At 37.9% G+C, this 121,896-nt stretch overlaps 9 protein-coding genes across 13 annotated transcripts; 5 read left to right on the top strand and 4 right to left on the bottom strand.

The window, feature by feature from the left end:
- Window positions 1–1,015: 1,015 nt before the first annotated feature.
- LOC129764330 (switch-associated protein 70-like) lies at window positions 1,016–29,291 on the top strand. Of its 3 annotated transcripts, none has more exons than XM_055763302.1 (5): window positions 1,016–1,154; window positions 14,243–14,639; window positions 27,429–27,617; window positions 27,679–28,932; window positions 28,987–29,291. In XM_055763302.1, the coding sequence occupies exons 2-5, from the start codon at window positions 14,541–14,543 to the stop codon at window positions 29,086–29,088; spliced, it is 1,644 nt and encodes a 547-aa protein (XP_055619277.1). In that variant the 5' UTR covers window positions 1,016–1,154; window positions 14,243–14,540; the 3' UTR covers window positions 29,089–29,291. The 3 variants fall into 3 exon arrangements, with proteins under 3 accessions (XP_055619277.1, XP_055619274.1, XP_055619276.1); XM_055763299.1 differs by having other exon boundaries at window positions 1,050–1,154; window positions 13,941–14,639; XM_055763301.1 differs by having other exon boundaries at window positions 1,084–1,207.
- LOC129764331 (dynein regulatory complex subunit 2) lies at window positions 26,930–52,473 on the bottom strand. The gene is made up of 3 exons (XM_055763303.1): window positions 52,282–52,473; window positions 43,265–43,741; window positions 26,930–30,395 (listed from the first exon to the last, which is right to left on the bottom strand). The coding sequence occupies exons 1-3, from the start codon at window positions 52,420–52,422 to the stop codon at window positions 29,418–29,420; spliced, it is 1,596 nt and encodes a 531-aa protein (XP_055619278.1). The 5' UTR covers window positions 52,423–52,473; the 3' UTR covers window positions 26,930–29,417.
- Window positions 42,233–43,319, top strand: LOC129764336 (general odorant-binding protein 71). Its single transcript, XM_055763309.1, has 2 exons — window positions 42,233–43,035; window positions 43,103–43,319. The coding sequence occupies exons 1-2, from the start codon at window positions 42,295–42,297 to the stop codon at window positions 43,145–43,147; spliced, it is 786 nt and encodes a 261-aa protein (XP_055619284.1). The 5' UTR covers window positions 42,233–42,294; the 3' UTR covers window positions 43,148–43,319.
- LOC129764333 (dynein regulatory complex protein 9-like) lies at window positions 52,328–62,669 on the top strand. Of its 3 annotated transcripts, none has more exons than XR_008741107.1 (6): window positions 52,328–52,993; window positions 53,056–53,154; window positions 53,225–53,517; window positions 53,580–53,888; window positions 53,942–54,209; window positions 62,614–62,669. XR_008741107.1 is itself a non-coding variant. In XM_055763305.1 (6 exons), the coding sequence occupies exons 1-6, from the start codon at window positions 52,637–52,639 to the stop codon at window positions 54,188–54,190; spliced, it is 1,242 nt and encodes a 413-aa protein (XP_055619280.1). In that variant the 5' UTR covers window positions 52,328–52,636; the 3' UTR covers window positions 54,191–54,291. The 3 variants fall into 3 exon arrangements, 2 of the variants coding, with proteins under 2 accessions (XP_055619280.1, XP_055619281.1); XM_055763305.1 differs by lacking the exon at window positions 62,614–62,669 and having other exon boundaries at window positions 53,942–54,118; window positions 54,184–54,291; XM_055763306.1 differs by lacking the exon at window positions 62,614–62,669 and having other exon boundaries at window positions 53,942–54,261.
- Window positions 62,670–68,572: 5,903 nt separating this feature from the next.
- On the bottom strand, window positions 68,573–69,464 carry LOC129766184 (histone H2B-like). Its single transcript, XM_055766686.1, has one exon. The coding sequence runs from the start codon at window positions 69,462–69,464 to the stop codon at window positions 68,988–68,990; it is 477 nt and encodes a 158-aa protein (XP_055622661.1). The 3' UTR covers window positions 68,573–68,987.
- A 608-nt stretch (window positions 69,465–70,072) lies between these two features.
- On the top strand, window positions 70,073–70,552 carry LOC129764338 (histone H2A-like). The gene has a single exon (XM_055763311.1). It carries the CDS (start codon window positions 70,126–70,128, stop codon window positions 70,498–70,500), a length of 375 nt encoding a protein of 124 aa, XP_055619286.1. The 5' UTR covers window positions 70,073–70,125; the 3' UTR covers window positions 70,501–70,552.
- Window positions 70,553–71,361: 809 nt separating this feature from the next.
- Window positions 71,362–72,011, bottom strand: LOC129764341 (histone H4). Its single transcript, XM_055763318.1, has one exon. It carries the CDS (start codon window positions 72,006–72,008, stop codon window positions 71,697–71,699), a length of 312 nt encoding a protein of 103 aa, XP_055619293.1. The 5' UTR covers window positions 72,009–72,011; the 3' UTR covers window positions 71,362–71,696.
- A 212-nt stretch (window positions 72,012–72,223) lies between these two features.
- On the top strand, window positions 72,224–88,253 carry LOC129766183 (uncharacterized). The gene is made up of 2 exons (XM_055766685.1): window positions 72,224–72,706; window positions 86,381–88,253. The coding sequence occupies exons 1-2, from the start codon at window positions 72,304–72,306 to the stop codon at window positions 86,824–86,826; spliced, it is 849 nt and encodes a 282-aa protein (XP_055622660.1). The 5' UTR covers window positions 72,224–72,303; the 3' UTR covers window positions 86,827–88,253.
- Window positions 88,254–96,812: 8,559 nt separating this feature from the next.
- Window positions 96,813–97,436, bottom strand: LOC129766182 (histone H1-like). Its single transcript, XM_055766684.1, has one exon. The coding sequence runs from the start codon at window positions 97,434–97,436 to the stop codon at window positions 96,813–96,815; it is 624 nt and encodes a 207-aa protein (XP_055622659.1).
- Window positions 97,437–121,896: the final 24,460 nt, after the last annotated feature.

Raw genomic sequence — 121,896 nt, 5'->3', positions numbered from 1 at the left:
AGGCATGGTTTGCCGAGAAGGACATTTCGCTTCTTGAATGACCTGCTGGCAGTCGATTGCAATCCCATAGAGAACCTATGGAGAATCTTGGCCGAGATGGTCTATGCAAACGGATGACAATTTGACAACATTTCCAGTCACAAGTCAGTAATTTAAGAATGTTGGGCTATAATCAATATGTCAACACTTTAAAAGCTGTCTGACTCGATACCAAATCGAGTTTTCAAAGTGATCCAAAATGGAGGTTGACATACTAAATATTAGCTACCGATTGGACTCAACATTTACCGCACAAATTTTCTTTTATTGAAATTTTAGGAAGCGGCTTACCGAATGTCCACCCTGATTCCACATATTTGAATTATTTAGAAAACAAAAAGTGAATTTATGCTTTTTTTTAGAATGAATTCGATGATAATAAACAATAATCGTATTTTACGAGCAAAACTGTACAAAGATTTTTTGACTTATTTTTAAAAATATCGAGGAAAAATGGGGTTGCGGCTAGACGAATGTCTACCACTGCAGATTTGTTATTTATAGCAAAATATTAGACTCGTATCTTTTTTATTTTTTCTTTAGGATATCCATTCCCATTTTAGGGTGATCCGAAAAATCCATTTTTGCGCCTTTCCAAAAAATGACTTTTTTCGAAAATCCATTACATTAATTCAATCCATTACAAAATGGGACCTACTGGACCCGTTTGGATGATCGACATATCGAATTAAAGACAATTAGTTAATATTTTCTAGAGAAGTATTACACATGCAAAAAAACTAGATTTTGTTTTCGTAATTATTGCTTGTACTTAATTTTTGATGTTTTCATGGCTTTGGACTAAAGGGCGCTATATTTTTTATATTTTTTCTTGAAAGCTGAGGTTAACTTCACAAGGAATAATGTTAGGTTACATTATTCCTAGCACTTTTTTGAGCATCCCCTGCCAGAGAGAATACCTTTTCCTACACCAAACCGATACATCCCACCAAGTCTCAATGCTGGGCGACTGCAACTCGCCTCCGCCGGGTGTTGTGTGTTGTGCGGTCGGTTTGGATGACTCAGGACTGACCGTTCCACAGTTTGTGCTTAGTATCGCTTTAAGCTCGATTGCGTACGCATGCATTTACTGGTTCCTTCTCGCGTTCGAAAAGGTTGGTACCAACTAGAACGGCTCAGTGCTAGAAATCAATGTGAATCGTAACAAGTGCGTGCGTTAGTTTGTACCTGCTACTACAACTAACTAATCAGATCAATTCGCAGTGACCCCTCCTCCGCTCTCTGGCAGTACGGATGTGTGAAATAACAAGAATACTCGCGGGTCGCGAATGCGTCAGCTGACGTTGTTCGATACAAGTTTATCTTTTTATCGGCTGCTGGGTGTTAAGTTAACAAGTAATCAGTTCATTAGGGTCGAGTGTGCTAGTGATTTAAATAGCTTTAGGGTGAATACTAGCTTGGTGGATAATTGGAGAAAAATATGCGGCTTGTATAGTGAACCTGCTGTTTCAAGGTTCGAGTTGCTGTTTTCACATACATAAAAGCCGGAAGATATTGAATGTGATTTATTTATTCTCTGCGGTATGACATCAAATGAGTTTGTTTTGGTGATATGAGTTTCGTGGTTATCATAATTTTCACTATCACCAGGAAAGTGTGTTGTTTCCCATTGCCAAATTGCTCATTACTTCATATCATTTACCTATGAGTTTGTTGTTACATTCGATTGGCTGTTCGATAATCTTTGTGAGTATACTCAATAATCCTAAGGCGGTAACACAATATCTTTTACGCCCTTCAGGCGAACGAATCTGGGCCACGATCAGTGAGTTTAATTAAATATGCATCTAGAATTCCAATCCCCACAAAATTTCCACACTTTTCAAAACCTACAACCGGACGTCAGTGTCAGGGCATAATCGTCCCATCGGTGGACCTTCACATTCGCATATTTCAAGAGCCTCGCAAGAGGTCAATACTCGAGTGAACCGGTAGCTCGCAGTTAAGAATCTCAAGGATGGCCTATAGTGCGTTCCACGACAACCTCAAATCAATCCGTTGAACTTCTGCAGAGCTACAACACGGCCGCCACTGGTCGGTAATGTTGCATTTTGTCGCCTGCTGGACATCGCCAGTCGCCAGCATGTCGGCATCAGCATCTTTGTTTTTGCCTGGGTGTCGTGCACCTCCTCTCTGCCTCCTTGGTCATCAGAGAGAAGCGTGGCGCGAAATTATTCACTGCACACCAGTATGAGCCACGCGAATGAGGCAGAAATGAGAAACGTGATCTTGTACGATCGTTGCTATCAACAACAGCATTAATACTGTTTGTGTTTGGTTAGGCCAAAAACTGGAGGAAGCAAAATTCTGACAGGACATGCGTGCTTTTTTGTGTGTTCATTTATCATATAGTTTCTCTTATTCCGGTGTAATTGGTTTGAAATTAATTTAGCAACTATACGCAATACACTCTGGGTCGATAATAAAAAGGTGCATTATTGACAAAACACAGTATTTTTCCTGATAATTCTACAAAACAATATGAACAATACTATGATAAACATCCATATTTTTCTGTGATTCTAGGACAACATAGTTGAGATCCTCGAATGAACTTTACCGATGTCAAGTCATGTTCAATTTCTTTCAAATTTTCATTGATTTTCGTCAACATAAATCGATCATTGTGGAATCAATTTGCGTATTTGCGTAAAAATAAATTCATTCTGACTTGAAAAATTCCAAGCTTCAAACAAAGACATTCCGTCTTTCATTTCATTTCATTTCATTTATTCAAAAACGTCAACAGGCTTTACATAAGTGCCCTAATGATCGACCTTACTACTGATCTACAAATACTTCTTTAAACTAACTTATTGGTAAACTAAATCTATGTGAGGACTACAGAGTACAGAGCTTTAAGGGACGAACGAGAAAGATGACAATCGAAACAGGAACTACATCGGTTAAACACACGACACATACTAGAAACGGGTTTATTATAACCGTAATTAGTGCGTGATGATGGGAGGAACAAGAAATTATTGGTACGCAAATAACGCCGGCTAATGTTGAAATTTATCAACCGAAGAAGTTCAGGACAATCAATGTTTGATAAAATCAAATCTGACGTAAATAGGGCCTTGGCAACATCTCTTCGAGAACGTAATAAGTCCAACCCAATCAGTCTACAACGGTCCTCATAGCTTGGAAGATTGAGAGGATCATTCCACGGCAAATTGCGCAAGGCGAATCGGACAAATTTCCGTTGAATTGATTCGATTCGCTGAATGCTATTTTGGTAGTATGGTGACCATACTACACAAGCGTACTCGAGAATTGAACGTACCAATGCGCAGTAGAGTGCCTTTATGCAATGCACATCTTTAAACTGCTTTGAAACGCGGAAAATGAAGCCAACCGATTTGGATGTTTTGGACGTGATGTAGGAAATGTGGGGTATCACCGATCTTCACCGACATGACACGGTCGGTTAGATAAGAACGTAGCCAGCTGAGAAAAGAGCCGTTGAAACCAAGGCGCTGAAGCTTAGCTACAGCGATGTTATGGTTGATTTTGTCAAACGCAGCAGAGAAATCAGTGTATATTGCGTCGATCTGCTGTCTCCTTTCAAGTGAACGAGCTATGAACGAGTTGATCGTTTGGGCATGAAGCCGTGTTGTTCCTCGGCGATGTAATTATTGCAAGCATGAGAAATGAAGTCTAACACAATAACCTCGAAAAGCTTGGAGATAGCACATAGGCATGCGATTCCTCTATAATTCTTAACATCTTTTTTTGAAAACAGGAAAGATGAATGATTTTTTCCATGCATTCGGAAAGGTACCACTAAGGATGGAGCGGCTGAACAAGATGCTCAGCGGTAACGAGAGGCTGTTAGAGCACATCTTCAAAATTACAGATGGGATATTGTCGGGTCCAGCATTAGTAGATTTCTTCAGATTACCGCAAGCCTTTTCTACAGATTTTCAGTTTATTACAGGGTAGGCTGCGATAGATGGCAGGCAGGGTATACTGGTCACAGTTGCAGAGACCTGATCATTGCTGAGACTTTCGCTAACGAAAACGCCACTGAATTGATTCCGAAATAGTTCACAAATATCTTCTGTAGTGTTCGCTTCAATGTTGTCACGCGTCATGACTGTAGGTAGACCAGATTCTTTTCTTAGACTATCAACGTGTTTCCAGAATCCTCTTGGGTTGGCACGCAGATTTGTTTGGATGCGGCTGAGATACGCGGCGTATAAAGCATTATTCAGTCGTTTGTAATTCCAGTTTGCAGAAGAATAACGGTCCCTCCATAGACAATCGCGATGTTTGGAAAATTTCCTTAAGTAAAATCTTTTCATGGATTTCAATCGTTTTAAGTTCCTGTTTGTCCATGGAGGGCTACCTATTTTACTGGCTTTCTTCTTAGGAACAAACTGTTCGATTGCGTAAAGCAGCACATTGGACAAGGAAGACGTTGATATGTCGATATCACAGTCCTTCAAAATTTCATTCCAATCGATGCTACGGAAAAAACCATTCATTGATGAGAAATCAGCTCTCCGATAGTCATAAAAGGTTGACTCTGCGGTGCAAACGAAACCAAGAGGAGAAGGAGCAGATATAGAAACCAGAAGCGGAGGGTGATGACGACAAAACTTCACCAGAGGAGCAGGTGCTTGGGTTACAACTGTGCTGTGAACGATTTCCGAGCTTACGAAGCATAGGTCGAGCGTGCGGTGGTTATCGTTAAGGATTTCATTCATCTGACACAATCCAGCGGTACTAATCTCATCTAATAGACGCTCATTCAAGCGGTTCATAGTAGACTTTGAATAAACAGGATACAAATATTTCGAAGCACATTGGGTCCAGCCGATACCTGGTAAATTGAAATCTCCAAGCAAGAGTATAAAGTCGATCAACTTCATTTGATACGTAATCCAGTTAAGCAATGAAATATGTTGATCTATCACTGTAGAATCGTTGGTACGATCAGGAGGGATGTAAACAACTCCGATAAAAATTGTACGATTGTTCAGCAAGACGGTAGCCCAAACTTGTTCCACACTGCGTCCATCGGGAGGGAATAGTTCGCGCGATTCAATATTTGAATTAATTGCCAGCAGAACCCCACCACCAGTCACTTTGCTACTGTTCACAACAGATCGGTCAAGACGGTATACCTTGTACGATGAGTCGAAAATTTGTTGCGACAATGTGTTGTTGTTAAGCCACGTTTCAGTGAAGGCAAAGACGTCATATGAGTCATCAGAGCAGGCGAGATAATAATTGACAATGGAAGTGTTCATACCACCAACATTCTGATAATATATCAGCAGTTGATTTTTTACACGAGATGGATTCACACGTGCCTCAACATGTTTTGTTGCGATGGAGGAGAGGGGGCTCTTCGAGGGAGAGCGCGTTGAGGCTCTGAATTGAAAAATCGAACAGGAGTATTGTTCTGATCCTGCTGACACTGTCCATTGATACGGGGTTGTATTGGGAGAGTCATTGGATCGTAACGGGCTCGCGTTGGGGGGTGTTCTAAAAAAGGAGCAATAGAGACATCAGTTGGCCAAAAGTTTCTGGAACAGACCAAACTTTCCAATGATTCAGGTACGTTCAATTTGAACGATAGAAAAGTTATGGGTCTATTGGTATCCCTATTCTGACGCAGTCGTTTGTGACATTTAATCAATGTTGGGTCTTATTAGAGGTACAACTTAGAAACTTCCCTTTTCGAAGAAAATAAGGAACTATCGTTAATTACGGGAACACTTCTTTCTTTCTTTCTTTGTTTTTAAGAGGCTTTAAACTTTGCAGTTCATTCGCCTCTAATCAGGGTACACTTAAAATACAGTCTGTTTATAAATATTGCATTACATTTTTTACAACCGCCCCATCGATGTTTTTGCTCACATTTATTCAGTTCTTACTGCACTACTCAAGGTCATCGGTTCACATATTTTTTACATCGTTGAATTTGGAAGAGTCTACCGTACATGAAGTGCTATTGTTCTCGCGATACTAGACCAAGATGGAACTAAAAATATGTTTTACAGCACATGATAAATTCACACTTTAAGGTCGGCCGGCCGGAACCAGATCGGTCACCTTTTTTCAGAAGGAGAAGGATATTGTAAATGCCGAATCGGCTATATCTAGCGGGCACAAAGTGCCTCACGATGTCCAACTTTTTCGCTCCGGAGTGGAACTGGCATTGAGTGTAGTTACTTGGCTGTTTTCGCCATGACGGCTCTAAATCAACTGTTAACTGACTCTTGATCCGCTCGTCGGTTTCAGACAACCTCACCTGACCGTTCATCGCTCAAAACTTTGAGTTCTTTGAGGCACCCCTAAACCATGTCCGATTGAGCTGAAATTTTACACAGGTCATTTTTTTGGGCCAACAAACAAAATGGACATGGTCGGTACTTTAAATTCGATAACTATTTTTTCATTGCCTCTCAGGTAAGTCCCGAAAGGTCGATTTTCGGCCAAAAAAGTTTTTCGAGATGACACCAAATCTCGACGTTTTATGCATTTTTAAGTCATTTGGCATCGAAAAAGAAATTTCGATTTTCGATTTTTTTTGCAGATTTTCGACGATCAAAAAATCAAAACTTTGAGCGTTTTGAGGCACCCCTAAATCATGTCTGATTGAGCTGAAACTTTGCACAGATCATTTTTTGGGCCAATAAACAAAATGTACATGGTCGGTTTTCGAAATTCGAAGATGGTTTTTTTTTCCATACATCCATTGCCACCCTAATACAGCCTTTCCATGCCAAACCGATAAAGTAGTTCTCAGATTTTCGTGAAAAGTGGTAGTTTTGTTCTTTATCGCAAAACATTAGACCCGTATTGTTTTATTTTTTCAGTGGGGTGACCATTTCCATTTCAGGGTTGTCCGAAAAATCAACTTTTTCTTTTTTTTTTTTTCAAAAAGGACTAGCTAATTGGCTTTTATTTTATGTGTTGATCATCTGAATCAATCCACTAGATCAAAAGTTATGAATTTTCGTGTTGGAAAAAAGAGGAAAAAAATATTTTTCGAACCATCGGTTAACTTTGACGAAAAACTGACTTAAAAACGAAAAAAACGCCTCTTTCGTTTCGACATATGTTATGTAAAAATCCTCAGATTTTCAGAAAAAATATAAAAAAATATAGCGCCCTTGGTCTCGAGACTATGAAAACAATAAAAAACGAATACAATTAATAATAACGAGAACAGAATTCAATTTTTGCAGGTTTAGTTTAGCAGATTTAGCAAAAAAGATAAGGTGATTGGTTTTAATTTGATATGTCGAACATCTGAATCGATCTAGTAGTAAAAGATTTCTCATTCAAATTTTAAAATACAAGTCGATATCTTTTAGAAAACAAAGCAGTGCACCAGTTCTTAGAGGGTCATCACCGAGGATGTCACAAATGCTCCCACTGATCTTGTAAAAGTTCAGGAGGTTCTCGTATTTCAGGCAAACACAAACGATGTGATCGATCGAATTGCGAACCTCTCACAGAGAGAATGAAAGGATCCCCTGTTGTAGCTGTGTGATATGTTTCGGTGGCCGGTGCTTAGTCTGGACAAGATTCGCTGCTTCCTCACTGTTTTCACGTCTTTGAACTTGGTTGTGAAACTTTTGATTTTCCAGAGAAACCGCTTCACTTCAGCGGACCATTTTTCTGTCCAAAAAAGTTTGAAAGATGTTGGTGCTCCATAATATGATGTCTTCCAGTGACAATTCACACTTTAGTAGCTGTCCAAAGCTACCGATACCGGAAAACGATCGGCCACATCATCGCCGGTTCTGTCGCTATGTCCGAGGACACCCATGAGGACTGTATCCGGTAGTAAATACCTTCTGATATCTTGTATCCATGTGTGCCTAGACCTAGTCGAGCTGAAGGCATCGATAGTAGGTAATTTTCAAGATTGGTTTGGTTGACTGGACCGCAGTCGCAGTCGACCATCATCTTGATCTTGATCATGATGCGTATTCCTCACCACTACCAAAAGGATGTCGTTCGGATAGATAGATATGAACACTAAAACGTAATATTGAGGTACACCAGTTTCGTCGTGGAGGCGTCTGGAACTGGTATACTCGACTTTTACTTTGAAGGACCGGTATGTCGCGAAGTTTTTTACAAAGTGTTGTAGATTGTGTTCTGCCTTGTTGCCAATGTCTTCAGAACTATTGGAATCCAGGATCGATTGTACGTCTTCCCCGAAATTAGAGCTACCATCTTACCACTACCACACACTAATTTGACGACTCAACAGTTTAGATGAAGCAGTGCGTTGGGTTTTTGAAATCATTAAAAAAGGTATTTGGACAAGGACATCGAACTTAACTCGTATTAGAGCATATTCGAGTGTTGGATTGATAAGTCGTTTCAACTACTTAGAAGAAGTTCCAAATTACCTGATTGAAACCTGTTCACACCCGGCTATCAGGGCTGATAATCAGGCTATTTAGGAGCTCTCGAAACGAAAACAGATGTCCATAGCGAGAGATTTTTCTCTGAAATTGCCCTGGTGTACCGTTTTGCCTCATATTCTGAACACTTAAGCTGTGATGGCCATTAAACAGTGTCTCATTACTCAAAATGGTACTCTTTCGTGAAATTAATTTTTGGATACAATAGAGCCTTATTTTTCATTTGACTACAGTGAAATTGATTCACAAATATATTTTCAAGGTGAAAAATCGAAAATTACATTAATCACATTTGTCTCAAATTCCGAACAGCCAGAATGCATTTGTTTAAAAAATTCATTACTTTTGAACTAGTGGACCGATTCAGATGATCGATGTAGAAAAATATTTTACTCGCTAGAAAATTTGATTTGGTTTTCGTAATTATCGATTGTGTTCGTTTTTTATAGTTTACATGGTTTCGGGACCAAGGGCGCTATATATTTTTGTACTTTTTCCTGAAAGCTGAGGAGTTTTTACATAACATATTTAAAAATCAGAGGTGTGTTTTTTATCGTTTTTGAGTTATTATTTTTCAATGTTAACATGATTTAGTCCTCGTTCGATATTCCTATGCGACTAGACGAGATCTATGCGAAAAGGATTCCATTTTTTTTGAAAATTTAATATTTTTTCAAAGAAGACCAGCTCATTGACTTAATTCAATTTGTCGATAATCCAAATCTGTTAGATAATTCTAAAGTTATGAATTTTTGAATAACGTCGCTTTTGGAAAAAAAGGGAAACATTAGTTTCAGACCAACGATTCACTTTGAAAAAATATTACATTTTTATATTACATATCCAAAAATCAGAAATGTGTTGTTTTATGTTTTTGTATTATAAAATAATCGAGTTCGCCCTGTTACTTCAGGACCCCGGTTTTGTTATTGTGGTTTTAGTTGAAGACCTGGCTAGAAAAATCAATTTTACTCTCGTTGGTTTGCAGCTGCGACCTGCGTTTTGCAAGGAAAAAGCATGCAAACATTTGTTAACAAATGTTCTTTTTATACTGTTGCACCATAATTGGATTGTCCTTGTACCCTAATTTGTGAACTATCGTTGTATTTGCCGGAAAATAGTGTTCAAACATCTGCTTTCGGAATTCGATTCATGCGTCGAAACTTGATTGAAATTTCGAACACTACTTTCACGTTAATTTTAGTAAAGATTTCTCCATAAAAGATTTTTTTAACAATTTATAGTAGATTCATAACGAGATTCTTACCAAACGATCGTTTAAACAGCAATTGAAATACAAATACAATTCACGATGCTTGTTTTCGACGGAATTTGCTAATGCGCACATTTTATCACTGATTTTCGATAGTTACTTTTTTTTGTAAATGGTTAATATTATAAATTATAGGCAGTATCTGTTACTGTAAATTAATTTTAAAATGAAGCCTACTAACCGAAGAATGTTAGGGTTTTCATTATGGAACTTGCTAACGCAAACATTTTATCATTGGTTTTGACTGTCACTTTTTTTTGCAAATGCTTAATATTATAAATTATCTGGCTGTATCGATACCTGTAAATGATGTGAAAATGTAGCCTATAACCCAAATAATGTCAAGGCTCTCATTATTCAACTATTTATAACATTAAAGTTCAGTAAATTCACATTTAAAAGTGTTCGGAATTTGAATCATGCAAAGAAACTTGATTCAAATTCCGAACACTACTTCAATACTAATTTTAATGAATATTTCTGCATAAAATATCATTTTTTTATCCATTTATAGTAGCTTCTCACCTTTTCTAGCACTTAACATAAAAAAATCAAACAAAGAAATTGAATAAACTACAAAAACTAAAAAATTAACGATGCTTGTTTTTTACGCAATTTGCTAACGCAAGCATTTTATCTTTTGTTTTGACTGTCACATTTTTGCAAATGTTTAATATTTTAAATTATAGGCTAAATCAATGCCTGTAAATGATGTTAAAATGTAGCTTATACCTCGAAGAATGTCAGGGCTTTTATTATTCAATTATTTGTAACGTCAAAGTGTAGTAAATTTAGGTTTAAAAAAGAAGTGTTCGGAATTTGAGACTGTTTGGTATATGAGACAAAACGATACGAAGCAAAGCATAAACAGTTGTCTCTATCAACTGCTGAAAATTTACTATTCATTCATCATAATTTTCCACTGGTTAATTTTGAGTACTGTTGTGAATTAATACTGCTATGAGTTGATAATTATTTCAATTTCAATAACATTGCTAACATGTCAGTAATCAAATCTTGTTCTTAATTATGTGTTGTATGAATGATGTTTATAGGCTATTGTGTTATGATTTATTTTATGTTAAATAATTTTTTTAAATATTTGGTATCCGGCCGGATAGGCCATTCAACGATATGAAAAAATATGAATGTTCGACCAGGAAGCATTATCGAACAGGTCATCTCTTTTATTGATAAATACATCTTTCTATGGAAATGCAAATTAGATTTCACGTATGGTTGAATGCAGAAGCGAGTGTTTTTTCAATATATTTATAAACCGTGTCCACGTGGACAATATCTAAACTCCTTCCCCCCTCGCCAATGACAAGCGTGGAAATTTTCGTATCCCCTGTCCCCCTAAAGTTGTCCACCTGGCATGTGGACAGCTCCTTACTAGAGCTTTTCGCCAATAAGGACAAAGACTTCTATGAGAGAGGCATAATCAAGCTACCTTCTAAATGGCATCAAATTATATAACAAAACTAAAAACGATCGTTATCACACACCTCAATTGTAATAATTTAGATGAATTCACGCTTAACTTTTCAATAGGGCCTATCTGTTTTGATCGATTCTCTCTACTGACTTTCTCTTTCAATTATCTCGGTCTGGCATACATATTTTGCGCCAGTTTTGCCACATAGTTTGATAAACGAGGAGCCCTTCTACACTTCTGATCATCGAACAGATTAGGGAATGCTTTTCCCGCTGAGTTATTAGCGATAGAGAATGTCGATGAAGAGAATCGATCAAAACAGATAGGTCCTATTAAAAAGTTAAGCGTGAATTCATCGATGGGTTTCATACTCCGAGACGTTCTGCAGTTTTTTTTATCCAACAGGCGGTGATAATCACATAATTCATGATTCTATCTTTGCATGTCAATGCTCCGAAGGTTCATTCGGTTGAAACATTGACTAACGATAAACATGTAAACAAAGTGATTCTATGATGTTTTCGTAATTTGAACACTAGAATTTCATCCCAGTGAGAATAACTAAGCGATTTGCCTGAAGACGGAAAAATTTAACATATTGTAACTATCATTAATATGGTCAGTACTAATGATACTTGTTTTGATTGCGTCTTTCGCCATACTATCATAAGTATATTCTGTGATGGAAATGTAGCTGATGCTGCCCTCGTTAGTCCGACCATTGAATTCGGACATTCAGAGAAATGTGTAGTGAGGAGGCGTCAATTTTGGGTTCCACGTCGATCGCGCACTCTAATGCGCACTGATTGTAAGCGGTCAACGCCGCGATCCAAATATGGTGACCCTTTGAGATAGTTTACTGATCTCCCAGCGATCTTCTCATTTTGGCTACGATATCATTGATGAGTCATGCGCAGCATAGTGTATTTCAAAGCGCTCAAATTACTGCTTGAGTTGGATGCCCTAAAGCGGAAGGAAAACATGACACGAGGAAGAGGCACTGGTTGGAATGACCTTGACCATTGTCGAACGCGGTTCAGTTACTGAACGTTGGCAGCAGCAGCAGAGCAGCCGTCGTGCGATGGCGCCAGATAGCTCAATGAGTTTATAACGGCCACAAGAGGCAAAGACCGAAGATAAATATAAGTTTATGCCCATATTTGTAACCGGGGTTAACATTACTGCGCAAAAGTCCCGCCGGAAGCAAACACAGAGGACAAGTATGAGTCCGCCACGACCTCCCCCAATGCTTTTATGGGTATTTTTACACGATAGACAAATTGCCCCATCACGACTGTGCCTTTTGTTCGACGACTTATTTATGGTAATTGTATAATGGATTATTATATGCAAAGCTTCCACAATGAGAATGGCAATTTGTGATAATCCGTCCAGGTGGAGTAAGTGCCCCGAACATCCAATTGTGATAGGTTAGCCGGCGGAATCGTGATAAAACCAGCTATACGACAGGTTTGCATTGTTGGCTTTTTGTGGCGATAAAGTTGTAATCAGAAAGGCTCGAATTCCGACCACGGCTAATTTTCGGCCCCACAAACGATATCCTAAGCAACAGTACCTGCATAGAACACCACTGGCACCTAAAAGAGCATCCATATAAGGAAAGCAGTTCCTTCTGTTAGCACCGCTGACAATTCCGGAATCAACAGCAGCAAAGACCGCTGTTGATAGGGTATGGCTTTTGTGCCATATCATCACCACTGTAGATCGTATCACTGGGGATCATTAACAGTTTGCAGCTAAGCTATGTTTATTTTCACACACAGACAGGCTATTAACCTGTCGCGAGATGAACAAAAAAAATTTACGATCACTGCACCGTTGTTCGATCTGTGTTTAATATCCATACAAATCGGGTAATGTCACTACTCTTGACTGTGGACCAGACGCTTGAATTTTTAATTATCGGCTTATTGGTGCAAATCTATAAGCCGATAATTAAAAATTCAACTATTTCGATAAACTATCGAAATAGTCGCTATCAAACGCCTAACTGTATCTGTCAACAAAACTGTAAAATAGCTGCTAATTGAGCGGTGAAACCTGGACAGAAGATTATCCTGAAAAGGTTGTTTTAGGAATTTAATGACTAGAGAAATCAATTCTTTTTGTCTTGTATCAAAGCGATCGAGAACGGTGAGGAGTCCAAACCGCCTACAAACATCATAATAATTGCGATTCAATTCAAAACGATGGTTACACTCACTGGCACCGGTCTGGTTTGGTCTGTCGTTACCGATTTAATGGGAGAAAAGTTAACCTTGCCATAAAACGGCTATTGCACAATACAGTTGAAGAACTTGTCCGGGATTGAGCAATTATAGCCAAACGAGGTTTAATAAACGATATGTAAGTGACGGAAATTATTGCTTATTGTTTCAATTAATTCACTAGCAAAGATTATATTAGGCGCCAAGTCTAAGCGTGCTTATTATTCAATTATACCTTAATTATTACGGTGAGGGGGTACAGAACAATTGGACCTTGAAGAAATCGCCTGAGATTGACGTTCCGATACGTCATTGAATATCGTCATCATCGTCGGTCTTAACACTTTAAACGGGGTATACAAGAAAAAAATGGAATATGCTGCAGTCACACTTTTTTCTTCAAATAAATGTGCATCCAAAGAGTTGACTCAGCCTCGAATTTCTTTATGGTACACAAAGTAGTTGCCTTTGTGTTGTTTGGCTTTTCGGATGATTCACTGATAGAGGAACAAGATATGACTTTATTGTTTCGTTTATAGTTTGGTTTTAATTTGAGCAAGACCCTGAAACTCCGTAAGTGAACCGCACAAGCGCATCAGCGCTGGCAACTGGAATGCAAATGATATACAATTGGAAACATTTAACAAACTTTTGCAATATGCTTCTCTAGCAAAACACAATGGAATCAACGAACAACAAATCATTGTTTTCCTGACCAAAGACGCATTCGCTCATATTTACGCACGCAGAGGGGTCTGTGAATGATTTGAATAAAATTGTGCCACAAGTAGTAGTGCTTATCAATTGTGGGAATTTTCTAACGCGTTGTTCTTGCTCTCAGACACTGAAGCAATCAAACCCAGCTGGCAGCAGCTAGTGAATTCCGAAGCTGGTTAAACATTGCTGAACTTAAAAGACCTGTGTTGCGAATGCTATAATGATGGATAAATAGAATAGCGTAAATGCAAACAAGTGAATGGTACATCCCAAACATACTGTGATACCTCTAACAATCAGTGCTAGCTGCGTGTGTATGATGAAAGTGTTTAGTGCAGTGAATATTCTGGTAGTGAAGAGATAGTTGGAATTTCGTAATAGGAAGAATATTTCAGCTAGTGCTTTTAACTGAATCTGCAGAAATGACAACACTCCTGAAGAACGTCACCAATAGCATTTGGCATGCGTTCAGTGCCCTGCAGCAGGATGACTCGGGATTCGTGGGGAAATCTAAACTGAAGGTAAGTGTTTCTTCTTACATGTGTGGTGCGGTTAATTGATTAATCTTTATATATAAAAGAGGGATTTTCCCACGTAAGTGTAAAATATCATCACAGAAGAACGATTGATCAGATCTGCGTCGTTTATATATCGTTGAGTTCGTCTTCACCCAAATTAGAACAATAGAATACTTTGGAAAATATTTGGGATGATTAGAAAAAATCGAAAAAATGGCTATACATATCTTTATATATAAAATAAGGATATTTAAAATAAAAATGGAAAATTCGAAAATAAAAGGTACGCATACGAGGTCTGTTCGTAAAGTATCGCGGCTATTTTGAATGTTCAGTTAATTTTTGACAACTGCTTTTCTTACACGTGTTTTGGCTCATCTTGGATTTTGACCTATTGCCTATCTCTAGAGAAATCCCTTTGTAGTGCTGACGCTATTGCAATGGAAATGCTTAATGGAATGGGATAGAGTGGACCACTCTATCTACAAAGGCTGTTCTAAAAGTATCACGATTATTGTATACCCACGGATTACTTATATTCGATTTCAGCTGTTTACATGCTCGGGCTTTCGGCACGCTTTGCATCGTTTACATCTTTTCAACCCTCCGTGATAATTTTTTTCGAACTCCGATAAACGTTATTTCGCTCCAAGGTAGGTTCACCATATGTCACAATCAACCTTCGGAATGTGTGCGCGCGCTTAATTTTGTTTTTCACACAAATTTTGATACAGATTCTTCGATTCATTTTTGCAATAGGCAAAAATCGAAGATGAACCAAAACACGTGTAAGAAAAGCAGTTGTCAAAAATTAACTGAACATTCAAAATAGCCGTACTTGTCAGCATAAGTGAGTACCAACATAATGCCACAAAAAAATCTAGAATCGAACATACGTAACCCGCGTAAATTCAAAAGTCGTGATACTCGTATGTATGTTTCGTAAAGAAAATCTTCATTTAGATTAATTTTACAGATCAGAACAATAACATACGAACTCTCTTGAAATATATTCGTTACTAGTTGACCCGGCAAACTTCGTTTCGCCCAAATTGTATTTTTCGTTGTCACATCCACGTTTTCTTATTAAGCGCACGTTAATGGGTTCAATCGCAAAAATATTCATTGCTTGAACTTTTAATTTACCCTTTAAAATTACCTTTTACTATAAAATTCCTAGTACTTCTACCAAAACTCGTCATTATAAAATCAGATTATTTTCAGGAGGAGTGTCTATTCACCATAGAAACATTTCGTTTCCCCTAAAACCTTCACATGCCAAATTTGGCTCCATTTACATGATTAATTTTCGAGTTATACGGAAATTTGTGTTTCATTTTTATGGCAGCCCCTCCTTATAGAGGGGGGAGGAGTGTCTAACTACTATAGAAACATTTATTGCACCCTAAAACCTTCACATGCCAACTTTGGTTTTGTTTGCTTGACTAATTTCCGAGTAATGCCGAAATTTGTGTTTCATTTGTATGGCAGCCCCCCATTAGAGTGGTGGGAGGGGTGTCTAACTACTATAGAATAATTTATTGCACCCTAAAACCTTCACATGCCAACTTTGGTTTTTTTTGTGTTTCATTTGTATGGCTGCCCCCTTCCCCCTTCCCCGGCCCCAAAATCCCTACATAATAATTTTCATGTTGATCGGTTGAGTAGTTTCCGAGCCCAAAAGAATCAGACAGACAGACAGACAGAAAGAAAGGATTTTCGAGCTGTGAAGAAAAGCGAGGACCACTCGACTCCTTCTTAGCTCACGGATCTTCGAAGGAATCTTGTGGTGATTGAAGTCAAAAAGTAATAAGAGATTTAAAGTATTAGTGCGAGAGTCCTTGGTCCTTGGAACCGGCCACGCCGAGTGACTTCACACACTTTCGGTTGAGTCTATCGGAAGATTCTGAGGTTGCAGTACGGCGAAGACCGTTTAAGCCGATGAGATCGTCTGCGGCCACCGTGTATGAGTTATACGAAAAACCACAACCTACCTCTCTCTATACCATCTCGTCAACTTACATGCTCCATTATTTAGTTCCAGTTCGGCCGCATCATATTAACCTTCTAACCTGAAAAGAAAAAAAAACCATAATCATACATACCATCTTTTTGACGTAGGATTACGTCTTTTGGGAAAATATTGAAAATCGAAAATCGAGCACATCATGAAAATTGTCCAATTTCGAAGGCTTATTCCTCAGTCATTTCATGATGGATTGATAAAATTTTTACGTCAATCGATTTCGATACTCCATAACATTTTTTTTATATTGAAGAAAATAATATATGTCATGAAACTAACTACTGGGGGCCTCCGTAGCCACATTGGTTGCGCGTTCGCTTAGTAAGCGATCGATCGTGAGTTCGAAACTCAGGGCCCTCATTGACCATCTTTGTGTTGTTACAGAATAACTACGTCCACGCAACAATCATCAGCGATGGAGATCGATCCACGGTCGAAATATGATCGATTCATCCATACAACTGCTCTACTGTGCAAGACACATTGGGCTGCTGTTCTATAAATAACTCAACAATGATCAATCAACTGTCTCCGCTGTCCGGTCTAACTGGATAATGGAAGAACAGATAGAAAACTCTTACGCCTAAATGGCTGCTACTGTGTAAATGTGTACTATATGGAATGGTATAGAAGGGAATACTCTAACGCCGAAAAATGGCAACTGTGTAATGTGCTAATTATAGATATGATAAATATGTGACATGTACACGATTAAAATTCGGCTCTGTTACAGCTAAAATGCAAATGAGCCTAAAATAAATAAAAGGGACAAAAAAAAAATGAAACTAACTATCGAACAATTGAAAAATCTCAACCCCTAACGGAAATACCCTCTTTTGATTGGTCGAAATTGGCGACACATGCGACACATTGTTGTATGTAGTTGTTGTTAGTCCAATTGAAATTCGCATTGAGTTGAATAAACACTCAGAAAGTAAAAATTATAAACGAAAATTACCTTTTCCATTTCAAATATATTTTCTCTATATTAAAGTAACAAGTAACAAGAAAAATTGATAATTATGTTCGATATTGGTAATTATCTTATATTACATGGAGAGTTTTTTTCATTATTTCGTCCATACATAACACAGGAGGCACCTCGTCTAGGATCACAGAGGGCGGTTTCCTTCATATCTCGTTCCACTTCGGCATCTTTTATCTGATATGCATCATCCAACGACTGTTTACCATACTTCTATCATCGTCACTCGGTAAACACTGGTGGAGTGAACAAACAATACCGAACAACCAAACAAAACTGTCCTTTTCAGGGTCACCAAATCATTATCAAAGAGTTTACTAATGTAATTTTTCCAACATATCTAAAATCAACAGATAGCCTAACGGAATCCTACGTCGACTATGCGGTCGTATCTCGGACACAACCCTCCTGTGACTTTTTTTTATTAAAATTACGAATCCTTATGTTATAGTGGTTCCAACTTAATCCCATGAACTATCGTGAGCCCACTTCGTACTTGGTTGAGAAGCCGACGCTGAGGTTAAGTTCACCTTTGAACTAGCGAATACTTACAATTGGCGATCCACGTGAGAAAAAATATCCTGAATCATTCTGAGCTTAGAAAGTTATGCCCCCAGTCCGATGATGAATCCTTCAGCGGTTGTTCACCTTCATTGAGATCTCCAGCAACCGACACTGCTCCGCCAGTAGTCGAGAATGATAGTACTAACGGAGGGTTGTGCATACCCATCGCTGGCAGTGGCGAAACGGATTCGGAGTTAGCAACGTTGGGTGCACAAAAAACAGGATCCCGTCAGTGGTCACGAAAATTGCGAATAAATCGAGAAAGGTGACTCTAGCCACTAGAGAAGCACCAGCCGCAAAGGTCAAAGAGGGAATCAGATCAACAGCTGAATCGGCATGCGGTTCCTTGAGACTGTTATTGCTGAGTTGGATTATAGAGACTTTGAGCTATATGACAGACATTCGATACGACAACGTGAGAGAAATCGCTGTGCATACGTGTTGGCTCTATCCTTCCATTCCCCGGTTGATGCTTTGATTCTGCAAGTCCCTTTCCCGATTCCATGCAGCCTCTCAAGTGAGAAGAATGGAATTGTTCGCCCTTCTAATGGGGTCCTTACCAGGTATACCCATATTGAGAATGAAGCCTCTACGCCTACCAATGGTAATACCATTTCTACCAGTGGTAGGATGTCCCTTTTTAGAGATCCACCTGTATTCTACGATGCTTTCCAAGGGAAGGTAGCTTTTGAAGGAGGATTATTGCCGAGGAGAGTTTCCGGGTAGAAAGCTGTAAATCTTCCATATTTTGTCCCATCACTCTTATGTTCCATTGAAGAAATGAGTTCTCTGGAATATTGTTCGTCGTAAGATGAATAAAACACGGAGTCGAGTTAGCATATGTCTATAATATTGGGATCAATACTAGTCGACGAGTTAGCGCTCGAATAGGGATACTCCGCATTTCCGCACTGAATATCCTCTCTAGTGGACAATCCCTTGCGGGAAAAGGTACTAAAATTAGTTGTTCCCTCACTGGGGATGCTACTACTCGCAGACAATTTGCTGGTTAGTTAGTTCGTTTACGATCTTTTCCAGCTCTGAGATTCTCTTTCTTAGATTCCCAATAAGAGCCTTTGGGAATCTAAGAGAGAGAAGGAAACGTTGGTGCGCTATTGGTGCTAATCTTCTCAGGAGTTACACTTGGTGCGGGGTCGATTAATCATGAGGACTTTACGACGGCCGCATATGACGTTGCCGTCGTTTTGGCCGTGTCTAGTTTCCTTGTTTCCTCAAAAGAAACGTTAGCGTTTAACTTGATCCTAATAATGTTTGTTCCTTCAGAAAACAGGGCAACTGCTACTATTTAACACGTTGAGCCCGGGATTGTCCTTTCTGCGCCTTCAATTCAGTCCGCATCGAGAGCATTTGCACAATATCTGTGTCGGTCCTCTCCGTTCCAAAAAAATTGAATGTATAAAAATAAAAAAAAAGCCATAGATTCGACCAGAAAGTTGTCACACATCGTTAAACATACGGAAACAAACTTTGTTTTTCTGAATTTCCTTATTTTCAGTCTTCAGAATGCAACTCGGTGCTGATGCGCAACAAGATTTTTGTACCCAGTTGAGCTCCCACTCCTTGTGCACACATGCGCTCTGGCGAATGAGCACGCCCCGAAACACAGATGAAATGTTTGGTTTTCAGCGCCGTTATTACGCCCAGTTTTAACTCATTAAGGACCGCACGTTTTGGGTCAAACTTGAACGCTTCATTTGTTCGGCTCCACGAATAGAGATCGTTTCCTTCGATGTGGATGAGACGAAGACGAGCCAACGGTTGGCCTTGTTAGATTCTTGGGAAACCAAGGATTTAACCATAAAGTGTAGAAAACACGGGTTATTTCGTGATCCATCCGTAATAGACGGAACGCGAAACACGAGAAATCTCGTTGGCGGTCCGTAATATGTTAAGCTGAGTTTTACGCTGAAATTTGCGCCGTGCTTGCGCCGAATATCTATACTGCGCGCTTGAATCTGGATTGCTCTCTCTGTTGAGGTATTTTTCTTCACACAAGCGTATACGGTTCAAATGGGGGCGTGCTGTTGTTATCACACAAGCGAGAAAAAATGTTTAGTATCTGAGTTCTGTTCTACTTTTTTCCCAACCCTCTTGACCTGAACGACTTGTTGAGGTTTTAACTCTCTCTCCAAGTCAACCTCCGACATATCTGTCGCATCACGACAGAAAACCAACCACTTGGACGTATTCAGGGTAGAGCGGAATGTACATTTAACCTCCGTATTGTCGATGATGTTACCAACATACGCAAGTTTTTCAGCTCGGCTCCTGTTGGAAACTTCAACGATGTATTTCCGTCCACGATCACTGGTCCTGGGCCAGGGTTACCAAATCAACAGAATAATCTGTATTTATACATATTTTTCAGGCTTTTTGAAACCAAGCATATGTAGATACAGATTACAGACTTTTTAGGATTTCATACAGATTTACAGATTTTTCAAAATAACGATCCAATATTAGTTATGGCTTGATCTCCATAATATTTTTTCCCAACTCACCAATTTTATTTATATAGCATTCGAATCAGTCTAATTGAGTGTCATTTTGGCATTAATATGTAGCGTATAGTACTGCTTTATCAGGTTCAATCTAAGGCGAAAAGATGCAAAGGTCTGCGTCATCGACTAGCTTTACAATAAATAAATAACACTGTTTATATTTTTCTTAGTGAATACAAATTTCATGTGGATACCATCAACATCGTCAAATTCATAATAACTATGCCAATCAATGATACTAAAGCTAACAGTATGCTTCAAAATTGAACTTATAAATTTAACCCTTTGCGGACGTAATCAATTTCGACATGGTGTCGCACTGGTAGCAATTTTTTACATGATGAAGCAGTGATGTATAACTTTGTGAGATTATGGAAGATGAACAAGATTCTATTATGTTTTGTGAGCTTCTGATAAGTGTTCACTAAACAATGTTTTAATGTTTATGTTTAAAAAATATTTACTATAATTCTTCTTTGTGTGATATCTTTCACATGTACCACAAAAATAATTAGTTTGGTGCATTTCGCCATTTATCTTTCAGTTTGAACATACAGAACAATGCTCTTCACATCTACACAGTTCCGTAATACATGGAGTTTTCCATTAATCCTTTTCTCAAGCATGGATGACAACTTTTGTTCATACTGAGTACCGTTATCTATTATTCATAGTAGCACCGTTTTGGTTCGTAAATACGTTCACAAGACGTTAAAATTCGTTTAGAAAAAGTGTGAACTGATACATTGTTGCATAAATTATAATATTAGTATGCTTTTTTGCTGTGGTGGCTGAGAGCAGATAAACGACGGCAAAACGTTGATACAGATTTCGATACAGATTTTCGGAGAAAAAACACAGATAAAAAGATTTTTTGAGACCAAGAACACAGATTTTATTATGGCAACCCTGGACCTGGCTTCAACGACATACTAGTCGAAGTGGGTCAGTGATTTACTAATCGTAAAGGGGTTCCGAGGAAGCCCCTCTTCATTCTTGGCCTCTAGGACCAGAAAGGTGTTACCGCGCACCGTATTACTCTCTATCCTCTGGGGCAGTGTTGCCACACGTACAGATTTATCTGGAAAGGTACAGATTTTTTCGTTATTTTTGGTACAGGTTCTGTACGGTACAGGGCACAGATTTTCTTCAAAAAGTTCAGATTGGTACAGATTTTTCCGTGTGTGAAATTTCTTACATTTGAACGAAGCAACATTAAGGTACAAAACGACTATTACGCCGCAGTATCGCTTGGTGCTGCTGAGCATTTACAATGCAATAATTGATCAAGATCTGAAGAATGAATACCGTATCCTAAAGGTAAAATTACTCCGTAACGAAACCACAGTTTTAGAAAACGAGCATTTACATTTCTAAAAAGAATTGACGATTCGCTCGTATTTTCGTCGCTCCAATGCTTTCTTTGTAACGTTCTTACTATGTCTCACTTCTCGGCAATTGTCGAGCGATTTTTTCTGAATACAGGCAAACCTTTTTTTGTGCGGGGGATAGGGACCGTGCAAAACTTCACCAGTAGCTTCAAAAAATCGTGTTCGGTACACAATTTGAAAAAAAACTTGTTTTGTGCGGTAGATAGGGACCGCATAAAAAAAAATCCCCCATGAAAATAACTCAAATCCATGCCGTTCATCGTTCGATTTCCTTTTGTTTCCCTGTTTTGTGATGGGACAGTTTGTTTTTACGGTTGCGCGTGGCTGTGTTGTGCTTTCATGTCATGCGCATGTCAGTTGATGGAAGGATGGGAATGAATTGAAAGGTGGATAATTTAGACGCAAATATGCTTTTGTCGCACTGAAATGCATATGAACCATTGAAAAAAGCTAAATGGACGATAACTTCGTCAAATTTGCCTCTTTTTATATACCGCACAAAAACAGGGTTTCCTGTATAATCAGAACAAGAATATGCCTCAAAATCGGCTCAGTAACAATACGATGAACGCTATTTTGAGATCAAAAGATTTTATGAAACGTCGTGGTGGCTGCTCGAATATTTTAATAAATGAAAATATACAATCTAGATTCAGAAAAACTATGTACAAGCATCGTCAAATCCACAAATGACTGGCAAATGTAAATGTAGTATTTGTAGTGAATAAATGAGTATTTTTTTTAATTCTAATGAAATAGATTTTTCTCTACAACGAATATTTTTTGTTGTACAGATTTTTGGAAGAAAAAATTATAGGAGGTTGTGTCCAAGGCACGACCATTTTGTTGACGTAGAACTACGCTGTTTTTTGTACAAATCACTTATAAATAACTTCGGATATTATGTTACACACACACTTATCTTCGCTTTGCGCTCTTCTCAACAGAAGCTCTTTCTTTTAATATTTCCGGTCTCGATTAGCTTAGCTGCCATCCTTGGTGGAGATAGTTTTGCTACTGTCATGTGAAATCAAATGACACACGAAATTCCTATACAATTATTTTCTTGGTAAGCCGATGATAGCCTAGTTCGATGATTCCCTACATAATTGTGTAGTTCAGGACCCTAATGAAATGGCGTCAGTTTGATGTAAGGATTGCAATGCTAGAGATATTTGGTCGTGTCCACAGCTCAATCCGAAACGAAGACATGTGATGACGCAAAACAAGGAAGAACAAACGATGTTCATTGCTTCGTATCTAGAACGATACTGAAAGTTTGCGTTAGCGAGATCCAATATTTTTGCTCCAGGCAAATATTCTCCTTCGTTATTCTTCTTCTTCTTCTTTTCTTTGTTCACGGTGACTGTAAATCATTCCCTTCCGTTGACCATCGATAAGTTGCTCGTTATTGACGGCATGGGTAGGGAAGCTCACAAATGAACAGAACAAATGTTTGGGAAAATGGAAATGCTTCTAGTTTTCATCAATTTAAACTGTTTACACATCAGGGGATTGTAATATGTAGCATAAAAAACAAATCTTAGGGAATTTCCGATTCGTTTGGTATGTAGATAGTCTAAATCCGTTCGCGGAAAACATAGTTATTAACGTTAACTGTATTTCATAAAAACGTGACATGTTTTCTGATTTGGCACCCTTAATGAGGGACGTAGTTCTACGTCAAAAGTACAGATGAGAAAGATTTTTAACCACTCTGGTACAGATTCAAATGTGGCAACACTTCTCTAGGGATAGATTTTCTCCTTCTTTTTAAGACTTGACTCAATAAAAACACTTATACGAAACCCACAAGTCGCTAGGGAAATAACGGCCAGCTGTGCCAGAGCCCTGCGGTAACACAGTAAGGGAAGCATTACTGTGGGGGGTGCTCTGGAACCCCACAGGTACCGTTCACGACTTCCTACTTATATCGCCCCTCCGCCACTCATCCCTTGACACGTTTACTGCCCTCCTTGGATTAGGGACCCGGATAGTCCATTTAGCGTTACCTAGGCTGTACCGTAAGTAGGCGGACTACGTTACACCCCTTGAAGCTGTTGGAAGCGCTCAGCTCCAAATAGTTCCGCGAATGGTGCTCAATTGAATTATACTCGCCTAGAGTGACATGTTCGAAGACCCCTTTCCCAGATTTAACAACAGAACCGGGACGACTATACTGGCGTTGGTTGCAGGACTCGACAGAGTTGGACGGGTTAGGGACTTCCATGATCCCGTTGTTCGTGTTTCCCAGTGATAGAAGCTCATCATTCGTTTTATGCGGGTATTCCGGTGCATGCGCAGCGACGACACCGAATGCACCGGCGATCTTATTGCGTACATCAGGTAGCGATGGAACGTAATTGTCTGAGGAGGATGTTTGGAATACTCCGCATCCACATCCAGGATGACTTAGATTAGGAATTTCCAACAGAGTTAGGCAGGTACGAGTAATCACAAAATGCATACTTGCCTGGTGAAAAACTTTGGACAACCCTTTATCCACTCTCGACCGCATATGTATCACATCATCTGCCGTAGCCACCAGACATTCTTTCTTCCGACTATCACTCGTTCTCGAAAATGACTTATTTTTAAGTCTTTAGGCAATTCACTTCTCATGAAGAATTGAGACAATTGGTCTACACTCGGAACCCCTCAAGAGGCAAAATATATTTCTCAAAGCAAAATCCCAATACTGCTTGAAAATTGAGGAGAAATCATGGCTAACGATGGATAATAATATAAATGAAAAATGCATTGTATTTCAAATACAAATTTTCATTGTAGCTCAATTAATATCACATATGAAGTACACTGAAGTCGTTTTAACGCGGTTTTTTCATACGCAGTTTTATTTTAGGCGGTTTATTTTTACGCGGATTTAAGAATTTGCGCGGTTTTTTTACGCGAGTTTCGAAATTTACGCGGTACGTATCAACCGCGTAAAAATTCAATATGTTAATATATGTTAATTGATGTGAATTTTCATGAAATAAGTTTGTATTGACGAATTTCATGCCAACTCGTCCTAGGAGTTGGCAGCACCATCTCAGATACTAGTGAAACGTTGTGGATGTAAATAAATAGGTCATTTAAGCAACTTTGCATACTTGAAATATTTGAAAAACAATTAGACTACTTTTTGGAAAAGGCCAAATTTTTTTCTTATTTTTTTACAAAAAATTATAACCTAAAAACTATGATACCTACAAAACTCTTGTCAAAGGATGAAATGTAGGAAATTGTTTAACCTTTCACAAAAAATTACCAAAAAAAACTTTGGAAAAAAATTTCGCCGACAAAAAAGTTAATTCAAAAATTAAAATTCATTTTTCTCAAAAAAGTATTTTTTTTAATTTCCAAAAATGTATATATTTATAGCCCTTAAAATTTCCAACAAGTCGTCCATACATCGGAAGATGGGCACTTTTACAGGGAAAAAGTTTTTCGAACAACATCTTTTTCATGTTTTCTTTGAAAAAAAACAACTTATCCTAATTTTGTTTAAAGTCAAGATAGCGATATAGTGTATTCGACAAAGTTTTTGATCTTGTTGAAATATAAACTTTTGTCGAAGACGTCAACTTTCTATCTTTTATAGTTTTTGGAAAATATGTAATTTTTGTATGAAGACTCCTGAAAAAATAATGTTTCGCTCGTAGCATTTTTGTGTGCAAATTCTCACGTTTGACATGTTCTTGACATGATTATAAATAGAGAAAAGTTAGTAGAGCATTTAAAATGCGGTAATTTATACAAAAAAAAATTAAAAATTGAACATTAATAGCATTTTTTCAAAAAAAAAACATGAAGAAGTTGTTGTTCGAAAAAAATTTTCCATGTAAATGTGCCCATCGTCCGATGTATGGAAAACTTGTTGGAATTTTCAAGGGCTATTTATATCTATTTCTTTCAGAATTAAAAATTAAAAATTATCACAGAATTTTTTGGAAGAAAATTTCATTGAAAAACAATATTTTGAAATTTAAAATTCATTTTTCTCGAAAACATATACTTTTGAAATTCTGAAAAAATTGATTTAAATAGCCCTTAGAATTTCCAACAAGTTTTCCATACATCGGACGATGGGCATAAAATACATAAAAATACATAAAAGTGTTATGATGGGTTAGCTCATAACATTTTTATGTATAAATTATCGCAATTTACATGCTCTGCTAGCTTTTCTCTATTTGGAAATATGTCAAGAACATGTCAAACGTGAGAATTTACACACAAAAATGTTACGAGCAAAACATTATTTTTTTCAGGAGTCTTCATACAAAAATGACTTATATTTCAAAAACTATAAAAGATAGAAGGTTGACGTCTTCGACAGAAGTTCACATTTTAATAAGATCTAAAATTTTGTCGTGTACACTATATCGCGTTCTTGACTTTAAACAAAATTAGGATAAGTTGTATTTTTTCAAAGAAAATACAAAAAAGCTGTTCTTCGAAGAACTTTTTTTCCATGTAAACGTGCCCATCTTCCGATGTATGGACGACTTGTTGGAAATTTTAAGGGCTATTCATATATATTTTTGGGAATTTTAAAAAAATACGTTTTTGAGAAAAATTAATTTTATTTTTTAAATTAACTTTTTTGTCAGCGAAATATTTTTCCAAAATTTTTTTGGTAATTTTTTCTGTTAAAGTTTAAACAATTTCCTACATTTCATCCTTTGACATAAATTTTGTAGGTATCATAGTTTATAAGTTATAAATTTTTGTAAAAATTGAAGAAAAAAAAATTGGCCTTTTCCAAAAAGTTGTCTAATTATTTTTCGAATATTTCAAGTATGCAAAGCTGCTTAAATGACCCATGTCTTTACACCCACAACGTTTCACTGCTATCTGAGATGGTGCTGCCAACGGCCAGTCGAGTTGGCATGACATTCGTCTATTGTATTACTGATTAGTAGCTGAGAAATAAAAGAAGATACAGATATCAAGATTGTAGAATGCAAAAAAATAATCAGTTAATCAATTGTTAGAATATTGGTTGCATTTTAAACTAATACTTCACTCTTTGTTAGATTTTTACACGGAATTTGAAATTCACGCGGTTTATTTTTAAGCGGATTTTGAAATTTACGCAGTTCTTTACACAGATTTTGGAATTTACGCGGATTTTCGTTATTCGCATTTTGGAATTTACGCGGTTTTTGTTTACCGTGCCGCGTAAACAAAAACCGCCCTCGTAAAAAGCGACTCCAGTGTATGTATTACATTACTACTAAATACTAAATTATGCTCTTGATATAATCATTAATCATATCTCATATCATATCATTCCAGGTCCTCACGGCAAACATCGCGACCCTTCTGGACCTCTATGGCGTCGAGCGTGGCCTGGACCACTACAGATCTACCCCTACCCTCAACTTCGATCATTACATATATTACCTCGGCCAGGAGGTATTCTCTTCCATTCCCAATGAGACACCGCTTTCGGTGCTTAGAAATTACGAAAAGAAAATCGATGAGGTTTGATCCGATACATGACTTTCCTACACATACTCAATCTCATTCGAATGTTCAATTCTAGGTGTGCTGGCTAGTTTGTCACAAAGACTTCCAGATGGATGACGCATACTACACCGAAGAAGCCGTCCACCAGCTGTTCCGGATCTTCTGTCTGATGGCCGACTTGTACAACGACGAAATGGACGACAATCGGTTCACGGTGAGGATTCACCCATCGGAGGCGCTGATCGTTGTCAAGCAGCTACTGAACTCCCTCGGGTTGAATTACAACAACGGAGAGAAATATGACTATCTGAAGACGTCGGACAATGGGCTAAAGTTTAACGAGTTTTTGGAGATCTTAAGGTTCAAGGACTACGACAAAGTGAATGATTACGTAGCGTCGATTTGCGAAGCGATTGGAGACATTTTTCAGACGCTAATAATGGACGTGATCAAGAAAGGGTATCTGTACAGGCGAGGATACGTGCTGCCAACGTTCCGCGAGTATTTCTTCGTGATACAGCCATGCGAGTTGAGCTATTACAAACATCACACCGATAAGGAGGTGTGTGGAACGATTGCACTAGACTCGAAGTTTACCGTGAAACCGAGCGTGTCATCATCAAGTAAGACTGAGCGAATTCAAAAATTCACCCTAGTGTCACGGGATCGTGCGTACGAGTTGGGAGCGCAGGATCACAAAACACGTCTCCAGTGGATATCGGCACTTCAGCTGGCCATTACATACTCCACGGGACGTGAAGGATTCCAACGAGACACAGTCAATCGCAGAAAACAACAGCGCGACTTAGAGCAGAAGAAACGCCAGGAAGAGGAAAAATTACGCAGGATACACTTGAAACAGTTGGAAGAAACGAACGTCCAGCTAGAACAGGAGAAGCTAGCTCGTCTTGCGGCGGAATCCCAAGCCCGGCAGTATGAAGCGGTCGCACGCGAAGACTCTCGTCGTGTTGCAGAGCTAGAAGATGTGAAGCTTAGTTTGGAACGTATGCTCGAGGATGAGATTCAGGCTAAGCGTGACGAGGAAATTGTGCGAGCTTTGCAGGCTCGCGTTTTAGCGGAAGAATGGGATAAGCGAGAGGAATTGGAACAACTGCAGGCAGAACAGAAGGCACTGCTCGAGCTGGAGCGACAGAAACGGATGGAGTTCGAGCTCCGGCAGCAGGAGAACGAGAAGCGCTTCAAGGATGCCGAGCAGAAGTTGCGACAGCTGGAAGAGGAGCGGAAAAAACTGGATCGAGAGCTGAAGCAGGCTCGCCAGAAAATTCAACTGTCCGAAGACAACAAAGGAATAGTCGAAGCCAAATTACAGGTTTGAAATTTCCAGCATTCCATGAATTCGTAATAAGTTCTTTTATTTTTGTAGGCAATGGCTCCGACGTTCCGAAAAGCGCCGGACTTTATGATCCGAAGAACGCAATCTTTTGTGGCAGCAGACCGACCGGTAATTGTCTCCGCTCCACGTTGATGCCTTCCACCGCATACCATGCCAGTAAACTTGCTTTACACGTAGGTTCAACTCCCTCTACAGCCTTATCTTTTAATATGAAATTTTATGTTATTGGTTATTTGCTTCAGTCATTTGCTGGTTGTCCAGCATTTTTTGTTTGATTCTCTATTAACACGTTTTTTTTTTGAAGCAATATATTTTTTTAGAGTTATGTTTTATAAATATATTTAAAAAACACTGCTAATAACACACAAAATGTGGAAGATATAATTGCTTGAAAATGTGATAATATTTGGCCAACCCAATTGAAACACCTGTGCAAACGAACTCTTCCCACAGCACACATATTATGACGATTGCGGAACGAGTGAATATAATTCCGTTGGTTTTTCTCTAATCTCCAGGAGCTTTTCGTTTCGTATAGCGTTGCTCAAATTACCCTCAATACAGGTCACCGGCCGACGCTGGCCATTTTTGGTGAATCTTATAGCCTTCTGCTTTAGCTCAATGTGTACCACCTTCTCCACCTTCATCGAACTAGGTCTTTTGGCCAGAAGAGTTTCGTTGGACTCCAACGACCCACCGTTATTGATGTTTACGGTTATCAAATAATCTTTTAGTTGGCTCTTCAAACGCTCGTTCTCCTCCAACAGTTGTTGTTTTTCCTCCTGCAGACAGGCACAGTCGATTCTCGCTTTGTTGAATCGCATCCAGAAGTTCTCGAACTTCTTCGCAATTCCGAATGTGTCCTTTTTGAACACCTCAAACTCCGTGGAAGGTTCCTTCAGTTCATCCTCATCAACTTCGAACATCTGTCTCTTCACCGCACTGTGCACAAACGGGAGCAAACTCTCGTTCTCGGTTTCGAATTTCCTGCAGAAATTGGCAATTTGCAGAATCGAATTTCCTCGTTTCAGCAAGTTCTGCAGATACTTGAGCGCCCCGTTGCTGCAAACCGCCAGCTGTTTCAACCTTTCCTCGTCCATCCGAAGTCCGATCTCCATTTCTTGTTTGATGTTACGCATGCGTTCCTGCAGCTCCATTTTGGTTTTCTGCAGTTGTTTCATGTTGAATTCGTGCTCCTCTCTGATGGTGACCAACTTCAGCCGAAGGTTACCGATGAGTTCGGTCAAACGAGCCACCTCCACGTAGTGTTCCTGGATGAGACGGGTATCACAGGCATCCTGATCGCGCAACTTGCTGTACTCGTTACGGTGCTCCTCGGTGTTGCGCAGGTAGTCGTTCAGCACCCGCTGGAACTCTTTCCAGAGCTTTTCCATGTGTCGCTCACGTTCCTTCGTTATCATTTCCAGCTTGAGGATCATCTGGAGGGGAAAAGAAGAATGAATATTACGAGTTCGGATTCAAATGTTTGTACATTTTTCAATGAATTTCAAATGAAATAACTAGAATGAAACGGATAGCAGTTTGGTAGGATACCGGATATCCGGCAAGCTTCGAGACCGGATGGCCGAATATCTGGCAGCAGGAACAATTGAACTTTTTTTCTGACACATTGAAATAATTTTAATACTGGTCGTGTAAAAGTAAGTACTACGAATTTGTATAAGCAAGGTATATCAATTTACTACAAATTAACATATTAAGGACCGCACGTTTTGGTGCAAACTTGAACGCTTCATTTGTTCGGATACCACGAATGAGATCGTTTCCTTCGGTGTGGATGAGACGAAGGCGAGCCATCGGTAGGCCTTGTTAGATTATTAACAAACCAAGGATTTAACCATCAAGTGTAGAAAAAAACGGGTTATTTCGTGATCCACCTGTAACAGACGGAACGCGAAACACGAAAGAACTCGTGCGCGGTCCGCAATATGTTTAAACTATCATAGGGGGCTACACACTCGCCAATTTAACGACACAACAGTGAAGCAGTGCGCCGTTCTGAAACCGTTTAAAGAAATAATAGAAATTACAAGTTTTGGCCTCTCCTATATATCCGAAGTAATTTCATATATTGGTGTTTAAACAAGTATTTGGAAAAGAACGAGACTGCACATATGACTCGCATGTGAGCATCTTTAAACCTCCTATACTCGCGCATACGGTCTCACAGACCGAGAATCAATAATTTTGTTTTGAGGAGGCTGAACCAAATGGTCATTAAAACTGAATAAAGATGAAGAAAAAATATTTTCCGGAGTTAATTTCATTATACAGGTCGGACTCTATTATCCGAGATTCGATTATCCGGAATTTTAGAATCGACTATCCGGAGTATTTTATTTTTGATTTTCGAAAATTTTGAATAATTTGTATAATAATTCTGTATTGAATAGCTAATATGGGTATCAAAAAAAGGGCTTGACTAGTAGAATGCAGTTATTTATGAAAAATGCAAATCCAAGATGGCGGCCACTACAAAATGGCAGATTACATATTTTCTCAGAACCTCATCAATATGGGTATCAAACGAAAGGACTTGACAAGTAGAATACAGTTATTTATGAAAAATTCAAATCAAAAGTGGCCACCACCACAAAATGGCGCCATATATATATTTTTGACAACCCCATCAATATGGGTATCAAATGAAAGGGCTTGACTAGTAGAATACAGTTATTTATGAAAAATGCAAATCTAAGATGGCGGCCACTTAAAATGGCGGATTACCTATTTCTTCAGAACCCCATCAATAGGGGTATTAAATGAAAAGGCTTGACTAGTAGAACACAGTTATTTATGAAAAATGCCCAAAAATGTATCAAAAGAAAGTTCTCGACTAGTAGAACATAGCAGATAATGAAAAATCCAATTTCAAGATGCCCGCAGTCCCCAAACAACTAATTACTTTTTGAGTGGTTTCATTCAGCTATGTTTCTATGTATGTTTGAATGTTTGTTGTGTTGTCCAACATTAATAGAAAATTGACCCCGTTCCTGTTTAATGATTGATCTGAAATTTGGTATATACATTTAATTCTACTGTCATTATAAAATTCCTTATTCCATGATCTTGAAAAATTCAATTTGGCCGCCGCAAAAAAATGGCTGAATTGCTTGATTTGGAGAATACACTACATTATGAACAACATAAATTCGAAAAGGTCGCCGGCACAAAATGGTCGACGGTGTATTTTTGCAGTCCCCTCAATATTGGTATCAAATGAAATGATTTGACTAATAGCATACAGTACAGGTACACACTCGATTATATGTGATTCGATTATATACAATTTTGGACTCGATTATATTCAGTTTGGAAAAAAATATTTTTTTCATGTTTCAAATATGGCTTATTTCATGAAGAAATGTAACCTTCCAACGTTAAGGTGAAGTTTAATTGGTTATTACATGTACAGTGGGGAAAAATCGTGATTTTTGAAAATTTTGCTTGAATTTTCACCAGGAATTGTTTATATCTATATTGCAGCCAAATTAAGAAAGATATTAGGCTGTCAAAAAAGTCCTGCGGTGTTTCCGCGAGGTGTCGTTTTAAGCGCATAGTTCTAGTTGTATTCATTGTATCGAGTCATACTATAGCTTGTTGGAAAGGTATTTTTGTATAAAATCCGACATATTTTACAGTACTACTATGACAAAGGCAAAAATGCATCTCAAGCTGCCAATAACATTTGTGCAGTTTATGGACCCGATACAGTTTCCATTTCCACCGCACAACGATGGTTTCAACGTTTTCGTTCTGGTGTAGAGGCCGTCGAAGATGCGCCACGCTCCGGAAGGCCTGTCGTCGAAAATTGCGACAAAATGGCTGAATTAGCCGAGAAAGACCGGCATAGTAGCAGCCGTAGCATCGGCCAAGAGCTGGGGATAAGTCATCAAACCGTTATTAACCATTTGAAGAAGCTTGGATTCACAAAGAAGCTCGATGTATGGGGGCCACACACGTTGACGCAAAAAAACATCTTTGACCGTATCGACGCATGTGAATCGCTGCTGAATCGCAACAAAATCGACCCGTTTTTGAAGCGGATGGTGACTGGCGATGAAAAGTGGGTCACTTACGACAACGTGAAGCGCAAACGGTCGTGGTCGAAGCCCGCTGAAGCGGCTCAGACGGTGGCCAAGCCCTCATTAACGGCCAGGAAGGTTCTGCTGTGTGTTTGGTGGGATTGTCAAGGAATAATCTATCATGAGCTGCTTCCCTATGGCCAAACGCTCAATTTGGACCTGTACTGCCAACAACTGGACCGCTTGGAGGTAGCACTCATGAAGAAGAGGCCATCTTTGATAAACAGAGGCCGCATTGTCTTCCATCAGGACAACGCTAGGCCACACACTTCTTTGGTGACGCGCCAGAAGCTCCGGGAGCTCGGATGGGAGGTTCTTTTGCATCCGCCGTATAGTCCGGACCTTGCACCAAGTGACTACCACCTGTTTTTGTCCATGGTGAACGAGCTAGGTAGTCAGAAGTTAGCCACAAAAGAGGCCTGTGAAAATTGGCTATCCGAGTTTTTTGCCAATAAGGAAGCGAGCTTCTATAACAGGGGTATTATGAAGTTGGCATCTCGTTGGGAACAAGTCATCGAACAAAACGGCGCATATTTGACTTAAAAGAGATGATTGTAACTAATTTTATGAACAAATGAAAATTCAAAAAAAATACCGCAGGACTTTTTTGACAGCCTAATAGAAGTTGTGCGTCAAAGAACAAATTGTGGAGCGGTTAAAGAACTTCATTTTAATTGATAGAAACAATCTAGTTTAATATAATTTTTCAGGATAAAATTAATAATAACACATTAGAAATTATTAACTTTTAAGTGTTTCACTTCCAAAATGTTATTAAAATTAACTAATTTAGTTGTTCCACTACTATATCCTGTACTAAATTTTCTCATCTTGCAAATGAAAGCATCAGAATCGTCTTCTGTAGCGTACTTTTTAATGTAGAGCCAGTTTGAAGCAACAGAGTCCGAAAGAAAAAATAGTTCTGTAACTCTGTCATTGTTGAAATTCGAACATATGCGTAGGAGGATTTTTTCCATCAAATATGATCGTCTATCACCTTCTGAGAGAATCTGGATAAAATATTTTTTTGCATGTTAGAAAGGTTTTTCTGACTTTAAGGGGATGAATCAAAAATCAAATTCCTCTTTTATTTTCAAAAAACGAAAAATACATGCAAAAAAACAAATAAAGAAAAAAAATGTTTTGACTCGATTATCCGGAGTGAAAAAAAAAATCGATAAAATTCGGATAATCGAGTCCGACCTGTATTTTTTTCATGAAATAAATACCAATTACGCCCAAAAATATACAATAACAATATTACAGAGACACGCACAGTCTGTGACACCGTGCGCGAGTAAACGAGTTATGATTTTTTCCAAGAAATATTATTGCAGTATATAAAATAACTTGCGAAAAAACTACTGAGAGTAATAGCTCATCGCCGTCTTGAACACCGGTTAAACGAAGCAAAAGAGGTGAAACTGAATCAAATATTACACGCAAGGCTAACGACAAGTGTTACCACAAGTACAGATTTATCTGGAAAGATACAGTTTTTTTTCGTTTTTGCTGTCACAGATTCTGTACGGCATGTAATACAGATTATTGACATAAAGTACAGATAGGTATTGTTTTTTTTTGAATGTAAAATTTTCAACAGTTTTTTTGGCTTTAACTTGGAATCACTAGAAAACCACCACTTGGAATGAATGAAAACAGAACTCTACGTTTCATGTGAGTCAATTATGTGATAATTGAGTAGGCTGACCAAATAGTTCCGGACTAAACGCAAAATAGTAGACCCGAATGTCAGGTGTACCACAAGGGTCAGTGATTGGGCCATTACTTTTCTCACTATTCATTAATGATTTGCCCACTATTCTCAAATATTGTATGATACACATATTTGCTGGCAGTCGCTCAGTGGCAGCTCGCTCAGTCCGAAGCGTCGGTCGCAAGGTTCTCCGCGTCTATCATATCGTAAAAATAATACTGTTATCAGTTCGTGGCTGGTGAAATTATTTCGCCCTAACGGGATTTTCTGTATTGCGCGAGTGAAGAGAAAAGCAATTACAACCAGCGTGAGGAAGAAGTCCTCCACCGCGGACGCGGTGCGTGTGGCGTATCATCGTCATTGATTCCGTTATCGTGTTGTGGTGCGATATACCGTTGCAGATGTGCCGAGCGATCATCACGCGGTTCGATTGGGACACCGTTATAATTCATTCGCACTGTTATGTGCTTTAAGTATAACACATATCAGTTTAAGGAATAAAGTATGATATGGAGATTGAAACTACTGTTTCCTCCTCATTAGCTACAACGGGGGCTGGGAAGTCGATAAAACGCGTCCCTTCCTCGGAAGATGTTTCTTCAGAGGAAAAATAGAGGAAAATTAACAAGCCCCCGTCAAGAAAATTTGAAAACCTTTTCTCTTCACCCCCTCAATCTCCTGCTCTCGCTCCCGCTTCCGCTCAACCACCGATCTTACCTCCCAATCCTGCTGTTCCCACTCCCGCTCCCGCATCGACATCGTCCTCAGTTGATTCCCTGTCTCCCTCGGTTGTTTCCTCTCCCCGTGTCAAGGTTTATTCAGAGGATGCACCTGGAACTGGTCCCTGGGTTGTTTTCTTCCGGTCGAAACCTAACGGGAAATCGCTCAACGTCATTCAGATTATGAAAGATCTGACAAAAAATTATTCCTCCGTGGTCGAAATTAGAAAGGTTAAACCGAACAGACTGCGTGTTGTCGTGGCTGATCGGAAGCAAGCTAACGAGATTGTTGTCGACAATCGGTTCATCTTAGAATATCGCGCATATGTGCCCTGCCATAAAGTAGAAATTTCGGGGGTGATTGCAGAAACGGGTCTGACGAGCGCATTAATAAAAGAGGGAGTTAAGATTTTGGAGTGCCATCAATTAGGAAAAGTGTCCCAGAAAGAGGGTAAAACAAAATTTACGCCGTCCGACTCGTTTCGAGTCACCTTTGCTGGTTCCGCCCTCCCTGACTCCGTTATGGTGGACAAATTGAGGCTTCCGCTGCGTTTCTTCGTGTCAAAGCCCATGACTTGCAACAAATGCAAGTCAGTTGGTCACACATCAGATTATTGCGCCAACAAGGAGCACTGTGCCACATGCGGAGAGCAACATGTGAGCAAATCCTGCAGTGCGACTGAGCACAAGTGTCCATATTGCGGGGGGACTCCACATGTGCTCACAGCTTGTGAAACTCACAAGAGTCGCTGGGAGAAACAGAAGCGCTCTTTAAAGGAACGCTCAAAACGCACTTTTGCGGAAATTTTGAAGGGCGCTTCTCCACTGGCTCAAAAACAACAACCAATAAACACACATAATGCTTTCGCTACGTTGCCAGTTGACGAAATAGAAGCGGACACAGCTAGCGGGGGCACAACGGTTATTTCCAAAGGGAATCCCCGGCGCAAAAATGTGACCACTCCCAAAGCAAAATCGGGTTTCTCCTGGTTTCCGTGGGAATAATTCACCTTCGAACGACCCAGCACTCGAGGAGACATCAAAAACCCCGACTATCCGTGTTTTTCTGTCCAGTTCAACTACCCAAACGGGATTTATAAAGTTGTCTGACCTCGTGGCTCAAATCTTCACATACTTTAATGATTCCGACTCCATCAGAACCCTTGTCACCGCAATGCTCCCAGTATTAAAGACAATTTTGCAGCAATTGATGCAAACATGGCCCCTCCTTGCAATGATTATCTCTCTTGATGTCTAATTTAAATAGAGAGGTCGGAGATATCACTGTTTTACAGTGGAATTGTCGTAGTCTTATCCCTAAATTGGATACATTCAAATTTTTAATTCATAACACCAATTTTTGCTCTGTCCGAAACTTGGCTTTCTTCGCAAGATGATCTCTCTTTCCACGATTTTAATATTATACGCTTGGACCGTCTTGACAGATACGGAGGGGTGCTATTGGGGATCAATAAGTGCCATTCGTTTTTTTTCGAATTGACCTTCCACCTATTGGAGGGATCGAAGCTGTTGCTTGTCATGCGAACATCAGAGACAAAGATCTCTGTATTGTCAGCTTGTATTGGCCTCCGAGAGCTGCGGTTAGCCGCAAACAACTTGATGACATGTGTTCTCTCCTTCCTGAGCCACGGTTGATCTTGGAAGACTTCAACTCTCACGGAACTTGGGAAACAACACGTGTACCTAAACCTCCTGCCAAGCCAAGTGCTCTTGACCTCTCGCTTTGCTCGAATTCATTATCGTTAGATTGCAAGTGGAATGTAATTCAGGATCCCAACGGTAGTGATCACAAGCCAATCAAAATTTCCATCACCAATGGGTCATGTTCTTCTGAATCTATAAACATGGCATATGACTTCACAAGACACATTGACTGGAATAAATATTCGGACGCGGTTGCTCTAGCCATCAATGCCAGAGATGGTTCACCTCCATTGGAGGAGTATAACTTCCTTTCTCGTTTGATTCATGATAGAGCAGTTCGCGCTCAAACGAAACCCATCCCAGGTTCCACCATTCGCCGAAGGCCTCCCAATCTATGGTGGGATAGCCAATGTTCCAAGCTTTATGTAGAAACATCGAATGCATTTCGGAGTTTTTCGGAAGCGTGGAACCCCTGAAAATTTTCAAACGTATTTAGCCCTTGAGAATCAGTTCAACAATATGATCAAAGGGAAAGCTCGAAACATGAGAAATCGCTCTTCAACGAAGAAAGCGAAGAATATTCACATCGACGGATTTTTAATTTTGCACAGAAGTTTTGTCCTGATTCCGCCTCTGTGCAAAAAATTGTTCGAGGTATACCACAAGATAGGTGCGATCTTGATTCCGAGTTTTCGATGGTAGAATTCTCTCTTGCTCTCCTTTCATGTAACAATTCTGCTCCGGGATCGGATTGAATTAAGTTCAACTTGTTGAAAAATCTCCCTGATGTAGCGAAACATCGCTTGTTGAATTTATTCAATCAGTTTCTGGAACATAATATTGTTCCAGATGATTTGAGACAAGTACGAATTATAGCTATTAAAAACCCCCGAAAACCCGCGTCCGACTTCAATTCTTACCGCCCAATAGCAATGCTGTCTTATATACGGAAATTGTTGGAGAAAATGATCTTGTTTCGCCTTGAATTCAAATGGTTTACGCCGAAAAAAAAACAAATGGCTTCAGTATTCTTGGACATAAAGAGGGCCTTTGATTCAGTTTTAATAAAGGTTTTGTCAGACAAATTACACTCTCGGGGTCTGCCGCCTTCATTGAAATAACTTGCTTTGCGAGAAACATTTGAATTTTTCTCACGGGGATTCGACAGTAAGGCGGGTCTTCTACATGGGACTCCCCAAGGGCTCATGTTCAAGCCCCATTTTGTACAACTTCTATGTAAGTGACATCGACAATTGCCTGACATAGTCTAAGACAACTTGCAGATGATGGAGTGGTGTATGTCGTAGGATCAAACGTATCCGATCTGCAAGGACCCTTACAAGATACTTTGAACAATTTTTCAACCTGGGCCATTGGCCTAGGAATTGCGAGTTCTCCACGGAGAAAACAGAGATGGTCGTCTTTTCTAGGAAGCATAGACCTGCGAAACCAAAGCTTCAACTTTTGGGTAAACTGATCACTCATGCTGTGTCATTCCAGTGTCTTGGGGTCTGGTTCGACTCCAAATGTACTTGGGGGCCCATATCAGGTATCTGAGTAAAAAATGTCAACAAAGAATAAACTTTCTCCGTTCTCTGGTGGGGAGCCCACCCAGAAGATCTTTTAATGTTGTATCGAACAACTATTCTCTCAGTGATGGAGTATGGCAGTTTCTTTTTTCAATCAGCTGCCAAAACACACCTCATTAAACTCGAGCGAATTCAGTATCTTTGTCTCCGTATTGCGTTGGGATGTATGCCCTCAACGCATACCATGAGTCTCGAGGTAGGCGTACTCCCACTAAAAGATCGCTTCAATTTATTATCTCTTCAGTTCCTCATCCGGTTTGAGGTTATGAATCCATTGGTGAGCGGAAATTTTAAACAGCTTATCGAGCAAAATTTTCTCTCCAGATTCATGAGTACATATCATGGATTCATCTCCATGCAGGTTGTTCCTTCTTCGTATATTCCCAACCGTGCTTGTTTTCCTCTGTGCATTTTGATCTGTCCATGAAGCAGGATATCCATGGAATTTCAGATTATAATCATTCGGGGATCGTTCCAGCGATCTTCGGTGCAAGGTATGGGCGTGTCTATATGTTTTCCTTAAAGCTATCGATCTTCGAGTGTGATTGTTCATACATCCTTTTCCCCTCCTTTTCGTCCTTCGCGAGCTATCGGGTCCCTTCCTACTAACATTAGAATAAGTTAAATTATAAACACATATTAGATGTAAGGATAGTTTTAAGAATTGAGTGTGAAGTGTCAGTGTGTATGAGAATGTGAATGTGAATGTGAATGTGAGTGTGAGTGTGAATACACATATCCTTACATCCCATACTTTTCCTAATGAAAATGTGTCACCCTTCTAAACTCGAGTCTACTGCGATTAATCGGTTTCCTATTTTATTAACCATAGAATTAAGGAAACATGTTAGTATATGCTAGAAGAAATATAGTTAAGAGTTTGGCTCCTTTAAACTTATGTAATTTAGCCTGTAAAAATAAACGGATTAATAAAAAAAACATATTTGCTGATGATGTTCAGCTATATTTTTGCTCCCTCGATATCGCGGTCGATGAAATGGCTCGGTTAATTAATTCTGACCTTGAGAATATATGTCGGTGGTCAAAACGTAACCTACTTCCTATTAAAACTTCTAAAACGAAAGTTATGTTTATAAGTAGACGTCAGATACCAAATTCATAGCCAAATATTCTTCTCAACAATGAAGTTCTAGAATATGTTGACAAAGCTTCCAACCTGGGAGTTGTTTTTCAGTATGATTTGGAATGGGATGCTCATATTAATACACAGTGCTCCAAAATCTATGCTGGCCTGCGCCACTTGAAGCCTACTACTAGTATGTTGTCTGCCACGGTTAAAATAAGATTATTTAAATCTCTCCTACTACCCTACTTCACTTAAACCATCATTCTCGTAAAAACCGTCAGGGATCGAGTGCCTTTCTCAAGGCAAGAGGGTGGAGGTGGTAGCGCTGGAGTAGAGTAGAGTAGAGTTTTCAAAGGGCCTTTCTCAAGGCTAGAGACGAATGAACTGCAAAAGTTTAAAGTCTTTATAATACAAGACCGACCTTCCTTCCTACTTCACTTATTGCTTGGAATTAACATCGAATGCTTCTGTAGCTGCTCTCGAGAGACTGAGGGTTGCGCTAAATGGGTGTGTTAAGACGCGTACACATTACGCCAATCGACCTTGGCGCCCGGTTCGTACGGCTTCGTACATCCGATGGGGCTTCGGCTTCGTGCACCCGATGGGACGTTCACATTACATAACGAACTGAATGTGCCACCTGGTACAGGCCGATCGGCATCATTCGGCATAATGTGGACGCGCCTTCAGATGGATATTCGGTATTAGTACGTTTTCTCGAGTTTCTCATCTTCACCATCAGCTATTGGGATGTTCTTTTCATAATTTTCTTAAAATGCGACACATCATCTTTCTGTTTAGAATAGTCCAGCATGGTCCCCTTTATCTTTTTGGAAAGCTTACTTCTTTTAGAGGCACGCGAACCCGAAACTTTGTTCTGCCACAAGTAAATACCTCTAATTTTATAGACTCATTCTTCGTGCGAGCAATTATTCTGTGGAACCAGCTGAAATTAGGATCATTAGATCACGCGGAAGGTTCAATTGTGAACTTATAGATTGGCTAGAAAGAAGAAATTAGAAATTAGAATTAGAAAATAGTTATTCATTGAATTCTGATCCAAAATTTAAGATGTGGTTGTATTGAATCCAATTGTAGAGTTAGGGGGAAGTTATTACTCTGCAAGTATATATGAAGGGGGTCTTCGTAGCCACTTGGTTACGCGTTCGCTTACCAAGCGATCGATCGTGAGTTCAAACTTAGGGCCCTCAATTGACCATCTTTGTGTTGTTATAGAATAACTACGTCCACGCAACCATCATCAGCGATGGAAATCGATCCACGGTGGAACAAAGATCGATTCATCCATACAACTGCTGTTCTATAAATAACCCAACAATGATCAATATCAACTGTCTCCACTGTCCGGTCTGCTGAACAATAGAAGAACAGAAAAAATACCCTTACGCCTAAATGGCTACTACTGTGTAATTTACCATAATGTAATGGAACAGAAAACCTAACGCCTAAATGACTACTACTAACTACTGTGTGTAATTTACAATTTATAGAAACATAAACATATGTACATATACACGATTAAAACCCGGCTCTGTTACAGCTAAAATGCTAATGAGCCTAATAAATAAATAAATGGGAAAAAAAAGGATATATGAATGAATAAATGAAATGAAATGAAAAAAACAACTAAATAAAATTTAGTTTGAAAGGAAACTAAAATAAAAAACAACTATCTGTGGTGAAAAGTATCCGTTGTTCGAGATCCAAAGTTCCAAATTTCCAAGTTAATCGCGGAGTACAACAAAACGTTCCTCGTGTGAATGAAAATAGAAAGGTAATCGGTCAAAAATACTGAGAATCATTTCGATAGAATGTCCAAGAGATAGAAATAGTGCCTTACCATGCTCAAGCAATGTTGCATTATGTTCACCGACGAAGTCGCAAACACACTTCAATTATTCTGCAATAACTACTACTGAATAACACACAATTGGCAGACAAATTGTTTTCCTGCGAACACTCTGAGCAAAGTTGAAACCCAAGTTCCAATCAGTTCATTCGATACAAAAATATTGATAGTTATGATAAAGAAATAAATACTTATTTTTAATACACTTTTGTACAGATTGGTAAAAATACGGGACAACCAAAAATGGTCGAAAAAACGGTACTGTCCCGTTCAAAACGGTACGTTTGGTCAGCCTACAAATGAGCCTAAAAAAGTTAGGTTGCCATTGAAAGCATTATGTCAGACGCATTTAACTACACGGTATCTGAAACATATCATGCCACATTAACAAGTGATTGATTGACGCAAATCGCCCATCGGAAATGTGCATCAACTATCAGTCGTATGTTGTACAAATTCGCTTGATTTAGATCATCGTTATAAAAGAGCCAGTTGCGAGTATCGCTGTAGGTAGTATTGTAAATCTAATTTGCGCACCCTGTATCATAAAAAGCTGTGATGGCTATCCACAAATAGTACATAATCATGGACGATCGTTGGATGTTATTGTCGTTATTACTTTTGGTAATCCTCGTAGGCTTGCTGGACAATAGTTCTGCTCTCAGATGTCGTACCCAGGATGGCCCCAGTAGCGAAGAAGTGCGGAAGGTTATCCGAACGTGTATGAAACGTGTTACAACGGAGACGGATAATGAAACCAGCAACGAGAACAACGAAAGCTCGGATTCGTCCTATCCAGATGCGAATCAAAGTGAGGAGAATGGTCAGAGGGATATAAACGATGCGAGACAAGGTAATCAGAGGGGAAACGGAAGAAATAATGGCGGTGGAGATAGAACCAACGATCGAAATTCTGATAAAAATGGGGAAAACCGTCAGAACAACAATAGGAACCGAAATGAAGGCGAACGATATTCGGAACGGGATTTCGGGTATGGAGGATGGGGCAACGGCCGTTCGGGACGGTATAAGAGACAATATTATAACGATAGATCAAACAACGGCTATGGAAATGGATACCAAGAGAACAACCGTTATGATCGTGATCAAAGAAACTTTCAAGGATTCAATGGCAATAGTTCTCATAATGCCTCTGTAGGACGTGATCGAGCCTGTCTGATGCAGTGTTTCTTCCAGGAGTTGAAAATGACTAACAATGAGGGATTTCCGGATAAGCACCGAGTCATACATGTGGTCACTAAAGATCTAAGGGATAACGAGCTTCGAGATTTTTATATCGATTCGATTCAAGAGTGTTTCCACATGGTAGGCATGGATACAAAACTGAAGGATAAATGTGATTACTCCATGAAATTTGTTACTTGTTTGGCAGATCGCGGTCGAGCCAATTGCAACGATTGGGAATCTGAGACGATAATTTTCTAAATTGAAGTTCACAATTTGTGTGGAGTCACAAGCACCTTATAGCAATGTGTAATGTCTCTCAACTAGCACCTCGTTTATAGGATATAAATGCAATATGTTTCAAACCTACCGAATTTTTCAACTCATCCTTCTTCGTCATATGCTCCTCTTCCGCATGCTTTTCATCGAGCCGTTTCTTTTCGGCCAGTCCGAAAAATACACATTCCAACTCTTTTTGTAGTCCAAACTTTTTACTCTTGTAGTGGCCGATTTCCAAGTCGTAGTTCCCGATGATCTCCTTCTTCTCTATCTCATACAACTCCTGCAAGAACTGCAGCCGATCCTTGTGAATATTCATGATTTTATCGATCTTCTCCATGTGGGCGTGCAGCATGGTCGAGTAGATTTCCTCCGATTCGTCCAGATCGCACAGCAGCCGCCGGATGATGCCGTTCTTGCTCTCGATGCACTCGGTGCACATTTTCTCCACCTGTTCGATTTCGTTTTTGAGCTCTTTGCACTTTATGTTGCGCAGTATCGTGCGCCACTCTTGGTTGATTTTGGCCAGATTCAGCCGGGAGAAGGCATCCTCGCGTTTCAGCTTGTTCTGGAATTAGATGTGTATGGAAATTTTTGGTGATTAAAATTCTTAAAAGATGATAACTGGCGATCATAACATAAATCATATAAAACATAAGAAAATCAGGTTAGCAACAAAGCTTAACCATCAACCTTCACAACCCATCTTTTCTATCTTAAAATTTCGATTCCAACACGACTGAAACGATTGAAAGCAGCCTTGAAAGTCTTCTGCAATTGAGCCGAATAATAGCTTTATCACAGCTTTTTGACAGCCTCTATGTCGCCATGATGAGTTTCCTTGAGATGAGACTGTATTTTTTTTATTTCGTTTATTTTTACAGGCTTAGCTACATAAGTTTTAAGGAGCCGAATTCTTAACTGTATTTTTATAACTATATATAAACAATTTCCTAATTCTATGGTTAGTAAGGTAGAAAACCGATTACTCGTGGTTGAAACGAGTTTAGAAGGGTGACATTTTTTTAGGATAAGGATGGGACATAAGGTGATTATAAAAATATTGATGATCAAATTCAATTCTTAAATCTATTCGTATATCTATAGTGTATTTACATTTCAACTTATTCTACTGTTGACAGCGAGGGGATCAGTTACTCGCAAAAGAAGAAAAGGAGGGTAGACTGTATTTTTGGGGAACAGAGAAACTTGTAGGGGGGTAACGTTGGGATACCTTTTTTTCGTAAAAAACATGCTCACAATGAGGGAGAAATGAGCCGGCACATTGCCAAGATGCAAGATCTAGCCGTTTCAGGCGAGTTCAGAGCACAACCGGGAAATGCGGAAGCGCAGGTCTTTCAGGATATCGGCTTATCATTTTCCAGTAGTGTAACACGGGGTGAGCTGGACATACGGGGTGATTTGGACTACCCTTTTATCTTAAAAAGTACGGCTCAACTTGGATTTTTTATAATGTCATCTACTTTTATTGGTGAACTGTATGTATCTAATTGAAAAAACTTTGGTAAAATTTGAAGAACAAGGTAGCATGAACACAACAAGCACTTTGATTATCAAAAAATGTGAGTTTTCCGATCGTGGTTTTAAGGTTTTTCCCGCAGATTAAACAAACTTTTCGTGTATTATGCAGTAAAGTTCTGTTCGCCTACAGAAGAGGAACAATTTGATGCAGCAAAACTGTAAGTTTGATAACAATAAATGAAATTAATTACATTTTAATTCTTGCATGTTGTGTGGGGTAACGTGGACACGTTTCTGTGCGTTGAATTGGTCTTACAGGTTTGAGGATTTTCTTTGGTCTAATTGATTCCAGATGCCGCTGAATCACAAAAAAGGGTGGGCAAACAACGTTGGAAGAAGGAGTTTGAAAGAGCAACGCGGGGCATCAGGGACGGATTTTCTTTGCTCGTAATGCTCGAACAACAGTGAAAAGATCCATTCAGAATTCGAGATGGTCTCATCCAATTTTTCTGGTCTGGAATCTGGCCAAGATACCTGGTATCGATCCCAGAACACTGTTACTGATTGTAACATTATCCCTAAATACTTTGCATAAATATAAATACAGGGAAACTTCGATGTAACGTACCCTCGTTATATCGTACCCTCGATATAACGTCACTCGATATAACGTACATTTTACCTCGATATAACGTACACATTTCCAAAGTGTAAAGGAATTTTTTTTTTCAATATTTGTTTTCTGATAGAACAATGACTTATCTTTACTGTGATGCTAAAACAAGTTTTGTACCTTCAATCAATTCCGAAATACAGTTGGTTTTGTGATTCCGGATTCTAAATGAATCAGGCTTTAATCAACAGTACGAAGGGAAACATCATGAGAAAGGCCGGCTTCGTCTTCTGATTGAAGTTATTTATTATCTTTACTAAAACAGCAACACAATAATGTAATATAGACTACGTTTGTGAGTACTTTATTATGCTTCGATATAACGTACAATTCAATACAACGTACAATTTTGAAAGTGAAATGTACGTTATATCGAAGTTTACCTGTATGTTTTTTGACATACACTGGACACACACTGGACCGAATCACCCCACAGACGGTCCAAATCACCCCGCATCAAATTTTATCATCTCTTTTATCTTATGCTATATTTGGTAATTTGAAGCTTGATATAATGTTTCAAAATCAATAATTGACAAAACAATTGTAGGAAGTTGTATCCAAGATACGAACGCATTGTTGATGTAGAAATACGCTGTTATTTTATATAAGTCGCCTATTTATACCTTCGGATATTATTCTATAATGCTGTGAAATTTTAGAAACAACTGCTTGATAGAATAATCTCTGAAATGTTTTTTTCATTGTAGGATCAGTTGACGATAATTGATTGATGATTCATTCTTGCCCTCGCAAAACAATACACTAGCTGATCGTAGGTCACAATTTATTTCAAGTCAATGCATTGAAAGTTTACCTCGAACGCTATTCTGGTGGCCTTTCGCGCAATTGACATACACTCGGTTACAGACGATTATATACTTGTTGCACCAGCACCATTATTCCACATCTCATAACTACATCAATATATCTTTGGCACCGCATGGAAACAACTACAATGACAACACTTGCAAGTATCAAATATCATGCTACATGTTATTCAGTATTGCCTCAATGGAATCACACCTCTAGGCATCGTTCGTACAACGTAAACCAAGCGCCAAACAAGCGTTCGCCATAGCATGCATACAGAGCCATACATTGGTGGCTTGAAACTACTAGGAATACAAATACTTCAAATCATTTTGCGCTATTCTCAAAAGAAACGCTTTTGTTAATATTACTGGCCTCAAAAAAAGTTGCGTTACTTTCTCATGCTCGAGAGAAGCGCAGCTGTCACCCTTAGTGGAGGAAGGTTTGCTACTGGCAAGCGAATCCTAATCACATAAAAAATTGTAGAAACAAACATTTACTTTCTTGGTGACTAAACACGCGAAATAAACTCTTTTTGTTAATAACAACCTCGAAAACAGTAGCAATGCTTCATTATGATCAATATAAGCGCAAATGCAATACTAGTTGAAGGCAGTTTTGCGACTGACATGCGAACCCAAATAACTTATAAAATTCCAGTGAGACATTCAAGATACTTGGTATTCCCCAAATATTTTTTTGGTGCACAACCTTAAGCCTGCTTCGCCATAACGTCAGTTTAATGCATCAATGCAAAGGCACCAACGAAGCCCTTATGATGACGGAAAAGAAACAATGTTAACTGCTTGGAAAAAGACTGAATTATGCCACACAGCTTGTACTCAGCTGTAACGCGCTTAACACGCTGTATGACGCTTGCCTCGAAATTTTATTGCCCTGGCAATGCGTTCGTTTTTTGCAGGGCTCGAGCCTGCCTTCCTCTTCTTGTTCATCACACACTACGCGAAGCGTCCAATTTATGACGTGGAATTCATTCGTCTTCCTAAGTTCGAAGCCACTGGACGCATATACATCGTTATCGTGTCTCGTTGAAGTGATACTGTTATTCTCGTGGCTGGTGAGGTGATTGTTGCTCCCTAACGGGATTCCCCATATTGCGAGTGGATGGCATTGAAGTAGACACAACAAGCGGGAGGAAGAAGGCGGTTGTTTTCTTCCGGCTCAAACCAAACGGAAAATCTCTCAATGTCATTCGAATTTCTCTTTCGAAGATCTGGCAAGACATTATTCGTGTTCGAAATCTTCAAGGTTAGATTGAACAAACTGCGTGTTGTCGTGGCTAATCGGAAGCAAACTAACGGCATTATTATCGGCAAACGGTTTGTAATAGAATATCGCACATACGTGCCCCGCCATAACGTAGAAATTTCGGGGGTGATTACAGAAACGGGTCTGACGAGTGAATTAATAAAAAAGGGAGATGGCAGATGTAAACAGCTTCATGGATTGATAAAATTTTTGCCTCAATCAATTTTAACATTTTTTTACATTGAATCAAATAATATATGTCATGAAACTAACTATCGAATAATTGGAAAATCTCAACCCCTATCCTAACGGAAATACCCACTTCTGATTGGTCGAAATTGACGACACATGCGGCGGCTCACGTACTTACAACTATTAGTCAGTTATTTCCTGATGGATTTACGATATATTTGCATCAATCGATCTGAGCACTCCATAACGATTCATCACAATTGATAAAATAATATAACATATGAAACTAACTAGCAAACAATAAAAAAATCTCCAAACGGCAATACCTCGTTCTGATTGGTCGAAATTGAAGATACGGAGAAATCGGCACATCAAAGTAGGGGAGCTTTTGTTTCCACCGAAATGTATTCCCTAAGGGCATCCGCACCAATGCGTTACTATTGAAGGTTTCTAGTCTCGAGTTTTAGCCGTTGCCAATTTATTAACTCGTCGATTTGCGCACCCGTCGTTGCTATCGCGGTTGCGATAGTATCACTTCTTTTTCGCACCGCAGGTTGCTAAATACGATTGCTATTACTAGAAGAAATGACAAGTGTCAGTTAATTCTCTTTTCGTCGCGTTCATTTTTTGGTAGATAATATACGTTTCCGAAATAATATTTCAGAGCAAAATCACAAAAAAACGAACACAAGACGAATGAAACCCACAACAGATGTTTTACGTTTGTTGAAAATAGCAACACTTGGCTCGGTTGCTATCGCGTTGCCAAATTTGTTAACTCACTATTCACCGAGAGGCAGATTACTATTTCCCACACCTGAACCGCAACCACCAGTGGGGTTGCTGCGTTATGGTGAGGGTTGTCAAAATGTCTGTAACAACGCATTGGTGCGGATGCCCTAACAGAGATGTCCAATCCAAGGTTTCTGGGGGAAATCAGCATGTAAATACCCTCGTGGTCGATAGTTTAACTATAGACGCGCACAAATGGATAGTGCTCATTGTAACATGCGTGGGTATTGCTGATTGCATACGTGCCGGCGAATAAGTAGAGAGCGATGAATGAGTTTTTTTTTCTAAACACTCATTTTTTCATTTTTTTTAAACACTCAGAAAGTAAAAATTATAAATGAAATTACCTTTTCCATTTCAAATATATTTTCTCTATAATAAAATAACTTTTTTTTCTGGTAAGAAAACTTGATAATTGTGTTCGATAATGATAATTATCTTATATTACATTGAAGGTTTTTTTTTTCTTTATTACATCCATACATAACACAGGAGCCAGCTCGTCCAGGGACACAGAGGGCGGCTTTCATCATACCTCATTCCACTTAGGCATCTGAATTCTAGTCGCATGTGAACATTGAGCGAAAACTGAAAACATGTTAACTCAAAAACGAAAAACAACACCTTTCTAATATTCGGAAATGTTATGTGAAACAGCTTTCAGGAAAAAATATACAAAAATATGGTGCCCTTGGTCCTGAAACCATGTAAACTATGAAACATACACCCCTATTCTGTATTTCGATCGATTCGAAATATTTCGAACGACTTGATAAAATACCATTCTGTATTCCGTTCGAGTTGTTTTTGCATTTCGTTCGATCTGTTCCCCTTCGAACATTCAACGGGCAAAACGTTCGAAATAGAGCATTCGAAATTATAACTCGAACGTAATAATGGTTTCGAACGAAATGGAAATCCGTCGGAATACAGAATAGGGCTGATAATTACAATCAATTATTACGAAAACAAAATCTGATTTCTTCCAAGTGCAATATTTTTTCAAACAAGACTAGCTCTATGGCTTTAATTTTATATGTCGATCATCTGAATTGATCCGGTTGTTCAAAAGTTATGAATTTTCGTGGTGGTAAAAAGGGGTAAAAATTGATTCTTTGGACCATCGATTAATTTTTCAAAAATCTTAATCCCAAGAACAAAAAATAACGCTTATTTCATTTTTGGATACGTTATGTAAAAACACCTCAGCTATCAAGAAAAAAATAATAGGAAGTTGTGTCCAAGATACGACCGCATTGTTGACGTAGAACTACGCTGTTATTTTTAATACCTTCGGATATTATTCTACAATGCTGTGAAGTTTTAGAAACAACTGCTTAGTAGAATAATATCTGAAATGGTTTGAAATGGTTGACGATAGTTGGTTGATGATTCATTCTTGCCATCGCAAAACAATACACTAGCTGATCGCATGTCGCAATTTATTTCATGTCAATGCATTGAAAATTTACCTCGAACGCTATTCCGGTGGCCTTTTTCGCAATTGTCATAAACTCGGCTACAGTCGATTATATACATGTTTCACCAGCACCATTATTCCACATCTCATAACTGCATCCATATATCTTTGGCACCGCATGGAAACAACAACAATGACAACACTTTTTTGGCGCACAATATTAACGCCTGCTTCGCCATAACGTCAGTTTAATGAATTGATGCATTCTCAAAGGCACCAACGAACCCTTATGATGACGTTCGAAACACATTCCAGTCGGAACAAAAATACCCCCGACTTGCATGAATTTGAAATACCGATTTCTCCAGGCACCTTGGTTTAGAAATCTCTATTAGGGAACACATTTCGGTGGGAACAAAAGCTCCCCCTACTTTCGTGTGTTCTTCTTCTTCTTTTTGGCTTTAAGAGGGTTTGAACTTTTCAGTTCACTCGCCTCTAGGCTCTTTCGTTTGTTTGCAATGCCGATTTCGCTGCTTGGTTTTAAAGTCTGTGTTAGGGAACATTTTTCGATGAGAACAAAATCCCCCCTACTTTCATGTATTTGCAATGCCGATTTCCCCAAGGCTGCTTGGTTTTGATGGCTGTGTTAGGGAAACCGTAAATCGGGCCAATCAAAACGATGCAGTTAGGGCGTTTAGATAACGCCTAATATTTTACAGTTATTCAATTGTTTATCTAATGAAAAACAACATTTTGTTAGTTGCGATAGATGCGCATCAAGTGATGCAAACATCTCTCCTATCCAGTACGAAATGTTCGAGCTATAAGCATTCGAAATCTTTCATTTTTTCCTGCATGTTCTGTGTTTAGGTTTTCATTTTACCCTCCATATATTCCGGTTAGACGTAGTCCCACGTCAAAAATATGGAAACATATAGTGCCCTTGGTCCCGAGACCATGTAAACTATAAAAAAAACAAATACAATCAATAATTACGAAAAACAAATTCTAATTTTTTACATGTGTATTATTTTTTCAGGTAACAGGCTTCAATTTGATATGTCGACAATCTGAGTCGGTCTAGTTGTTCAAAAGTTATGAATTTTTGAAAAAAGTCATTTATGGAAAAAATGGGATAAAACATTTTTCGGACACCCCTAAAATCGAAATGGTCACCCTAATGAAAAAATTAAAAAAAAATACGAGTCTAACGTTTTGCGATGAAGAACAAAACTACAATTTTTTCTGGGAAATCTGAGAATCACTATATCGGTTTGGCGCCAATGAAAAAGGTCATCTCGAATTTCAAAAAGTTACCTCATAACAAATGTTCACCACCTCGAAAACACACCCTATGCAAAATATCAGCTCAATCGGACTTAAGTGAGAGTGGCGCAAAGCGGTTAAAGTTTGAGTTTTTTGAAAATCGCAAAATTACTCAAGGGGGGAAAAATTTTTTTGATGCCAAATGTCTTAAAATTGCATGAAACGTCGATATTTACTGTTATTTTGAAAAAACGGGAAAAAAATCGAGATGAAAGTCGATCTCGACGTTTAAAAAATTATTATCAACAGCATTTTTCGGTTTCCAACTCAAATTTTAACGTCTGCGACACTAGTAAATGAAGTTCGATTAAGCTGCTATTTTGCATTGGGTATATTATCGTATAAATCAACATTTCACAGCAAGTTCCGAATGAAAAATCGGAATAACTATTTTTATTGGCACTATTTTTGGATAAAAGGGGAAAAACGAGTGCACCCGTGGCCGAGTGGTTAGCGTTTCACATTATCATGCCGGGTGTTCGGGTTCGATTCCCGTTCTGGCCGGGGGATTTTTCGTCAAAGAAATTTCCTTCGACTTGCACTGTGGTCATGCGTATTCAAGAGCTTGCCCCTCGGAATACATTCAAGGCGTGTTATTTGGCTTAAGAAATCTCGACCAAGTATTAATAAATGACGCTAGTTAATGCATACGTTGAGACGGCAAAAGTTCCACAAGGGAACGTTAACGCCATTCAAGAAGGGAAAAACGATTTTTCGGCTAAAATGGAAATGGGCACCCTAATAAAAAAAGAGTAATGTTTTGCGATAAAGAACAAAATTACCACTTTTGACAAAAATCTGAGAACCATTATATTGGTTTGGCATGGAATGGCTGTATATCTGTTGGTAGTTACAACAGAATTATTATCAACGGCTGTGAACCTTAAGAAACTTTTTTTGTTCAAAATATTGTTTTTTCATTAATATTATTGTTAGGAATTATTGAATTCTAAATAGCGATTTGTGCTAAATACGATCCGATTTTTCTCCTCGCAGTTTGAGATTATGAAAAAAAATATTGATAAATAATTTCATCTCCGAAGACACAATGTAATCATTGAAGCGTTGTGTCTCCGAGCAACATAAACATTAATCGTGAGCACTCCTCGGCGAACAAATAAAAAAGTTGAATTTAATTCACCTTCATAAAAGTGGCAATTAACTGCTGCTTCCGACGGCGTGCTTCCTCTTCCATATCGGCACGATGCTGCAGATATCTGGCCCGTTCCTCCTCCGACATTTTGGCCAGTTTGTTCTTATTTCCTCCTTTTTTCTTTCCCATCTTGAATAGATTGATAAACGGTCCGCGATTTTCGAATATCTAACCTTTCACGTGAACAGCACAATTAGAACTGTTTCGTGGGGACTCATCCTGTTCAAGCAATGGGGGTGTTGCTAAGGTAGCAAACATAGTTTGGGGTCAGCGCGCGTTGTTTGCCGTTTCAAACATCGCGCGGATCGATTTCTATCGAATCAGACGAAATCAGCTAGCAGCGATGGCGGACGCAGTCGAGGATATCTTCGCTGGAGATAGCGAAGAGGACATTCAGACGGTGAAAAATATGATCGAAAAAATTAAGCTCGAGATCATGGCCTACGGGGAGGGGGAGCACGATTCGTACGATCCGGAAAGTCTTCAGAAAGTGGAGTTCAATATTCAGATCAAACGTGTTACACTAATCTTGCAGGAGATGTCTGATACGTTGGAGGTACTATTTTGTCTCCCGTTGATTTGTAGAAATCAAGCGCTAATGGATGAGCATTTTGATGCTGCCGAGCAAGACGTGTTGAGAGTTGTATGTAAATATCTGAGATCGAAAGACGACACAAGCCCCGTTCCGGAAGTTGTTAACGTATGTTGGGTGAAATTTTTTAGTACACAAATCAGTTGAAATAATTATTTTCTGTTTCCCAGATGGAAGACTTTCACTTTCATTCAACCAAATTCATTGAGCTTGCAGAAATGGTATCAAACAAGGATCTCCACGCAGCTATTGCCGGTCACGTAAAAAATGTAAGTTTGAAGTTCAACTTTCCAACTAAATGTTTCTTCGTTTAAAACATATACTCGATTCCCAACTCAGTTGCCTGGCATCTATCGGAAGTTCCTCTCCAACATTCGCGAGTTTCGTAAGTTTACGATTTCTAAGATGAAGATGACGGCCCAAAAGGATCTTGCCAAGGAAAAGATTTTGCACCGAATGTGGCAAACCAATGAACGCAACATCAAGGAGATCGCCAAAATTGAGGAACTGCTCGAGGAAAAGAAAGCTTCATTCCAAAAGGAGATCGAGGAAAAGAAAGCCATCATCCAGAAGTATCGGACGGAAATTGAGCAATTGGAAAAGCAGAGCAAGAAAGAGATCGATGCGTTCATGTGGGAATACGTTTCGATATTCTCCGACTGTATTTTTTTCTGATTAATAATTGTTATTTTAGTGACGAATCTGATCGCAAGATGTTCATCTACTTCGAGAGAAGTGATCAGCGGTATGAGAGCCTTTTGGAAGAAGCTAATCGTAGAACGAAAGAGTACCAGGCTACCTTGGAGGAAGATTTACGAGTAGAGAAAGACAACCGTCTGAAGAAGGCGAAACTAACCCAGCAGCTAAAATTGTTGCTGAACAAATACGATAAAGATGCGGGTGAGAGAACGAAAGAGTTAAATGCTTTGGCTGACACAATGCGCGCTCGACAGGAAGAGTTTGACGAATGGAAGAGAACGGTCTTCGATAAACAGGAGAAGAAGTAAGTGCTGTTCAGAAGGTTGTCTACGAAAACAATAATCCCTTCCTTCTTAGATATTTTGAAGCTATCGAAGAACGTCGATTGGATGAGATCCGCGCTCATCAGGAGTTGGTACGGGCTTTCATGATGTCCCGAGCGGCCAGGATTCTCCAAAGGGCTTGGCGTTCGGTGGCCGAGAGAAAACGGAAGATGCGAGGCCGTCGCGGTGGACGTCGTGTTAAGGGCAAAAAGTAAAGTTCCTAGCTTCAGTACAAGCTGATAGAAATTGTGAACTATTTGAAATCACTATTTGCAGGAAATGAAATTAAGGTTCCTTTAGATGTAAGTATTTTTGAGAAAACTAATGGCTTGACAAACACCTTTATTAACAGTTTGGAACACGAAATAGATTTGAATAAACTGCGTTTTGAGCTCACTTCTTTTGACTTGATTCTATTGATACATGCGCGACGAGCCTCAGCGAGAGATCGAATGCCTTTCTCAAGGCATGAGTGTAGAGAAGTAACCGAAAAGTAGAGTTTTCGCCAAGAGCTTTTGACATAGGACTACGTCTTTCATTTCTATACTGGGGTGTAAGTTCAAAGTTTCGAAAACGAAAGCGTTACGCTGGAGAACGAGATTTCGAGTGTTAATAGCTCCTAAACAACTTAACGAAATGTTAGGATAAACACTTCATTCGAAAGATAGAATGTCTACGCGTTATATGCTTGTTACATTTTGATCCAAAAACGTTTTTCAATAGCCCTAAAATTGCTTTCAAAACAGGCTATCGAAATCACAACAATCGGTATATAAACGAGTGCCGCTCGAAAATCCACTCAGTTATGATTGTACAAAGATTGAGGTACGATCCCTGGAATGGATTGATGTTTCCCTAACACAGACTTCAAAACCATGGAGCCTGTGGAAATCGGCATAGCAAATTAGATGAAAGCAGCAGGAACATTTGTACTCGTTTGCGTTTTTGAAAATTGGAATGTTTCCCTAACACAGATTTCAAAAACATGGAGCCTGGGGAAATTTACATTGCAAAATAGATGCAAACTTCGGGTACTTTTGTACTCGCTTGCATTTTTGCAAACCGGAATATAAATTCCGAAACCAAGAAGTTGGGAAAATTGGCGTTGCAGATACATTCAAGTCGGCAATACTTACATACCCCAATGCATTTTTACACTCCGGAATTCGTTTTGCTAACACGGTCTACAAAAGCGGATACAAATGCAACGCTTTGGCTCGATTATTCAAGACTGCATTGGAAGATATCCCTCCATGTCGCCAGCTCACTGAACTTCTACGCATACCGTTTGATGATCAGGCAAAAAGTTGATAACTATTCGCTGCGATAACTACTACCATAATGCATGAATTGACTTACATTGGGGTTTGTTTGCAATTGAATTCGTAAATAGTTTCATTCATTCACTACTTTAATCAATACACACAAAAGATAGCTCTAAACAGCGGCGATATCGTACCCAATAAGGATCATCCAAGGTGGGATTACTGCTAATTGAAGAGATGTAATTGATTACTAAGCCAACGTTAGTCCTACGTCAACCTTGCGGTTATATCATAGGTATAACCCATCCATACTTTTTTAATGAAAATTATCACTCAATGTTATGTGAATACTTAAAAAAATAGTTCTATCCTTAACATAACTATTTTTTTGGCGGAAATGCAAAGTAAAATATGACCATTATCCATAATATAAAATTATTATGAGATGTAATTTTCGTTCATGATTTGTCCCCACTTGCAGAGAATGTGTTACTCGGTTACATAGATCACATAGTTGATACGGTAGACCTTATTTTCATTCGTAATTTTTGGTTTAAAAGCATGTTTATCCCACCCGAAAATTCGTTACCATTTCCGTTTAATGCTAAACGAAACTGAATATCCACTATGTCGAATTGCGTGGGAAGGTTGCCACAATTGCACATCTCGATTAGATTTGGGTCTATCGGATTACAAAATGCAAAATTGTGATCCATTCGGGTAACTCGGGTAACTTAAAAAAGTTATTAAAAATAAAAAAATATATATATATATATTTAATTTTTTTTAAGTAAAAATTATTCTTGCTTTCTCCAGCCAACCGAAGCAACGTGTAGGACCGAATACGTGTAATGTTGAAATTTAATAAATTAAGACTTCCATTTTAATTTGAACACGCGTGCTGGAATGTCATGAAAATGGATTGCGTTTTGGGTGTTTCCAGGCTGTGTCGGCTTTGCTCATGATAGCGTCTCGCAAGTGAACGTATTTTTCTTCACGCCACTTCTGTTGTTTCTGTGGTGGAATCGCAGTCGTTCGCTATCTACCATGTCGACCATGAATTGTTGGCACAGCTTCTACATCGTAGAATGACTGTGTACTGATCGCGGCGAACAACAAAGTTCGATTCAACGAACACATCAATGTAACCACCGCCAAAGCGTTCTCTGCCCTAGGATTTGTTCGACGTAGTACCAGCAACTTCCAGGATATTTACGATATGAAGACACTATGCTGCTAATTAGTTCGTAGTATCTTGAAGTATGCCGTATGTGTGTGGACTCTATTTCACACAACCCAAACAATCCGAATGGAGAGAGTGCAACGCACTCCCCACAGACGGGGACAAAACTGATCACTTGAGCATCCTGAATCTCTTACCCTCTGGACCAGCCTCAGAGGTGAACAGTGATTGGATGGAACCTAGGACCAATTATGACATTCCATATAAAGTGATCGAACATCTCCGTTAGGTATTGGATGAAGGTGGTCCCAATGTTCGTAATGGTTCAATCATGTTCTACACTGATGGGTCGAAAGTGCTTTCGTATAAAAAGTGCGATTTTCTGGGAACATATCCCCAAGTGTCAAGCCCCCACAATAATTATTCAGTGCTTTAGTGCAAAGATAAACCCACTTGTCGGCTATACCTAGGGTGTAGCCAGACAACAAAATCGCTTCCAGTAGCTCCGGGCCTCCTAAAGGCCGGGCTACAAACCTGTACGAAGGGAAACCTACCCAACGTACCTCTCCAAAGTAGGCTGACCCACTCAACGGCAATTTGCAGATTCTGCTCCTTCGTGCAACGTGATCCCTTCCAATCCGTTCATAGTTAGCAAAACTATCTCCAACGTTGCGGGGGATAAATTTAACAGCGCGCGATCACAACGAGACGAAAAAAAGAGGACGCAGTATATTCTTACAACCAAGGACAAGGATATTATTGGTAAGCTCCTATCAATAACTAAATTAATAGATGAAACCCCTGTTGAAGTTATCTTCCACCCAACATTGAATCAACGCAAATGCGTTGTCACTTGCCGTGATGTCATTGACATCAAAGAATCCGAACCGGTTACTGAACTTTCCGATCAAGGTGTGAACGATGTCAAGCGTATTACCAGGAAGGATAACAACATTGTTGTCCCAACGGCAACTTTAATTTTGACCATTCGTGGAACGGTTGTTCCCGATTTCATTTAAAAAAATCCGCTTTGCAGAAACTGCGGTCAAGAACACCAGGAACAACAAACAGAAGCAATCAAAGTATGCAATGCTTCAGCTTTTTGTGTCAATTGCCAAGGGAACCACTCCTCTTCCTGTAGGAATTGTCCCGTATGGCAAAATGAAAATAAAATTACCAGAATAAGAATCGATAATGGAATTTCATACAAAGAGGCAAAGGAACAGTTTCAACTTCAAAACAATGGCTCTTCATTCGCAAGTGTTCTGCAAAACAGACTCACCAACTTGCAAAAGCCAGCACCCACATGTAACTGCAAATGTAACTGCGCCTCGGCCGCTTCGGCTAGAAGTGGTCGCGAAAGCACCCCCCCCCAATTGACACCACATTTGATACAATCATGACAGATTCAACAACTGAATCTGAAAATGAATCAGTCGTCTCTATGGATACGTCTGATGTTCCAAACAAAAACAAAAACAAAAGAAAAATAACTAAAGAATCATATTCAGAGTCAGATAAAAATCTGAAGATGAGACCCAAACAAACAAGGACAAGAAAAGAACAAAGAATGAACAAAGACAGACACCACCAACAAATAACAATACAAGCCCAACAAAAAACAACAACAACAACGCACATTCAACAAAAAACAACAACAACACACACACAACAAACACTCCAAAAACCTCTACACCAAACAAGAACGACACCAACACCCCAAAGAAAGCTTCTCTTCCCAAGGGTAAAAGATCATCGAACTAATTCCCTTTGAATAGTTCAAACATACACACAACTAAGACTTAGGAATTAGAGTTAAAATATGCTAACACATTCACTCCAATACAGAAATTCGGGATACAATGGAACATCAGAAGTATCCGACAGAAGATCTTAGAACTAAAAATGCTTATTTCGAACTTTAATCCTACAGTCATAGCTCTTCAGGAAACAATGACTCCAAACATTTTCGATAATAATTTCATCCCAAAGTACATCACATACTTCAAAGAGGGTCCCAACCCCTCAAAGCACGGAGTTGCAATCGCAATCAAGGATAGCACTCCACATGATCTTCTCCCCATTACCACCGACCTTCAGGCAGTGGTAGTGCGCATTAAACACCCCTTTCCAATCACAGTTGTCAGCATCTACATTACTCCAAATTCTGATCCGGCTATTCTTCGCGGCCAGCTGGACCATCTGTTTAGCCAACTTCCCGCCCCAATCATGCTTATGGGTGATTTCAACGCCCACTCATAAGCCTGGGGAGGCGCATACCTCGACCGAAAAGGATCCATCATTGAGGATTTTATCTCCGACCATTCCCTACTCTTTCTAAACAACGGCCAACACACCAGAATTCATCATTCTGGTACAACTTCGGCCATTGATCTCACTATGGTATCACACAAACTTTCTTCAAAACTTTCTTGGAACATTCACGATGATACCTGCGGCAGCGATCATTTTCCAATTCTCATCTCCTTCGGCCAATCTTCTCCAGAGTTTCCGACAAGGCCAAGATGGAAATTTGAATACGCTGTCTGAACTGTCATTAATACATCCAAGCACAATAGATGGACTAAATTCGTCAGCGAAATTAACCCCAACACGTCGACAAAGGAGTTATGGAGTAAGATTGGTAGGCTTCATGGCAAGAAAAGAAGCAAAGAATATAATCTTCTTATTAGCGGTCAATACACCAAAAATCAATCACCAGGTATATACAGATGGTTCAGTCAATGCCGATGGAGTTGGATGTGGAATTTTTGAGAGTAGATACATAGGTAGCTTTTCTCTTCCACCGCAATGCTCCATCTTCAGTGCGGAAGCTTTCGCTCTTTTAATAGCTACCCAAGAATGCACCCATGATTTCCTTCCTACCACAATATTTTCCGACTCAGCTAGCTATCTCCATAATCTTCTAAGTGGAAACAGCAAACACCCATGGATAATACAAACAGAAGAGGCTGCTTCAGATAAAAACATCTCCTTCTGCTGGGTTCCCGGTCACTAAGGAATCCGCGGAAACACAGCCGCCGACATATTGGCCGGCAAGGGCAGCAAAATGGAACCCCCAGACATGCCCGGTCCTCCATCTGACATTGTCCGCTGGGTAAAACAGCAAGTCCGTGAAAGTTGGGACATAGGCTGGATAAACAGCCGTCCCACTCATCTTCATAAAATCAAAAATTCCACTCTCCCTTGGGAGGACCGTCTCAATAGTAGGGAAAGGCGAGTCCTTACCCGTCTTCGAATTGGGCACACTAACTTCACCCACTCACACTTGTTCTACAGAGCCGAAAAACCCCAATGTGCTTGTAACGTAGCACCCGTTTCCGTTAGCCATCTTCTATTAGAATGCCAACATACCAAAGATGCTCGAGCCCGACACAATATAGGTCAGAGTCTCCGAGATATCCTCAGTAGAGACGAGACCCAAGAAACCAATCTTATTGCGTTTCTGAAAGAAACCGACTTCTTTGGTAAAATCTAAATCGAAACATTAAATACTTTTGAAATCGTTCATTTATTACAGTTCGCCACTTCACGGTCATGTATGCGTGTTCATGTGTGTATATACATGTATGTACTTACATACATGTATATACACGCATCTATTAATACATATTCTCACATCTATATTCCATTTATTACATTACTTAACTGATTTCCTAATTTTACAGCCACACTCACCAATAAGGACAAATACATTAAATAAACCTTTCAATTTTTCAGCTCTACTATATACCATTAAATTCAAAACCACTATATATTATTATTATCTATTCAAACTGTATTTCATTTCATTTCACCCCACCCCACACCCCACTCCTCCCCTCTTTCCTTCCCATACCACTCCCACTCCCTTCCACTCCTCTAATCCCACCCAAATCCTTCCCACTGCTTTCCTTCCTATCCTCCTGAGAAGGACCTTTTTTTTCTTCTTTCTTTGGTTTCGGAACACGCTTATGAAGAATATGTTATGAAGCATAGGATCCCTTCCTACCTTCTTCTTTAACCGAAAGTCCGAGCGGACAGATCTGATGAGTGATTTTTAGGTTTCCCTTTCGCCAGTCCACTCTGGGCTGGTTTTATTGTGGCTCTTCACTGGGCTAGAGGCGAATGAACTGCAAAGTTTAAAGCTTCTTAAAAACAAAGGAAGAAAGAAAGAAATGGGAATCAGAACAGGTGCCGGAGTGTATGGTCCCAGAACAAAAATCTCTGTGGCTACGGGGAACTGGCCAACAGATTTTCAGGCAGAAATAGCTGCAATAATGGAATGTTTCGTCAATGTTTCGCCGCATGTGTCGTCAAGTTCGACCAATCAGAAGTGGGTATTTCCGTTAGGATAGGGGTTGAGATTTTCAATTATTCGATAGTTCGATAGTTTCATGACATATATTATTTTCTTTAATATAAAAAAAATGTTATGTTCCGAAATCGATTGACGCAAAATTTCATCAATCCATCATGAAATATAATCGTTAAGCGTTTGAAATTGTACCCCAATATGTTCCCGAAAGACGTAATCCTACGTCAAAAACTGTTCAAGTTACTACATGGGCTGAAAAGTCTCAAGATTTTTAATGAAAACAATCGTTTTTTTTTTGGGCAAAGCTGTATTTATTCCTCAACATAGTTTCCTTCGAGGACGATACACTTGGTATAGCGAGTTTCCAACATTTCGATTCCCTTTCTGTAGTACGAAACGTGTAAGTCTTCGAAATATGCCTCAGTACCACTCTGCTGACTGCCTGTGGTAATGGATCCACGTTTCATCCATTGTCACAAAATGTCGAAAGAAGTACACTCCATTACGCTTCAACAACGCCAAACCGGCTGTTGAATAATCAACGCGCCGCTGTTTTTGGTCGACGGTCAACAAACGCGGCACCCATCGCGTGGATAGCTTTTTCATGTCCAAAATATCGTGCAAAATGTATCCCACTCGTTATTTTGAAATGCCTACTGCCTCAGTTAACACGCGTAACTTCACTTTACGATCATTCAAAACGAGTCGATGCACTTGTTTTACGATTTCTGGATTCGTACTCCCTTATGGCCTTCGAAAGCGAGGTGCATTTGCGGTGCGTATACGGACCATTTTAAATTCACTAAACCATCGATAAACTGTTGTTCTCGAAGAAGCAGAAGTGGAATAACATTTCGTCAAACACTGCATTGATTGTTTAGGAGGTCAAAAGTCACAAGAGGGTTGTGTCCGAGACACGACCGCATAGGATTCCGTTAGGCTATCTGTTGATTTTGGATATGTTTGAAAAATTACATCGTTTAACTCTTTGATAATGATTTGGTGGCCTCCTGAAAAGGGCCGTTTTGTTAGGTTGTTGGGTATTGTTTGTTCACTCCACCAGTGTTTACCGAGTGATGGAAGGAAGGAAGGTCTTGTATTATAGAGACTTAAAACTTTTGCAGTTCATTCGTCTCTAGCCTTGAGAAAGGCCCTTTGAAAACTCTACTCTACTCTACTCCAGCGCTACCACCTCCACCCTCTTGCCTTGAGAAAGGCACTCGATCCCTCGCCGTCCAGCTCGTCCAGCAACGATGTTGTCCAGTCGGTGTCCACATAATGAACCGAGTGATGATGACAGAAGGATGGTAAATAGTCGTTGGATGGTGCGTATCAGATAAAAGTTAAAGAAGTGGAACGAGATATGATGAAAACCACCCTCTGTGATCCTAGACGAGATGCGTCCTGTGTTGTGTATGGATGAAATAAAGAAAAAAAAAACTCACCAATGTAATATAAGATAATTACCAATACCGAACACAATTATCAATTTTTCTCATCAGTAAAAACATGTTACTTTAATATAGAGAAAACATATTTGAAATGGAAAAAATAATTTTCTTTTATAATTTTTACTTTCTGAGTGTTTATTCAACTCAATGCGAATTTTATTTGAACTTACAACACCTAATACCATATGAAGAGCAATCACTTTTTCTAATATTTTTTCTAATATTTCTTCACTTTTCCAATTTCTCGCCGTATAAACTTTCCTTGGGTGAAAATGAACACAACAAAACAGACAGCTTATACCGAACGACCCGTTCTCGAGCGGGAAATCACCTATCACAATACACGAGCGGTCATTGATATGAAATTTCACGAAGCATACAACATTGAAGTTCCAAACTTAAATTTTATTTGCTAGAATTAATCGTATCCCTCACCTTACTTGCAATATAAAAATGCTCCCGATTTTCATATATCTGCACTTTTTTCAGCCGTACATTCTTTGTGTGGACACCGACTGGACAACATCGTTGCTGGACGAGCTGGACGGCGAGGGATCGAGTGCCTTTCTCAAGGCAAGAGGGTGGAGGTGGTAGCGCTGGAGTAGAGTAGAGTTTTCAAAGGGCCTTTCTCAAGGCTAGAGACGAATGAACTGCAAAAGTTTAAAGTCTCTATAATACAATAGCTTACCTTACCATATATCTGCAATGCCGATTTCCCCCGGGCACCTCGGTTTTGATATTTCTGGTAGGGAACAGTTTTCGGTGGGAACAAAAGCTCCCCTTACTTTCATGTATTTGCGATGTCGATAAACTGTTGTTCTCGAAGAAGCAGAAGTAGAATAACATTTCGTCAACCACTGCATTGATTGTTCAGGAGGTTTTCCCATCAAAAACCAATGTTTGATCAAAATACGATGTTCCTCTTTTCAATTTTTTTTACGAATGCTCATGTAGTGATACTCAAACAGCTGTAGTTTGTGAACAAACCAACGAAATGTCAGAAGAAAAATAAGAAGAAGAAGAAGAAGAAGAAGAAAGGGAATAAGAAAAAAGAGGAAGAATGATGATGATGATGGTTCCGCCCTACAGAGGTTTGAGCAGGATGAGTTATCTAAAAGATAATTTATTTTTCTCGGCATTGAATCAACAGATCTTCGTTTGATGTTTCTGAAAGCGCAGATGGGCTATTGAGGAGCAGGGCCTGACAATTTCACTTCGATTAGCACATCGTCACTCAATAATGTGTCTATCGCTTCTCAGAACAGAACCAGAACCATGCAGGCTAAAAATATATCTATTCTCTTTTCACGCACAATAAGAAAAATATCTCGTCTCTTTCGTACATATTCCTTTCATTTCACGTTGATTCCTTTCATTCTGCAAACCAAAGCGACGTTAGAAATCGTCACTTGGAAATTAATTTGAAGCATCCATGTATTCTGGCAGTTTGTATAGAAAGGAATTCGAAACTTATTCACTGAAACTAATGAAAACGGTGCAGTGAGGGTTGTGTAGTATGCATGCAGGAGTAATTATTTACCGGCGCTAGTTGTCAGTGTGAAATTAGTGATGAAACGGATAGTGGTTTGGTCGGATACTGGATACCGGTCAGCTTCGAGTCCGGATAGCCGAGTATTCGACAGCCCGATGTTTGGGTTTGTGCTTGTTTGTGTGCGTGCACGTGTATTTGTGTATGTTCGCGCGTTTTTTGGGTGTTTGTGTGCGTGTGTGCGCGTGCGTTTGGGCGCAATACAATAAAATTGTCGTTTGGGCGACAATAAATTATTTTTCTTGCATGCAGGTGTGCGCTTTTTTATGCGCGGGCATGTGTAGGCGTACACGCGCATTTGTGCGTGTTTCTGTGCGCGTGTGTACGTGCGTTTGCGCGTGTTTTTTTCTTGCTTGTGTGCAGGTGTGCGCGTTCTTTTGTGCACGGGCATGTGTGGGTGTGTGTGCGTACGTGTGCACGTATTTGTGTGCGTGTGTGCACGTGCGTGCTCGATTCTTTCCGTGCGTGCGTCTGTGCGTGTGCACGTTTGTGCGCGTGTATGTGCTTGTGTGTGTGTGCGTTTGTGTACACCTGTGCGTCCATTTGTATGTTTGTGTGCGCTCGCGTTTTTATGCACATGTTTGTGCATGTTTGCGCGTGTGTGTGCGTGTTCGTGCCCCCAATGGTATGTGCGTGCGCGTGCTTCCGGCGTTGTGTATGCGCTCGCAATTCTGCGTGGGCACGCTGAAAGCGCAGACCTAGTCGAAAATCGCGTAACTTCGAGCAAATCGTGTAAAAAAATCGCGTAATTTCAAGCAAATCGCTTAAAAAAATCGCGTAATTTTGAGCGAATAGCGTAAAAAATATCACGCAAAAAACGCATAAAAAAGAATCCAGCGTACTTGCAAATAACATGCTTCTTCGTAACATGGAATACATGTTTGATACAGGAAATATAATAAAATGAAGACAGCTCAAATCGGACTATTCTTTTCACCCTTAGAGAGGGTGAAAAACTCGAGAAAGGAATAGTCCGATCTGTGCCGTCTTTCATTTTATTACATTTTCTGTAACAAACATGTATTCCAAATAACAGAGAAACATGTTATTTACAAGTGATTGAAGAATTTTGAACACGGTCCGCGACGATCCATTTTGGTAAAATAAAACTTACGTTTGAAAGCAGCAAGCATCCTCTAACATGCGAAATGAAAATAAATATAACCCGTTCAAGCAGTTTTAATCGTCAGTGAAAGCTTCTGCTTTTATACTTGTAAGAGAACGAAAGAGGACAGGAACGAAACAAAAGAATCAATGTTACTGTATGCGTAGAGAATATTTCGTCTCCACTTCACCCCGATACACTGAAATTAATCCACCGAAAATGACTGTAGTGGAAGTGAGAGTTGTATGAATAAAATTCAATCACATTTATTAGCTTCGAAAATAACTAGCCCTGCTGAGGAGCGTCAAACGATAATGAAGTGTTTTTATCAAGACAATTGGAGAAGAAGTTTGGATTGATGTTGTCCGAATTGACCTTTTTCGGGGCTAGAGACTTAACCTATTCTTGACAACACAGCAAGATTTCCTGACCGTGATGGCGATTCAATTCAATTGGACTGGACTCTAAGTTACCAGTTCTCACAGCGACAAATGTGCTCCAAAGTTTTGCATCAACTTATAAACAAGAAACATTGAGCAATAGTTGGTCCAATGCATTGAAAACTGTTATATGTGACAATTTGTTTGCTTTTTCCATGACATGCTTATTGTTAAACACAGAGATGCCAACCTTCCTGATTTTTCAGGATTCCCCAGATTTTTTGGCTCGTATCCTGACATCCTGACAAACACTCGATTTTGCCTGATTTTTCTGAAATGATCCTGATTTTTCCTGATTTTTTAGTTTTTTATTTTATCACAATGAAAAGGATCCGTATGATGTATACCGGGATTTCTGTCAAAAAATTACTGGTTGGAAATGAGAGCTGTCAGAATAGCCTACTTTAAAAACCATGGTTCTCCCTCGTATAGTGATTGCTCTTTCTTTCGTTATTACGTAATAATATTTATTTGAATGCTTAAAAAACGTAGTGCGTTTAATCCATCTGTAAATCCATTATGTTTTTCGCTTCACAATGACAGAAAATGAAACCGTCTACGCCAATTGAATGAATGAAAATTGAGGATATTTTTGCGCGATATTTTTTTCTTTCTTATGTCAAGGAAATGCATAAAAAGGACAAGTGAAAGTTTGCTGAGGTATAAAACAAAGATTATTAATAGACTGGGTCGGAAATAATGGAAAGAATATTAGCCACTAAGAATTATGTAGAACTGAAAAAAAGAAGATAAAGGTTCCCTTATGTTTTCGCAGCAAATTCGGCCGCCGTTGATGATGAATAAACCGAGATGTTAATCAAGAGTAATCCTCAGTATACGCCAAATGAATTAACAAATTCAATACAGATATCTAAATCCACCGTTGATGAGCATCTGCTGAAGCTTGTTTACGTATTTCGAGGCCATATGTGGGTTCCACAAAATTTGAATGAAACGCCTTCAATGGATTGTACTTCAATCTGCGGCTCGATATATAAATGTAACTAAAATGTCGTTTTGAAACAAATCGTCTACGTGATAGACGTCGCTTTTTCATCAGGCCAACGCCAAACTGCATGTCTCGATAAATTACACAATAAATTATTTTGGAGTCACGGGAGGAAATGCTATATCATCAGCTCTCAAACCAACCGGTTATTACACTCTCACTCTCAGGGCAAGAAATTCGATTCTTTGGACAGCATAAAACATACCTCGAACAGTTTTTGACGAGAAAGTGAACATGATCTGGTAAGATAGAATTTTAAAACTATATGAAACATGGCGAAAGATTGTGGAACATAACTGTGCACATAAAATTGAATAAATGTATGTCTGTCAAAAAAACGTTGTCTTTGTTCTCCTAAAAATCGGCACAGACTTTCCGGACATACCAAAATGACCTATCCTGATTTATCCTGATTTTTATTTTCATTTTCCCTGATTTTTGAAAATAACAGTTGGCAACCCTGGTTAAACACTCGACAAAAAAAGGAGGAACAGAGTGCGTAGTCAAAATTACCAGGCGATTTTTGGAATGCTATAACTTCGTGAAAAATCAACGCATGAAGATGGGCGCATTATTTTAAAGCTTCAACTTTCAGGCTTAGGAATACTCTACGAAAACATTTTCATCTCGTTAGGTTTAGACAAAAATATCGGGAATAAAAAAAACAAATTCAACTAAACTTTCCAACCAGCTCCCATTTGATCCCTATAATGATCCTGTAGGACCTTCGAATACAGAGATATTTTTGTTTGAATGAAAAATTTGTATTTCTAAAAAAAAAAATCTAAAAATTTAAAAACTTTTCAAAACTCCAATAAGTTCTGTACAGTGTTAGTTTGTTTCTACGACGAAACAAAATTTGTTTAATTTTTTTTTGCATCAATTTCAAAATAGGTGCTAAAAACAGTTTTTTGGGTGTTTCAGAAAATCTTTTGTAATTGTGCAAATATTTTAGTAATTACTAAAGCCTGCAGAAAAATTTAAGCCTTGTGTATCCTCAAAACGCTTGTGAACGTTCCATATTGAATTTTTGAAATGTTCTGAAATTCTTCGAAAGAATGATTTGTAACTTCCGTTTCCATGATCTAATTTTTTTGTCGAGAGTATATCAATCTACATTTGTTATCAATGGAGTTTGAAATAGAAACACGGGGGAATTTTTGATTTCCAAGTTTTTGGAAAATATGTTTTGATACAGTTTTACTATTTTAAATTTATTTAATTATTAACAAGAATTTTTTTCTCAGTTTAGATTTCTATGTCAATAACATTCTATGTGGCAAGCTTGAGAATACGCAGGAAGTCTGAAGGGGAATCGAAATCGAAAGCTCCCAGCACGGTATTTGAGAAACTAACCATTTGGCCCCGGGGGAAAACTCAATATATTCCGTGTGAAAGGCGCCTTATAAGTCGAAATTTCAGACGAAACTGGTATCGTCACGAAAAAGGTGGGAAAACTAGATATCCTACTTGACATATTAAGTTTTATTACCCTCACATATCTTTGCAGTCCATTATATATCCTTTATGTATACCTCGATATCATATGCGACGCACTCTTCTTAATTGAAACTGAAGAGAAAATGAAATACCTAGTAAGAAATGAATTCAATTTTGAGGGGTTGAATGTGTACTGTACCGCGTGCAGCATTACATGTGACTACGTGATGCTGAGAAAAAAAATTAAAAGAAGGTCGAATCTACCTGCGATGCGGTTTGTGTTACTTACAGATGCTGTTTTTCTAACCCCTCTTAGTTATTTCAAAAACTACGTCTTTCAACAACATTTTGAGGGTACAAATTCAAAAAATCAAATGTCGGTCGCGTCTCGACACAACGCTTCAACTTTTTCGCACTGTTGAGTCTGTAATCAGAGATTTTATATTCTCGAACAGATATGCAGCTAGGTGATGGATCGGTTCGATGTTTTAACACAAAACCGTTATCGGACCGTGTTATTTATGAATTCAGAGTTTTTTTTCCGAAATATATACACAAGGAAATGATCCAAACATGTTGTTCTGTTCTTCTTTATCCACTTCTACTAAAGAACATTATCAGGAGAACTATTTTTTTGCAATTAAAATTACCATAAGAATTATCAAAAAAGTTTCCGTTCACGATGCTTTCATTACTAGCAGAAAACTTTTCGAACTCTAAATTGAGATATTTATTTGATACAGGAAAGATTATTTTCATTTCGAAAATGTGTTTGTTGCGTCCACGGCTATGAAGTCTATATTTGCTGTATTGCTACGAGCTGTCAAATTCATATAACAATAATAAAGATTGTTAATTATCGTGTAAGATCCGTTTCAACGCTTCGAACGAGTGGTGTAATCTGACATATATGAATGCATTGGGAATGTTGATCATGTATATATAGAGAACAAATATCCTGCATGTTCAAAGAGTATTTTACAAACGCTTCGGAACGCCTAATATGAAATCCAGATTGTGAAATTTTTAAATTCTATATCAACCTTCTTAGATTCATTGTTTGGTGTATTGATGAAGCTCATATGAAAAGATTGATTGACACAAAGCCTCTACTGTTGATGACAATATGACAATGACAATATTCAATGTTCTATAAAACAATGTGCTATTGAAGATGAATATCGCTGGAAAGTGTAATTTATAGTAATCACGAACAGTTGTAAAACGAAAACTATTTTTCAACTCTTTTCCAATCAAATTGCGGCCCTGAAAAGGGCCTTTTGTTTTCCGCCGAGAGTGATATGCCGATGAGCTTGTATTTTACTTAGTGCTGGTGTATTTGGTGACGGCTTTCGTTCCCTCTGAGACGGCATGTTTGGCCAGTTCCCCCGGCAGCAGCAAACGAACGGCGGTCTGGATTTCCCGGGAAGTGATCGTCGATCGCTTGTTGTACTGCGACAGGCGAGATGCCTCGTTGGCGATGCGCTCGAAGACATCGTTCACAAAACTATTCATGATGCTCATAGCCTTGGACGATATTCCCGTATCCGGATGGACCTGCTTCATCACCTTGTAGATGTAGATGGCATAGCTTTCCTTCCGGCGAGGCTTCCTCTTCTTCTTGTCACTTTTGGAAATGCTTATCTGGGCCTTTCCGCTAGATCTCTTGTTCGATTTTTCACTTCCTTTCGGCGCCATGCTGATGATGCTTAGTATCGTGAGGTTGAAAACAGACTGGTAGCTGAAACGAAGCCAAATTGAGCTTTTATACCCATCTTTTGCATCACGTAAGCCCATCCCTTTTGTCAAAGATCATCAATACAGCGTTTCGTTGGCCCATCGTACATGGATAATTATCCAGGTATGCTCTAGAAGTCGTTGCATTAGTATTAATGTGAAAATATGTTTCTTTCTAAGGAACAGGTATATTTGATGTAAACATACTTATTTAACACGAAATTACTGTGAATCAGATCATATCCATGCAAAATATGTGCAACTTTTCATACGTTCGGTTGGATGTTCCATAGCAGATCGTGATAACAAACGGTACCGTCAGAGTAGAAAACTCTTTATCGACATCTTTCAATGAGCAAATTCGCGCGCTTTTTTTTTTTACTAAAACCACGTAATAGTTATCATATTTAAGTTTTTTCACCATCGAGTAAAAATTTGTATGGAAAAATATACAGATAACGGATTCCGATCAACAAAATTCAGCAAATTATCATAAATTTTGAACAAAACATTGCGGTTCTGCTTATCGTATCTGTGTGAATATATTCATGTACAATACAAACATTCTAGCACACCTGTAAGTTAAGCCACTTTGGCCACATTGGGCAAGCAATAGGTTATTGTTAACAATTTGGCCATAAAACGGAGTCACTTCTCCGATTTCGGCACAGTTCTACTTAGCTTTTGAGACGTTCACTATCGACTGCTAATCGAAATCAAAATGTCCGGACGTGGTAAAGGAGGCAAAGTCAAGGGAAAAGCCAAATCCCGCTCGAATCGATCTGGACTCCAGTTCCCGGTGGGACGTATCCATCGTCTGCTCCGAAAAGGAAACTATGCCGAACGCGTTGGAGCTGGAGCACCCGTTTACCTGGCTGCCGTGATGGAATATTTGGCAGCCGAAGTGCTGGAACTGGCAGGAAATGCCGCTCGTGACAATAAGAAATCCAGAATTATCCCACGTCATCTGCAGCTGGCCATCCGTAACGACGAGGAATTGAACAAGCTGCTTTCGGGAGTCACCATCGCTCAGGGTGGTGTCCTGCCGAACATTCAAGCCGTTCTGCTGCCCAAGAAGACCGAGAAGAAAGCATAATTTCTTCAATATTGACAAATCGCAAAAAACAAAACGTCCTTTTCAGGACGACCATAGCAATGAGAAAGAGTATACTAATAAGATCGTTTTCATGAATAAATGAGAGTTTTTTTTTGTGGGAAATTTTCAAAGTTGAAACGGACAGAAGTAATACAGTCAAATGTGTGTTTTGTGCGATCTTTTTCCGCGTGTTTTTTCGTGCATTTTTTTGCGATCCAAATTTCGATCTAGTGATAAAATAGCACAAAAACAAGTTTAACTGTAAATTTGCAATTGCTTTTGAGAATATATTATTTATGTTCCTATTTTCAATATCATTTCTAGCCTGAAATGAAAATTAGTACAAGATTTAGGCTTTCGATGGAGTACAGTTCTGATGAAATTTGAATGTTTGATTTTGACAATCGGATAAATGTTTGATGGATTCTTGATAAAACACAACAGCCATGGGAGTCACAATGGATCTCGGAAGGAATAATAGCTTTATTGTTCTTATCACGACAGTCTTTTGTATATATTCAAAGAAACGACTTTTTATAGTTTTCAACACAATAACCCTTACAATATCAATAGAATTGTGGCTTTCAGTTTCTAGCGTAATCTTGAAATAATTGTGGTCGTTCAAGCATTGTTGCATAGTTCTTAACCCTTTAGAAAGCCATGGAAACTAGGCAACGAATCGAGTCCAACTTCAACTGATGGTAATATAGTTAACCCCAAAAAGGAGTTCACTTTATTACGCCTTTGGTTATGCAAAAATCAAAACAATATTTCTAGTTCAGCGAAACCGATTATTTCAGCGATTTACAATATTTCTAGCGCAGTCAAAAAAAAGTCTTGAAAAAAATTAAAATTGGAATTTTTATCGAATACACAATTTATTTTATTTAAAAAACAGCCCGATCTTACACAGTGGATCCTAAATAGCACTAATAAGGAACATTTACTTATTTTTATTATAATTTTTATGGGAAAATTAGATTGCTGACAAAACTCTCGATTGCCCTTCGTTTACGATGTCCAGAGAACGAATTTCATGCTAACTGAATTACACAAAAACTTCTATTTCACTTACATCTAATTGGGTTGTTAGAAAACTTAGTTGTATCTACTCTTCAAATAAATAAGATCGTGGCCCTGAAAAGGGCCGTTTTGTTGAAATTATCCGTCGTCCGGATCCACGTGGCTCGTTAAATTTACCCACCAAAACCGTACAGAGTGCGTCCCTGACGCTTTAGAGCATACACGACATCCATCGCCGTAACGGTCTTCCGCTTGGCGTGCTCAGTGTAGGTGACAGCATCCCGGATAACATTTTCCAGGAACACTTTCAGCACTCCTCGTGTTTCCTCGTAGATCAATCCGGAGATTCGTTTCACACCTCCACGACGAGCCAAGCGACGAATGGCGGGTTTTGTGATTCCCTGAATGTTATCACGTAGAACCTTGCGATGACGCTTGGCGCCTCCTTTGCCAAGACCTTTGCCTCCTTTTCCACGGCCAGTCATTTTTGTAAGATGAAATACTTATCGGATGAAACGAAGCAATCTCAACTGATAACTGTCCCTCCCGAGACCGACTTTATATACCCTCGCAAATGTAAAGACTCTTACGTACACAAACGAGCAGATGTTCTGTTTTCTTTTGTATGCCTATCGGAGATAAATCTTATTGTCAATGTGTAAATCCAGAGTCCTCTCTCGGAGCTATAAAAGGAGGTACATTATTGCGGTCCCCTACCCAGTTTCATTTCAAACATCGCTGCCGTTTGTCACAATCTCGAAATTCGAAAAGTAATTAAAGATGGCTCGTACGAAGCAGACCGCTCGTAAGTCCACCGGAGGGAAGGCTCCTCGGAAGCAGTTGGCCACGAAAGCCGCCCGCAAAAGTGCCCCAGCGACCGGAGGAGTGAAGAAGCCACATCGGTACCGGCCGGGAACCGTTGCTCTGCGTGAGATCCGGCGTTATCAAAAATCAACCGAACTGCTGATTCGCAAGCTGCCGTTCCAGCGGTTGGTGCGAGAAATAGCTCAAGATTTCAAGACAGATCTCCGCTTCCAGAGTTCGGCCGTTATGGCGCTGCAGGAAGCCAGTGAAGCCTATTTGGTGGGGCTGTTTGAGGATACCAATCTATGTGCCATCCACGCGAAACGTGTCACCATCATGCCGAAAGATATACAATTGGCTCGTCGAATCCGAGGCGAACGTGCTTAAACTTGAAACTTGACCATCGATTGATTCACTTCCGAACAAATGCTCAAACGGCCCTTTTCAGGGCCACTACATTCAGTATTTAAAGAGTTATCAAGAGTTTATCTAAATAATTAATGTTAAAAATGTAACTAAATGTAAATGGATTTAGCTTAATAGGAATGTAAATGGAATTAGCTTAATACTAGACAATACGATTTGCGCGCTTTGTGCGCTTGCACATATCAATATAAAATCAAAACGCGTTTATCCATGAAAAAGGAGTTAGATTTCTCTCATAAAGTACAAACTATTAAAGAGAAAATGTAATTTAGATTAGTATTTTTTTTAATACTTTATTCTTGTGGCCTGTTTTAAAATACTGTAGAAATCCAATGATCATATTTTTATGTAGAATAACGGCTCTAAAATAGTCTTACTTAGAGTTTTTTCATCAATATGAAAAAAAGATGAAAAAAGCAATATTCGTTTTATAAAATGGAAACGGCGGAAATATTTGTAATCTTCTAATCTGCAATAAACATCCTTTACAATTCATATGTAAATTGTTTCATACATTCTTCAGTCTCTGTTTGAATAGGAAAGTTTGAATAACAGTACAGAACAAATTCTAACCCTCATTTTTCTGAGAACATCTACAGTCACCATGAAATATTACTAATTCCATTGTACGGAACTATTTTCCCGCTATTTTGAGTGTCTCATCATGGCTGTTGGAGAGGTGAATTAGCTTGGAACCTTCTTATTTATCAGCACATGACAGACAGATTTATTTTCCTTCCAAAAAATACGATCTTAGATTTCGATCGTTTGTCGAATTAAAATTTCAATCACTTCATTGTTGTGCACTCAATTGTTGTGGAGGTGCTGTATTGACTTTCGAGAAATGGGTAACGATTGTATGTTAATTGTTGTGCCACCGAACAATGGAAAATAATGCATACAATAGATAAACATTTATTATAATGAAAATTCAATGTATCGATCCCAGATCCGAAAGCTAGTTTTTCATTTTGTTCACTAGTTTTTATGAATGAATAAATGAATAAATTCTGATTAAATTTTCGTTAGAAAAAAAATTGATTCATTTTGTAGCTTAGCGAAAATATCTACCAGCCACATAATTCTTCCAAAGGGTGGATCGATCAAAATTTAGTCAACTTGAAAATCAACTATTTTTTGAGCGCACATTTAAAAACTTGAACACTTCTCATTTCGTAGGTTTGGGCATGTTCAATGATTCCTCTATTTAAATTTGTCGTTTGCTCTTCCGTTCTCAAAATGGTGTTCAAGCAAGAGAAGCAATGGTTGAATGTTTTGTTCGCGCAACACGAAAATTTTCTGTATCGAATGTAGAGTAATTAGTAAGTAATCGGCAGACGGCTATCCACGTCCAAAAAACCAAGATTCGGGAAATGCTGAAGCCGGAAGCCGGCCATCGTGTGCCTAACAACTATCCTGGTAACTGTATACGAAGCTGCTCACGTCGTAAAATAGGACTCCAAGCAGCACCCGAAGCAGAAGCTTCAAACTGTAACGGTGAGGGGAAAGGTGACAGACATATTCAAAATCTTGAAACAATCCAAGTTCCTCAAATAATACCTAGATGACCTATCACATCTGCATCTACGGTTCTAAAAGCGATATTTTCGTTGGAATCGGAACCATTAACAATGACATATACGTCAAGGAATGCTTAGAGAAACTTTTCCTGCCTTTTATAATTGAGACGTGAATGTCATTCTGATTTTTTTGAATGACATTAACTTCTCAATCTAATGCCAGAAGCTGTCTTATACGGATGATTTCAAGCTGTATTTTATCATAAACGATCATACTGTTCCAGTTTTACTTCAGCAACAGTGGGACACTCTTGCTGCTGGGTGTCAAAAAAGATTATGATTTAGAACGCTTCTAAATGTTCTGTCAGTTTCTGTAGGAAGAAATCATCCACCTGCTCTACATACTTTCTTCGTGGCCAGACACAATCGGGAGGCTATTTTCAAGAATCTGTATCTCATAAATTATTTGCATTGAATCATAGAAATATAAATCATTGTAGGCGCCTGGCAGTCTAGTCGCATATGAAACTTGAACGAAGACTGAAAACATGTTAACTTTGAAAAATCATGACTCAAAAGAAATAAAAAGCATATCTCCGATTCATTTTCCTCCTGTGGATATGTTATGTAAAACAACCTCAGTTTTCATGAAAAAATATAAAAATAGAGAGCCCATGGTCCCGAAACCATGTAAACTATAAAAACGAATGTAGACGATGGCACAATGACGCGAGAAATTGTGATTCGAAGATAAAACAATAATCTGGAATTTATCGTTGACACACACCGGTGATACGACTCTCTTCGTGTTCTCCTTCAATGGCACTAACATTCCTAACGTTCGCATTCTCAACATGGTAGTTCTTGTGTCATTTTTATTAGTACTTAATTGCCATTTTTTCTATGCTAGTTTTTCATTTTGTTCACTAGTTTTTATGAATGAATAAATGAATAAATTCTGATTAAATGTTCGTTAGAAAAAAAAATTGATTCATTTTGTAGCTTAGCGAAAATATCTACCAGCCACATAATACTTCCAAAGGGTGGATCGATCAAAATTTAGTCAACTTGAAATTCAACTATTTTTTGAGCGCACATTTAAAAACTTGAACACTTCTCATTTCGTAGGTTCGGGCATGTTCAATGATTCCTCTATTTAAATTTGTCGTTTGCTCTTCCGTTCTCAAAATGGTGTTCAAGCAAGAGAAGCAATGGTTGAATGTTTTGTTCGCGCAACACGAAAATTTTCTGTATCGAATGTAGAGTAATTAGTATGTAATCGGCAGACGGCTATCCACGTCCAAAAAAACAAGATTCGGGGGAATGCTGAAGCCGGAAGCCGGCCATCGTGTGCCTAACAACTATCCTGGTAACTGTATACGAAGCTGCTCACGTCGTAAAATAGGACTCCAAGCAGCACCCGAAGCAGAAGCTTCAAACTGTAACGGTGAGGGGAAAGGTGACAGACATATTCAAAATCTTGAAACTATCCAAGTTCCTCAAATAATACCTAGATGACCTATCACATCTGCATCCACGGTTCTAAAAGCGATATTTTCGTTGGAATCGGAACCATTAACAATGACATATACGTCAAGGAATGCTTAGAGAAACTTTTCCTGCCTTTTATAATTGAGACGTGAATGTCATTCTGATTTTTTTGAATGACATTAACTTCTCAATCTAATGCCATAAGCTGTCTTATACGGATGATTTCAAGCTGTATTTTATCATAAACGATCATACTGTCCCAGTTTTACTTCAGAAACAGTGGGACACTCTTGCTGCTGGGTGTCAAAAAAGATTATGATTTAGAACGCTTCTAAATGTTCTGTCAGTTTCTGTAGGAAGAAATCATCCACCTGCTCTACATACTTTCTTCGTGGCCAGACACAATCGGGAGGCTATTTTCAAGAATCTGTATCTCATAAATTATTTGCATTGAATCATAGAAATATAAATCATTGTAGGCGCCTGGAAGTCTAGTCGCATATGAAACTTGAACGAAGACTGAAAACATGTTAACTTTGAAAAATCATGACTCAAAAGAAATAAAAAGCATATCTCCGATTCATTTTCCTCCTGTGGATATGTTATGTAAAACAACCTCAGTTTTCAAGAAAAAATATAAAAATAGAGAGCCCATGGTCCCGAAACCATGTAAACTATAAAAAACGAATGTAGACGATGGCACAATGACGCGAGAAATTGTGATTCGAAGATAAAACAATAATCTGGAATTTATCGTTGACACACACCGGTGATACGACTCTCTTCGTGTTCTCCTTCAATGGCACTAACATTCCTAACGTTCGCATTCTCAACATGGTAGTTCTTGTGTCATTTTTATTAGTACTTAATTGCCATTTTTTCTATGCTTAACTGTTTTGTGAGAAACATGCTCTAGAATGAGTATGACTCAACGGCGTAGGGATCGATTCACCTATTAGATTGTTACCGAAGAATCGATCATTGCCGAATCGATCTTTGAAAAATCAAATGCTTTTTTTTACAAGTAATTTATTTATTCTATATGAGAGCCGTCTTTTCTTTAAACAGGGAATACAAATTTCATACTTCTATGCAAACATAAAAGACATTTTATTCTGTTTCTCAGTATGAAGGCCACAAAAAATTTCCAGAGCATTCGTCTTGTACCGTCATGGAATTATTTAATGAGATAAATTAATCGAAAATTATTATTAGAAATTTAACAACTGGTGTTTGACTGAAATTTAGTCAAAACCGATTCTTGGCTATAGCGCCACTTCTGGAAAACAATGTTTCAGCTCATCCAATTTCGTCACAATTCTCCCTGTCGGCATAGTGAATGTGATGGTCTAAATATTAGGTTGGGGGAAAAGTAATCCATTATTTTTGGGTGACATTCAAGAACCATTATTTTTGGGTGAAAAAAACCAAATTGGATTGCCCGATTTGGGTCAAATGTACACCGTTTTGTTGGAAAATTCTGTGAAGTACTATTTCTGTGTATGCCATTCTAAAGGTAGCTGTATAATGTCTCTATCATAGAGGTCTAGGTCCTCATTAGCGAAAAACCATGAAAGTAGTTTTTTACAATCATCTCTTGATCCCAATTTCTTATCACTCTGGAAATTTTCCAATGCGAGGAAAAGGTGATAATAGTTTGGTGCCAGGTTCGAACCATATGGTGAATGCATTAGAACATCCCAATCAAGCTCTCGGAATTGTGTGGCCTTGCGTTGTCTGATGGAACACAACACCTCTTCTGTTGGCCAATTCCGAGCGTTTCTGGTCAATCGCTTTCTTCAAACGGTTCATTTGTTGACAATAGAGATCATAATTTAGTGTATTGCATTGGAAAAAAAAATGAAAAAAAATCTTTTAAAAATTTTTTAAAAAAATAATACAAAATTGAAAATAAATTAAATTGCACGTATTTTATTGTTGCAGTATCGGCACCATGAACATCAATCACAATTTCAGCGGGCTGGCTTGCATTTTCGCATTTATAAAAAAAAAGTGTAAAATGTACCGATTTTTTTCTTTGTTGACTTCCATTATTAACTCAACTGTCAACAACTTTTTCTCCAACCCAATATATAACTTGTGACTACCTGTTTTGTAATGACCGGACTTACACAACTGCTACCCTAGATTTACGACTAGGATTGGGCGATCAATATTAAATAATATTGTTTGTTTATAATTTTTTGTTAATAGTGTTAATAATAATATATTTTTCTATAAATATATTTTTTAAATTTTATTTATTGGAATACCAATCTTGGTTTTAGGATCAATTCTATTAAACAACCTTTCACCCAACAATAATTTTCTGCCGTCGCGATTAGGATTCGATAAAGAATAGACACAATAAATAACGAAGTATATCATCGGTTCGATTAATTTTAACGAAATTTTCTCGATAACGGTTTCCCAAGAATAATTTTCTGCTGTCGTGATTGGAATTCGATGAAGAGTGCGCACAATAAATTACGAAATATATCATCGGTCCGGAATTTTCTCGGTACCTTGTCAGGTTTCCCAATAATAATTTTCCATTGCTGCAATTGGAGTTCAATGAATATACACGATATATAACTAAATATTACATAAACATAGACACAATTTTCATAAGCAATACTGCCGTTCTACGCATAGGTGTCCCATGTTCCAAAATCAGCAACTGAGAAAAACGCAATCAAAATTTCTAGCATATTTGTGTACCAGAAGCTTGGCAATACACCGGGTTTCTTTTATGAGCAGTAAACTATTGTTTAATGAAATGTGAAGAGTTCCCGTCAATTGAATCAATCAAGCTTGATTACGGTTCAAAATACATGGTGTTACAGTTATGCCTAGAATAACAACATGGGACAATTGAACTTGATGTTGTTTTTGATATACTGGGAACAAAAAATAAGTTTTTTAGTGTTTTTCCGATAGATTATGCATGAAAACATCGTTTTATGAAGAAGGGAGTGATCTGCAACACCTTTGCAGAATATAAATCTCATTGTTATTAGGCATTCGCTAATAAGGTGTACAAGTGTTATGTTAAACTTTTTTTTATTTGTTTGAGAACTAGTTCGTTCTTCCAAACCAGAAATGAGTGCATTACTTCTGCTGAAAGCGGGACATAAAATTCATGTACTTGAACCGATTCATTAATTATGAATCTACAAATAATACATAGAGGACAGTTATGCCTAGAATATCAACATGGGACAATTGAGCTTGATGTTGTTTTTTGAAAAGCTGGGAACAAACAATAAGTTATAACATCGTTTTATGAAGAAAAGTGAAAATTGTCCCAAAGTAACATGGGACAACTATGCGTAGAACGGCAGAATAGGCCAAGCAGTGGAGAGAAACAAAGATGCCACAGAGCCTAATCCTCCTTTGGCATTCGAGAAGCCCGGGGGTAGCTGAAAATACCAGATTAATGCTGCGAAGTGCCATAACTCTATGATAATAATAACGTGAGGGTGATTGCTATAGATCACAATCCCAACAACCCAGAGTTCCGCTCTGTAGAGAGAAGTTGGGCCATCGTCAAGGAACAATTTTAGATAAACTGGCGTACTGCGGCGAACAAAGTGCCTTTACAGAATCTGATGGCCTGGATTCGGTCCACCGGAAGTTCGAAAAGAAAAATAATTTAATTATTTCAACAGAAAAACTAATAATTTTATACGCATTCCTGTTTGATCAAATTTAGATCGTAACACCCTTCATGTAGGAAAGCGGGATTGTCATGTTCATTCGATAGAAATACTACGTGTAGAGCGCGTGAATGCGCGGGCTTCATGCTGCTTAAAATTGACTCAGTAAAGTCCTGGCTTGACGTCGTCGTTGACATTACTGCAGGTGTGTGAATGGCGTGCAATAGCTAAAATGGGAGAGGAGTCGTCGTCGCGAAAAATGGCTATGCATTGTTTGCACGAAGGTTGAATATTTGACACTTTTCGACAGGTAACACTTGGTTGAAATCGGGTACGAATACTACTTTGTCACTCTTCAATTATCAACCGTGGCAAACAACGTCAAACATCGTAAATGGGAAAATTTTGATCGGAATATGTAAAGTATGTCCATGTTCCGAGGAAAAGTTAGAATTTTTTTTAAGCAAACAGTAACTAAATATTTGCTTGTCGTGTTTTGGGTCAAATATTTTTGATCATTGCCATACATTGTACAGATTATATCTGTCAGAAAAATGTCAGACATTTGGCTTCGGTCAAACAGTGTATGAGTGCAATTCCAAATGAAATCATCCAAAAAATGTAGATTTTAAAAACACGTATTTTTGATTCGAATGAAAGTTTGTATTCCGTATGGGTTGGAGGAAATATGAGTTTTCCCCAGCAATTGGGAATTTTTTGACTCAAGCGTAACTTTTGAAAAGGGCGTATCGATTTTAGTAGGAGAAATCTTTGATAATTTATATCTGAAAAACTATGAGTCGTACCGAAATAGTGTCTTAGAAAGAGTTATAGCGTATTGATGAAAAAAAATATACACTACTCACAGTACTCTTTTTTATTTACAAAAAAAAACTTTAATTTGCAATATTCAAAATATATATCTTTTAATTTTTTTTAAATTTATTCATATAAAATAGAGGTCATGTAGAAAATTTAAAAAATGGGTCCAAGATGGTAAAACTATTTTTGACGAACTTTGTGAAACATCGATTTTTTATGAATTTCTGAAACTTCGATTTTTTGTATGTTAACCAACGTTTTTAGCCACAAATTATGATTTCTGATGTGATTTAAAACAAAAAGCTTATTACAAATCTCCTTCTAAATGTAGCCATTCTCGAGATAATTTTAAAAATATTTCTAATTTATTGTCTTTTTTATAGCAAATATTCCCTTTTAGAATGTTTGTCGTGTTATACCATCATGTTCATGAAATTTTATGAATTTGGTTATAATTTACAACAACCTTTCCAAATACATCATTATGGTAAAAATATATGTTTAGAAGTTACGTTGAAAAACATTTGAAGACATGTGGGTTAACACAAAACGCAGCGATTTAAAAAAAATTATCTTAATACAAACTTTTAACATATTATTCGTGTTACACAATCAAAACACGAACAGTAGAATTGAAATCCCAACAACAAATACACCTTGTTGATTCAACCGGACGTTATGGGTACAAATATAATCAACTTGTTTACGTTATGCCTAGATTATACCTGAAGCCAGGTATCTCTAAGCTACCTCTGTATAGGTATATAAAGTCAGGTATCTTTAACCTACCTCTGTACAGGTATCTATGTCAGGTACCTTTAAGGTAATTCTATAATGTATATAAAGTTACTTATATTCAAACATCGTTCATCAGTCGAGAAATCTTCTTTATAGAGTGAATAACAGTATACCATAATGGACTACAAATTTTTTTTTCGTGTTGTAGACCGTTTATATGGAAAAAATACTATGTAACATATCAAATAGATCAAAATACTGTTACCTTCGTGAATGTAAAAAATGCCCAACAATGGACGAGTTTGGAAACTGGTTTCTAGATGAGCTTCAGGAACGCAATTTTATTGAAATCACTTATGCACAATGGATTTCTACTGATCGATGCGACATAGAAACTCTTGTAAAACCGGTGAATGAATTTGTATCGTATTTTTGCGAAAAAATAGAAAAATTACTTACTCATGATTACATTCAAACACAACAGTCCACATTTCTTAACAATATAAAAGCTAATTTGCAAGCAAAATGAGGTTGTTGTGATTTGCGATTTTTCCGAAAATTATTCATTTGTGCTTCAAGATGAAGTTCAAAGTCGTCACTGGAACAATGATCAAGCAACAATCCATCCATTCGTTGTTTATTATAGAGATGAAAAAGGTTCTCTGGCAAATTTAAGCTTTGTAGTTGTATATCTGAAGTTTTAAGTCATGACACAATAGCTGTGCAAGTATTTATTTCTAAATTGTTAACATTTTTGAAACAACAAATGCAGGTAAAAAGGATTAAATTCATGTCGGATGGTGCTGCATCCCAGTATAAAAATGGGAAAAATTTTGCGAGTTTATGTCAGTTTAAATCGAAATACGACATTGATGCGGAATGGTATTTTTTTGCAACATTGCATCACAAGCAATTGATGCAATTGGTGGTACATTAAAACAGATGGCAACAAGGGCTAGTTTGGCTAGGCAGCATGAACATCCGATTACGAGTGCAAAAACGTTATTTGACTGGGCTAGCAAGCGAAAAGAAGACTACACTGCGTTTCACAACTATAGAACCACTCATTTTTTCTAAGTTTCCAGAGATATGTAAAAAGTCGGATGAATTGAAGTATATAGTGTAGGACATAACAACTATATTCATTTAAAAGACTGGCCGTTTGAACTTTATTGTTCATTCTTTGTGTGGACACCGACTGGACAACATCGTTGCTGGACGAGCTGGACGGCGAGGGATCGAGTGCCTTTCTCAAGGCAAGAGGGTGGAGGTGGTAGCGCTGGAGTAGAGTAGAGTAGAGTTTTCAAAGGGCCTTTCTCAAGGCTAGAGACGAATGAACTGAAAAAGTTTAAAGTCTCTTTAATACAATACCTTCCTTCCTTCCTTTATTGTTGTGTTCAGGTGCGAAACATTCAAAAAACAAAAATTCCAGTGTTTCATAACTATAGAACCAGATGGGAAAACTCTCACTCCTTTACAAAATTAACGTCAATTTCATATAAATTACAATAAGTTCCCAATTCGTAGGTCATCTTTAGTTCTCGATCAACTTAAATAACCAATTCGGGGTGGTTTTGACCAAGCTGCGACATGTTGAAGTGGGCAATGTTGCCTGTTGTATTTGTGAAATAAATGAACTCACAAGATCATAATAAACTCTACGCAGAAGATACTGTTCGTTTAAGCTCTTCAAATCACTCATACTGCTTGTAAGCTGCATCTACTATTCATACGATCACTCCTCATAAGATCATGATTGAGTTTTGACCTGGTAAATAAACTGACCAGTCCAGAAATTGAAGCCCCTATTCAATGGACCATGCCTTGACTTTCCGGATGTTAGGAATTGATGACAAATTACCCAATTATCACGGTGTTTTTGATACAAAAACAGTAGTAAATGATTCTGGAGTACTTCATTGCACTTCTGACTGTACAATGGTGTTGATGAAAAGCTATCTGAAACAGGCCGTTTTGAAAATATCATCAAACTGCCGTCTGCAAAGTTACGAGTTGAAAAATTACATGACACGTTCCGTAAGTCCTTCCAGTATGAATAAATTCTATTCAAGTTGTATTTCTTTTTATCAGAGAAGTTCTCCTGGTATAGTGAAACCCATGGGACATTAGTTTTTGGACCCGCAGGTTTAGAGATGAGATTTTTATGGTTTGGAGAGAATTTTCTCAAAAAGATCTGGTTTAGGTAGCTGACCATCAACACGAATGAACAGTCAGAAGTGCAAAGAAGTACTTCAGAATCATTTACTACTGTGTTTACATAAAAAAACAATGTTATAATTGGGTAATTTGGCATCAATTCATAGAATTCGGGAAGTCATGGCATGGCATGGTCAGTTTATTTAAAAGATCAAAACTCAATCAAGAACTTATGAGGAGTAATCGTACAAATAGTAGATGCAGCTTACAAGCAGTATGAGTGATTTGAAAAAGCCTAAACGAACAGTGTCTTCTGCGTAGAACGAGATACACACTACAACTTTGCTTAGCTTGGACAAAACCACCCCGAAAGGGTTATTTAAGTTGATTGAGAATTAAAGAAGACCTACGAATTTGGAACTTATTGTAATTTCTATGAAATTGACGTTAATTTTGTAAATAAGTGAGAGTTTTCCCATCTGGTTCTATAGTTATGAAACACTGGAATTTTTATTTTTTGAATGTTTCGCGCCTGAACACAACAATAAAGTTCAAACGGCCAGTCTTTTAAATGAAGATTGTTGTTATATCCTACACTATATACTTCAATTCGTCCGACTTCTTACATATCTCTGGAAACTCAGAAAAAATGATTGGTTCTATAGTTGTGAAACGCAGTGTATCTTACAAAATTGTCATTTTCATATATGTCACAAAAAGAATATGATCAGGGTTGGAACAGTTGAGTAGCATGTATGATAACATCAAACAAATTCCAGGTACCCAAAAGTATAATTCTTTTGTACCTGTATCCGAAAATGAAGTAGCAGCAAAGTTGTACTCTAATGACAATGCAGCAAGTTATCATAATGTGTATAGAAATATAACAAAATAATGAAAAAAGAAATTATATACAACGAAATTGCTAGTTGATAAAAATAAATGTTGATAAAAAATAAATGCTAAAAATTCTAGTATTATTATTAGTATCTCCTAAACTCCGATAAATATAGGAATTATTTGACCAAATGGTAGAGAATTATATTTTTTCCTTTTATAAATGTTGTGTTCTGTTGGCGCAACATGTATAACATGTTAAAAGTTTGTATTAAGATAAAAAAAACATTTTTAAATATGGCTACGTTTTATATTAACCCAACTTAACTCCTAAACATATATTTTTACCATGATGATGTATTTGGAAAAGTTGTTGGAAATTATAAGCAAATTCATAAAATTTCGTGAACATGACGGTATAACACGACAAACATATTAAAAGGGAATATTTACTATAAAAAAGACAATAAATTAGAAATCTGTTTCAAAATATCTCGAGAATGGCTGCATTTAGAAGGAGATTTATAATGAGCTTTTTTGTTTTAAATCACATCAGGAATCATAATTTGTGACTTAAAATGATTTTTAACATACAAAAATTCGAAGTTTCGAAAATTCATAAAAATTCGATGTTCCACAAAGTTTGTCTAAAATAGTTTTACCATCTTGGGGACCCATTTTTTAAATTTTCTACATGACTTCTATTTTATATGAAAAAAAATTAAAAAAAATTTAAAAATATGTATTTTGGATATTGCAAATTAAAGTTTTTTCGTAAATAAAAAAAGTGTACTAATTTTTGTTCTGAGTGTATATTTTTTTCATGTTTAGACATCAATACTCTATAACTCTTTCTAAGACACTATTTCGGTACGACTCATAGTTTTTTAGATATAAATTATCAAAGATTTCTCCTACTAAAATCGATACGCCCTTTTCAAAAGTTACGCTTGAGTCAAAAAATTCCCAATTGCTGTGGAAAACTCATATTTCCTTCAACCCAAACGGAATACAAACTTTCATTCGAATCAAAAATACTCATGTTTTGTCATTTGTCGATTTCATTTGGAATTGCTCATGAGCATCTTAAGAAGTAGACATAAAAACGATGAAGAATCATAAATAGATAGAGGGTGATACGAACAGGGGGAAAGGACACCAGAGATTATCACTGCTAAAAACTAATTATCTTCTTTCTTCAAAGTACAACACATACAGCGTAATGTTAATGTGAAGGAACGTAATACCAAATATTTTTCCATGGAAATTTTATGAACGCATTCACACACACCAACGTCAACATTCAGCAAGATTTGTCGTTGAGAAAAATTCACGTTATGTTGGCACTATATATTGTATGTAGGGCGCTAAAGCGTCTGTAATAGTTGAAGAAAAAAAAATCAAACGACAATACAATTCCAACCCCTTTCATATAAAGGTGTAAACTGTTATGGCACGTTTACATCAGGGAGATTTATAGCTATACATGGATTTATTCACCCGAAAATAGATGTAATCGGGTAAGAGTATATAACTACTATGAATACAATAAATTCAGGCAGATGTAAACGCTCATGCAGCTTGGATGCAGTTCTACTTCAAGTGAATAAATCAACCGAAAATAAGAATATAAGAATTATCTAAGCGCTAATGTAAACGGTTAATGCGATTTCTATAAATCTCATCATATTTCTTCACAGGAATATATCACTAGTCTAAGCCCACCGTTAGAATCTAATAAATCTTCGATGCATCTTTTGGTTTTTAGAAATGGTAGAAGGATGCACACCATTAAGTCGCGAAATCAGACACCAACCAAATCGAATCTGAAATTACACAGTTTGGGAGAGTTTTGCAATATCAACCCAAAATGAACGTGATGCGTGAATTGTGACTACGACAGAAGCGCTACTTTTGTAAGAGACTTCAACGCGTCTTTCGCGTTCTTTAAATGCCAAACAAAACGTACCTGAAAATATCTCAAACCGCATAATTTTTGGATTCTGTAATGATAATTGGTGGTAGGGGTTTGATTGTTTTGATTTAAGTTTTGATTGTTTTAAGTATTTGTAATTTTGCATATACATCAATCCAAAATGTGTTAGCTCTATTTCTTCCTTCAATACATGACACCGGAATATTTACCCTCTTGCTAACGTAAAATTGTACAGTTCCCACAATTGAATCAAAATGAATATGATTGCAATAATTGTAGTATTTGTAACGGTTTTCAACTAATCTAGAATAAGGGTGCGAATTACAAGACACCAAGAAGGACAGTAAGATACACGTGTGTATGTGTGAGTCCTTGGACAGGATGCGAAGTAAAAACTACCGAGGGTAATATTTCCCGCCCTTACAACAGGGTATAAAAGATTGATCAATGAATGTGGTTGGCATCAGTTGTATTTCAGTTTTCGACTTGTGAAAGTGATAGGATGGCCCGTACCAAGCAGACAGCTCGTAAATCGACCGGCGGAAAAGCTCCACGGAAACAGCTGGCCACGAAAGCCGCCCGAAAGAGCGCTCCCTCGACCGGAGGAGTGAAGAAGCCACATCGCTACCGGCCGGGAACTGTTGCTCTGCGTGAGATTCGTCGCTACCAGAAATCAACCGAACTGCTGATTCGCAAGTTGCCATTCCAGCGACTGGTGCGTGAAATCGCTCAGGACTTCAAGACAGATCTCCGCTTCCAGAGTGCAGCAGTTGCTGCGTTGCAGGAAGCAAGCGAGGCCTATCTGGTAGGACTTTTCGAGGACACTAATCTGTGCGCCATCCACGCAAAGCGTGTTACAATCATGCCGAAGGATATCCAGTTGGCTCGACGAATCCGGGGAGAACGTGCTTAATTTGTAGTTGCTGCTGTTAATGCAAAAACGGTCCTTTTCAGGACCACCCAGATGTATCCCGAAAGAGTAATTTTAAAATTATTTAGTTTATATTTATTCTAACTACTAAATCTAACTGTTGTGATGACTGGAATTTTTGTCACTATGCCAAGATAGGCATAAGTTGCAAGTGCAAAACACCCTGTTGCGCCGGCTAATGATTCAGTAATATTTTTGTTTTGTTTTCTACAATGTGTTTGTTGTGATAAACTGTTGAATGTGTAAAAACGAGTGTGTATCAACAATATGAACCATTATGAGCCTTGAACACGTGTTAGATGACGCATGGCACAAATGTTGGTCGTTGATGTGCGAGAAGTTACTAGAATGATTTGTGAAAATCAGTTGACAAGATTGAGGCAACCGAAGTGTTGAACGCCATTTTTCAAAATGAGCTAAATCGACATTGAAAGAGTACTGAAGCTGGAGGAAACAATAAACAATACAATAAATAATAAAATTTTAAACATAAACATAACTTTGGCCGCGAGTAATCGGTTACATATTACTAACATAGTTGTAAGACAAAAATTGTCAAAATATTGGACTCCCGGCCCCGTCAGGCTAACACCACATGTGCCTAAGAAAATATATATTTTGGGAAAAAAAAACTTTTATGAAGGTTAGTTTTCACAGTTCCGAAAAATAATCGACACGCTACGGCCACACCATATACATACACTCGATAAAAAAAATAATAGGAACACCTTGCAACATCAACAGAGTTTTTTGAAAAGTTGAAAGTTGGTGAAAAATCAATCCAAATACTACATGGGCTGAAAAGTCCCGGGATTTTTAATGAAAACAATCGTTTTTTATTTCTCAATATAGGTTTTTTTTTCAACGGAAATACACTTTGTTTAGCGAGCTTCCAACTGTAGTACGAAACGTTTAAGTCTTCGAAATATGCCTCAGTGCCACTCTGCAGACTGCCTATTGGACTCAGGAGTGTGGTAATGGATCCACGTTTACATCCATTGTCACAAAACAACGAGGGAAGTTCACTCGATTACGCCAAAACGGCTGTTGAATCATCAACGCGTCATTTCACGAGTGTTCAAAACGTAGTTTTGTTCTCGAAGGAGCAGAAGTGGAATAATATTTCGTCACTGCATTGATTGTTCAGGAGTTTTTTCCATCAACAAACAATGTTTGAACAAAATACAATATTCCTCTTCTTACAGTTTCTATACGAATGCTCAGGTAGTGACATTTAAACAATTGTAGTTTGTGAACAAATAAACGAAATGTCATGAAACTTCACACATAAGCTAGTGGCAGATGAACCTATCGAAACGAATCTTATTTATTTTTTAGTGACGCCATATGTTGAAAAATCCTGGGACCTTTCAGCCCATGTAGTAGATGGGATGTACATGATTTGAAAGGTTCTAGTTTCATAATATTATGCGTTCATATGTATGTAGGTGTAGTAGACAAAAAATTAAGAGAAAAAATAAATTTCTTTATGTTTTTTTTTAAAGCATTTGAACTCATTTCATTTACCAATTAGGTTAATAAAAAATCCAATTAACCTTATTAATTGAGGGGCTCAAAATGAAAGGGGTGTAAGTGACATCATCGATTTCTCTACATCGACTCTCTCTCTCTCTCTTTTGGTTATAACTCAGCTGCAAACACGTTCCCAACTGTATATGACAATGTTGGAGATAGGTCAGAACCTCATCTATCTAACTAAAGAGAAAGTTGATGAAGAGAAATCGATCAAATCACTTACAACCCTTTCCTTCTGAGCCCCTCAAATGTAATCGTCCTAAAAATGCCAATTTTAAAAACATGTATTTTTGCTTCGAATGAAAGTTTGTATTCCGTTTGATTGGAGGAAATATGAGTTTTCCACAGCAATTGGGAATTGTTTGACTCAAGTGTGACTTTTGAAGAGGGTGTATTGATTTTAGTAAGAGAAATCGTTGATAATTCATATCCCAAAAACTATGAGTCGTACCGAAATAGTATCTTAGAAAGAGTTATAGAGTATTGATGTATAAACGTGAAAAAATATACAAATAGAAAAAAAAATATTTGCAATATAAAAAATACGTATTTTTAATTTTTATAATTTTGTTTTCATATAAAATAGAAGTCATGTAGAAAATTCAAAAAATAAGTCCAAGATGGTTAAAATATTTTCGACGAACGGCAAACATCGAATTTTTATGAATTTTCGAAACTTCGAATTTTTGTATGTTAACAATCATTTTTAGCCACAAATTATGAATCCTGATGTGATTTAAAACAAAAATGCTCATTATCAATCTCCTTCTAAATGCAGCCATATATATATATATTTCAAAAATATTCAAAAAAATATTTCTAAAATATTGTCTTTTTCATAGTAAATAGGCCCTTTTAAAAGGTTTGCCGTGTTATACCGTCATGTTCATGATATTTTATGAACTTGCTTATAATTTTCAACAACTTTTCCAAATACATCATTATGGTAAAAATATTAGGCTGACAAAAAAGTCCTGCGGTATTTTTTTTTGAATTTTCATTTGCTCATAAAATTAGTTACAATCATTTGTTTTAAGTCAAATATGCGCCGTTTTGTTCGATGACTTGTTCCCAACGAGATGCCAACTTCATAATACCCCTGTTATAAAAGCTCGCTTCCTTATTGGCAAAAAACTCGGATAGCCAATTTTCACAGCCCTCTTTTGTGACTAACTTCTGACTACCTAGCTCGTTCGCCATGGACAAACACAGGTGGTAGTCACTTGGTGCAAGGTCCGGATTATACGGCGGATGCAAAAGAACCTCCCATCCGAGCTCCCGGAGCTTCTGGCGCGTCACAAAAGAAGTGTGTGGCCTGGCGTTGTCCTGATGGAAGACAATGCGGCCTCTGTTTATCAAAGATGGCCTCTTCTTCATGAGTGCTACCTTCAAGCGATCCAGTTGTTGGCAGTACAGGTCCGAATTGAGCGTTTGGCCATAGGGAAGCAGCTCATAATAGACTATTCCTTGACAATCCCACCAAACACACAGCAGAACCTTCCTGGCTGTTAATGAGGGCTTGGCCACCGTCTGAGCCGCTTCAGCGGGCTTCGACCACGACCGTTTGCGCTTCACGTTGTCGTAAGTGACCCACTTTTCATCGCCAGTCACCATCCGCTTCAAAAACGGGTCGATTTTGTTGCGATTCAGCAGCGATTCACATGCGTCGATACGGTCAAAGATGTTTTTTGTGCAACGTGTGTGGCACCCATACATCGAGCTTCTTTGTGAATCCAAGCTTCTTCAAATGGTTAATAACGGTTTGATGACTTATCCCCAGCTCTTGGCCGATGCTACGGCTGCTACTATGCCGGTCTTTCTCGGCTAATTCAGCGATTATGTCGCAATTTTCGACGACAGGCCTTCCGGAGCGTGGCGCATCTTCGACGACCTCTACACCAGAACGAAAACGTTGAAACCATCGTTGTGCGGTGGAAATGGAAACTGTATCGGGTCCATAAACTGCACAAATGTTATTGGCAGCTTGAGATGCATTTTTGCCTTTGTCATAGTGGTACTGTAAAATATGTCGGATTTTCTTTTTATTTTGCTCCATATTTGCGACACTATAACTCACGAACGACCTAACCAAACAAAACACTGCCAAGGACAATATCATAGCGCGCAAAATACCTTTCCAACAAGCTATAGTATGACTCGATACAATGAATACAACTAGAACTACGCGCTTACAACGACACCTCGCGGAAATACCGCAGGACTTTTTTGACAGCCTAATATATGTTTAGAAGTTACGTTGAAAAACATTTGAAGACATGTGGGTTAAAACTCCTAAACATAACATGGGTAACTCCTAAACATATATATATATATATGTATTTACAAAAGTTGTTGGAAATTATAAGCAAGTTCATAAAACTTCATGAACATGGCGGTATAACACGACAAACATATTAAAAAAGTCTATTGACTATAAAAAAGACAATAAATTAGAAATATTTTTTTAAATATCTCGAGAATGGCTGCATTTAAATGGAAATTGATAAAGAGCTTTTTTTGTTTTAAATCACATTAGGATTTATAATTTGTGCTAAAAAATGATTGTTAACACACCAAAATTCCAAGTTTCGAAAATTCATGAAAATTCTATGTTCCACAAAAATTTGTCAAAAATAATTTTGCCATCTTGAGCACTAATTTTTCAAATTTTCTAAATGACATATTTTATATATAAAAAAAATAAAAAAATACATATATAAATTTAAAGAAATATTTAAATTGAAAAAGACAATAAATTAGAATTGTTTTTTTTTCAAATATCTCGAGGATGGCTGCATTTAGGAGGAGATTTCTAATGAGTTTTTTTTTATTTTAAATCACATCAGGATTCATGATTTGTGGCTAAAAATGATTGTTAACATAATTAATAATAATTCGAAGTTTCGAAAATTCATAAAAAAATTGATGTTCCAAAAAGTTCGTCAAAAATAGTTTTACCATCTTGTACCCATTTTTTAAATTTTCTACAGGACTTCTTTTTTATATGAAAAAAATTAAAAAATATGTATTTTAGATATTGCAAATTAAAAGTTTTTTTTAATTAATAAAACAAGAGTACTCTTTTTTTTCCCAGTGTATGTTTCACTATTGGACATCGATACTCTATAACTCTTTCTAAGACACTATTCCGGGAGGACTCATAGTTTTTGATATATAAATTATTATCCTCTTACTAAAATCGATACACCCTTTTCAAAAGTTACACTTGAGTCAAAAAATTCCCAAATGCTGTGGAAAACTCATATTTCCTCCAACCCAAACGGAACACAAACTTTTGTTCGAACCGAAAATACAAGTTAAAATCGGCATTTTTAGTTCGATTTCATTTGTAATTGCTCTCATGCCAAATAAGTTGAAAATGGGCAGAAACGGATCCATGAATTGTTTGTTATTACCCATACGGGTAGGTGAGCCCACAAATGAACAGAACAAATGTATGGGAAAATGGAAAGCTTTCAATTTCCATTAGTTTAAATCGTTTAAGGATTAGAGAATCGTAATGTATAGCATATCAAACAAATCTCAGAGAACTTACGATCTATTTAGTACATAACGTTTAAGGTGAAGGTGGAAGCTAGCCACGAATGGCTGCCACAATGGCGCTAATTTCTTTCATCTCCCTCTCTCACCCCTCGCTCGAACATCAATAATTTTGCGAAACAGTGTGAAGAAAATGATCGTTTTCGCATACTTCCCATCAAGTTATATCAACCAAACTCTAATCGATTACTCACAAGATATTAAATTTTCATCTGCTTTCGCACTGTATAGTGAGAAACGTCGGAAAACTCGAGGAAGTGCTATGAAAGTTAAATTTTCATTTTTCAATCTTCGGCAATGGTTTTGTTTGTATTGGTGAAAGCATCGTTATTTTTTCGACACTGATGCTAGATAACATCATAGAAACAGCTATAAAAACCACTTAATAAAATGTTATTCCTGAGTCATACCGTTTCATGTCATGAAAATCTATAAAATAAAATTGTGTTGATATCAATTCAATTATTATTGTTACGTTTAAAAATTATACACCAATGTAAGTTTTAGCAACTTTACTATTGGGTAAGAAAATTGTATTGCAGAGCTCGGAACACTGCCACGACTGCCTATGCTTTCAAAAACATTAAACGGAATAGTATTACATTCAATCAAAATGTCTCGACCAACGAAGAGAAGGGTTAAGGCTCTCCAACGTGAATATGTGAAAACAATACGATCAACGAAGGAAAATATTAAGGAATTATCAACATCGAGTTACTATGCAGAAGAACTTGTTAATATTAAAAGAGCCCTAATTCGCATGTGTTATAAATTTGCTCATATTACGCTCGCGTATAATCAGAATTTTACCTCATATGCAAATGCACCTTCTATATAAATTTATATCTGCAATTGTTCATCGGAACATATCGTTCATACATTTTATTTTAGTATTGAATTGCTATTTTTTTCAAATGTATTCAAAGACTCGTGTCAATGCAGCGCCACACAGTCTGATAAGTGAATTGATCTATTTCCGTGTGCTTCGCTCTTCTCTCACAAACACTATTACCCCATTTTTACACGTTGGTTTACCTATACTACTACAATGGGTAGCTTCCACCTTCCACGAGTCTTTGAATACATTTGAAAAAAGAAAATAACAATTCAATACTAAAGTAAAATGTATGAACGGTATGTTCCGATGAACAATTGCAAATATAAATTTATATAGAAGGTGCATTTGCATATGAGGTAAAATTCTGATTATACGCGAGTGTAATATGAGCAAATTCATAACACATGCGAATTGGGGCTCGTTTAATATTAACAAGTTCTTCTGCATAGTAACTCGATGTTGATAATTCCTTAATATTTTCCTTCGTTGATCGTATTGTTTTCACATATTCACGTTGGAGAGCCTTAACCCTTCTCTTCGTTGGCCGAGACATTTTGATTGAATGTAATACTTTTCCGTTTAATGTTTTTGAAAGCATAGACAGTCGTGGCAGTGTTCCGAGCTCTGCAATACAATTTTCTTACCCAATGTTAAAGTTGCTAAAACTTACATTGGTCTATAATTTTTAAACGTAACAATAATAATTGTATTGATATCAACACAATTTTATTCTATTGATTTTCATGACATGAAACGGTATGACTCAGGAATAACATTTTATTGAGTGGTTTTCATAGCTGTTTCGATTATGTTGTCTGGCATCAGTGTCGAAAAAATAACGATGCTTTCACCAATACAAACAAAACCATTGCCGAAGATTGAAAAATGAAAATTTAACTTTCAGAGCACTTCCTCGAGTTTTCCGACGTTTCTCACTATACAGTGCGAAAGCAGATGAAAATTTAATATCTTGTGAGTTATCGATTAGAGTTTGATTGATATAACTTGATGGGAAGTATGCGAAAACGATCATTTTCTTCACACTGTTTCGCAAAATTATTGATGTTCGAGCGAGGGGTGAGGGAGGAAGATGAAAGAAATGAGCGCCATTGTGGCAGCCATTTGTGGCTAGCTTTCACCTTCACCTTAATTGTTATAACGATAACTTTATTTCATAGAAACGTGACCTGTTTTTTTATTTGGCACTCTTACTGAAATACGTAGTCCTACGTCAGTAAATATAATAAAAAAAATAAATGAGAACAATCAATCAGGACAAGGAAATCAAGAACATGATTGATTCCATGTTGGGTATATTGCACTATCATACAGCCATTCCATGTCAACCCGACATAGCGGATCTAAGAGTTTAGTAAAAAGTATGTTGTTCATTATGGTGCCCATATGCGTTTTTGGTCCGAAAAATCAATTTTTTCCAAAAAATACCTACTTACCTATACAGACGATCGCAATATCAAATTAATGCCAATGAGCTCGTCTTACGCTTGGGAAATTTCATCGATTGAATTTGTTTTTTTTATAGTTTACACAGTTTAAGATAGATGGCGCTTTAATTTTTTATATTTTCTCTAGAATGTTGAGATTTTTTTTTACATAACATATTCAAAAATTAGAGAGGCGTTTATTTTCATTTTCGAGTTATCATTTTTCAAAGTTAACTTTTTTCCAGTCTCCGCACAATATTCCTTTGCGACACGACTGCCATACGCGTACAATGATTTATAGAGACATTTTAGGTCACATTTTTAATAGTCATTATTATTTCTAATCCTAGAATCAATTTCGATGATTCCTTTGTATCTCATAAATTAATTAGATTGAATTTAGGCAATACATCATTCCCGGACTATAAGGATTCCTCTCTGATTGTTGGATATGTTACTCTACGTGATCGACAGGGTATCCACCAAATTCATACGTCTACAACTATGGCAATTTTTAACAATTTCAAATCTATTACTACTCGTGCTCACAATGTCACCATACAAGGCATCAATGCATTCATCTGGTTCCCGGAATTCAAGATTTGCGGAATTATTTTCCGGTATAAATAAATCGAGTAAGAAAAACTTCTAAGGTTGAACGGTTTCATTATGTTTAACACTAGGTTTACGAAGCGCATCATTTTGACCCATTTCGAATATTGCAAAGAAAATTGTATTAATTGTGTTTGAAAATACGGGACAGCGCTACAGACAAACATGTTACATGTGAAGCTAAACAAAACCGTTTAATTAATAAAAAAAACATTGACTCTGTTTCTCAATACAATTGTAGCCTTATATTCCGAAAATCCGCATCCCGCAAAAGATGAGTGTTTTGTGGTTCTCTTCAAACAGCTCTGTATGTGGATAAGGTTCTGCCTGAGTGAGTGATGGAAGATTTGGAATCGTTGAAAAATTACCATTGTCACAAATTTTTGAATTCGCCGAGTACGAGAGGCGCTGTCGATCATGTAAAGGTGTTTATTCTCGAGCACATAACAGTCGAAAAAAATATTCTTCCATTTCCAAAATCCATCAATCGTTTGCAAAATGCATCAGCGGATGAATAGTTTTGTTGTTTGAAAGGCAGATTTAGGACCTGATTTTCGAATACACTTCACGGTGGAAACGAAATAAACGGCACGGCAGAATGAGCACTTTTCAAATAAAAAATCATTAATGAAAATTAACTTCTTCGTATCAAACTGGTATTCAATGTGAGTGGAAAAATTTGTTTTCTTCATGTGATATAATAATCTCATACAAAAATTTCATCTGAAGATAATTTGATATTATAATGATAAGTTTAGTGGGAAACTAATCTCGTATCCAGATGTCGACACCCTACCGTTGTCATCGCGGATACGTTTCATTCCGTTTCCACCGTGAAGTGTATTCGTAGTGCATTCGAGAACCAGACCCGTAATGTACAGTAGTGTAGTAGTGTTCTGACAATAAAATTATAGCACATTTGAAAAGACTTTTATTGACCTTCCATTATATGAGGCTTTTATAAACGCTTTTTTGTTCGTTTGAAAACCATTGTTCACTTATCGTAGTAGACAATTCGTTAGAATTCAATTGTTCGCCTTGAATGTCATTATCAACAAAGTAACTTGCCGGTCGAGCATAAGATTTTCCCCAAATTTTGGAAGGTTCATTAGGTTCAAAAATATCTTTCAACATTAGCAATGCTTCAATATATATTTCTGTCGTAGATTGAACATTCGTGTCTAGATTTGTTAGTCAATTTCGGTGTAGTTTGTCGTTATGCATTGAATGTTTTATATTTCTATGGTTCTGATGGACATGTTAGAACATATTAACATGTAGTGAATAATTTACATATGCATACTTTATTGAAAATTTCACTTTCTCAAAAAAGTTACATTTTTACGCCCTCAATAATAATACCAGAATTAAATGGGATTTACAATTCTATTGAACACAAAAAGAAAGTAATGATGGAGGTATGACTGATGGAATCTAAATATCTTGAAGTTGATTAGCACGTTGGTGGTTTCATTATTTATTCAGTACTGTTATTTACATTGTTGATGGTGTAAAGAGCTAATGCCCAGAACAGATTATGAAACGATACGACGGGAAGAATTCTGATTATAAGACGGAATGTCGGAATAGAATATAAGGCTAATGTAAACCTTATGGTGTTTCAATTCATAAGAACGACCACATTGGTCATTGAAAAAGGTTGGATTCGTCGATATTCGTTCTGAATGACCTCAGTTCTGAAACATTTTATTTTGAAAAAAAAAAAAATTACAAGCATTAGTGAAACAAACTTTTTATTTTCTCAGTTGATCGCGGTATTCGTCAAAATATCTGTATAAAGAATTCATTTTCTCCTATTCAATTGGGATGGATTTATTTGCACTTCAAATTAGCCATCCCCTAAACTTGTGGTTGAGCACAGAAAACAACAAAATTACTCTTTTGATTCATTGTCTTTGGTAGTCCTGAAAAGGACTGATTGTGTTCTAATGTTCCGATGAAAAGCAGTGAAATTTTTATTTTTTGGCCAAGCTCTTCGTCGCCATGGTTTTCTTGGTCGGAACCGCCTTCTTTGGTTTGGGAGTCTTGGGTTTATTCACAACGAATTTTGATGTCTTGGTTGATTTCTGTTTGGTCGCCTTCTTCGCGGTTTCGTCCTTTGTGGCAGACTTGGTGACTGATGCTTTTGTCCTCGCCTTCTTGTCAACAGATTTCATTGTTCGGGCTGCTTTAGATTTTGTAGCTCGTACAACCATTTTGTCACTCGCTGGTTTTTTGGTAGCTGTTTTCCCTTCTGTAGTAAGTTTCGACTTCTTCACGACAGCAACAGCTGACGGTTTCCTTTCGCTGGCTGGTTTCTTGGGCTGTTTCTTAATTTTGAAGGAACCAGAAGCACCTATTCCTTTGGTCTGCACCAAATTTCCTTTCAGAACACCCGTCTTCAAGGATTGTTTGATGAAGTGGGATAGTTTCACTACGTCACACTTGTATTGGGTGTCGATATACTTTTTGATTGCATAAAGAGACGATCCATTGCGTTCTTTCATGCTTTTAATTGCAGACTCAACCATTTCGCTAACTGGTGGATGAGTTGCTAGCTTTTTCGGTTTCTTGACTACTTCAGTAACGGTTTTTGCCATCTTTTTCACTACACTTGCCGTATTGGTAGAAAAACTGATACGAAGCGATGCGATTTATTGCTGTGCATACTGGTCGTTGGAATTGATGGCTGTGTTAGGGAAACTAATTGTGATTGCCGGAATATAAAAACAATAGAACATGTTGAGTGATTGTAATCTGAACTCTCGATTATGTCTCGGTTAAGTTGTCCAATTTCACGCAGAAAAAAGATTTAAAGTGTCTATTTTGAACAGTAAGAATCATACTATTGTTCTAAAATGCCCCATAATTGAGATCGATGATACTTCGTTGGATATTTGGTTTCAAACCGAAGACGATCTTCACACGTAATACCGAAATTTGAAAAAAATCGTTGATCACATGCATGTTTTAAGACAAATTCTAACATCACGATTTGTTTCATGAACGAGAAAAATGCACATTCAAAAGAACCTGTCCATTTGGATTTTCTAGTGGATACCTCTTCAAATTTGAGCAAATTTTGAACTGTTGATACCCAAATCGTATAGCTTTTGCACATGCATATGAAATCGTATCAAACCATTTTCGTATATACTATCTTGTTTATGGAAAATGTATAATCTATAGAATTATAACGCATGCAAAAAAAAATCTATCTAAAATAGTATAAAATGCAAAAATATAACTACATATATCCCTCAATAATAAAAACATACTCAATCAAAAAGAATATAAAGCCCGGACAATCGAAGTAATGAAAAGTGCATTTGCTTGAAGTAACGATATTTACATAATCCTTCGAAATTTATCTTGAATTTATCGAAGGCCCCTTGAGAATTCATATTACTACGTTTTTGGTTTTGTTTTCATTCCGTGGAAAACCAACATAGTTGTTTGCTAACGAGTTGATTTGGCCAAAGGATTCAGTCATGAATTCGGCGATTTCTGAAGAGCTCTCAAAAACAGTATCCCTGATTTTTTACCATATTTTATTTCCATTCATATTGTTCAATTTTCTCTAAAGTTTCTGCTATGTTTAGTTACGGGTTCACTTCTACACTTACTATGTGATATGATAGTTTTTTTCTGTTCCGGCCATCATTTTGCTATGTGATGGTTTTTGAAACCCGTTCAAAACTTCTGAAGATGTTGAAACTTCTAACCACGTTTTTCCTAAATAAAATGGCATTCTGGACCTATGTTTCTCCAGGATAAATATAACATTCGATATTGTAAAGGGTGCTCAGAACTCTGTGATATGGAACACTTCATCCTTCATATGAAGCATGACATTCATGTTATCTACCTGTTCCGTAAGAGGTGGCTTTTGTATGGCTATGAGTCTTCGTTGATTGCTAATCCTTCAGTTTCCTTGTTTTTAAGATTGTCATTTGTGTCTATTTCTATCGTTCTGGCAAAGTGTCATCTCTAGAGTTCGATAGTAATATTTTTTCAAAAAAAAAACTAACTCATGAGCTTCAGCTATGTCGATCATCTGGTCCAGTAGTTCAGAAGTTATAAAATTTTGTAATGCAAAAAAGGTGAACTTTTTTTTTCGCATAAACAGCATAAAACTAAAAAATATAGGGTAGGGCGGGTCTAGTTGGTCATTTTTGAGTAAATTTGGTTATAACTTTGTTGTACGAAGTTTTGTGTTACAATATTGTGTACCACAATGAAGCTTACCTTTTACCCTTTCAATGAAAAATAACCAGAGAATCATTTCTTTGACATTTTTCTTTTATTAAACGTCTTTATATATCTGAATAAATTGACCAACTAATCCCACACACGGGGTAAGTTGGTCAATATATAGGGCATATCTATCATATAATAGGCATGTTCTTTTTGATCTAATAATAAGCGTTTTTACATTACAGGTTTCCTTCATTATTAATTAAATAATGAATAATCTGCTTTATTACCAGAACGTCGGTGGCATGAACTGTATTATTGCGGACTATTACTTAGCCTGTTCCGATTCCTGTTACGATTCGCATTCACTGAAACGTGGCTCAACAATAACACATTGTCACAACAAATTTTTGGTTCTGCGTATACGATGTATCGCATAGATCGATTCATTGAGAATAGTAGTAAACTCAGAGTAATGCGGGGCCAAGGTGCGCACCAACCTATTGTCGTCCAATAACTCTTGAAATAAAAGCAAACAAAATTCCGTTTGCTTACCAAATTGTAACTATATATATTACTTTCGAAACTTAGTACAAGCATTTCTCGAGTTGTGTTTGTAATTGGACAAATACCTATTTTAATACAAAAAGACAAATGTGACTTCTGAGATAACTTTTACAAAAAAAAGCTTTATCATCAGAAGCGGGAGAAACATCATTGCTAGAGAGTGTAGGCACCGTCCAGTAGGCAGGAGGGGGTGTTCTGTGTTTTTTATGGGTGGAGAAGAGTGGGTGTTATAGTCGAACATACCACGTGGATTTTTTTGGGAGGAAGGAGACTGACAATATAAGATATCCGAAAATGTCCAACATTTGAAACAGAATTCGTTTTTATTAACAAATTAGCAGACCCATCGAACTTCGTCCTACCCACAATTGACATCTATCTATCTTATATATATAAAAATCTCGTGTCACGGTGTTTGTTACCGAACGATGGTTTCAACGTTTTCGTTCTGGTGTAGAGGTCGTCGAAGATGCGCCACGCTCCGGAAGGCCTGTCGTCGAAAATTGCGACAAAATCGCTGAATTAGCCGAGAAAGACCGGCATAGTAGCAGCCGTAGCATCGGCCAGGAGCTGGGGATAAGTCATCAAACCGTTATTAACCATTTGAAGAAGCTTGGATTCACAAAGAAGCTCGATGCATGGCTGCCACACACGTTGACGCAAAAAAACATCTTTGACCGTATCGACGCATGTGAATCGCTGCTGAATCGCAACAAAATCGACCCGTTTCTGATCCGGACGGTGACTGGCGATGAAAAGTGGGTCACTTACGACAACGTGAAGCGCAAACGGTCGTGGTCGAAGCCCGCTGAAGCGGCTCAGACGGTGGCCAAGCCCTCATTAACGGCCAGGAAGGTTCTGCTGTGTGTTTGGTGGGATTGTCAAGGAATAATCTATTATGAGCTGCTTCCCTATGGCCAAACGCTCAATTCGGACCTGTACTGCCAACAACTGGATCGCTTGAAGGTAGCACTCATGAAGAAGAGGCCATCTTTGATAAACAGAGGCCGCATTGTCTTCCATCAGGACAACGCCAGGCCACACACTTCTTTTGTGACGCGCCAGAAGCTCCGGGAGCTCGGATGGGAGGTTCTTTTGCATCCGCCGTATAGTCCGGACCTTGCACCAAGTGACTACCACCTGTGTTTGTCCATGGCGAACGAGCTAGGTAGTCAGAAGTTAGTCACAAAAGAGGGCTGTGAAAATTGGCTATCCGAGTTTTTTGCCAATAAGGAAGCGAGCTTCTATAACAGGGGGTATTATGAAGTTGGCATCTCGTTGGGAACAAGTCATCGAACAAAACGGCGCATATTTGACTTAAAACAGATGATTGTAACTAATTTTATGAACAAATGAAAATTCAAAAAAAAAATACCGCGGGACTTTTTTGACAGCCTAATATGATTCCGGTAGGATACCGATAACCATACATTTAATACCGAATAGGGTGGCTCTATGCAGAAAAAAAGTCACAGGAGGGTTGTGTCCGAGACACGACCGCATAGTTGACGTAGGATTCCTTTAGGCCATCTGTTGATTTTGGATATGTTTGAAGAATTACATCGGTAAAATCATTAATAACGATGCCTGAAAAGGGCAATTTTGTTTGGTTGTTGGGTATTGTTTGTTCACTCCACCGGTGTTTACCGAGTGGTGATGACAGAAGTATGGTAAACAGTCGTTGTGCGGTGCGTATCAGATAGAAGAAGCCGAAGTGGAATGAGATATGATGAAAACCGCCCTATGTGACCCTTTACGAGATGCCACCTGTGTTATGCATGGATGAAATAAAGAAAAAAAAATCACCAATGTAATATAAGATAATTACCAATACCGAACACAATTGTCAATTTTTCTCATCAGTAAAAACATGTTTCTTTAATATAGAGAAAACATATTTGGAATGGAAAAGTGCATTTTGTTTTATAAATTTTATTTTCTGAGTGTTTTTTCAACCCAATGCGAATTTTAATTTGTACCCCAATATGTTCCCGAAAGACGTAATCCTACGTCGAAAGATCTGGATATTTTTTTTCAAAAATTTGACTTCATACCATACATATAACCTTAAATTTTAGGGAATTTTAATTGCGATTTTATTATTTTTGTGTCAAAAATATTCTAATAATTTTACCGTTGTTCGTTTTTTCAACAGAACGAATTCATTTAAGTTGTTAATGTTAAGTTAATGACTGATGGCGTACCGCCCGCTTCATTAAACATCCATCTACAAATACACAAGTCACATCAATTCATCTAAACAGGAAGCATCTCCGACAAGCTGGAAGCCATTTTGAATTAGCACAATGAGTTATCGAAATTCTTCAAATCACATTTGCTCGGATTACAAAATGACAATCACGCTATTGCCATCAACCCTGATAAAACATCAGCTGGAGAGCACGTGTGTAGATCCAAAGCACAAACGCTGCTTGAATCATGATAGCACGGTGACACGAGAAATTTAATGCGAAGAAAAAACAATAATCTGGAATTCATCGTTGACACACACCGTTCATACGACCCTCGCTATGTTCTTCTTCAATGGCACTAACGTTCCCAAGATTTGCCTTCTCAACGTAGTACTACTTGCGTCATTTTTATTAGTAAATAGTTGAGATTTCTATGACGAACAATACGCCTTGAATGTATTCTGGAGTGCCAAGCTCAAGAATACGCGTGACTACAGTGCAAGTCAGAAGGGTTTCTTTAACGAAAAACCTCTTGCATAAACATTAGACCAACAAGACCCCGTCACAGATACTTAATTCATTATGAACATCATTTCTCATTTTGATTTAATATTTATGAACATGCGACGAAACAAACAGAGGGCGCGCTCGAAGGATTTTTATGTTTATCATATGGTGAATTGACATGGTCAAGAAACGCCAATTCAAGATATCGTAAGCTGTACCAACAATTTATGGTCGACATATACGCGAAGGTAGAGATTGAACGACCGCAATTCTTACTACACAATCAACAAAAGCGGTGCGAGGAATAATACATTCACTTGCGAGACACTATCATGAGCAACGCCGACACAGCTTTAGTTATAGCCAGGCCAAAGCGCAATGCATTGTCATGACATTGCGCGTGTGTTCAAACATAAAATGAAGTTCGATCGTATTCGTCCCCACATATTGTTGGTTGTATTCTGTTGAATGGAAAAAGCGCAATTTTGCATTCTGTTCAAGCTCGAAGCCAAATCTCTTTCTGCTAGTTTTGCAACTTTGTTGAATTCGTGCTGGAGGTTGTTGGCTTCCGAAAAATCGAACGCCATGCGCCGTAACTCTTTGACCATACCATACCATACCATAGAAAACATTGTCCAGTGGCCTGCAGATCCTCAGACATCTCACTCGTAAATACCTATCTGAACCGCACTAGGTGCTCGCTGACACATTCCAGCAGAAGTAGAAATGTCAATAAAAGAAGATTCAAATCATAAATCATTTTCTGATATGAGCCTCTTTCTCAGAGCTGATTCAGAAATACCGAGGCCTGCCGCAATCCGACACTTCGAGACTCCCTCCCGAAGCCTCTGTCGGGCCATTTGAACATTTCTGGAGTGCATTTCTTTAATCAGTTTTCTTCTTGTGGGTCCCGTTAAAACATTTGTTTCGCTTTTAACTCGAACATTTCTTAACAGATCGGAAAGATGTTTGCATCAATTGATAAGAAATATTTCTACGCGTCTATCACAATAAATAAAATGTTATTTTTCATGAGATGAACAATTGAATAACTGTAAAATGTCAAGCGTTATCTGAACGCCCTAACTGCCAAGTTTTGATTAGCCCGATTTACGGTTTCCCCAACACAGACTTCAAAATCGATGTACCTGTGGAAATCCACTTTGCAGATATACATGAAAGTCGGGGGTAATTTTTGGTATTGAATACTTTTGATCTCGCTTTGTACTGAAAAGAAAATCGTTATTTCAATTACTAGAGGTGAATGAGTTTTCGCGGTTCGAGAACTACGTAATCATGAGATGTGCTATAATTTCAGAGGGAAATGTAAAATACAATTATCGTTTGACAATACTTCTGTTCACATATTTTGCTAGTCCCAGGCATCATATCAAACGTAAAAAGACGTTCATCAAATTTATTTGTAACGAAGAACATAATCTATTACAAAAAATTCGATGCATTCTAAAATAATATTCGAAGTGGTAAACAAGCGGATTTCATAATATAATTTCGTAGTTCTACGTCGAAAATATACGGTCGTGTCCTAGATACAACCCCTTACAATTTTTGACGTAGAACTACGACTTTCATGAAGGGTGCCAGATTAGAAAACAGGTCACGTTTTTATGAAATAAAGTTAACGTTAATAACTTTTGCAATAACATTTCGAGGCAAGCGTCATTTAATGATGCACGCGATGTTGGTGCAGTGAAAAGCGCTCGCACTGAACCGAGCCTTCGCGAGTGTGACACCGCATCGAACAACAGCAAAGTAGGCGATTTCGGCGCGTCGGTCGAAAATGTAAACGCCGTTACCCAGGCAGCAACCAAAATCAAGCTCCCTCCGCTGGTGGTGAAGGCGGTCGCTCTTGACAAACTCATCAGCGAATTCGCATCGATAGGTGTTAAAGCAGAGAACAAGCTGTGTGGCATAATTCAGTCTTTTCCAAGCAGTTAACATTGTTTGTTTTCCGTCATCATAATGGTTTCGTTGGTCACAGCATTATAGAATACTATCCGAAGGTATAAACAAGTGACTTATATAAAATAACAGCGTAGTTCTACGTCAACAATGCGGTCGTATCTTGGACACAACCTCCTATAATTTTTCATTTATGTGGAATACTAATTTGATACGGAAAAGTTAATTTTCATTCATTCATTCATTTGAATTTGAAAAACGAGCTCATTCCGCTTGAAAATCTATTATTTTTCGACACTCCCCCAAATGAAGCTCAATGCCATCAACGCGAATGCGACACTGAGTGGTGCCTCGTAATGTCGAATAAGAGGTAGCTTACTGTAATACAGAAATCGAGCATGACAGCATGGCTGTGAAATATTTCACTATATATATATGCATTGCCATAAAATGTAGTAAATGCGCAAACCTATCAAGATCATTATTTAATATTAACTTTCAATTCATTTGATTTGCAACAGTTGGTATTTATGCATTTGAAGGATAATTTCTACATTCAAAAAAAAAATCTCAATAAAACGGAATTTTAGATCGACGAAATTTTTTAAATTTAATTATAATAATAATGCATTTTTGTTCAAATTAAACGGTTTCGGAAATTGTACCCACTCTCTATCGTTTATGTCTCCTGATAAATATTTCGCTAAAACAGTGAGGACATAAACCTATTTGCTTTAAAACTACAGGCGCTGTGACGGTTTCATATATATATGATTCTTGAATCAGCAGTTGGGGTTTATACATATATAAACAGGGTTATCCATTCCGTGTTTCGGATGATTTAGTTCTCTACTCTGATGGCTGTCAACCGTGAATAACATCCATAAACACACAGTCTAAATAGTAAAATGAGTTAATTTTCGTTCTTTGGAAAATAATTCTTTTTATAACCTTTTTTGGGTATATTTGACGAAAATGGCAAATGTTTTTCTTCTTTCTAGCAATCTAATTCATTTAAAAATAATAGTTAGTCAGCACCTCTGTTCATTACGAAATATTATCATTTTTTGCGTGTTTTAGACGTAATGAATATCGTGACAGAAACGCCTAAAAAAATGCCCCTGTTGAGAAATGAAAAGAAAATCTCACAATCGTGAATTCAATTGGTCCGATAAACCTGTGATCGATCTCCAAACCCAATGTTAATGACGAAACAAAAACATCTGCTCATCCTTAGGAACGACTCAATCTGACGGATTGCTCCCATGATGGAAGTAAATATTCCGGGCCAAAATCGATTCTAAAAGAAACATCCGCGCAACGGTCAATGTTTCATGAAAGGAATAGCAGCCTGCAGTGAACCCCGCGCATGATGTCAAAACGAATCCTCTTCCAATTTATGCTGAAATCCACCTTTGCTCAACTTGATTATTCAGCGCTTCAGCTTCAGCGAGAGTGATTAGTCTCCAAACAACGCCGCAGACTTTTTCCCCTCCTTGTTGTTTTAATTTTTCGGCCCATATCGAAGATCCGAGTGGACGGAGAAGGATTCGTTTGCGTTTGCGGGATGGTAAGATTCGGAGCAACCAGACATTTGAGACCAGCAAAAATCAAGACTCGGGACGGGTCATTAGCATTTCGGATCCACTTCATCCGACCGTCGCCCGCAGGTTGAACGCGAAGATCGCGATTGTCCCACATGTTGCATGTTGCTTACTTCTTGGTATCGAATGAAATGCGGCAAAGGGTGAATATTTCACGGTAGCCCGGATGGTAAAGTTTTGTTTGATTTATGTGATTTTTTGCTTCTTGAGATGAAATGGAGCTCTAGAATGAAATCTCGCTTAAGCGTCGAGGGTTTTACGACTGCTCGTGAGGGCTTTCATATTGATGAGGATTATCGTCAATTGTATATATATATACAACAACCATTCCATGCCAAACCGATATTGTGGTTCTCAGGTTGCTTGTTTCTTATCGCAAAATATTAGACCCGTATTTTTTTAGTTTTTCATTAGGGAGCCCAGTTCCATTGTAGGGTATTCAGAAAAATCAATTTTTTCGTTCTTATTTTTCCAAAAATCACTTTTTTCAAAAACTCATGACTTTTGAACTACTAGCAGTTTTATTCGTCAGCCAGTGTCGCTGACCGGTTTTAATTTTTCTACTGACACAAACTCCAGTACCGCGAATATAAATAAATTAGCTCGGGTTTGTATGTAGCTCGTGGCGGCAGTTCATTAACCGCGCGACGAAAATTCCGCGTAACCAAATTATTGTTCACCATCATATATAGCCAATTCGATTGCAATTGGTTAATTTTTTCCCCTCTCTAAAAGCAACTCCAAGTACCTCCCGTGGGAATTTGTATGTAGAATTAGCTTGTACGATTAAGTATGTGTAGTGTTAGGTTAATTTATATTTAGTGGGATTACAATAAAGAATTTCATGTTTAGGCTCGTTGTAAAGTTGACATTTCACACCGAAAAAAAATTTTTTTGTTTGTTTCATTCAGTTGTGAGTTACAGGGTGTTAACAATGGAAGTCAACAATGAGAAAATTCAGTACATTTCACACTTTTCTTTTATAAAGATGAAAATGCAAACCAGGCCGCTGAAATTGTGAATGTTGTTAATGATGCTGCTACTGTAACAGTAAAATACGTGCAATTGTTTTTCACTTTTTATTTATTCAAAAAAAATAGTTTCAAATTTTGTTTTGGTGCAATACACTAAATTCAGATCTCCACAGTTAACGATTGAACCGTCAAAAGCTAGCGATTGACCAGATACGTCCAGAATTGGCCATCATAGGAGGTGTGGTATTCCATCAGGACAACGCAAGGCCACACAACACCGGGAGCTTGATTGAGATGTTTTAATGCATCCACCATATAAGGTACACCGGGGCAAGTTTAAAATTTTTTCGAAGTTCAACTTGAAAGTTATCTAAAAAAAACACTAAATCACTAAATTAAAATCATTATGCAGCATATACAAGGTATAACAGATGACATTCGATAAAAATAGGGATTCACACTGGGTGCTTCGAAAAATATCAATTTTGAAAATGTTTAGTTTTCATATGCATTGTTTCCCATTGTCTCGTAGAGCGGGGTAAGTTGAAACGCGGAACAATCATGAGTTTAATGTACGGTTTTGCTTCTCGAACTATCTACAGCTGATTTATGAAACACTAAATTGAAAGAATTACATATAAACATTTGGGAAAAAAGGTTTTGGTACACGTGAGATGTGAGGGAGTAGTCTAATACACAGAAAATGGACACTACATACTAAGAATTAATATACGAAACAATAACATCAAGAATACTATTTCAGACAGTTTCATGTCAGAGTTGAACCAATCGAAACGGCCACTATTGAGGTTTATGGGATCATTCAAATATTCAAATATTACGTAACGCACTCAAAAAGGGAGGAGGGGATGGCTTTTGGAAACCTGTTAAGGAATAAATTCAACTAAACCTTAACATTTTTATGCTAATAGCCATTTGTTGCATGTTATGTAGGGAAGAAGGAGTGTAAAATAGTAAAAAAAAACTTGCGTAACGTAATATTTGAATAATCCCATAAACAAATTAACAAATTTTACTTGTTTCATGTCTGTGTATTCATAAATCATGTAGAACACACTGAGGAACAAAATATGGATGATTCTTATTTTTTTAATTTATCATTTATTCATTCATATAGAAATCACCGACAAATAATGTCCGGCATCTGCAGCAATGTTCAAAAAATAGTCGATTTTCACTGGTTTCAATTTACCTCAGGGTTTAAAAAACATGGGGTGAGTTTAAATGCTCAGAGCTATACGGAAAAAAAATTTCAGTTTAGTTTTCAAAACCACTACACTTGATTATCCCTATTTGATTACCTGACGTATGATTCTGGCGATATTTTTGAAAAAATCAGTGTTTTTGGACCGGTTCAGTCAGCGCGCAAAAATGTTTTTGACGTAGAACTACGTCTTACATTAAAGGTGCCAAATCAGAAAACAGGTCACGTTTTTATGAAATAAAGTTAACGTTAATAACTATTTTTGCCGCGAAAGGTGATTTACATACCAAACGAATCGGAAATTCCCTAAGATTTGTTCGATATGCTATACATTACAATACCATAGCCTGTCTATGGTTAAAATTGATGAAAATTGGAAGCATTCCCATTTCCTCATACATTTGTTCTGTCCATTCGTGTGCTTTCCCGAACAGAGCTGTCAATAACGAGCAACTTATCGACGATCAACGAATGGGAAATCGTCATATAAAAAGTCTCCGTTAACAAAGGAAAAGAAGAAGAACGAAGGGGAATATTTACCTGAAGTATAAACAGTGGATCTCGCTGAAGCAAACTTTCATTCTTCGTGAGGAAACCGACTGAACAACATTGTTGCTGGGCGAGCTGGACGGCGAGGGATCCAATGCCTTTCTCAAGGCAATGGGGGTGGAGGAGAAATATAATGGATAATGTTTTCAAGGGCCTTTTTTAAGGTTAGAGACGAATGAACTGAAGAAGTTCAAAGTCTCAAGCGAGGAAGAAAGCCAACCTTTCAGTGTCGTTCTGTATTCAAAGCAATGAATATCGCTTGTTATTCCTTGTTTTGCGTCATCACATCATGTGTTGATCATGTGTTGATTTACAGCATTTCAAAAATCACCTAAAACATGTTCCTCATTAATTTATAAAAAAAACCAAGAAACTGATCGGTACTCCTATTATAAAGGCGAAAATGCGAGCCAGGGCGTTGAAACTATGGATGGTGTTTATGGTGCCGATACTGCAACAGTAAAATATGTGCAATTTAATTTATTTAAATTTTTTTTCAATTTTTATTTTTTTTAAAATTATTTTTAATGAAATACACTAAATTCAGATGGAAGATTTTGGATGATAAAAAAAATAAAAACTTTGAACGCTTTGAGGCACCCCTAAATCATGTCCGATTGAGCTGAAACTTTGCACAGATAATTTCTTTGGGCCAATAAACAAAATGTACATGGTTGGTTTTTGAAATTCGATGATGAAATTTATTCCATACATCCATTGCCACCCTAATGTCTGCTGACAAAAAAATGGACCGTTTGAAGTTAGTGATTGACCAGAAACGTCCAGAATTGACCAATCGAAGAGGCGTTGTGCTCCATCACGACAACGCAAGGCCAGACAATTCCGAGAGCTTGATTGGAATGTTTTAATGCATATTCTTGACCTGGCACCAAGCGAATAACACATTTTTTCGCATTGCTAAACTTCCAGAGTGATAAGAAATTGGGATCAAGAGAAGATTGTAAAAATCTATTGCTAGAGTTTCTCGCCAATAAGGACCAATACTTCTATGGTAGAGACATTATGAAGTTGCCTTAAGAATGTCAACAAATTTTACAAAAAACGGTTCATATTTGACCCAAATCGCGCAATCGAAGCATATTAAAAATAGTTTTGAATTTCCTCCAAAAATAATGGATTACTTTTTCCCCAAACTAATAGAATAGATAAAATACATTTTTATTTTAAATTTGAATGATGTACAAACTTGCAATACAGTGTATCGTTTGATTCGACACTCATTGTGTACATCTAGCGGTTCGCCTGTCAAAATCTATCTATATAAATAAAAATGTAAGGCAAAATCTGTTGGTAAGCGGAAAACCCGAAGAAGGGATGGTCCGATTTTAGCCTCCTGTATTTTGTTGTATTCGTCTCTTCCCGTAGATCAACATAGTGGAGAGTAAAACCGGAAAATTTTTGGAAAACTCTGAAGGAAGGTCGAAAAATTCGGAAAATTGAATTCCCACATGTTCGAAAATTACATCATAATAAGCGTTGTTAGTCCATTCGATATTTGTGCTATCGAAACTGATCTTTGTTCGTAAGTGGAAATGGATTTTTAGGCGAAATAACGCATTTCCATATATCTATAAATAAAAATGGAAGGCCAAATGTGTTGGTAAGCGCAAAACCCGAGGGACGAATGGTTCAATTTGAGTCATCTATATTTCGTTGTATTCGTCTCTTCCCGTAGATTAATATAGCGGAGAGAAAAATCGGAACATTTGGAAAATTGAATTCCCATATGTTCTACAATAAGCTAAGCATTGTTAGTCCATTTGATGTTGGCGCTAACGAAATTGATTTTTGTTCGAAAGTGAAAAAGGATTTTCAGACGGAATAATGCGTTCCTATATCTTCTTCTTCTTCAATGGCACTAACGTTCCTAGAGGAACTTCGCCGTCTCAACGTAGTATTACTTGCGTCATTTTTATTAGTACTTAGTTAAGATTTCTATGCCAAATAATACGCCTTGAATGCATTCTGAGTGGCAAGCTCTAGAATACGCGTGATCACAGTGCAAGTCGGAGGAAATTTCTTTGACGAAAAATTCCCCCGACCAGAACGGGAATCGAACCCGAACACCCGGCATGTTAGTTATGACGCTAACCACTCGGCCACGGGTGCACAAGCTTATATCCTATATCTTATATCTATATAAACAAAAATGGAAGGCCAAATGTGTTGGTGTGCCCTAAACCAGAGGAAGGAATGGTCCGATTTGAGCTGTCTTTATTTTGTAATATTTTCTGTATCAAACATGTATTCCATGCAACGGAGAAACATATTATTTCCAAATGCTTGAAGAATCTTGAACGAGAATTGTGTCTGAAAATAATTTTATATTATAAGGACAAATTGCTATATATATTAAACTGACCAGACGTCCCGCGTTTCAACAAAATGTCCCGCGTAAGATTCCGTTCCGCGAAACGTCCCGCATTTGGCTAAAGAAACGAAAATGTCCCGCGATATCAATATATTTCAATATCACAATTTGATCATGTTGATTTTCTTAAATGGATGGACCTCAAAAAAAAACTTTTATTTGGCAGACTGTTCAAGAGCGCTTCTAATACATCCAAAGACTAATACATTTAGCTGGTTTCATCGCACCGGCATTGGGTTTTTTGTTTAGAGAGTGTCAACTGGAAGCGACAGCCACAAAATTGGAAAATGATTTTTATAAAAGTCCCCTATTGTTCCGCAGGGACCAACGTGAGTCAGACGAAAAGTTCATCTTTCGTCCCCTAGCTCGGTCAGGGCTAGTGTATACTCGACAGGAAGAGGCAGAGTTGTTTGATGAAGTATTGTAAATGAAGCGCTGGGCGGTCTTACGGAAGTTGGCCGGAATCTGAAACATGGCCGATGAAAAGATGTATATCGGCGTGTTATTTCACCTTTTCGTGGCTTTAGTGGTCGTCTGTCTCTCTATTTTGGCCATTCGTCCAAAAGTTTTCTATCGGGCGCAGCTGGGCAACGTTGGGAAGGTTGGTGGTCTTCGTGACAATGTTTATCTCCAACCGATCCATCCTCCAGTAATCTTTTGGCATGATGAGCTGATCCCAGGTTCGGCATAAAGACTACATCACCTTCCCAACTCCGGCAAGCACTTCGTACTATATATCTCCCCGTTCACCATATGACTCGAAAGTAGAGCGCCTTGGATATTCCTTTCACGTCGGTCAGAGAAGGACCTTCTTCGAGAGCTTGATGTGGATGATATATTCGACGTCATCGCTTACCTGGGGAACGTAAAGTACCCGGTTCCCTGCCATTCGTTGAATTCTAGCATCAAGCACGTCTCGTCTTTCATTATGAGTACGAAAAGAAGTTTTTCACCAACACCTCAAGCTACTCCTTCTGGGTGATTGCCTGCTGCTCAGATACGGCCGGTCTCGTCTGACGCTTCCGCATTAAAATGTCCATTTTGGCCAGATTCTTCTCCAACGTTTGGCCGGTTGCTTCGATCTCCCGGCTTAAGGAGCGGCAAAGAGATGATATTGTGAATACCAGATCGGCTATATCTAGCGGACACAAAGTGCCTCAGGATGTCCAAATCCTTCGCTGTGGGGTGGAGCTTGTAGTATGGAAAAGTCATCAAGTTGCTTGACAGTGCTGCTGCTGCGAATCAACAGCCTTGAATCATTTTTGTTGTAGATTTTATAAACGTAAGATTTAAAGAAAATTTGTTCCTATGAATTATCTTTCATCGCCATCCAAAATTAGTCCATTTTTTTGAATGCATACGTTAACGCTAAAATCGATGAAAAATGAATTGGAATTTTCGAGCATTCCATTCGGTAATTTGAAGAAAATTGTAGAATTTGAATCGTGTTTGCTAGACGTAAATGCTCTGATTGTGCGAGTGATTTTCGGGCGTAAACAAAATCTAAACCACCAAAAAATCACAACTGAGTGACGATACTCAGAAAGAAATAATACTGATTAGTTTAGACTCGCTAAACTATGGTTTATGTTCACATAACGTTTTGTTTTTTGTGTCCCGCGTTAGACCTCTGATCATCTGGTCACTTTAATATATATATATATATATATATATATATATATATATATATATATATATATATATATATATATATATATATATATATTATATACATATATTATATATATATATACATATATTATATATTTTATATTATAAGGAATTATAAGGTACTAGACAATTTATAGTAAAAGGAAATTGTAAAGGGTCAAAGGGTAACCAATCAATGAAGAGTTCAGTGATTGGACTCACTAACGTTCACTTTGTAAGAAAACGTGAATGTTTGAAATTATTCAAATCAAAAAATCTATTTTGGCCGGGACGAAGTTCGTCGGGTCAGCTAGTTGTGAATAAAAATATAAAAGTGATCCGAAAGTAGATCGATTTAAATTTTCATCTGCAGAAAATAAGATTCTCATTGTTAACAAGTAAGTAATGTTTTGGATATTTCTCGTTAGGAGAGTATTAGCACCACTTTCCTTCTATTTCATCGAATCAATGTTAAGTTTTCTCATTTCTGCTCCAGAAATATTGATGTTAAAAGAATACTAATCAAGTAGGGTAAGACGGAAACTCCACCGAAGGGAAAGGCAAACATTTTGTTTTAAAGACAATTTGATCCTCCTTCTTTTTTTAACAGATGTCCACTAACTACGTTTGCAAGAGCTACCAGATATCATGGACGAATCAGGAGAGCGGTTTCTATACCGCAAGCCCTTCTACGTGATTTTAGTCGAGCCTTTTTGTTCGATCATTTTAAGGCCTATTTGAAGACCACCAAAACTTATAGAGCAAATAAACTTCAATTTTCAGTTAGTGTTCATCTCTCTCTCCAAGTGTCGTCCGTCTTTCCCGACTCTTTCTTATTTTTTCAAAGATGCCGGACAAATGAATTTTGCCAATTTTTTGCCTTAAAAGCCATTTTTATTATAGAAAGAAACCTAGCCTATCGATTCGTGGTGAGATAGCTATATTTTTTGTGGGATTCATGAAAAAATCAACTTTTACTTGAGGTGTCCGTCTTTACCACCCTACCCCTATATGAGGATGACAAAAAATGTGTTAAATATTTATTTTGGGTGTAGGTTTCTGCTCGTCATTTCTGATTTTTAAATAACGTTTGTTAAGTTTAAGGCTCGATTAGCGTAGATCGAAAAGACTTTTGAAATAAACAAAACGGAACAAAACAGATTTAAATTCAAAATCGTCTGACGCCTCCTTGATAGTAACGTAAAACTTTTCAGACAATTACATTAGGTAGCGTCTTCCGCATACCACCGTAAATTCTATATCCGATTGCCGAACCACGCCGGGGCCCATTTTCTTCGAATAAGCGATTACCGCCTGAAACGGTTTTCCAAATGTACTTTAGATGTTGTTAGTTCCTTCCGTCCAACGCAGTCCTCAAGCCATCCGCAATCCAGAGGGGACGTTCCCAAATGCTACGCTGCAAGAAACAGACATAAAAGTTTAAAGGAACGTTGTATGATCCTCGAAAATCTCCGGACAAGTTCGAAACAATCGGCTTAGCACCCAACCAGCGTGGGTGGTTACACCGGAAATCTGATTACCATTTTCGCCATTTCACCTTCCACCGACTGTTGTTGAAAGATTCAAATATCTACTTCACACTTTGCGTTAGTTTTTTTTTTAATTTGCCAGGTTTAGCTTTCGTAGCAGGGATTTGCGATTTACGCGCGCGTCTTTTGGGTTGTTCGTGGAAGGGGGAAGAAACTTTTTTAAAGTCACATAATTCTCGTGAAAACGACGAAAAAAATAATTTATTTTGTGCATGCACACGACAACCGCGGCGAAGACATCGTCGTCGTGGTCTTCTGCACTGTCGACGATGGCACATCAGCCAATGAACCCGGGGAAGTGTAAAAACGCTTAACAACAACAACAAAACTCGGATACTCGAAGTTCCCGCCATGCGAACGAAAGGTGACTAAACCAATAAAATTTCGGAAAATGGTTTCTGTCTCGCAAACAGTTCAGACACATATATCCCCCCAATGTTCTGCTTTCTTCGTGTCTGCTCCTTTGGGGGTGAAATCCTCGATTTAGATTTTGTGTTCCTTTCGAGAGTTTCTCTGTCACCATGTACCCCCAAACATTTACTTCCTGCGAGGAGGAAAAAGAAATGCTGCTGCCTTACGGTTTGGTATGTATTTGACATCCTCACTGTATGTATGCCAGCAACGGACGTGAATCAGCTGTGGGATGGAGGAAAAATGCTTAGCTTTCGATGTTTCACTGGAGGCGTTTGTTATCGTCCGGGGATCACAGACTTCATGCCCCCAAAAATGTGTGTACATTCGGCGACAGTTCATGAACTCTCGGGAACGATGGAATATCGGTTAAAGCTGTTTTGTGTATTGGCTGGGGCGAGACAAAACTAGTTCTCCATCAAATGTTTGTAAAGTTGGAAACTTAAGAATAGCAACATGATATTCGTGTGTTAATTAGATTAAATTGGTGGGATGTAAAAGTGTATATTTCAAAAATATACTGTTCTGAATCATATTTCGGACACTTAAGGCATACGATGCAGAAAACTGATCTCAACTTTATGCATAGGTATTATTTGGTTGATATTTTTAATAAATTAGTTCAATATGCTTTTAAGCTTTCTACTTTGGTACCTATTTGATTGAAAACATAACAAAAATTATCGAATGAAATGCTTTTCAAATGAAGCGAACAAGAATCAAACTTCGGACACTAAATCAAATTTCGGACATATTGAATTCAAATTTCGGACACTTTATTTTGTATTTTTTTGGATTGGAAATTACATGAAACATGATTATATTTTATAGTCAACTGCGAAACACTTACCAAGCAATCACAGTAAACTGTTAACGATGATGAGAACTGATGAAACACGGGAGAAATTCAAATAATTATGAACGGGTAAATTCTACGTGCTCACGCTAAGGAAACGTCAAACACAAACGATAATGAGTAGTGTTGTAAGATTTCTGCCGATTATGTTATAATTCAAATGTAGTTTTCATGTGAAACAATAGTGAAACCAAGGGATTACTCTAAAGAAGCAATTGTGATATTTATTTTATAGTTTTATCATCAGTGCATTAGGCATTTCAAGATATTAGAACAAAGTGTCCGAAATATGATGTTGTTCGAAATATGATTCAAAACGGTACCAAGACAAGAGCCAAAATAGGTGTAGAACTATCCAAACAGCTCATTCAAAACAACGGATTACTGGGCAAAAATCTAGGCTCCATGGTTTTGAAGTCTGTATTAGGAAACACATTTCGGTGGGAACAAAAGTTCTCCCAACTTACATGTACAGAAGAACCCCGATTATCCACGAACGGTTGATCCGCGGTGCGGACTATTCACGACAGCGAGTTCCATAGTAAATCTATGGGCCGTCCCGGAATTTGTCAGTGGCAGTGGCAGTGGTCAGGTAGGCTCATGCTTTTTTTTTTGGTCATGACTTCTACATTGTTTACCCACTGGTGTACACGACCTTACGGATGTATAGTTTTATGATTTCTGTATTAATAAAACATAGTTTTCATGCTCAAACATCTTTTTTGTGTTTGCACTTCATTTTTAGTCCTTGATGGCGTTATCCGCAATTTTTGTTATCCGCGGTGAGCTTGCCCGACTATTGCGCGGATAATCGGGGTTCTACTGTATTTCCAATATCGATTTTCCCAGAAACCTTGGTTTTGAAGTCCGTGTTAGGGAAACACATTCCGGTGGGATAAAAAAAAATCTATCTGTGTTTCTACAAGTTCTTGTTGCGTTTGTGACGGTTCTTGATTTAGTAAAGCTCCCAATTCATCATCTTCAAATTTTTTTTGGTGATCCGGAACGTTCTCCGTCTTCCAAGTCAAAATTACCACTTTTAAACCGTGCAGATCACGTCTGACACGTTCGCTCAGTTCGAGCATGGTCACAATAAACTTCCACCAAAATGCGATGACTTTCCGCAGTTTTTATCTTCAAATTGTAGTAATGAAGTAACACTACCCACAGAAACACTCTCGTTGGTACGAAATTCGACATATTCGAAGTGGCAAAAAACTATGCTGTTTACGCTTCAACTTTTTGACATATACTGAAAAAGACGCGCAATGACAGTAGCTTTCCAAAGAATGTCTGGAAATTTGATTTGATAATCAAGTTACGCCATCTGTTGTAAACCCGAAGAAAAAAAACACCTATAAGTTATTTTCACTACTTCAGTAGAAAAAATTTAATTGAAAATTGAAACAATTTTAATCTGCCTTTGATAAACTGATAGAGAAAAATATGCTTCTCTAAACGTATATTGCTACCATACGTCGACACTGTATTAGATATATAACATATTACATTTCAGATATAGATATCAACGAAAAAATATGAACACTTTTGCTCCTATATTCCGCTTGAGGTGGGATCGAGCCCCAGAACATGCATCAATAAGGTTTTCTTACTGGGGTTTGAAAGCATACTTACATGAAAGATACTTTGTATCTAAATAAATACAATGTATATCAATATTCCAAAATTCTGGATACACTCCCATGCCCGCACAGACACGAAAATTTCCCGTAAGCTGTAGGCACCTTCTTTGTTATAGCTGTGTATATCAAACAAATCCTAGATAATTCCCGATTCGATTGGTATGCAAATCGTCAAAATATGTTCGCAGCATAGTTATTAACGTTACTTTATTTTATAAAAAAAATGATTTGGCACTTGATGAAAGACGTGGTTCTACGTCAATACCTTCTACTTGCATGTATTTGCAATGCCGATTTCCCCAGGCTCCTTGGTTTTGACGCCTGTGTTGGGGAAACCGCAAATCGGGTCAATTAAAACACGACAGATAGGGCATTTAGATAATACTTGATATTTTACACTTATTTAATTGTTTATCTCATGAAAATATAACATTTTATTAATTGTGATAGAGGCGTAGAAATATTTGCTATCAATTGATGCAAACATCTTTCCGATCTATCAAGAAATGTTCGAGTTTTAAGCATTCGAAATCTTCCATTTTTCCTGCATGTTCTGTGTTAAGGCCAGGGTCAGGTAATGAATTATAGAGACTTTAAATTTTTTCAGTTCATTCATCTCTAGCCTTGAAAAAGGCCCTTGGAAAACTTTACTCTACCAGCACTACACTCTGTCCAACTTCTATAAGACCAGGTGATGATCTTGCTGCTTTGTGTCATTGTAAACAAATAATGCTCAATTTATATTCTAGTGTGTAGGTATTGGTAACTACCATACATTACATGAGTTGAGCGTAAACAAATATTTTTGTATTCTTCAAGTGTCAAGTTTCTATAAAGCGGACCTTACACGGTCAACTTTATTGACAATATGATGACAGTTGAGAGCATAATGACAGCTGAACATGGCCGACGACACAGAAATCCGGATTTTCTGATTTTCGAGCATCAATATCGTGACATTTCATATGGATGCATGATGTTGACGGTTTTACCTCACGGACTTCCAGACTGAGTTGCCAGATATGCAAGCGCACATTCAATTTTTGTTAGTCTTTTTTGCGATTGCAATTGAAATTTATAAACTACTGAAATTGTAGGAATCATAAATGGAAGCTTTTGGTTTGGAAAACCGATTGGCGATCTAACGTACAAATCTACAACTAGGCGGCGCTGCGGTGAAAGTGATGATGGTTTTAAATTTTGCCATGTGAGCTTATGGAAGTTTTGTAGTTCTTTCCATAAATTACAATGTTATAATCATAAAAGATTATTTGATTGCGATGAGTTTGTAAGAAATTTAATTCCGCGCAATTTTATATATAACATGTTATTTATTTACCTCTTTCAGCAGCGAAAACTATAAAAATGTTGACAATGGTTGAATTAAAGAAGGAAATTCGAGAGCACAATCAAACACAAGTAGAAAAATGCACGATTCCTGCATGTGAGAACTACCTTGGAAAGACCGGAAGTATAATATACGTGATTTGTTTTTGAGTTTTAGGTTACATTAGCATCATTTTCTTAGTTCAAAAACAAAATCCAGATGTCTCACCGATCGTTTACGTTTTACGTTAGATCGCCAATACTTTGAATAGCAAAATACGGTACTTTTCACCAAGGCGCTTATATCAATGTATAACAGGTGAAGCAACATCATCACTTTAATAAGAAGGGGATTACGGTTTGTGGAGCGGGGGTTGTTTGTTTTGTTATTGCTAGGATACGCCATTTTTGCATTTTCACATGCGGAAATGAGAATGAAATTCTACAAAATCATCCCTTCTTTTTCGCATCAGTTCGCGAAAGTCGACCATAGTAGGCATCGTTCGAATAAGCGTCGTAGCAGTTTGTAGAGAGCCGCCGGCAGCGTTCTGATGCTGTTTGTAAACAATACCGACAAAAATTCCAATATGACTGAAAGTGCATTTCATATGATTGTTTCACCTGGTATATATAAAGGCGCCTTGCTTTTCACGATATAAATCAAAACTTCAAAGTAAACTGACAATGTGATGGTGAGAGAGTGGATGAAACTTAACAACGTTATAGGAATTTTTTAACGTTGAACTCGGTCATTCTTTGCGCTAGTGAGCGGGTTGTGTGTTTCTTCACACTCCGCTATAAAATTTGGAGAATGAGAAGATCTGGGAAAATCACAGATGAAAAAACATCATGTGTTAATTCAAGCTACAGTAGAATCCCGATTATCCGCGGAATGGTCGGGCAAACTCACCGCGATTAACGAAAATCGCGGATGACCCATTAAAGGACAAAAAAATGCAAACACGAAAAGAGATGTTTCAACATAAAAACTATGTTCTATCAATACAGAAATCAATCAACTATCCATCTATAAGGTCGTGTACACCAGTGGCTAAATAATGTAAAAGCCATGACCACAACAAAAGAGCATGGGCCTACCACTCACTAAAAAATTCCGGAAAGGCCTATTGATTTACTATGGAACTCGCAGTCACGAATAATCCGCAGGGCGGATCACCCGCTCGTGGATAATCGGGGTTCTGCTGTCATAGTCTCATTTATGGAATAAAAACTTTTTTTTTTATCCCATTTATTTATTTAAGGCTCATTAGCATTTTTTAGCTGTAACAGAGCCGAATTTTAATCGTGTACATGTCACATGGTTATCATATCTATAATTAGCACATTACACGGTTGCCATTCGCCAGTATTCCTTCTATACCATTACATATGGTACATTCACACAGTAGCCATTTAGACGTAAGAGTATTCTTTCTGTTCTTCCATTATCCAGTTGGACCACCGGACAGCGGAGACAGTTGATTGATCATTGTTGAGTTATTTATAGAACAGCAGCCCGATGTGTCTGGCAGAGCAGAGCAGTTGTATGGATGAAACGATCTCATTTCGACCGTGGATCGATCTCCATCGCTGATGATTGTTGCGTGGACGTAGCTATTCTGTAACAACACAAAGATGGTCAATGAGGGCCCTGAGTTTTGAACTCACGATCGATCGCTTACTAAGCGAACGCGCAACCAATGTGGCTACGGAGACCCCCAATAAAAACATTTGCTTGCAGATAAAATAACTTGCTTATATTTTCGCAAACTAAAATAATCTGGCATCTCTGAAACTGAAGGGAACAGTCTGTATTCGTGAAACGAGTATTATGATGTATTTTTGAGAAGAAAAACCGAATTCTAAAGTGTAAATTGTGAATGAAAATTAACTTTTACGAATCAAATTAGTATTCTATGTGAATGCAAATAACTTTTTTTTCTGCAAGTGGTGAGAAAATCCCATACAAAAATTATGTCTGAAATTGACGTTATATTATAATAATACATTTTAGTAGGAATATCTGAAAATTCAGGGGAAATAGGTTAAGTTAAGGTTAGGACTACGCGCTTCAACTAATTAAATAATACCAAGTAGATATTTTCATTCAAATTTTACCAATTGAAAATTGCCTTTTAGCCTTCTAATCTGATAGAGAATAGTTTGGATCCCAAACTCAAATGTCGCCACTAGCCATCGCGGATATTTTCGTTGTCTCGGGTTGAGGGCGATATTGACCGTGTAAGGTGGAAAAATATTGATTGAGGTTAGATCAGATGTTGAAAGCCTAGCTGTGACGATATTGAAGACACTTATTGTCAATCCGGTTGATCGTGTAAGGTGCCCATAAGACCAGTTACATTTTCCGTTGTTTTAATTGTTTAGATCAATAAATCTGGAAAATGCCGAAGGAAAAAGGGCTCACGGAAAAAGAAGAAAGACACATCGATCCATTTCACTAGGAAAATGTTGGTATCAAAGAAATTGCTTCTTGGATTCGGACGATCCCATCAAGAGGTGCTCAATTATTTGACGAATTCTCAAGGATACGGTAAGAAGGAGAGAACTCCACCTAAATCGAAGCTCTCGGACCGGCGTAAGCGGGAAATAGTTTGAACAGCTTCGAATATCTCAAAATCGCTTATGCAAATGAAGCAATATTTCAATTCAAATGTTACTCGGGTGACAATTCGTCAAGTTTTGGTAAAAAATCCTCACATAATGAGGGCATAAAAAATTAAAACTTCTCATCTCACATTATCTCACATCGAGAGACGTCTGAGTTTTGCCAAAGCTCACATGAACCGATTGTGAGACATGATATGTTGTGATAAAGAATGTTTCCGAAAGAAAACATTTCGCCATATACCATAATGAAAAGTTCTTCAATGAAAAGGTTATCTTCACTGTCGAAAAAAAGGTCAATTCGGATGATTTGATGGATGGTTTCAACGAGTACTGGCTTGATTTACGGACAAAGGAACAGTATTCATCAACCAAGAATTTTGGTGGAGGCTCGTACATGGTTTGGGCGGGATTCTGTGCAACCGGAAAGCTCAAGATAGCTTTCACAAGGATTACATACAGGGAGGCGATCTGGCGTAGTGGTAAGATCCATGCCTCTCACGCTAAAGGTCACGAGTTCAATTCTCACTCCCGACATTCTTCCAAAAATGGAAGTAAAAGTGACGAACCTGCCAAATGAGTTGAAAGTCACTATAATACAGATAAAAAAAAAAGGATTACGTACATGTTATGGAATCTTCTCTCCTACCGTTTTTGCGTGGATATCGTCACAAAAAATTCGCATTCCAGCAAAACATTGCTACTATTCATACCAGCAAAGAAACTAAGCAATGGATTAAGGACCAAAAACTCAATTTTGACGTCAATTCTATACTGGGATGTAAGTTCAAACTATCGAAAACGAAAGCGTTACGCCGGAGAACGAGATTTTGAACTTTAATAGCTCCTAAACAACTGAACGGAATAGT

This window comes from Toxorhynchites rutilus, chromosome 2, assembly GCF_029784135.1.
Source record: "Toxorhynchites rutilus septentrionalis strain SRP chromosome 2, ASM2978413v1, whole genome shotgun sequence".
Taxonomy (NCBI): domain Eukaryota; kingdom Metazoa; phylum Arthropoda; class Insecta; order Diptera; family Culicidae; genus Toxorhynchites; species Toxorhynchites rutilus.
Note: the sequence above shows the minus strand (reverse complement) of the source record. Positions and strands in the feature narration are given on the sequence as shown.

Bases quoted from the DNA above. Each gene is read 5' to 3' on its own strand.
- LOC129764330 (XM_055763302.1), top strand. From the start codon at position 14,541: ATGACAACACTCCTGAAGAACGTCACCAATAGCATTTGGCATGCGTTC. The intron at 14,640-27,428 runs GTAAGTGTTTCT...ATATCATTCCAG, and splicing joins TGGGGAAATCTAAACTGAAG to GTCCTCACGGCAAACATCGC. The intron at 27,618-27,678 runs GTTTGATCCGAT...GTTCAATTCTAG, and splicing joins ACGAAAAGAAAATCGATGAG to GTGTGCTGGCTAGTTTGTCA.
- LOC129764336 (XM_055763309.1), top strand. From the start codon at position 42,295: ATGGACGATCGTTGGATGTTATTGTCGTTATTACTTTTGGTAATCCTC. The intron at 43,036-43,102 runs GTAGGCATGGAT...CTTGTTTGGCAG, and splicing joins TTCAAGAGTGTTTCCACATG to ATCGCGGTCGAGCCAATTGC.
- LOC129764331 (XM_055763303.1), bottom strand. From the start codon at position 52,422: ATGGGAAAGAAAAAAGGAGGAAATAAGAACAAACTGGCCAAAATGTCG. The intron at 43,742-52,281 runs GTGAATTAAATT...ATCTAATTCCAG, and splicing joins TAATTGCCACTTTTATGAAG to AACAAGCTGAAACGCGAGGA. The intron at 30,396-43,264 runs GTAGGTTTGAAA...TTTCCCCTCCAG, and splicing joins AGGATGAGTTGAAAAATTCG to ATGATCCTCAAGCTGGAAAT.
- LOC129764333 (XM_055763305.1), top strand. From the start codon at position 52,637: ATGGCGGACGCAGTCGAGGATATCTTCGCTGGAGATAGCGAAGAGGAC. The intron at 52,994-53,055 runs GTATGTTGGGTG...TCTGTTTCCCAG, and splicing joins CCGTTCCGGAAGTTGTTAAC to ATGGAAGACTTTCACTTTCA. The intron at 53,889-53,941 runs GTAAGTGCTGTT...CTTCCTTCTTAG, and splicing joins TTCGATAAACAGGAGAAGAA to ATATTTTGAAGCTATCGAAG.
- LOC129766184 (XM_055766686.1), bottom strand. From the start codon at position 69,464: ATGGGCTTACGTGATGCAAAAGATGGGTATAAAAGCTCAATTTGGCTT.
- LOC129764338 (XM_055763311.1), top strand. From the start codon at position 70,126: ATGTCCGGACGTGGTAAAGGAGGCAAAGTCAAGGGAAAAGCCAAATCC.
- LOC129764341 (XM_055763318.1), bottom strand. From the start codon at position 72,008: ATGACTGGCCGTGGAAAAGGAGGCAAAGGTCTTGGCAAAGGAGGCGCC.
- LOC129766183 (XM_055766685.1), top strand. From the start codon at position 72,304: ATGGCTCGTACGAAGCAGACCGCTCGTAAGTCCACCGGAGGGAAGGCT. The intron at 72,707-86,380 runs GTGCTTAAACTT...GGTTGGCATCAG, and splicing joins TCGTCGAATCCGAGGCGAAC to TTGTATTTCAGTTTTCGACT.
- LOC129766182 (XM_055766684.1), bottom strand. From the start codon at position 97,436: ATGGCAAAAACCGTTACTGAAGTAGTCAAGAAACCGAAAAAGCTAGCA.